This window comes from Asterias rubens, chromosome 16 (assembly GCF_902459465.1).
Source record: "Asterias rubens chromosome 16, eAstRub1.3, whole genome shotgun sequence".
Lineage (NCBI taxonomy): Eukaryota > Metazoa > Echinodermata > Asteroidea > Forcipulatida > Asteriidae > Asterias > Asterias rubens.
The window spans coordinates 13914685-14015686 of record NC_047077.1 but is presented as its reverse complement, the minus strand read 5'-3'; the positions used below and the strand labels follow the sequence as shown (position 1 = coordinate 14015686).

At 38.5% G+C, this 101002-nt stretch overlaps 3 protein-coding genes across 6 annotated transcripts; 1 reads left to right on the top strand and 2 right to left on the bottom strand.

Moving 5' to 3' along the window:
• The first annotated feature begins 5051 nt into the window (after positions 1 to 5051).
• LOC117300959 (FAS-associated factor 2-like) lies at positions 5052 to 13683 on the top strand. The gene is made up of 10 exons (XM_033784829.1): positions 5052 to 5138; positions 5664 to 5732; positions 6328 to 6443; positions 7184 to 7433; positions 9045 to 9130; positions 9865 to 9956; positions 10559 to 10818; positions 11382 to 11471; positions 12246 to 12389; positions 12989 to 13683. Exons 1-10 carry the CDS (start codon positions 5052 to 5054, stop codon positions 13166 to 13168), a joined length of 1374 nt encoding a protein of 457 aa, XP_033640720.1. The 3' UTR covers positions 13169 to 13683.
• Positions 13684 to 20263: 6580 nt separating this feature from the next.
• LOC117300715 (serine/arginine repetitive matrix protein 2-like) lies at positions 20264 to 52178 on the bottom strand. Of its 3 annotated transcripts, XM_033784470.1 has the most exons (6): positions 52111 to 52178; positions 49089 to 49303; positions 27366 to 29031; positions 26386 to 26739; positions 24116 to 24190; positions 20264 to 21677 (listed from the first exon to the last, which is right to left on the bottom strand). In XM_033784470.1, the coding sequence occupies exons 2-6, from the start codon at positions 49148 to 49150 to the stop codon at positions 21636 to 21638; spliced, it is 2199 nt and encodes a 732-aa protein (XP_033640361.1). In that variant the 5' UTR covers positions 49151 to 49303; positions 52111 to 52178; the 3' UTR covers positions 20264 to 21635. The 3 variants fall into 3 exon arrangements, with proteins under 3 accessions (XP_033640361.1, XP_033640362.1, XP_033640363.1); XM_033784471.1 differs by lacking the exons at positions 49089 to 49303; positions 52111 to 52178 and adding an exon at positions 35384 to 35573; XM_033784472.1 differs by lacking the exons at positions 49089 to 49303; positions 52111 to 52178 and adding an exon at positions 35219 to 35322.
• A 13295-nt stretch (positions 52179 to 65473) lies between these two features.
• On the bottom strand, positions 65474 to 97639 carry LOC117301179 (cell surface glycoprotein 1-like). 2 transcript variants are annotated; one of them, XM_033785078.1, is made up of 9 exons: positions 97102 to 97639; positions 95160 to 95208; positions 81505 to 81587; positions 80687 to 80818; positions 79943 to 80086; positions 75481 to 75553; positions 73692 to 73914; positions 72952 to 73439; positions 65474 to 67467 (listed from the first exon to the last, which is right to left on the bottom strand). In XM_033785078.1, exons 1-9 carry the CDS (start codon positions 97380 to 97382, stop codon positions 66112 to 66114), a joined length of 2829 nt encoding a protein of 942 aa, XP_033640969.1. In that variant the 5' UTR covers positions 97383 to 97639; the 3' UTR covers positions 65474 to 66111. The 2 variants fall into 2 exon arrangements, with proteins under 2 accessions (XP_033640969.1, XP_033640970.1); XM_033785079.1 differs by lacking the exons at positions 95160 to 95208; positions 97102 to 97639 and adding an exon at positions 82471 to 82642.
• Positions 97640 to 101002: the final 3363 nt, after the last annotated feature.

The window sequence follows — 101002 nt, the reverse complement described above, 5'->3', positions numbered from 1 at the left end:
AATAAATTGTGAGCCTGCCAGTGAGCAACACCACCAACACTAACAAGGTGTCAAACGCCTCTTTTTTATTGTCTCCGGACGTCGTTCTAAAACCTAAAAACACCACACAGCAATAACAGGTTAGTGTTAGAAATTAGGGTTAGGGGTTTTAATTTAGGGTTAGGATCAAGAATTTGGACGAGGGTTTAAAAGTAGGGTTAGGGTTAGAAATTAAGGTTAGGGTTATAGGAATTATGCTTACGGTTATGAATTATGGTTAGGGTTAGGTATTTTAGGATTATGGTTAGGAATTAGGGTTAAGGTCAAGAATTTTATGATATGGGTTAGGAATTAGGGTAAGGGTTATGAATTTTATGATATGGGTTAGGAATTAGGGTTAGAGTTTGGGAATTGGGACTAGGGTTTAGAATGTCAGGATATGGGTTAGGAATTACGGTAAGTGTTAGAAATTAGGGTAAGGGGTTTTAAATTGGGGCTGGGGTTTAAAGTTAGGGTTAGGGTAAGGAATTTGGGCTAGGGTTAAAAAATATCCAGAAAGAGCGGGGAATTTTTTAAGCTAATCAATCTTTTCAGCCAATCAAAATTCAAGTCAATACATTTTGCAGTATACAACATGTGTGTATCTAGTCGCCAAGTATATTCAGAGAACTTGTGTTGCTTCAAATCCTACCGTAATACTACTACCGCGGAGTACATTTTCCGGAGTTCGGGAGACTTCTCATTATTTTCTGAAAAAGAACCATCCTACTTTGTTTAACTACTACCTGATGGGGGAGAAAGTAAAAAGTCGGCCAGTCTCCAGAGAAATCTATCCGCTGGGGACCTGTCCCCCGTATGGGAATTCAACGTGGTGGAGGATTCGGTAGTCGTTTACATAAGCCGCCGCTTTCGATTCGGTTTCAGGCTCCATTCGTGTACACAAACACGTGCATATTGTCGAAACAACCGCGGGGGCAATATAGCCCGGAGTCGACTCTAGGGCCGAAGCCGTGGATTCGAAAAGGGCCATAAATGGCCGGGGGGCCGGGGGGGGGGCGGGAGTATAGGGGACACCTTCCATTAAACTTAGCTCCGGCGGAGTAAGTTGTTTTAGTCTCAACGTTTTAACAAGCTTGCTCTACTCGTAGAGAAGAGACTTCGCTCTAGTCATCGTCGAGAGATTGAAGGTAGTGGAGAGAATAAGGGCCTATTTATAGGAACTCAGGGGTTTCAGTGTAGAGAGTCAGTCACTGCACTGATTGGATCCCCTGCTGAAAGGAGACCGGTGGTTGGTGGACTCGGGGTTATTGTGTGGGTTGCCAATTGTGTGAGCATGCCCTGTGTAGTGGGGCGTATCAGTAGATTGTGGGTTGTCAGTAGAGGAGGGTGGTGGTAGGATGGTACTTGCATGTTGTTTCCCGCGTACTTCTCAAGCGAAGGTCCAGTTTGGATCGAAAGCTATAATTATCTTTGTTTATTTATTTATTTTCTTTATTTTATATATATTCATATTATAGGGCCAGTTATATGTTTGGGGTGTGGGGATAGGCCTAATACAAAAACAAACGCCACCTACTGTGCAGCAACGCTTGGGCGCCACTTTTAAAACAACATTTTTTTTCAAGTTAAAATTGTGTTGCTTGGGTTAATTTTGTTTTGTTTTAGAGGTTTGGTTGGATTTGAGATGGGGGGGGGGGTGTGCTTTAGAATTAAGCCTACAGCATCTTGAGGTCTAAGCAACTTTACTTGTTTCGAATGCAAAGTTGTCAAAGTTGTCAAGGTGACCTACATTCCAAGACATTTCATCGCAGGCAAGATACTATACTCTGGTCATATCAGGGAATTTACATGATTTTTTAACCCTATACCAACCGTAATAATATTAATATTTGTAAGAGCTGAACAAGTTTGGATATGTGCATGCCCCCTTTTCTACATATCAAAAGATGACCCACAATTTCAGACAATCTCCATGAAAACTATGGGTGCGTTATTGTGAGCTTCCCTGGGTCATTCGAACGTACTGGGGGAAGACCGGGGTCGATCCAGGGAAGCTAAACGAACGCACTTAATGTATGTGGCATTTCCGAGTCATGTGTATAAACATTGTGCCCCCAGGGTAGTTTAAGTGAGGAACCATTTTTATTAGAATTGTTTACAAGAACTAGATGCTTGCAGGAATAAGATTACCAGCCAACATCATTGTATAATTTATATAATTATAGTCTACAACTTGTTAATCTAGCATATTGTTTGGGACTTATGTGATGTCACAAAATGGGTCTTTGGCCCTTTTCGAAAATCAAGGCTTCGGCTTTGGATTCGGCTTCAGGCTCCGTGCTGTTGTCTGAAGCCCTGAGCACGTGCAATTGCCAAAACAACCGCGGGGACATCAAATCTAGCCCGAGTTGAATCCAGTGCCGAAGCCGTGGTTTCGAAAAGGGCCATAGTTGGCCTTTTTGGGAGAACAGACTCCCTGAGGGGTGGGCGGGGGTTGGGTAGGATCTCCTGGTGGGAGTAGAGGGGACCCCTTCATTATAACCTTCACTCCTCCCTGCGGAGTGAGTTCTTTTAGTCTCAACGTTTTGACAAGCTTGCTCTAGTCATAGTGGAAGGACTATGCTCTTGTCATCGCCACGAGACTGCAGGGCAGAGAAGAGAATGTGGGCCTATTTATAGGGACTCATAGGTTTTAGTGTAGGGTCAGCCACTGCTCTGATTGGTTCTCCTGGTAGGCCGACCTGTGGTTGGTGGGCTTGGTGTTATTTTGGAGTTGCCCATTGTGTGTGTAGGGGCGTGTCAGATAGACTGTGGGTTGTTAGTGGAGGAGGGTGGTGGTAGGATGGTACTTGTTGCTATTATAAGGCGAAGGTCCGATCGAAAGCTCAGGTCATCTCCCCTTTTACTTTCGGAACATTACAAAAAAATGAAAGTTCACAGATTTACAAGTAACTTACAGGGTTTACAGAAGGTAATGGTAAAAGACTTCACTTGAAATATTATTCCATGAAATGCTTTACTTTTTGAGAAAACATCAATTCTCGACACCGAGAATTACGGATTTATAGTAAACACATGTAATGACACGGCGAATCGCGTGGAAACAAGGGTGGATTTTCCCGTTATTTTATCTCAACTCCGATGACCGATTGAGCCTAAATTTTCACAGGTTTGTTATTTTATATAGAAGTTGTGATACACGAAGTGTGGGCCTTGGACAATACTGATCACCGAAAGTGTACAATGGCTTTAATTTAATTACCAAAAAACCCTAACCGGCTCCGGCGACGCAACCATAATATTAGGCCGAGAGCTGCCACATCAAACACGTTCACCATCGATCCTGGTATAACCAGAAACATTTGTTTACTTATTTATTTGTTTATTTTTATTTTTATTTTATCTTACTTATTTATTTAGTTATTTTAGGCCAAATACAAAAATACCAGTTGATCGTCACCGCCCGCATCCTGTTTGGGGGCCGCATCCTTTTTTCTTTTCTTGTTTTACTATTTTTGTTATTATTTGTAATTTTTTTGTAAAAAAAAAGAACTCGGTGTTTTTTATTTTATTTTTTAAATTCATCTTTTCAAAAGGACTGGCCTAGGAGCTTTTCCCTAATCCAACGTGATGCTCTCAAACACGTGTAACCGTCTGTTTCATAAAACAATATTAGTGAATGCCTATACCAGCATGTCTTTTTCAGTGTAATCCGACCCTGTTAGTGTTAATAGTGTTAACACAGGTCATCATGCAACAAAAAGGTATAACATAAGTTTTCGGTGGGTTCAAACTGAAGAATTGGTGGCCTGTTTGATTTGAAATACCAAGCGGCCATCTTGAAAAAAAAAGAAAAGAAAAAAAAGGGCCCTCATCCTCCTCTTTTTTGATAAATCCGGACGATCAACTGTTTTTTTTGTTTTTTTTAGGGCCTATAATAATGAGTAGGGTAGATGGCCTTAGCTTTTGATCCAAACCGGACCTTCTTGAGTACACACAAGTATACAAGTATCCATTTTTGAAAAAAGGAAGAGGGAATAAGGGAAGGATCCAAAATAAAAAGCGGGAAAATAATAGCCAATCAAAGTTTCTAATTCAGAAACACTTGGTGGCTATGGACCAATAGGAGTAAAGTGGTGAGGACAAAGGATGTTCAGTGTGAAAGGATGGATTATCTTACTGGACAATAAAAGTGGTTAAAAGCAGTGGACACTATTGGTAACTACTCAAAATAATGATTAGCCTAAAACCTTTTTTGAGGACTAGTAATGGGGAAAGGTTGATTGTATAAAACATTGTGCGATACGGCTCCCTCTGAAGTGCCATAGTCTTCGAGAAAGAAGTAATTTTCCACGAATTTGATTGCAGGACCTCAGATTTAGAACTCGAGGTCTCGAAATCAACCATCTAAACGCACACAACTTCTTGAGACAAGGGTGTTTTTTCTTTCATTATTATTTCGAAAGTTCGATGACCGATTGAGCTAACATTTCCACAGGTTTGTTATTTTATTCATGTCTTTGGCAATATTACAGATAGTGTCCACTGCTTTAAAGGCCTATTATATTTTGTTAGTGGGAATAATATTATAAAAGAATATGCCGCCCGCTGTGCGGCAACGCCGAGGCACTTCAAAATAAAAAACTTTTGCGTAACATATTTTTTTATATACTTTATTGGATGAACTGTTTTTAGAGGTTGGGTTGAATTGGGGATGGAGATAGGGGCGGGGGGGTCTCTATAATTAACCCTACAGCATCTTAAGGCCTAAAAGTGTGGCTCTTTTGCATTATGCGATATCGATAGTCTATGGCCCTTTTCGAAAATCATTGCTTCGGCTCTGGAATCGGCTTCAGGCTCCGTTATCTTGTCTGAAGCCCTGAGCACGTTCACAAAGCACAACTGCAAGGAGCGGGGCCAAACTAGCCTGAGCCGAATCTGGAGTCGAAGCCGTGGTTGCGAAAAGGGCCTATTACCATTCAAAGTTCGTTGCACTCCTTTGTTTTCATTTTGAGGTAAACACGGTCAAAGGGTGGCGCCCTTCCATCAATTCAGTATAAAAATTAGTCAACATGGCGGAGTACAACGGGAACTACGTTGAGGGAAATAACGATGATGAAATAACAGCTGAACAGACAGAAAAGCTCATACAATTTCAGGTAAATTTGTGTAGGGGTTGTTAGGAAGAATATTCATGTCCATTCGAGTATTTTGTGAGAGTAAATTTGATGCCCAACAAAGACTAAGAAAAGTTGAGCGAGCGAGATCGGATCACGAAAAATTTGCCTGTGCTGTGTCTGCCATTTTTTGGGCAACAATTAATTGCAGCGCGATACAAGCTCAACCCTAGCCCAATTAACTATATTATTAACACTAAATATATCCTAGTCTTCCTGAGGCTGAGTGCGGAAGTTAAACCACGATGACAATTAAGTTTTACCTATATATCAATTATCATGTTTCCTCGTCGTCGATCGTGTGTTGCACTGTTGTTTGCCTTGGCTCACTTTCCTAATTCCCTTTGGAAATAATTATGATAATGTCCAGAGCAAATTTTAACTATTATTTACGGTTTATCTTATTAACAAGTACGTGTCAAGACAACAATATCTTTGCACCAATCTTTTTCATATGAGATACAATGTGACATCTTTGCAAAATTCTTGTATTTCTTGATGTTACAGGATTTAACGGGCAATGAGGATACAGATGAATGTCGCTCCATCCTTCAGAGACACAGTTGGAATATTGAGGTACAGTCTGTCAATTTTTTTTTAATGCAAGGCCTTGAACTTGTTCTTGAAGGGGCACAGCAACTTTCCCATTGTAAAAAAGTAAATTTATATTGGAACATTGTAAAACTTAAAAGGCACCTCAGCCATGTCAGCATGGCAATTGCTGTGAAAGTGACATTTGAAGCTTTGCTCAGTGTGGAAATAAGAAGTAAATTTAAATAAGTAGGATTTGAAACTTTGCATGGTGGAAATACGATATGGAAAGGTTTGCGCTAACACTATCTCTAATGAGTTGGGATGGTTCTGAAAAGATCAGTTCTGAAACTGATCAGTATGCTCTAATCCTCTTCTGGAGAAAGCTGTACTCTGATGCTGCATGCTGCTTAATAAGTACTGTGAATGCTGATTAGCTTGGTAGTAAACTTGTGGATAACACCATGTGTAAATCTCGTATGGGAGGAGCGTTGGCTCTGAAAAGAGCTGGTGTTGTCTCAACGTTTCAACGTCCCAACTAAATGAGAGATAGACAAAAATGGGAAAACCTCAACATGATTTCAGATCTCAGTAAACTACAGAGAGAGAAATCACGAGAAATCTATGTTGTTGTTTACAGACGGCTGTGCAGGATACACTGAACGTGTCCGAGGGGAGACCTACTGTGTTTGACACGCCCAGAACTCCAATTGAAACCCCACCTCCAGAAGTTAATTCAAACTCCCTTGACCAAAGGTAACATCCAGACATCCAAACATACCTTGTATATAAACATTGCTGTGCATAATTTGTAATCCATGCAAGATACATATTTTCATACCTGATATTCTTAATTAATATTTTTATCTGTCTGTTTATTGTTATAATACAATTTTTAGCGTTTTTGTCTGTTTCATTTGAATCAAGGCCAGATTTAATTTCCCCCGTGAGGGATAATAAAGTTCTTATCTTATCTTATCTTATCTTTTCTTACATGTATGATTTGGGCGTACATTTCACCAGTGTTTTCACAAACTAATGAATGTTTAAAAAATCACAAATTGGTTTCTGTACAAATTAGTGACAGGACCTACATGTAAGCGTGTGATTTCGGAATAAAGCTACACTAAGCATTGGTGAATCACAAGAATTGCCATTTACGTTTGCATGAAGTGATGAAACAAGATTCACCACTTGAATGAAACACATAGTGCTGCTTTTTTTTTTTTTTGCATTTTTAAGAACTAGCGAATCTTTTGACCTTTTCAAGTTTAGTGTTTTCACAAAGTGACAAAACTAAATAAACATTACATTCTTCAGACAAACTATAAAATTATGTTTTCAATTGTGCAAACATTTTGATGAATTATAAATTCCTGAACACCTTTTTCACGACGAGGGGAGCCATGCACTCGGGCACTGAGGTAAATGTAAATTTATTTTTGAAAAAATTTTGACGCCTGAATAAAGAAAATTTTTATCTTGTTTTTGTTTAGGGTGTACACAGTGCAACGACCCAGTCAACCCCAGTCCCTATTAGCATGGGGCTACACATTGCTTCTGTTTCCCTTTCGCTTCATCTCCATCTCGTTGTTCGATATCGTCCGATGGTTCATGAGATTCTTCCGTCCCGACCCTCGGCGTATAGTGACAGACCCCGTAGGTGATGTCATCTCGTTTATACAGCATTTCAACGAGCAGTACGGAAGTGAACATCCCACGTTCTACCATGGTACATACAGTCAGGTAAGATGGAAACCGTAGTGGAGAGAAGAATGGTTGGTTTAGCCCTCCAAGATTGCCTCAAAAACACGCAGACCTCATAGAGACAATGGAGGCAATTGCCTTTGTTGCCTCTGTAAACACCAGGGGTGCGTTCCACTCGCGCAAACGTTGCCAACAGTTGCGCATGTTCGCCAACAATTTCAAGTTGAACGAGTTGTGTGCCGCCACCGTTTTTGCGAATATACTTCTGAGGTGTTGGCGAGTGGATTTTAAAATGGCAAAAAGAGGACTATTTACAGCAAAAAACAAAGTAAAAAAAAAAAAAAAAACTACGTACAGTGCCGCCATCTTCATTTCAGGGCACCGCCATCGTTCCAAAGACAAACAACGTTTGCGCGAACAGTTGCGATACGTTTGCGCGAACAGTTGCGATTCGCATGCGCGAGTGGAATGCACCCCTGACATTCTACCTCGGTACATACAGTCAGGTAAGAGGTGAACCGTAGCAATGTGGAAAGCATTGAGAGTAGAATGCGTGGTTTGACCCTTCAGTATACTCCAAGATGCCTCCAAAAATCACAGACCTCATAAAGACAATGGAGGCATTTGCTTCCGTTGCCTCTGTGAACACTCGATGTTCTACCACGGTACATGGAGGTCAGGTAAGATGGAGCCGGGGCAATGTGAAGAGTGGAGAGTAGAATAGTTCAACCAGGGGCACGTTGCCACCAACATGAACTCCAGGGGCCGAAACAGGGGGTACCCCTCTTCACAGTCAATAAGGATGTAGGCATGGGTATCATCCACTAGCTCTGGTGTTGTCAGCAGCAGAGTGTGGGTTCGAAACCCGGTCATGACACTTGTGCCCTTGAGCAAGACACTTAACTACAATTGCTTCATCTAAACTTGGGAAGGTACATGTAGTGTAGTCTGCTAAGGTCCTACTAGTGGATCCTTGAGCAAGGCACTTAACTACAATTGCTTCATCTAAACTTGGGAAGGTACATGTAGTGTAGTCTGCTAAGGTCCTAGTGGATGATACCCACGCCCTTCATTCTTCTGGGCTGTGAAGTTTAGGGTAACCGTGTTTCAGCCCCAGGAGTTCAGTAGGTGGCAACTAGGAGCTCTATATGTGTAGCCCTCGCCTTGAAGTGCCCGTCCGCCCTTGTGATGTTAAAGGAACACGTTGCCTTGGATCGGTCGAGTTGGTCTTTGAAAAGCGTTTGTAAACCGTCTGTTATGAAATGCATATATGGTTAGAAAGATGATTTAAAAGTAGAATACAATGATCCACACACATTTGACTCGAAATTGCATGGTTTTCCTTTTACTTTGCGAACTAACACGGTGGGCCATTTATGGGAGTCCAAAATTTGACTCCCATAAATGGCCGACCGTGTTAGTCGACGAGGTAAAAGGAAAACCACGCAATTTCGAGTGATACTTGTATGGATCATTATATTCTACTTTTAAAATATGTTTCTAATCATATGCATTTACTAACAAACGGTAACTAATGCTTTTCAAAGACCAACAAGGCAACGTGTTCCTTTAAGCGATATCTCATAAAAAATTGTAATATCTGGTATATGTATCAACTCTAACATAATATACCATTATCCCCTATTAAAGGCTTTGACTGATGCAAAACGAGAACTCAAGTTCCTCCTTGTGTATTTACACGGAGCTGATCACGAAGACACGCCCGTCTTCTGTCGGTAAGTTAACATTATCGCTTTGTTTTGTTAGTGTGCGCAACTTACGATGTACTTATTATTATTTTTACTGCACGGACACTAGTGGCAGCTGACTATTGGTAATTACTCAAAGTAATTGTTTGCACAAAATTTTACTTGGTATTAAGCAATGGAGAGCTGTTGATTATATAAAACATTGTGAGAAACAGCTCCCTCTCAAGTAATGTAGTTTTCGAGAAAGAAGTTTTCCACTAAAATATTTAAACTTGATTTTGAGACCTCAGAATTAGGGTTTGGGGTCCTGAAATCAAGTATCTGAAAGCACACAACTTTGTGTGACTAGGGTGTTTTTTCTTCCATTATTATCTGGCAACTTCAACGACCAATTGAGTTCAAATTTTCACAGGTTTGTTATTTAATGCATACATGTACATGTATGTTGAGATACACCAAGTAAGAATACTGGTCCTCGACAATTACCATTGGTGTCCAGTGCCTTTAAAGACACCTTCGTCAACCTCTTGCATATGGCCCCAAAATGTGGGATTAAGGTTCATGTACAAATTAGAAATGCCAGCTTATTTACCTCATTTAATACAGCAGGCTTACTAACCAACCAACTATGCCTCAGCGCCTAAGAGCAAACCTTTGATTTTGGCGTTCTTTTAAAGACTTTTGATTGATTGATTGAATAACTGCAAGTCGTCTTAACCTTAAAAAATAACAGAAGGTTATACTTATGTTTTCTCTGACAGGGAGACGTTATGCAACGCTGACGTATGTGAGTTTATCAATACAAGAATGCTTTTCTGGGCTGCGTCAACTAATACTCCGGAGGGATACAGAGGTAAAGCAATAACCAAATCATGTTGGATTTAAACTGTCCCTCAGTTCTTGTGCTTCCAACATGTCCATGGTTTCGAAAGTTTGTTACAAATAATCCATGGCAATTTTATCAAGAATTTTAACTGCTTATAGGCTGTAATATCAACATGTATTTCCTTATGCATAGAGATCAATAATGTAGTCTTGGATAGCGCACATATTCACCAATACGGTGCAACAGAGGGACACATTCTTTAAAAGACACGTAGCGCCTTATAAGTTTTTTGTGTTGAAGACGAGCAGAGTATACTGTTCGAAACGTCAAGACCAAACCGGAGCCAACACCCACACAAAAGAGATTGACACATGGTTGTACCCGCAAGTTTACTATTCACATGAATTTATAGTTTCTATCTATTTTGTAATGTTGTACATATGTACAAAGTTTGTGCTCTATAAATTTGTTTTGCCCAAATAGGTAATTGATGGCCGTAACTAATGTTTGTTTTATCGTAACGCAGTGACGAGCACTAGTGGGCTCGGGCAGCAATTAATGCAATGTGACCAGTCCGATTGATATGAGTTTCATATCAAATTCATTTTTGTTACCTTCCAACTTGACAGTGTCATTAGCACTAAGAGAGTCGACCTACCCATTCCTTGCCCTGATCGTCCTGAGAGACAACAAAATGACCGTCGTCCAGAGAATAGCTGGACCAGTCCAGCCCCAGGATCTAGTAGACAGACTCACCCGCGTCATGAGTGAAACAGAGGCGTACCTGGTGGCTATGAGACACGAGCGGCAACAACGGGACCAGACTAACACGCTCAGACAGCAGCAGGACGAGGCGTATCACGAGTCGCTCAGACAAGACAGGGAAAAGGTGAGGAGGCTGGGTTTTGGAAATTGGGAGGCTTAAGGTTGAGTCAGCGATAACAAAAACACTGCAGCGATATCGATAACGACGCAAAGTTGAATTGCTCCACGCAGAATACGCACACGCTTATACAACCAATCGAGGGCGTGTATTTATAACATTCTCCTCTTCATTCTCGTTACCGTGACCTGTGTGACCTGGCCTGTATCATCCTTACAGCTGAGAAGCTGAAATGCGGAGGATGAAGCTACAATGTGGTCGAGCAGCAGGAACGTTAAGCCGCATTTTCGCAGCCAGCCACATCAACCCATATATTTTTGTAACTTGGGAGGCTTATAACCTTCGCAGCTTAGAAGCTGAATTGCGAAGGATGGGGCTACAATGTGATCTAGCCACAGTCATGTTAAAACCCTATTTTGGCAGCCAGCCACATCAACCCATATATTTTTGAAGGGAGAAAACTATGAGAAACCAAAAGAATAATCCTTGTTGCATAGGAGCCTTGACATGATTTTCTTCCTACCTATGAAGATTATTTTTCGATTTGTTTTTTGTTGGTCGTTGCTCAGGAGAGGAAGCGTCAGGAAGAGAAAGACAGGAAAGATAAGGAGATTGAGGCCCAATTGGAGAAGGAACTAGAAGAGCAAAGGAAAGTCCAGGTAAGTGAAATGCCCTTCAATGACTAGTATGATGTATTGTATTATTGGGTGCGTTCGATAAGCTTCCCTGGGTCGACCCCGATCTGCCCCCGGTCAATCAAATAGCTTTGACGTCATTCCAGGGGCTCACCTGGATCAGCCCCATGTGCTCTGCTTGTGGAACAGGTCGCTTGGAGCTGGCCCGCGGTGCATGACGCCACCACGAAAGGGCGAGTGATCGTTCGATTAGCTCTTGTCGGGGGAATCTTATCAAACGCACCCATAATTAGATAATTCTGGTAATTAAACCAAGGATGCCTCATGCACTTAATCACCGTAGCTCGCAAGCCTGAGGAAAACTGTTAACAAGGGTGCTTGCTATGTGAACTATCATACAAGGGTTTACCAGGATTCGAATAGCTCTAGCCAGCGGCCAATCTCGGTGGTCTTCTTTGTCCATAAAAGTACAGTCCACCATCTGATGCATTACGTACTGTGGTTGTTGTGTGCATGCGAAGGAGTGGATATATACAGTGCAGGTGGGTGAACAGTGAACGTATAGTGCGGCTAAAAACAGCTGAAATGGTCAAAGTTTGTGGGCTCCAATCCAAAACGAGTTGTACTTATTAGTATACAGTACTTTACACCCAACAGTGCAAGGGTAAAACCAAATAATATTCAGATATTTAAAAGCACTTCTCTCCCAACTCGAAGCTAAAAATTTAAATTGAAGTAACGGATGGCCATTTATTTTTCTCTGAATAAGTGCGACTCTTATCTGGTATAACTTTCTAGGAGAGAGAGGAGTTGAAGCTTGCTAAAGCAGCGAGTCTTCCTGCAGAGCCAGAGCCAGAAGATCCCGAGGCAATCCGAATCGTTGTCAAGCTTCCATGCGGCGCAAGACTGGAGCGCCGCTTCCTCAAGACTGAGCCGCTACAGGTACAGTGTTCAGTATTATATTTTTTTTTTTTTATTAAAAAAAAAAACTTTTTCTGAGAGTTCACATTAACTTACAAGGCTGGGCAGCCACACTTCAAGGTCAGGACAACACTTAAAGGCACTGTACACATTTGGTAATTGTCAAAGACCAGTGTTCTCACTTGGTATATCCCATCGTAAGCATAAAATAACAAGCCTGTGAAAGTTTGGGCTCAATTGGTCATCGAAGTTGCCTTTCCCAGCCTGATGACAGACAGCGATGCCATCATCTGGCTGGTAACCTTTTTTGCTAAGCAAAATCTAGTTGTACTAAGCAATTTTTTGTGCCTACAGGCCTTTATGTATTAGTGGGCCCTAAAGGTATTAAATTGATAGGACAGCCATTGAAGCCAAAGTTTTGGCAGTCAGCTATCATATTTGTTTTTGCAGGAACTTTAATACTTCAAATCTCAGCTCTGTATTAAAACTTTAAAATCAGGTGGTACTAGCACTACCCCCTTTTTTCAAATTATATTTCATTTTCTTTTGGAACATTCCCCCAAACACTCCTTTATTGGAAAAAGAAGAAAAATTCTGATTACTTTTGTGTTTTTCCGCAGATTATATACGACTTTGTGTTTGTCCAGGATGATGCTCCAACAGAGTTCAAACTCATGACGAATTATCCACGAAGAGTTCTACCCTCGCAGCCCATCCCAACACCGGATGACGTTACTACTATACAGAGCTTCGGCCTAGCACAAAAAGAGACCATCTATGTGCAGGATACCAGTGACTAAAACATCAAAATGTGCTTAAAAAAAAATTAATAAATTGAAGAAAAAAAAATTAAGAAGAGGAAAAACTTTTAGAAAATTGAATTTCAACTGAAAGGATGTTTAGACCATTTGAATCGTCTGTAAATGCCAACATAACTTCAATAAAGTGGGTTTATCTTGAAGGTAAGCCAATATGTAATACGCATGCATGCATTGGCTCCTCGCACAGGCCCAATTTCATAAAGCTTGTAAGCACAAAAACTTGCTCAGCACAGGCGAATATCACTAAGCAGAAAGTGGTTATCAGATATAAGTGCATCAAGTTTACATTGTTTTGACTGGTGCCCCACCCATTTTTTTTAGTGCGCTTGACCACTCATCAATGGAATCAATCCTGGAAGAATAACCTTTATCGCATGTCCAGCAGGTTTCTGATAATTGGTGGAACTTAAGTTGTGTATAGCCGAGTAGCGCATATATTGCGCACAGGCTGTATACTCCCCAGGGAGCTGAGATGGTTTAAGGAATGATTTAAGGCCCAGTGACCAGGGATAATACATGTAATGTAAAGCGCTTTGAGACACCCCTCGGGCGTGAAAAGCTCTATATAAAAACGGTCTATTATTATTATTATAAAGTGGATGTGGTTTTACAATTCTTATTACCTCCTTTGAGCTCTGCATGAATAGCCCTTGAAAATGGCATGTGCTGGTTGCGAGTTCAAGATTTGTTTTGGTAAAACTTTTTCGGTAGATACCCTCATAAATTTCAAGTGTCCATAGACTTGGAACGCCCTCTCACATTGTATTATGTGCAAGTCTGGTGTGTATTTGAACATTGGGACCCAATAAATGCGCAAGTATGTTTCATTTACTCGTTGAACATGGAACAATAGTGGTCCCAAAGTCTGTGAATATGCACGAGACTTGCGCTGTCTATGGTTTAACTTTTTAGGTTTTCTCACAAGATTTGTGTGTAGGGGGAAAAAAAGGGGGAAAAATTGCAATAGAGTTCTGAGCCAGCGTCTTGGTCATTTTTCGCCACTAGAGGGCTGGTTAATAAGTGTTAACATTGGGTAATCAGCCCTTGGGTAATCAAACCAATGATATTAATTTTTAAATCAATTAGGTCAATGATAGGGAGCTGAATGTTGAGTTTAGGAAACATTTGTACAGTATTGCTCAAGTAAGCCAATAATTGGTTGGGATTTTCATCCTTTTTTTTCAAATGGGTAAACAATTCTTAGGATATTTGAACTGTCGATATAATAATATTGCTTGATGAGGAGGAGTATTTAAGTGTGATATTAATAACGTTATTTTGAATTTGTTGATTTTTTAATAAATGCTTTCAGAGCGATGGCATTAGTTTTTTCTTAATTTAAGAATTTATCAGGGCAGACTGTCCCAAAGTTATTACATGTTTGAACGGCTAGTTGTTGTGGGGATGTTGAGTTGAAAATATAAAATTTTAATTAACTTATTACAGTGATGGTACATTTGTAGCTTCATTTCCTTCTTTTTTTTCTGGAGAGTTCTTTCTCCGAAATGTTAAGATTTCAAGACCAAAGATGAAAAGGGAAGGCCATAAGTTTTTAAGATGTTAAAAATTTCAAGACCAAAGATGAAAAGGGAAGGCCATAAGTTTTTTCTTCTTCTGGGTTTGAATCACAATACACAAAAATGGCAAAGGTCAAAGGTTCAATAATTGCAGACAGTAGAGATTTTCAAACAGGATGCAGTGTACAATAATTGTTCTACATTGTGTTGAACGCGTACACTATTTCTGTGAACATGTAATAACCTTTACGTGCTTGTCTTCCTGCTTCGCTATCTGTGATCTTGTAAAACTGGTGCTCCTATTTCTGAGGTTCAAATGTTGGCAGGTATGGTGTTTGAACATAGGGGTATCATGGTGTCAGAACATAGGGGCATCAGAACATAGGGGTGTCAGAACATGGGGGCGTCGGAACATGGGGATGTCAGAACATGGGGGCGTCAGATAAAAGGGGTGTGGGAACATACATGTACATGTAGGTCAGGAGCATTCTTGGCCAAAGTGAACCGGTTTAAACATCGAGTTCAAACCCGCTCTTTTAAAGGGAAGGTACACGTTTGGTAATTACTCAAAACAAATATTAACTTAAAAACTGACCTGGTAACGAGCATTGGAGAGCTGTTGATAGTATCAAACATTGTTAGAAACGGCTTCCTCTGAAGTAGCATAGATTTTGAGAAAGAGGTAATTTCTCACTGAAATAATAACAGACTTCTAGCTAGCAATCTTTTATTCCTAACTGAAAGCACACAAATTCGTCCAACAATGGTATTTTTTCTGTCATCATTTTCTTGCAACTCCGATGACCAATTGAGCTCAAATTTTTTTAGGTTTGTTATTTCATGCTTATGTTGGGATACACTAAGTGAGAAGACTGGTCTTTGGCAACTACCAAAGGTGAATCTTCCCTTTAAGAGCTGCCATTAATCAAGAGATTTACAAGGTGTTACCTCGAACTTGCCCCCTTTTTACATCAGACACGATTGAAAACAAGTTGTGTAGGGAATATGGGATGGGATTCTTGTTTACTGTTCATATTGGATTTTAACTTAATCAAAAGATTCTGTTTAGAGATAGTTCCTAGTTCTGCGGTTGTTTTATACAAAATAAAGATATGCACCAGTTGCATTTGCCCCGTTATACTTGTGTAATGAGTCTTGATGTAGTCCATGATTGAACGTTATTGGTGTAAGGGCCGAAATAAAACAATGGAAAAGCACAGCTACATGTACATACAGACATGCAACTTTCTAATGATTTTTTTTTTAAATAAGGGAATCAATGTGTGGTGAATAGCTTTTTTAACTAGTGGTTTAAACCCAACGAGGCATGGTTCTTGATAGTTTTACCGAGACGAAGTCAAGGTAAATTATCAAGAACAAGGCCTCAGCGGGTTTAAACCACTAGTTGAAAACCGATTCAACACACTTTGATTCCCATTCATAAATACCTTTTCAATAAAAAAACATCAACACTTTATGGTTAAAAAGTGTTGACCAAAAATGCAAATTTTTTAATTGTTCAATGATTTCTTTCAACGCAACACCCCTCCAGCTATGAAATAGTAAGGCCCTCGGGTACTCAACTTTTTTAAGGAGATTGCTATGCGCGTTGCGCATATCGCTTGATGTGGCACAACTGTTCCAGCCGTTGCTCTCGACCAATAGGAATGAAGAAACTGTCCCGCTCACAACCGATTATAAACACTGGTTATTATCAAAGGTTTATACACCCCCATGTGACACGCTCTCCACCAATAGGAATAGCGAGACTGTCTGAGGTATTTAATGAATGTCAGATCACACTGAACTTTTGTACAGTTTTTTTTCTTCAGATTTCTATGGCACTGGTAAGGAAATCAGCTGAAAAGTTGCATGCCTGCACATATCTGATAACTGTTCAGATTGAATTGAAATGTATAGGTTTTTCTGAGATAACAGGCAGCAAAATCAGAACATTCCTTATTCTGACAAGAAATATCATTTAACAAGATCAAAAAGTTCTGGCAAAAGAGGGTGCCATTTGCATGCGACTTCCGGGATTCAATGATTTGTGTACATTGTTTTAAATACGTACTCCCAATCACCGACAATTTGCTTCTTATACCAGCTTCAAACCTCAATTGAAAACCTATTTTTGGACTTAAATACACTGGACACTATTAGTAATTGTCAAAGACCAGTCTTCTCACTTGGTGTATCTCAACATGTGCCTAAAATAACAAACCTGTGAAAATTTGAGCTCAATGGGTCATCAAAGTTGCGAGATAATAAAAAAAAAAAAAACACCCTTGTCACACAAAGTTGTGTGCTTTCAGATGCTTGATTTCGAGACCTCAAACTCTATGAGGTCTCGAAATCAAATTCGTGGAAAATTACTTCTTTCTTGAAATCTACTCCACTTCAGAGGGAGCCGTTTCTCATAATGTTTTATAACATCAACCTCTCCCCATTACTCGTTACCAAGTAAGATTTCAGGCTAATAATTATTTTGAGTAATTACCAATAGTGTCCATCACTGCCTTTAAAATGTCATCTTTGTATCTCATTGAAGGCCCACTTGCTGGGCTTCTGCATCTCTCCTGCACCAGGAATGTCTTCTAGACAGCCATAATGCACCATGCGCTATAAATGGCCACCATAATATTACTTATTGATATTGAAGGTATCTTCCCAAGCACAAACAAGCATCTCGGGCAAATACGCACAAATTGATGTCCGATGCAGACAATTTGCGGCAGATACACAACAACCTAAATTTAATTTAGTTCAAGTACCGTTGTCAGATGCAATTGTGTCCGCCATGCAATACTGTCCGCTCCGGACACTTTTGCATATGCAATCGTGTGCGGGCTATGCAAAAACCTGTGCGCGTGTAAGCGAGCGTGCATGCACTGAACCTACGTATATGCAGCATGATTATTCACGTATTTTATGATTGCAGCAAATACCCAACGGCCGAACATTTCCTATATCATTCATGACACGCACTTAGCTTGTAAAAAACTGGTGAACATATTCCGTCGACCAAGGGTGTTCAATTTACTGCAAGGACGGTTTTGCATGGGGGCGAACACAACTGCATATTCAAATGTGTCCGGCTGACACAATTGCATTATGCAGCAGAGTCCGGGCAGACACGATTGCATATGCAAACTGTCCGGCAGACATTTTTGCATATGCAATAATGTCCTCCGGATAGTATTGCATAGAGGACATAGTAGCATGCGACACCGTGACAGTTATTTTTCTCCTGCTTTCACAACAAGACACATTGTATTCAGCTGAAACTTTCATATTAAGTGACTTTAACGTGAGATTTATTAAACTAATAAACATTGTCCTTTAAAGGCAGTGGACACTATTTGTAATTACTCAAAATATTTGTTATCATAAACCCCGACTTGGTATAAACGAGTAATGGGGAGAGGTTGATAGTATAAAACATTGTGAGAAACGGCTCCCTCTGAAGTGACATAGTTTTTGAGAAGTAAGAAGTAATTTTCCACGAATTAGATTGCGAGACCTCAGATTTAGAATTTGAGGTCCCGAAATCAAGCATCTGAAAGCACACAACTTCAAGTGACGAGGGTGTTTTTTCTTTCATAGTTATCTCGCAACTTCGACGACCAATTGAGCTCAAATTCTCACAGGTTTATATTTTATGCGTACATGTATGTTGAGATACAGCAAGTGAGAAGACTGGTCTTTGACAATATTACCAACAGTGTCCAGTGTCTTTAAAAACATTTATGACTCTTACCCAGATAGTTAATTTATTGATAAGAACAAGTTCAACATATTACCAGTCGTAAAAATCACTTGGACAAGAAATGTGAAGCACTAGGCTCAAAACACCACCTACCAGATTGTTTCGCACTTACCGGCACTCGTAAAGCACAATAATCATGTAACAAACATGACTGAAAAAATTGCTACCATGCACAGACCGGCCATGGGTACCATTTTTGTTACAAAGACACCAAATTAACACAAGATAACTTATTTGCAGATCTTATATTTGACAAACTCAAGCACTTTTTATTCAACATAGACACATTTAAGTTGATGTAAAAACAACATTGAGATAACTGCTACATCAGTGATTTTCAGATGGTTCTCCATAAAATGAACAAGAAAAAAAAGGGGACACCATAAAAAAAGTTACTTTTGCGGCCATATTTACATGAACAATCACAAGGTCAAAAACGGTCTATCACCACAACCATGACAACCATGAACAAAATAGGAAAAAATTTTGTTAAAAAGTTTATCAAATTTTACAAAATGTTCATTTCACCATCAGTTAAACTTAACTGTTACTCAACTAAACTTCCTGTTTCAACTAAGTCTCCAAAAAGATTTCTTCATATCAAAAAGGTACTGATGAATTTAGACTTTTATACAAAAAGTATATATTATTTCCGTTCAATATTTGTTTCAAGAGAGACAATTCTTTAAAATGTAATGCCCGAACAGTCTCAAAATTCTATCACCAGTGATGACTGATCAATAGGTGATCTGCTTAGCACACTGTGAAGACATACATCTTCTGTTTAAACAAACGCAGGCAGACAAAACCAGGCACACATGTGTAGCTGTGATGTAGTCGAGACCTGGAAGTCCGAGACCTCCCCGTTGGAGGGGTGGCCCAAGATGGAGACCAGGACCCTCGGTACAGTGTTGCGATTTAGTGTCAACTTGGCATGTAGTGTTAGAAATGAGATTCAATCAATCAAAATGAGTTGTTTCTCGATTAACACTTGAACAGAGCGTAATCTTTGCTTTAATATACTGTTAAAACTTGCTTTAATATACTGTTAAAACCACCTGTTGATATCACTTTAGAAACACCAAAAGATGTGGCAGAAGAAAACTAAAGTCGCATTGTTTTTTGAAAATATATTGGCACATTTTCTTTTGACGCAAATTTTACACCATTTTATTTATTATCCTGGAAGGAAGTAAAAATAAGATTGTTTTTTGGCAGTTAAAACGACCATCAAAAATACTTTTAATTACTCCTTTTTGGCATGCTTGGGCTTGTTTCTTAATACTTTTTTTGTTGAGACAAACGACTAGCTTGATCGAATTCCAAATGGTGACCTAATTAATGATGTAACATACAGTTAAACATAGATGGGTTTTCCCCATGCACAGGGGACTTTCTGCAGAATCAAGGAGAGTTGGCAGCTCTGCAAAAGGCCAGAATTAGGGTTCAAACTTCCCCACAGTTTTGAAAAAAATCCAGGAGAGACCCTCTCAAAGACACTGGACACTATTGGTAATTGTCAAAGACCAGTTTTCTCACTTGGTGTATCTCAAGTCATATGCATAAAATAACGCACCTGTGAAAATTTGAACTCAATTGGACGTCAAAGTTGTGAGATAATAATGAAAGTAAAAACACCCTTGTCACATGAAGTTGTGTGCTTTCAGATGCTTGATTTTGAGACCTCAAAATCTAATTCTGAGGTCTCAAAATCAAATTCATGGAAAATTACTTCTTTCTCGAAAACTACATTACTTCAGAAGGAGCTGTTTCTTACAATGTTTTATACTATCCACAGCTCTCCATTACTCACGACCAAGTAAGGTTTTATGCTAATAATTATTTTGAGTAATTAACAATAGAGTCTAGTGGCTTTTACCAAAATGGATAATTAATGGAGCAACTTGCTTCGGGGACGAGTTTGTAGGAAACAATTACCACAAACGGTTTCCGAACAATGGCTTGAATAATGATTTCCAAAAGGGCCACATCTAGATAAGTTCAGAGACTGGTATCCTGACCCACCCTTTGTCTTTAAAGCACACTATTTATTGCAAACATATAAATACACTACTCAATGAACAAACTTAAGCCAGGTCCGAATTGGTGGCTACAGCTGCGGCTGTTGCTCTGGCTGTTGCTATGAGCCTATTTGCTCCGACACCAATACGGACACTGTCTTATTTTACAGAATATTTCTACTTGATGATCAACAGCTCATTCAGTAAACTACAAAAAAGCATGCAGTAAACTTAAAAAAGAAATGCTTGGCGCCTACTCTATTCCGACACCCGTATGTTCCGACACCCTACATGTTCCGAAAAATATCTGAAAATTTACACGTTGAGGTAGGGGTAGGGTTAGGGTTAGGGTTAGGGAATATATGGTTGTTGAAACATGGAGGTTTCGGAACATAGGGGTGTAACCTTCTGGTTGTGTTGTACCACACTACAAACTTGATGGTAAACAAAATAATTTGCAGGGGGGGGGGGGGGATTTTGGGAGCTCGGCCGCAGTGACTTGGGAATGTAGGCTGGGGTTTGAGAGCGAGGTCACAAGAAAAAATGTCTTGTGACAAGTTCACTTTCATTACCTTCCCCCTTCCCGCCCCACCCCAATCACAACCAATCAAAAATACCTTTGCTACGCCCTTGCACTGAAGCAGTTGGATCATCATATCATAAAACATTCTCATGTCGTCAAAAACACTTATTTAATGGGAGACTTTAACATCCCTTTTTTGTGGCTCTGATTGGCGCGCACATGCTCATTGTGCACGTAGATCTGAGCACACGCACTACTGGCGAGAAATGTAACAAAGGACCATCCAAAAGTCTCCCATAGCAGCAACATCTACTCGTCTCTTTTTAACTTTGATGCTACCAACCATCTTGATCTTTCCAAGGTCAACCAAGGTCAATCAAGGTCAACCAAGGCCAATAGAGGTCAACCAAGGTCAATCGATGGTTTCCAATTATTCTTTCCCACTTCCACCGGTTCCACTGTTAACATAAATACTGGCCAGCAATGGACGCTACAAGGATGAAGGGGAAAATCGTTGGTATCCCGCTCCATGTTTAGATATACTAGATATATGTACAAATGTAGGTCTTAAAGTCCATCATTGAGGGAGAGCGGATTACGCTCGACTGGGTTGTTTTTATGTCATCGCACTCTGCGGCTGGATATCATTCTTCGTTTTCTGTAAAAAAAGAAAAACACACATGCAGGTATACATACATTAATAAATATTGAAAAGATCGGTACAGGAAGGGGGTTGGATTTCACAAAGATAGTCCTAACTTAGGACTAGTCCTAGGCAATGCTAAGAGATAGGACCAGTCCTAAGTTAGAATGAGTTACTGGTCCTAGCTTAGGACCAGTCCTATCTCTTAGCATTGCCTAGGACAAGTCCTAAGTTGGGACTACCTTTGTGAAATCCACCCCTGGCACCTTAAGTTCAACAGTGTGTAAACTTACATGGAAATGGATGTACATGTACATTGTATACTTCCACAAAACACAAGGGGGAGGATGGTTGGAGCCCTCAGAACCATTACCCACTCCCCCGCTAAGAACCTTACGCCCCTCCCCAAAAATTAATGTGATTAAAATGCACAAATGAATGTTTCGATACATGGTTCGATAAACCGTCGCAAAACCTTGTGAGGGCACTCTCAAAAATACTTGTATCACTTCTGGGGGTAAATGCATTTATCGTCTGCACAGTTTAAACATTGGCAAAAAAGACTGCTTCAAATATTCATTCACATCCCAAACAGTTAAAGACTGGGATACATTACCGTCAGACATCATATCCAGCTAAGAAGCGACTAAAAACTATACTGCCCACAGAAGAGACAGAACGCCGATGATAAAACTGTGCAGACAATAATCACATAAAATACCCTTGCAAGTGATAAAATTATTGATGACAGCGCCCTCATGCGGTCAAAACACGGCGGACTCCCTTTAAAAGTACACGACTTGAACTCCATCTTTCCCACTCAAGTTTGGAAAAGACACCATGCCCCCCAAGAACCCCCCCCCCCCTTAAGAACCATTGCACCACCCCATTCCGCTATGAAACCTTGCCCCAGGATGCAAGACTTGAACTCACCTCTTTCCAGAGATGCCAACATTGAATTTAAAAAAAGAGTAGCATCTCCCAAAAGTTAAGGGCGAGCGTGGCTTGGGCTCCCTAAACCGATTATTCTATTACCCGTTACAATGCTAATTAGCTCATTTTCAGGCATTGTCGTGAAATAACAATTACCTCTGTATGCACCACCAGAACAGCTACAAATGTTTATAATGGCCAGTGAAAAAAAAATGGGAAACAAAAAATTCCCTCATCTTCTGACTTTGTTTAAAAAATAAATGTAACATAACAAAGGGTAGCCTTACTTAAATGTTTTTGTTTTAATGGTCAGAAGTGCAACAAGCTATTGGGAGAGAGAAAAAAAAAAAAAAAACGTGTCCGGATTTTGGGCAAAAAATACGTGTCCTTATTTTGGGCATTGCCTGGAAATCGGCGCTACAATTACTAGTAATAAAGCATGGAAACTGTCTAGCTTAGATCTCACAGGCCACTCAGTTGAAGGTATTTTTGTTCAGAAGTTCTCCTTTTTTGCCGCCATTATTTCTTACTTTTTGTGCCAAGCTTCGATGAAGTACATGTACGGACAGCGTGGGCACAATAATAGTGGATACATGAGGAATGAGGTTACTGTGACGTGACACGTTAGCTCACACACAACCTCATTCCCCACGCACGTGTGCACTATTCCCAATGGTGTAATAGAGATCAATGGGTACGATCTTGCAGCACTGCACTAGCGTAAAAATACTCATCCGGCCAGCCAGCGGGGGAGAGGGCACGCATCAATCATTACGTTGAGCCACTTACATTGTTCGAGTGAATTCGCCGCTATTATTCAAAAAAGTGTTTTTTCTCTTCTGTTACAATTATTTGGATTTTGTTTCTTAATTTTTATTTCCACTTAATAGTTCATTCGTTGTTTGCATGTATTGTACGATTTAATAAAATTATATTGGGCGGCTTGTTTAGCGTGTTTTATTGAGTATTATTATCGTAGCGTCGTAGTCACGGCTCGAAATCGTATTTGCTACGCCCAAATCGTGTATGTTGGTATCTCTGTCTTTCCCATCAGTTTAAAAAAGACTAAGAACCCTTGCCCCCTCTTGCGACTCCACTGTGAAACCTTCCCCCCTCCCTGCCCCTTAAAGGGTTTATGTAACTTTTGTCGGACAAAAAACACAATGTCCACAGATTTACACTAAACTTACACAGTTTGAAGATAATGATAGTAGAAAGCTTCCCTGAAAATATTACGTGCTGAGGTGCTGTAGTTTTGGGGAAATGAGTAAAACAATGTCATGAAAATAATTTTCGTCTCATGAGACGAAAATTATTTTAATCATTTACAAATGTATTTTCATGACATTTTTTGACTCATTTCTCAAAAACTACAGCACCTCAGTAAGTAATATTTGAAGGGAAGCTTTCCACTATCATTATCTTCAAACCCTATAAGTTTAATGTAAATCTATGGACATTTTGAAAAAGTAACCAAATCCTTTAAGAGACTTGCCCCAGAATGAATGACTTGAACTCACGTCTTTTCCATCAGTTTGGTTGTGGCTTGGACTCTTCTTCACTTTCTTGCTCTTCTTCACCTTTAGTTTTAAAACCTGAACATAACAGAAGACAAAAGCTAATCAAAGATTTGTTCAACTTCATCCATCTTAAACCAAACTCATAGCCCTCCATCAAAACAGTACACAGCTGATATTTTTGTTAACGAAAATATTTGTAAAACTGATTAAAATATTGAAAATGTTGCAAGAAAAATATAGTAGGCCTACAAAGTCTGCAAAATAAGATCAACAGTACTGTGACTAAACACTGTTCTACAAAATATCATACAATCAATAAAGGTTATGATAAACAAAATAATCAATAAAAAGTTAAACGTTACTATGGACTAATTAATGATTTAGTAGATGTTAAATTTGCATGGGGGATTAAGAATACCCTTACACCAATGTGTATTACATATCGTCAGCAATTTCACGAAGGGCTAAAAAGTCCCCTGCAGCCAAAAATGTCTGTTTCGAAAAACCGCGTTTTAAGTTTAGCTAATTTTGAAACTACAAGTTGGTAGACTTTTCGAAATTTAATCTTGGAATTTTTTACATGTCAGGGAAGAAGAGATCCTAAATCATACAAATCTGTTTCAATTTTGTCCCTAACATGTTTAATTAATGAGTAATTATTTAATTAACAAAATGTTCTTTTCGTGAAAACGTTACAAAACATGGTCTGCGTGCAGCACGTCGTGTATAAACTTTTTGGCTGTTCGTGAAAATGCAAAAGCCGGAGCACCCACTTTTGGCACCTTGCCAAGGGATAATTACACCTGGTAGAGCAATACACTTTTCTGTACTTCGTGAAAACGCAATTCCGGGTGGTGCTTATTTTTTGTCCTTTTAAGTTTTTGGCTCGTCGTGAAAACGCAAAAGCCGGCGCGCTCATGATTGGCACTGTGCCAGCTTTACAATCAACGTGGTAAGGTATAACAAAAAATTCCAAAAAGGTTTTTGGCTCTTCGTGAAAACATAATTCCAGGTTCTTGAGGTTTTTGTCATTCATCAAATTAGCGTAATTAGGAAACTACACAATTTTGAGACCTATAACTTTGTAAATAGTTAGATCCTGATCACAATAGTCAAATCCACCCAAAAAATCAAAATCAGTTTTTTATCGAATTTTAAGGTTTTTGGCCCTTCGTGAAATTGGTGACGATATGTTCACTGTATAGTCAGTACTTTCCCTAGTTCTGTCTAGTTGGTAAGACACTGCTCTAGAATTGCAAATGTCGTGGGCGAGTCCCACCCTAGTAGCAACGCCTGTGATTTCTTTTCAAAGAACTCTGGAAAGTACTGAATATACATTGCTTACACACATTGGCGTTATCAAGTTTCATTTGGTTAGAAAAACTTTTTCATTTGTTTGTTAAACAGAATCCGAAAACCTCAAAAACCTAGGTATTTCGGTTTTAAGCGTAATTAGATAGCAGGCAATGAAAGAGTTAAAAGATCGTTTACCAAATGAGCAATGACCAGTAGTTTAGCCCTATAATATATCAATATGTAGGCATACAAGTAATCTTAGGAATGTACACTTTGATTGAGTGAAACTACAAACATTCAATTTCTAAGGAAAAATAATCATACATGTTGGGTGGGTGTCATGGCCAAGCGGTTGAAGAGCATCAAATTCAAGTTCTGGTGGTTAAGTCAGCAGAGTGCAATTTTTGAATCCCGCCCATGACACTTGTGTCCTTGAGCAAGACACTTTACTAAAATTGCTTTTCTCTTCTTCTCTGCTGCTTCATTAATTGAAGATTACCACACTGCGGCTGGGCGCACGCGTGGAACCATGAGACCGCAAGCCAAATCAGGTGCAAAATATACATGGTGCAAGTAAAAAAAAAAAAACTGGCCAGCAAGATTACTGACTAGATGAGACCCTCAGTGCTTTCTTGAATGCATCTAGAGAGGGTGAGAGGGCAGGGTATAAATGGGTACCTGCTAGGGTAGAGCCTCACAGCAGCCAGGGCTGTATACTCCCACAGGAGAGAAAGATTACAGGAATGTTATTGGCCCACTAGGGCACTCATGTAGAGTACATCAATTGATACATTATTGTAAAATGCAATATATGAGAACGAGTTATTAGTATTACAATTAGTTATCAGTACGGATGTGAAATTGCAATTAATGACGTAATAAATCAGCCACCGTCTTACAGTGAAAACTAACAAAAGACTCTGCTATGGTCAAAACATCATCTATTGTTTTGCAAAATACGAATCTGTACAAACCTTCTTATCTTTTTCCTTGCCGTCTCTCTTCACCTTCTTCCTGTCTTTCTTACTCTCATCCCCTCTATCGTCCAGATCCTTCTCCTTATCAAACAAGTCGTGGGTCCACGTCCTGCTGCTGTTGTCACTCTTCCCGAAGCCTGTCGTCATTGTTCGTCCAACACCGCCTCGCTGGTATCTCCCGACGCCTCCTCGCGTCACTCCTCGCTTGAATCCCGGGATGAAGTTCTTGCCAAGGTAGCCCCGGCCACGCCCACGGACGACTCCCCGCGTCGAGTTTGGGAATTTTGTCGCTTTCTTGCCTTTGTCGCGGTTGTCTCTGTCCCGGGAATTGGAGCGATCTTCCCTGTCATGCTGATTGGGAAACAAACATTCAGAGTTACAAATATTTCACCTGCACCCCCTAAAAAAGGAAAACAAGACGATGAATATTCCTACACATGACAGCTAAAACTTTAACCAGTGATTTATAATAACTACGGGCCTGCAATTACACCACGGCCAAGGAGGCATGGCCTCTGTTGCCCTGGTCTTGGCTTTGGTCCCACTTCAAAAGTTCCACAAAGATGTTACAATTTTCCAATGGAAGGAAGTGCCCCTTGCACAATAAAATGGCCCTGCCCTCACAAATTTTGGTAATGCTAATTAGTATAATTAAAAAATCATGTTGCAACGGGTCCTGAAACTTTGTGAAAATGTTTATAGCATCAAGGAAAACAATACTTCAAAACAATTTGAATACTTATTCACTTTGTAAAAACGCTCAAGGTATAAAATGCAGAAATTCATTGGAGTGAGTAAGGATCCCACCAAATCACTTAAGAGATGTTTTTAAATGCCATACCCTCTTTTTAAAGCTTCAGATTTACAAATTTAAGAGGTGTGCATATTAACAGTAACAATCTCTTATAACAGTAACAATGTCGCATCATGCAAGTCTATTGTAATTTAGGAACAAAAGATTGTTTTAATTCACTTACAAAGAAGTAGTTCTTCTGTTTGCTTCTCCAATCAGTCGTCTTCCCACCGTCATCGGAGAAAGAGTTGTTTCTTGATCCTTTTGGCACGTCACCGAGCCTCTCAAGAACAGGTCTGCGATCCCTCGATCTCATCGAGTCAGAGCGGTCATAGGACTTTGACCTGCTTCGCTGGTACGAGGAATTCTTGTAGTGCGGCAGCGGAGACAGGGAGCGGTTGTTGCTCCTTCGCAGGGATCTGGATCTGGACCTTGATTTGGAGATACTCCTCATCGGAAGATGTTGCTGCTCAATCTGCTTGCGGCGAGTCTCAAGGTCATGCCGGAGGTCGTGGTGACCCTTGAAGTCGTGCAGATCATCCGGAGGATACTGATAGGAGATGGAGTCATCAAAATTATTCAGCTGAGGCGACGGATTAGGCGGTGACGGACCACGGACGAACGTCGCCTGTCTGTAGTCTGCCAGATGCTGTACATCCTTGACCGACTGGAACTGCTCGTTGGGCTGGACCTGGTAGGTCAACGGTTGACTCGGATACTGGCCGCTGCCGACCATGTCCTGGTTTCCTCTCAAGGGAAACTGCTGGTGGTTTGGAGTGATGTACGGCATCCTCTGAGGTTCAAAGTTCAGAGGAGCAGAGTCTCGCCGGTCGATGAACTCCCTGGCCTGCGCTTGTGGCGTAAGGGTGCCGCTAGGTAGAGTGCCGGTAAAGTGCACGTCCTGCCTGTACACGACTGGCTCTTTCTTCTCTTGAACTGCTACGAATCTCTTTTCAGGGGCAACCTCGGTCTCCTCGGGGACACAACGCCCCTTCAACTCGGGCCGGTCAAATATTTCTTTCAATCCTTCATCTTTGCGGCGGGGAATCTTTACAGAGTAGGGATCAAATATCGGTCGAATGATGGGTGGTGGGTTCATCTTTACTTTTTGAGGCTCAGCAGGGCCGTAGGATTCTTGGTTTGGGTATAACGGTTTTGACATCGGTTCTTCCTTGATCTTCATCGTTTTACGACTGTACGGCGAGCTACTCCGCTGTGGAGATTTGGTAAAGTGCAGATCTTCCGGGGACACGGCTTCGTATTTTGTCTTTTCCTTTTCCCTGAAACTTTCTTTGCCGTAGCCTTTCTCCCTGGGAGGGGATTGAGGTCCATAAAACTGTCCTGGCATCTGGGCTCTTTTATCAAAGTCATTTCTGTACATGTTATTATCTGCTGGAGGAAGCCTGGATTCATTTGGCTGTCTCAGCCTGTTGTCTTGATGTGTCTGCTGCCCGGCAGCTGCTAATTGATAACCTCCTCGGACGTCCACCTGGTTTTTAGGAGGTAGGAACGGTTGCGCATCCTGTTTGTAGTTGACTTTTTCATTCTTAACCCTAACGTCGCCAAGTGGGGATTTGTAGCTGTCATTCCTCCTGGACATCGACGGGGACCTCGACCTCGCCTTGCTCGTCCCGCCATACCTACGACTTCTTGGCGAGAAGGATCTGGAACGTCGCTTCTGCTGCTTGTTGTAGCCCCGTCCTTTGCGGTCCTTCCTCACAGGCGATCGGGATCGCGAACGAGAGCGCCCTCTGGCGCCCTTTTTGTTCTGCGGTTGGTATTTGGAACGTCCTCTCTGTGGAGATCTAGACCTGGATCTGGATCTTGAACTGGAGCTACTGGTGTAAGATCTGTGCATCAAGGAAATTATAAACTGGTTTAAAGCATCTGTACATAACTTAAAGCATCTGTACATAACTAAAGAGAGGCTCTAAGGTCAACCTTGCACTCAGTTCCTTACAGTTAATACAAAATTATGAGATATCACCCGAACTGCCACTTTGAGGTGAGGACTACACTGAACTGATTTAGGCTATTGACCATATCAACTGCCACCAGGAGCACATAACCACCTACCCCTGTGGCTGAAACAGGGTTCCCCCTTCAAAGCCCGGGTATCATCGCTAAGAGCCTGGCTGGTACAGTATAAAGCACTACCTTCCATACTTTTTTCATGCCAAGAGCACAAGTGTCCTGACCGGGGCTCAAACCCAAACCCTGCTGCTGACAGCATTGCCCGCTCGGCCACGACATGCAACAGATGGAGTCCTTACGTATAAATTGGGTACAAAAATACAAGCCTCTAACCTCATGTTACAATGTTGCAAAATGCCACATACCTATGGTTTGCGAAAACAAAATCCAACACGCGGCTGCCCTGAACGGATACGGTATTCATATCCGTATCTGTACACTTGCGTAACCTCTCTATTATAACTTGTCCACTTGGTCGATTGTTAAATGGAATCTTTCTTATAGTCTGCCAGACAGTGTCACAGATCACTTGTAAATGTACATTGTGTACCATCATACATTGTGAACAGTCACTGCCTAAAGCTGGCTTTGAACTTCACTCGCCAGGGGGCACAGCCATGTTCCTCTGTTTTGTAGGGGGCACTTTTTTGGGGGGGAAAATGTAATTTTGTATTGGAACCTAACAAAGGTATCAAAGGTAAAATTTCTGTGGGTGCCGTGTTTTTTTTTTTTAGGCCTGCTAAAGGTATTACTGAATATTGCATACTTGTTCAAGCAAGTTTAGCTGTATGAAATCAAAATAGACATTATCATCATGCAACCATGACGTTTGTCCTGGGATTAAGCTGGGATATGATTATAAGAAATTGAGTTCAGAAGCGTTTTTCCCCAGGTTTGTATGTTCTAATATTTGTATCTGTACCCTGACACCATTCCAATCCGAGACTTTGGGACGCTAGGTGGCAGCAGAGTTACCAGGTAAATTTCCATTGTTTACGTAGTTCTGAGTATGCGCACATTACGTGGAACAATGGATTTTACCTGGTTAGTCTGCTGCCACCAAACGTCCCAAAAGTCTCCCATATTCAAAAGTACACATATTGAAAGGACAGGATTGGGAGTCAACACAACATTTTAATATGTTTCCTTAATATTCTCTTTAATTGATTTAATTTCAAAACCTTTTCACATCACAATACCAACCAAATTACTCTATTTTATTAGATATCACAAGCAGTACTAATAATCAGTGTCTATAAAAAAAACATGCTAATATTGATCACATATAGAAAATACTTGTACACAAGAGGGAGTCATATAGCTTGAATGCTTGAACTATAGATTGCTGATAGAATGTCATAAAATTACTGTAAGTATTTGTATATTCCAAAATAAGTGTTGATAGAAAAAAACATTGTGAGAAACGGCTCACTCTGAAGTCACAGAGTTTTGGGAAGAAAAAAAATACTAAAGTATATGGATTGAAATCGAGACCTCAGCTTAGGTCTCGAATTTGTGGCATCTGAAAGCACACAACTTGTGCAACAAGGGTGTTTTTTCTTCCATTATTCTCTCGCAACTTCAACGACCAACTGAGTTCAAATTTTCACAGGTTTGTTATTTTATGCATTTACATTGAGATACACCAAGTGAGAAGACTGGTCTTTGACAATTACCAAAGGTGTCCATCAGTGCCTTTAATCACATGACACAGACCAAAAATACACTTCATGTCGATTCTCACGTGTTAAGCTTTTGTAATGCCCACAGTTTGACCTCAACTTTAGCGATGACTGGCAACCAGCACCAGTTAGCTTTTCATGGTCAGTCAGCTTTTGCATTTGTCCATAATTTGTATTAAATTTGAATGGTTTTCAAAACTGAACAAGACAGCCAGACCACATGGAGTGAATTTTGACTTGGTCCCTCAGGTGTCATAACTGGCATGGCAGAACGCTGATGTCTATATATACTCAAAAAAATAGTTAAAGGAACATTACAGAATTGGTTTTGCTAACAAAACAGTTGTTGGCAGTGTAAGCACTTTATGTAATCCACCATATACATAAACTGACAAACCTGTAGAAGTTTGAGATCGATCGGCCATCCGGGTCACGAGAAAATAGTGAAAAACCGATTACACATTTTGCATGACATTGACGCAAACAAAAAGATTAATAAAACGCTCACTGAGCGATTAATTCCAAACGCAAAGTTAAGTTATTTATTTCTCATCAAGTATGGCATTTCAGAAATATTTCAAGGGATGTTTTCTTCTATCATCATCATTAGACCGTATAAGTTTGATGTAAATCTGTGATCTTCACGATTTTCTTTTCTTACCAATTCTGTAACGTTCCTTTAATGGCCTTACGGTTCCACGCTAGCAGAAGAGTCTTTCTCAAAGACACTTTTACCCCTTCAAGAAAGACTCTGCTATTATGATGGCAACGCCGTATAGCTATTTTTTCCACTTTTACTTTAGGTCCTTTTGGTTGGTAAAGCTATTTGGAACAGCTAATTCTATTTTCCAAACAACATCAATCTAGGTTGCTCTCTTTTTTTTTTTAAGAATATGAAATTAATGCCGTCATCTGTTAGCTCTTTTATTGATTGATAGACAATATTTCTTTTTTTTTTTTTAAGTAACCAAATTTGGTTCGATGGGGTTCTTTTCAGCGCTTATGAACTGCTATGTGTCAGTATTAAGCCCTTCGAGGAATTTTATTCATATTGCACTATATAAATACTTTTTTTATTATTATTATAATGACTCAGATTAAACTAGGATTAAATGATAAAGTTAGTGTCAATTAGCCACTGTGTTGCCAGACAGTCTAGCTCCTTTACAGACTGCTGCCAGTGGAATTGTGAAATCTACAGTCACTGGTGATGCAGACCTGCCAACATTTGCATCTTGCAATCAGGGAGATTTTTGAACAACAACTAGGGAAATATTAAGAACTACATTCCAAAACTTGCCAACAAGTTGTAATAGTTTTTATTTTATTTTACTTTTTTTTTTTTTACAAAGTGCCCCTTTTTATTTGTCTTGTGATGGTTTGTATTTTGAGTAGGGACCTATAACTTAGCCCTGCTTTGCTGCATTCTACTCATACATAACTTCTTGAAATGATACAAAGAAGTTTCTAAAGGAGTTGATGACAACTTGAAGACTTTCTTCTTGATCTTGGAGGTAATCCATTGCAAGTTAGGCTGTACTAAAAATACCCATAATGTCCGCAATCGGCTGTGAGCTTTGACTTAATTCAGCTCAAACAAGACGGTCAGAGAAAAGATATCAAACTGAATAGACACTACCCAATGTTTCCAGGTAAAATGTAGTATCTCAACCAAAACCGTGTATTTTTATTTCTTCTAAACATTTTCCTGATATTTTTTTCCTGAAAATGACTGGGCAAAAAAAATATTCAACACCACTAGCACCATTTGGGCGTACAACGTTTAATACATTCGTTTGATTCATGAATGGTGGTCTCTGAAAAGGTTAAATTCCATGACGAATACTTCATGTGGCGATCTCGTGTATTTTTATTTCTTTTAAACATTTTCCTGATATTTTTTTCCTGAAAATGACTGGGCCAAAAAAATATTCAACACCACTAGCAACATTTGGGCGTACAACGTTCAATACATTCGTTTGATTCATGAATGGTGGTCTCTGAAAAGGTTAAATTCCATGACGAATACTTCATGTGGCGATCTCGTGTATTTTTATTTCTTTTAAACATTTTCCTGATATTTTTTTCCTGAAAATGACTGGGCAAAAAAAAATATTCAACACCACTAGCAACATTTGGGCGTACAATGTTCAATACATTCGTTTGATTCATGAATGGTGGTCTCTGAAAAGGTTCAATTCCAATGACGAATACTTCTTGTGGCGATCTCAACTCGACCTGAAAAGAAACCAAACACATTGATTACAATGACTCATTTTTGTGACGCCCTTACCCTTTTGTTTCTTTGTTCCTTTCTCAAGAAATCTTTAAACGGACATCCGTGTATGTTTGGGTAAACAATAATATTACAATGGGAGTTCTCGTGCTGGTACTGAACTCCTCAAAGGATTTGGGGACTTTTTGTTAACACAAAACACAATGTCCACAGATTTACATTAAACTTAACACCGTTTCCAGGCAATGATAGTAGAAAGCATACCTTAAAATATTAGTTGCTGAGGGGTCGGTAGTTTTTGAGAAATGAGTAAAACAATGTCATGAAAATATGTTTCTACATTCTAAAATAATTTTCGCTTTCATGATCACCGGGACGATTTTTTTTTTTTTTTTTAAGCAACATTGTTTTAACTCATTTCTCAAAAACTACAGCACCTAAGCAAGTAATATTTTCAGGCAAGCTTTCTATCATCATTATCTTCAAACTGTGTAAGTTTAATGTAAAACTGTGGACATTGTGGGATTTCTTTTCCTACAAAAAGTACCCATACCCTTTAAAGCATGTTAAGAGCTACTCTCAAAATAGGGTAGGCCTACATGTTCGTCATCTGTTACACAAAAACCTTTTCTTTCTCTCTTTTTCTAACTCAGGGCGAGTTTTTTCTTAACAAAAGCGACAAATTGAAAATAAAAAAACTTTCAAAGATTCAAGGATAGATAGTCTCAACATGGTCTCGTGGAGTTATTATAACTCCATGGGTGGTGGATTATGGAGATGAACAAACTGTTCTACCTTTCAGACTTTCCATGGGTGAATGGGTGCGTGTCATTTCAATGCCACTATTTGCTTCCCAAGTGAAAAATCATGGTATTTCTAAAAAAGATATTAGTGTGAGAGAAAAACATAACAATAGTGTGATAAATAAAATTCACCCAAAATTTTTTTTTTTTTATCAGTTTGTTCATTATGTGGTTTAGGCAAGATTATACATGTATAAACATTTATTCATAAATACAGTTTCGCTATTCCTATTGGTGGAGAGCTCACCACATGTGGGGGTGTTTAAACAGTTGATAATAACTGGTTGTTTTCGGATACATTTACATGCATACTACATTGTACGCGCACGTATGCATATCTGAAAACCGTCTCAGTCACAAAAATGCAACGCACGTACTTATCTCAAGGACGTCAGGAACACGGACAAGTTTGACAGAGTTTCTCACATTATTACGCCTTCAAACCGAAAAGGAATTTATGAATAGGAATAAAAGAGTAGTGACTCATTCTTAAACTGCCGTTTAAAACCTTGCAGGGTCGTGGCTGTGCGATAAAGGCCTGGCCACGACCCAGCCGGTTTTAAACTGCAGTTTAAGAACTGGTTGCAACCTTTTTATTCCTTTATTTAACAGAAATAAACAGCAGTAATTTACAAAAACAAAAGTACGAAAAAAAAAAATTCTTTCTACTTTCTAATTTACGCATTATATTAGGATAACATAAAAGCCTAAAATATCATATCAATATTATGTACCTTTAATTTGTATAAATTGATAATTGTACTCACGTGTTCATTCTTCCTCAATCAGCGGATCTTTCTTACGTCAGCGTTTCTTTCATAGTTGAAGAAATCTCACCGAACACCACATTCAAGTTCAACAAGAAATGTGGGACCTCCCACATCCCAAGCCTTGATTGGTGACGCTTATTTTGTTATCGTAGTCGCCGATATCGCAACATGAATTACTGGAGAAGTGATATCTGTATCTGTATCACACAAACATCTTGATTCGAGCAAGATTCATAGACTTGCCCCAGTCTCTCCACGTCAGCATCAAAAACAGTCGCTGTTGCCCCGTCTACCGACGACTAAAACAAAAAACCTTTGCCAATCAAGACTAGCGCAAGATTCCTTCGACCACTTGGTTTGATCATACATGTAGTTTGATCAGTGTGCTAATTGCTTTTACATACAGTCAAGTGAGAGTAAAAAGTCTTCCTCCACGGTAAGACTACATGTACTAGCACACACTTCTGCAACCTAACGGAGGCAACCTAAAACTTGACAAACTTTTTGAACAAAAAGCCAATGAATAAGTAGAATCATCTGTGATAGTCAATAGAGCCCTGGAACTACTGTACCTGTGTAGCCTCATCACACCTCCTCTTCCATACCTACACTGTAGGCAAGTTTCCTCGAGAAAGTGTGCAGGTAAGGCATGTTCCTGTTTGAACTCCCAACATCATTCAGAAAAAAAGAAGAAGAAAAGAAAAAAAACAAGTGCCCAAAATTGTTGGTCAACTTACATCCAAAACCCCATGGCTTCACCAAGTTGTGTAATTTTGCCCAGACAGGAAAATTCAATATTTAACACTGCCAGTCACCAGGTTGCTTATATGCATATAGGCAGGACAGAGTCTGAAGCCAGTAGACCACAGAGGCTGACAAAGCTGTTGTATTTGTCACTTGGCGTGCAAGCATGGTTGCCCGTCAACACATTTGTTTTTCATTGTCAGAGTGCACTGTACTTTACCTTTAGATTCACTCATCAAGACGCACTCATATTTTATGATATGTGTTACATAACACTGCCTTTGATATTGTCAGTTTGCAAAGTTTACAGAAGGTTGTGGGGCAGGTTTATTCTATTATATTAAGTGATAGATGGCCATTTCGTGAGAATACATCACCTGTGCGGTTGAGAGACTTCAGACGTGTTTTATGTTTTTTGTCTAGGTTTCCCTTGAAGGGCTTTAAATATTATTTCTAACAAAGAAGAGTATTTTTTATGCCAGACGTATTCAGTTGGGACTGCCATTGTTAAAACTTAAATAGGATAACATTTTCTTGCCATTTCTTTGTGGTTAAAGGCAGTGGACACTATTGGTAATTATTCAAAATAATTATTAGCACAAAACCTTACTTGGTAACAATTACTAAGGGGAGATCAATCATAAGGAGACCATTTTTTTTCTTAAGCCTACTAACTCTTGGTCTGAACCTGCATCAACAACCTTCTCTAAACAAACAGCTGATGCAATAATTATTTTGTATCGAAAAAAATATCACCTTTCAATACAAAAAAAATATCAATGGTGTTGACTTTATAAAGAGGTGATCAACCGTGGTCAAGTACAGCAGCACTCGGGCAAAGCGAGACCTTGTTGATGGGCAACCATGCTTTGCCAAGCAACAAACAAATACATCGGCTGTTTGAGTATGCACAACTCATTATTCACTCTCCATACAAACACATGGGCTTCACAAATTATTCAAACGGCCGTTGACTTAACAACGATGGAAGAGGCTACGAAGTTTCAGATTTTACGGTGAAAATCTGTCGAAAACTGGTTGTAATCTTTTTTTTTTTTAAAGGCTATCAAAGTTTATGGTGAGTTGTGGATTATTTGCGACAAGAAAAGTGATATTAGAATTAGTCCCTCAGTTTGGTACCAGCAAGTGTTGCTAGCTCATACCCCACATGTAGACTAACTTGTTTATTGTTAATATTTCCACACCTAGGGGGTATTCTAGTCTGAAATTTCTGCTTGAATTACCTGACAAAGGCATACCTCATCAGGCATGCTGTACCCCCACTTGCCTTTTGACTTAGATTTTATAATAGAGTGTTCACGGCACTGAGAAGCCCTGTTCACACTGAATCTCTCATCCCTGGTGAATACAGCCGAGGGGAGGCCTCTGGAGTTTTGTTTACACCATGGTTACCCCGGAACACTTTCACACGGTCCCAGTCTACAACTTGTAGGAACTTAATCCACAGGGTTCCTGGGGTGGATTTCACAAAGAGTTAGGACTAGTCTTATCTCGAGTTAGGACGAGTTACTCGTCCTAAATTAGGACTAGCTGTACATTTTTGATATCTCTTAGGACTAGTCCTAAGTTAGGACTAGCCCTAACTCTTTGTGAAATCGACCCCAGGTTCCAGTTGCATGCTTTGGGTTGTACCGCTCACCCCTACAGAGCAGGGCTGGCTTTTGCCCCCATGGTATGCTTATTTGCCGGGGTAGATCAGGGGTAAAGTGATTCAAGTGTGAAAGGACAGGCCATTATTCCCCGGGTTTCCCCCGGGAATAGAGAAGTGTGAAAAGGGCTATAAAGGCTAACGAGTACCAAACAAAATGACATTTTACACCATTTTAACATGAGGCTACATACTAGAAAAAGAGTAAATAGAATGTTGTGAAAAGAGCACAAAATGCTTTTAAAAAGCCAAACAAAAAGACATTTTACACCATTTTATCGCGGGCATAGATATTATTTTCCCCTCAACTTTAGAGAGGACTCTATCTAATGGAAAATAAGGAATTAGAGTACTGTGAAAAGAGAAAAAATGCTTAAAACAAAGCCGAACATAATCACATTTTACACCATATTACCGCGAGGCTACATATTGCTTTTTCCCCCACTTTCAAGAGGACTCTATCAATTGGAAAAAGAGCGGGAAAAAAAAAGAGAAAAAAAAGGTTGGAGCCTCTCTTTAAACATGCCAGGACATGTTCTAGAGACCTTCGTTTTGTTACACTCCTTAGTTTTGACTGAAAAAATGTAAAGTTAATCCTTTTTATTTTTTGTTTCTCAGTATTTAATTGACGGGCAAAAATTAATAACTGATCCACAATACATTTGTGAGTATGTAGTGTGGGGTACAAATGTATTTTTGACTTGTACACTATCAATCAGCTTTTCTTTGACTTATCTAATTTTTGATGCAATGTACACTGTATTCATTTATAAGCAACTTGTACTATAAAATGGAAATCAAGCCATTTTCTTTTTTTGCCTTTTGGGGGAAACACTGTACAGTATGAAAGATGAGCAGCAATGTTTTAGAGATGTGTTCATTTATAGGAAAATCAGCTCAAAGCCATTGGTGTTTTTTTTAAATATTTATTTTTAGAAGTCACATTTTAAAATCAAAACAGTGCAATATGATCATCGATGGTTTAGAGAAATCTTCATTCCAACCATCTACGTACATGTTCAAATCAAAATTTTGTGTTAACTGTACATATAAAAGGGTTTCAATAATAGCGGGACACTTAAAACACAGTGGCCCCTTTTAATTCAGTGACATCAATAACATTGTGTCAGCTGCGAAGCAATTTAATTACGATAGGAAGCTAACAACCAAAATGAAGAGAAGACATCAGGAGGGAAGTTTCAGTTTTTAGATGTGGAAGGAAAACCCACATTTTTTCCCGAAGGAAAACCCACACAGTCAGGTAGGGATTTTAACCAGAGGGTCCCATGGTTTGAAGGCAAGGGAAACCCCTAGGAAACAACAAGGCCAACCCAACCAAAAACAGGAAGAAAATACAAACTCATAATATCTTTCCATTATCAATTTTCAGAAGAAAGATATGACAAGATACATGAAGACCTAGTCCATCGGATAGTTAAAAAAATAATAATAACATGGGCATCTGTCAGGCCAGATGCTTGATAAGGACATTGCCTCTGTTGCCTCTGTTCCCTCTACAGGTACCAAGGAGAAAAATGCCTTGGTGCCCAGCCGTCAATTTCACAAAGCTAACTAAAGACTAATCTTAGGACTTAGGACGAGTCCCAAACCTGCACTGTAGCATGCAGACCTTAAGATTAATCCTAGACTCGTCCTAACTCGAGATAAGACGAGTCCTAACTCTTTGTGAAATCGACGTCTGGCCCCTTTCAAGAATGAAACAACAGACTGACCTTTTTTTTGTGTCGACTTACTCCACTGCAAATTTTTAACATTATAATAAAAAACAAGAAAAAAAACCACAGCAAGTTTTGATCTACAAAAAAGCAAAAAAAAAACAAAAAAACACTACTTGAGTTTTTGGATAAAATCTCTTGGGAACAAATACCGTACCTTTGTGTTAATAGCAGCTGCAATCTCAAATTTGCTCTCAGACGATCCACTTACTGTATTTATCTCTCAAACAAGAGATTTTTTTTCCTTTCCCGCTTTTTTTTCCTCTTTTTTCCATCCTCTTTTCACCACTCATTTCCAGACCATTCTTCTTTGGGAGTCCAAATCATCGGTGCATTTTGTTTTCCTGTGGTGGCATTTTTAATCAGTATACCGCACCCAAATATGGCTCACGTTTGGTTTCCAAAATTATTTGTATTCTCATTCCTGCAGACTCGGCATGGCTGGTCATTTTCTTGCCTCTCAATGATGTTTTTCGTTGTATCGTTCTGATTTAGCTCTCAGCACCCAAATATGGCTTCCGTTTGGTTTCCAAAATGATTTGTGTTCTCATTCCTGCAGACTCGGCATGGCTGGTCATTTTCTTGCCTCTCTATAATGTTTTATTGTGGTGTCGTCCTTATTCAACTCACAACACCCAAAGGTGGCTCCTGTTCGTTTTCCACAACTATTTGGGTTCTTGTTCTTGAAGGCTCAGCATGGCTGGTCATTGTCTTGCCTCTCAATTACTTTTTCCTTTCTTGTTGTGTTGTCCTTATTACAGCACCCACAGATGATTCCTGTTCGGTTTCCACAACCATTTTGGGTTCTCGTTCCTGCAGGCTCGAGGTGACTGGTCATTGTCTTCCTAATCAATGGCTATCTGTTGTTTTCTTAAATGAACTCATCTCACAGATCTCATTTATTTGTTCAATACTCAATCCCTCATTTTTCTTGTGCTCTTTCCCTTACATGGAGATCATGGCCTCCGTTGCCCTGGTCTTGGCCTTGGTGCCCGTAAACTTTGAGATTTTCCAATAGAAGTGCCTTTTGCAAAAATTGGGATTGCCTTGCACTCGGTTTTCATTGCTGAGCGATACTGTTGGAACATAGTTTGCACCCCATGCATTTTGTTCTTTTTATGGTTTCCAACCACACGTATGTAGATGTGGCGTTTCAGTCAGAGCTGAACACAGTCTTGGTCTTTTGCACTTCTGTGAACTCAGACAGGTCTCCAGCATCACTCAAGTTTCATTTGAGAGCGACACTGTTGAAACATAATTTGCACACGATGCAGGTTTTCTTCTTAAGGTGTCCCACCACACAGGCTACAAATGTTGTGTTGTAAGTCCGAGCTGAACAGTCTTTGGCACTGTCGTTGAACTCAGCAAGGTCTGGAGCATCACACTCCTGGAGCATCACACTCTACACATCCAACACAGTGCACAGAGAACAACTGTGCAATGCTTGGTTCAATGTACTGTACTTCTGTCGCGTCTGTTTCCTCTCAATCTTTAATAGGTAACTGTAGTTGTTGTTGCCTAAGAAGTCCTCCTTATATTTTCATCTTCATTTTCCTTTTCTTTGGAACATTGCAAAATATCATGATGTTTAACAGCCCTCATCCACGTTATAAAATCCTGGCTCTCTCTCTCTCTCACATTTCTGCAGACTGAGGGCACATTTCAAAGCTGTCGAAGAGATGAAGCCTTTAGCGGACAACTGTCAGGAATTCATCCCATCTTCTCATCTTCAATGTTGTTTTCATTGCGCCTGTGTCACATTTCTGCAGACTGAGGGCATATTTCAAAGCTGTCAAAGAGATGAAGCCTTTAGTGGACAACTATTACTTAGGAATTCATCCTATTTTTTCATCTTCATGTTATGTTTCTTTGCAATCTGGTAGGCATGATGTTTTCCCTCTTGTACCTTTATCACTCTGGTTTCTCTCTCAAATTTGTGGGCAGCTGGGGGCAGATTTCAAAGGGCAAATCCAGCCTTTTGTGGACAACTGTCAGATTAGGAGTTCCTCTTTCCGTCTTCATTTGAGGTTTCTTTGGAAATCTGGCAGCCATGTGCTTTCCCTCATATCAGCCAGAGACAGATTCCAAAACATGTTAAGCTGACAAGCAGGTGAAGCCTTTAGCATGTTCTCTTTTAAAGCAAATGTTAGCCAAAACAAATGTTACTATCTTTTTATGAAAATATTAGTTTTGAGAAGAATTCCTGCAATGCTGGCTACCTGTCTTTCACCGGGCTCGGTTTCACAAAGAGCTAAGATTGCTCCTTAACCCCACCCTCACCCTAAACTTAACCCCTTAACCCAAACTTGTGACTTAAAGCCATTGGACCCTTTCGGTAAACAGTGTTGTCCAAGGCCCACACTTTGTGTACCACAACTTCTATATCAAATAACAAACCTGTGAAATTTTAGGCTCAATCGGTCATCGGAGTCGGGAGAAAACAACGGAAAAACCCACCCTTGTTTCCGCGCGTTTCGCTGTGTCATGACATGTGTTTCAGGTTTGTTATTTTATGCATATGTTGAGATACACCAACTGTGAAGGCTAGTCTTTGACAATTACCAAAAGTGTCCACTGCCTTTAAAAGTTTCCTAGCCCAACCCTAAAATTTCTGGCCTTGCAGTCCAGTGCAAAATTAGAGCCATGCCGGGTGTTTCCCGTTTGTTGCATTGTTCCTATTGTATGGTGAACTGGTTAAGCAAGCCTTGGCACACATGTACTACATGTACTAGGCATTCAACCCTGCTAATTGCAACACCAAACCTATTCTTTGAAGATTTCTGGGGCATGGATTGCACAGACAACGCACAGACAGGTCAAGGCTATGCAGAACCCTGTTAATTGAAGCAAAGTGTAACCATGGAGGTAGATGGTGTAACAGAGTGTGGGAGTTAAAGCCTTTGGACCCTTTCGGTAAAAAGTATTGTCCAAGGCCCACACTTCGTGTATCACAACTTCTATATCAAATAACAAACCTGTGAAAATTTGGGCTCAATTGGTCATCGGAGTCGGGAGAAAATAACGGGAAAACCTACCGTTATATCCGCACGTTTCTCTGTGTCATGACATGTAAATCCGTAATTCCAGATATCGAGAATTTATACTGTTATACTGTTTTCTCAAAAAGTAAAGCATTTCATGAAATGATATTTAAAGAGAAGCCTTTCACCACTACCTTCTGTAAACCCTGTAAGTTATTTGTAAATCTGTGAACGTTTATTTTTTTTTTTTTTCTGTACCGAAAGGGTCCAATGGCTTTAAGTTGACTGTGAGTTGCAACAAAATACTATTATACTTGGTTTGCAATGAAACCATGGTGTAATGTAGGGCCTGTCTACGTGGGTACTATATTCTCTTAATAACTATTTATCACATTTTTATTTTTTTGGGGGGCAGGGATGGGGGCTTATGTTTGTATCTATCTTCAGGCTTGTATGCTTCGTTTTTTAAAGATGCAAGGGCACCATATTTTGCGATTGTAAAATCTAGAGAGCTCGAGGTACACTACAATTTCCGATGTTTTAGGTTTTTAACTTTTTAACGTTGGCTGAATAATTCCAATTCTAATTCTAATTCTACATGTACTATCACAAAGTAGATTTTTTGGATTTCGGGAGACTTCTCTACCATTACCACAGAGCAGATTATCGGAATTAGGGAGACCAAATCAAATCCCAAAATACAATCACTTAATAACTATTTGTCACATTTTTATTTTTTGGGGGGCAGAGGTTGATGGTATAAAACATTTTGAGAATAGACTCCCTCTTAAGTGCCATAGTTTTCGAGAAAGAAGTAATTTTCCTCGAATTTGATTTCGAGACCTCAGATTTAGAACTTGAGGTCTCGAAATCAACCATCTAACCGCACACAACAATTCATGTGACAAGGGTGTTTTTTCTTTCATTATTATCTCGCAACTTCGATGACCGATTGAGCTCAAATTTTCACAGGTTTGTTATTGTATGCATATGTTGAGATAAACCAACTGTGATTGGTAGTCTTTGACATTTACCAATAGTGTCCACTGCCTTTAAAACCAATGGGAGACTTTCTAACGCTAGGTGGCAGCAGACTTACCGAGTAAATTTCCATAGTTCCGAGAACAATGAATTTACCCAGTAAGTCTGCTGCCACCTATCGTCCCAGAAAGTCTCCTATTGAACTGTTCCCAAAACCAAAGTGTATACTTTGCCTTTAACGCAAGGCAACAAACTTGTACGCTATAACAGATGGAGTTCGAATAGGCGCAAGATGTGCCCAGTCATTGCAAATATCAATTTGGTGCGAATTCCAACTCATCTAAGGTGAATCTTAGCCCTTTATGAAATCAAGCCCAGGTCAAGCTGAAATTGTAATGTGTTCTACACCAGTGGGTCGAAAGTTTGTTTGATCCAGATTTTTGTGTGATAAAAAAATATCTAACGGCGACTACGCTAACAAAACGAGCATTGCCAATCAATAACTGCTACTGTAGAGCTTGTACTGGAATGGATTTTAGGATGAGAAAGTTTAGGCTGCAGTTTGATGCTTCTTGCAAGGAGTGCCTTTTCTACTTCTTCTGACGACTGTCAAATGATGTTCAACGCCAGAGAAGCAATGTGCCATATAAACACTTTCTTGGAAGCCATGTCCTTTTTTCTTCTTTTGACGACTGTCAAATGATGTTGATGTCCGTATATCATTGTAGTTTTGTGCAATGTGCTATTCACACATCTTGCAAATCGTGCCTTTTCTATTTCTTCTGAAAACTGTCAAAATGATCGTTCATATCCAGAGGAAAAAATGTGCCATGGATGCACATTCTTGGAAAGATATGTTTTTGTCTTCTTTTTGATGACAGTCAAATGTTGATGATGTCTACACATTGTTAATACAACAGTCATACAAACATTCTTGAAAGGCGTGCGTCAATTTCTATTTCTTCTGACGACTGTCAAATGACATTCATGTTCTTGCAAGCCGTTCCTTTTCGATTTCTTCTGATGACTGTAAAATGGCATTTATGCTATTGAAAGGTGTCAATTTCTTCTTACGATTGTCAAATGACACTCATGTTCTTGCCAAGCGTTCTTTTCGGCTTTCTTTTGATGACTGTCAAATGACATTCACTTTCTTGAATGGCGTCCTTTCCTATTTCTTCTTACGAACTGTCAAATGACATTATGTTATTGAATGGCGTCCTTTTCTTTTTTCTTTCTTAGAATGTCAAATGGCATTCATGTTCTTGAATGGCGTCCTTTTCTACCTGTACATGTAGATGGTCAAATGGCATTCGTGTTCATGCAAGGCATGTTTTTCTTCTTCTTGTGACGACTGTCAAATGAAATTCATGTACTTGAATGGCGTCCATTTCTACTTCTTCTGATGACTGTCAAATCACATTCATGTTCTTGAATGGCGTCCTTTTCTTTTTTCTTTCTTAGAATGTCAAATGGCATTCCTATTCTTGAATGGAGTCCTTTTCTACCTGTACATGTAGATGGTCAAATGGCATTCGTGTTCATGCAAGGCATGTTTTTCTTCTTCTTGTGACGACTGTCAAATGAAATTCATGTACTTGAAAGGCGCCTTTTTTGTTGTTCTTCATCTTTGATGACAAACGCACTCTCTTACAAGGTGTGTCTTGTTTTGAACTACTTTATTTGCCCAGTGCATACTTTGCCCCTTGGCTTTACACCTCCTAAGACCGCCCACTGAAATCTTAAAGATTCCTCTTTCAGACTGGTCTGTTGCCGTGACCTCAGATGCAGTAGAACGAATCTGTCTTGTGTTTCACTTCCTTCCATGAGACCATTTTGCTTCCAAGATCTAGACCCCCCGTCTGTAAGATCCATTGCGACAGTCTTCTGCCAGCGTGGGATGAGGGATATTTCTTTTGATGAGGGGTGGTTGGAGTTGGAGGGGTAGGGGATGGTACACTGTTAAATGGTAATAGGGTGTGAGTTTCATCAATAAAAGCGACAATTAATCCTGTGATGTTGTGCAAAGACGCATACATGTAGGATCAGGGTAACATTGAGTGATGTACATGTACCCCCCAAGGGGCACATCATCTGAAAGGCCCACCGTCGGTCGTTTCCAATGCCAATATTAGAAAACTATACATATAGGTAAATATTGATTTGTTTTCATTCCTGTGTGATGTGCCTTAGGACAAAGGAGTGATCAATATCTCTGCCTGGACCACCATTGTTGCTTACAATCGATCGCCACTGTTTAAAATTATTTTTTGAGTTGTATCAATTTCATCCTAATAATATTGGAAGATAAAAACAGATCACCTCCAAAGAACAGGAATCTCTTGACTACGGTTAAAAAAAAAAAACAATTTTGCTACACTCTGTGATTTATATGTTGATGATCATCAGACGGCAGTCAATGTCCACAGCTTTAATGTGTCATCCACACTTGCTCAGAATGCAAAGCGTGCAGCTTCATAAATTACTTTAATTGCCCAGTGCATATTTTGCGTATCAGCATTACAGGACTTTTTGTGGGAAAAAAACTAAGTTTAAAGGGAAGGTACACTCTCAAATGCTCGTTACCAAGTCAGTTTTTAAGTTAATATTTGTTTTGAGTAAATACCAAACGTGTACCTTCCCTTTAAGTAAGGTGTGCGGTAACACCATGTAAGAATTTGTTTCTTTGTAGCGGTGGCTCTGAGAAGAGCCGTTTGCTTTATGATTCTCTGACCACAGCTGAGCTCTTACGATACTGTCTCATCAGGGGGCAAAAATGGCGTGCTATGCCTCGAGTGCCATTTGCTCCCTCTCCGGCTTACAGTCGTGATGATTCTTGGGGAAAAAAGTAGGAATATATTTTACAGTATACAAGTGTAGACCTACACCTTATTAATAAAAAAATTCCCAAGGGCAACTAAAAAAAACAGACTACACGTAGGTACATGTATGCTTGGGTGTACAAACATCATAGTCCCAACTAAAGCGTGCAACAACTGTACAAAGTTTACCATGATTGCAACTCTTTGGATTAATTATTCTGAAGCTACATGCACCCTATTTCATCCCCACCCCCCCCCCCCCCCCGCCCCCCAATTCCCAAAACCTGATCACATATTACATTTTCCAAGTCTGCCTCCTTTCACTTTCACGATCATTCAAACCCGTCTCCATTCTACTTTCTCTCAGGCCTTGTTTCTCAACTTGAATGTCAAGGTTACTACATGTAATTCCTGCAAAACCACAACCTATTGTTATGAACCAAAAACCCAATTTGTATACACTTTTGGCTTTCATGGTTACAGATGATGCGTGTAACCGAATTGATTACGTCTGCCGGTGTGCAAACAAAAGTTTACGACAGTGTAGGCCCTACTCATTCCGTTTTCTAAAGAGTTTCATTGTGTGAAGACCCACAAAAACATTGGGGGATCTTTATAAATCTTTGTTTGAGAGTGTCAAATAAGTTCCCACAGTTTTAAGAGTTCTGACCCATAACTGTGACCCCTCTGCAAAAGAACACCTCAATCACGCTATGCCATTTCAAAAAATGGGCTCCTTAATGTTGGAAGGGTTGGGAATCTTTTTCTCCAAAAATCCAATTGTTTCGTAAGTTCTTTTTTCCCCATCCTGGATGTTTCAAAATGTTAAATGAGGAAGGTTGATTTTGATTAACAAAATTATAAAAAACCATTGTGTTTTTCTGGGTTTGGTCTGATCGCTTCCGTTTGATGGTTTAACAAAAATGCTAATTGCATTGGTCTTCCAGTCAACCCCCCACGATAAGTTTAGTATTATCTTAAAGCTTAAAGGGTCTGGGTACTTTTTGTAATGACACAAAACACAATGTCAACAGATTAACCCCAACATGTCTAAACTCACACAATTGGAAAATAATGATGGTAGAAAGCTTCCCTGAAAATTGTACTTGCTGAGGTGTCGTAGTTTCCGAGAAATGAGTAAAACAAGTCATGAAAATTATTTTAGTATGCAAAACGTATTTTCGTGACATTGTTTTTACTCATTTCTCAAAAGCTATACAGCACCTCAGCTAGTAATAACTAAAGGCAGTGGACACTATTGGTAATTGTCAAAGACTAGCCTCCACAGTTGGTGTATCTCAACATAAGCATACAATAACAAACCTGTGAAAATTTGAGCTCAATTGGTCGTCCAAGTTGCGAGATGATAATGAAAGAAAAAACATCCTTGTCACACGAAGTTGTGTGCGTTTAGATGGTTGATTTCGAGACCTAAAGTTCTAAATTTGAGGTCTCGAAATCAAAATCGTGAAAAATTACTTCTTTCTCAAAAAACTATTGCACTGCAGAGGGAGCCGTTTCTCACAATGTTTTAAACCATCAACCTCTCCCCATTACTCGTCACCAAGAAAGGTTTTATGCTAATAATTATTTTGAGTAATTACCAATAGTGTCCACTGCCTTTAAAGGTAAGCTTTCTACTGTCACTATCTTCAAACAGTGTTCATTGTAAGTTTAATGTAAATCTGTGGACATTACAAAAAGTACCCAAAGCACAATGTCCACAGATTTACATTTAACTCACACAGTTTGAAGACAGTTAGGGTAAATGTAGGTGCTGTAGTTTTTGAGCAATTAGTAAAACAAGTCACAAAAATAATTTTTTGTCTCAAGAGACAAAACTATTTTAGCATGAATTAAACGTATTTTCGTAACATTGTTTTACTAATTTCTCAAAAACTACTCAGCAATATATTATCAGCAATAATATTTTGAGGTATGTACATGTTTATGTAAGCTTGCTACTATCATTATCATCCTTAAAGACTAACCCTATCTATATTTAGACATAATGTTAAAAAAGGTTAAGGGTCAAATGCAATTTAGCAGTTAATTGTTGGACCATAAACAAACAGCCCTTGTTACTAAGGACGTAAACATATCCTGTCACATGCTCCAAACAGAGCTCACGGATTGGTAAATACGCCTAAGGTCTAATTTCATTGGGACACGCACGTAAAGCATTTTGAGTGCAGGCCATGGCATGCCAAAGTTTTGTTAAATCTTCTGTATTACCTCTGAGATTGGTCACAGATTTGATACTTTCCGACAGAAAACTCTAACAATGTGCAAAAACAGCCGGCTCTTTTTAGAGTCTGTCAAACGAAAAAAACCCAGAACATACCGCAGTGAATCAAAATGATGATTTGAAAGGACAGGCTGTAAAGAAAACATGACACAAAACCTGTAAATATCTGAATGTCTGGATCGAGTCACTTTGAAAAGGAAATTAGGGACTTAAATATTCAAAGGACCGTTTTTAATCTCGAGATTGCAAAAGGCTACAGAGCCCAAACACACCCGAAACTAAAGCTTAGAATGTTTTGCAACATATGGGCCGCTTTTGCAGAGCAGGTCACAATAAGCTGCTGTGCATAATTTGCATTATAAACAGCACATTCACATAACTATCAACTTTTTCCAAATTTGCTTTTTTCTTTGACAAGAATTTTTTTTTTTTTTAAAGCACACCTGTCCATCCACATTGCATTCTTTCTTTATACACATTTTCTATATTTTCATTATATAATGTACCACTGTGCACTCCCCGTACTCCAAAAAGACCAAGATAAATCCAGCCTATCAGTGTCATTTTAGCCATTTCGCAAGGCCTTAGTGGCTCAGACAGCTGCATACATGTACATGTGCTCTACGAGTAAATGGAACTGAAGACTACATAACAAAAATGTGCGAGTGGGGAAGCCACGCGGGACGCGGACCAATTCCAACGTGCCAGGGAATTCAAATCTTTTTCTTTATATCTTCATTTATATAAGGTAGCAAAATGCCAAACCAAATATCTGGATGGGCTCAGAATACATCCTTTCAGCACTACACAAATGATGAATGTTTGTATCCATTTTGTTTTTTACCAACCCTATACACTGCCGATTTGTGTTAGCACTGTATACTCAGTACCTACCCGAGTTCTGTGAAAAAAATCCCCTTGGCATATTACTCGAATGGGAATCAAACCCACAACCTTTGCAATTCTAGAGCAGTGTCATACCAAATAGACCACTGAGATTGCCCGGTGGCTAGAGGCAGTTTGAATCTGATATGTTTGTATCTTTATGAACAGTTCAACAGCAAACTGTGACATTTATGTTGGAAATGGCCTCATGGCTTTTTGCCACTCACGCATTCTGATTCTTCAGTGCTACACAGCTTTGTTTAATCACCAAAGGTCTCGACGAGAGACTAGTGTACTTCCACAACGTGTGTAAACCACACTTGTTGACCCCAGGTCACAGTTGACCACTGACTTAAAACCTTTGACCTTATCTTACCTCTGACGACGTCGTTTTGGAGGTGTCCTTGATCTAGAGTATCGTGCCATTATGGCAGGCATGCATCCGCTTCAGGAGCAGCTTCTTAAGAACCGTATCAATTTGCAGAACAAGCGCTGGCAAGACGATTGAGATCTTGGAGGAAAACCTGTGCCATCAAACAGGAGAAGGTTGTTGGCGAGCTAGCTGATCAACATCGGGACTTGATTCATAATCTAGTTTGGGAATGCCATAAAGATAAAACTGTAATAAGTCAACGGGAAACACAATTATGTTAATAAGCTGGGGGATCTAGTAAGTTTTTGTCCTTTTTCTTCAAATTGTTTCCTCAATGGTGTTTTGAGTGATATGGTAGGATTCATTAGACATTGAGGATGAAGTTCGTGTTCCTGTAATTGGTGTCATGATTTTCAAAAGTGGTAAAAATTGAGCAAGTCTGCTGACTAGCTGTCGAAATTGTACATTTTTAACCATTTCACCCTGCCCCTGCACACATTGCGAAAGCTTCGTAACCCTCCGGCTACGCCATCGGCAGGAGGGTTATGTTATCGCAACTAGCATTTTATAAGCACTGTTAGTGGTGAACTGTCTCTTGCAACGTACAACCAAAACTTTAAAAATTTCAATACACCATGAAGTGTAGGCCTAAGTGTTATTGTTAAAAAATTGGATTGATGATTTGAAAAAAAAACATTCAGTTTTTGATGTGAACAATTTTCCTGTTATATATCCTACTGAAAACACATGACATCAGGATACTAGACTAGATTAGAGTGAACGTAGCAAGCTTCAGACTGAGTTGACTTCGGACCGAGTTGACTTTGGACCGAGTTGACCTCGGACCGAGTTGACTTCGGACCGAGTTGGCTTCGGACCGTGTTGGCTTCGGACCGAGTTGGCTTCGGACCGTGTTGGCTTCCGACCGAGTTGACCGGACTCCAGTCCAGTCAGTCGCGTTTACAAAATTACATTTTTGTGCGTTTAGTTAGCAGAATCATGTCATGGATAATCATATAAAAATAACTTTTACGAGTATTTACAAACAATGCTATTTTAAAACTCCCTATAGTCAATATTATCATGACATTTCTTTAAAGATGTTGTATCGTAGGAGGTCCTGTTTTCGAGGTGTCCCTAAAATCGTGGCAAATCTTTTACCTCTCTGTGCGCGATGTAAACAGTCCCTAGATAAAAATTGTGTGGTTTTATTTGCCAAGCAAAGAGTCTCCTCTCCCTTGACCAAAACTTAGAAACACGTAAGGCTCCACTGGATATTTGCACTTGTAAATGCAAAAAGTTTGGTATTTTAGGCATTTCTACAAGGTACAAAAATATGTCATAATGTTGAGGCCATATATAAAAATATTTGCCCACCGAAAAAGTTTCATCAAACACTATTTCAATTCACAAATCATGATGATCAAACCATGTGACTGAATATTTTGCTGAGCATTCTGGAAAGAAAATACAGAGGCTTAAAGAAGCCATGTGCCTTATATCATTTTCTAATATTTTTGGAGATTCTTTTTTTTAACCCTCCGATCAACATTAGTATTAATATTAAAATTTAAACGATCAGCTTGTTGATTCAATTATCACTGTTTATTTATACGCTTTATTCTAAATTTGTAGAGAAAAAAAAGGGGGGGAAAATAAATAAAAATCAGATTTGAAAGCCAATGATTATTCACACTTTTTTTTAATTATTTATTTTTGTAATTTTTTGCAAATTACCATGGTAATTTTAAAATTTCATTAAAAAATATTTTAAGAATAAAATAAAACGAAGACAACTGCTGGGTATAGAGTAATACACAGAGTCTCAAAGAACACTTGTAGTCACTGTAGATGTTTCTTCCATGTATGGCTTTACCGGGAAACTATGCTTTCTTGTTTGCCGTGAAAACAGGAAAAACTCAAAACAAATGGGGCCAGTTGAAGTCATCGAAGATCGATGTGTAGTGTGAACATTTCAATGTCCATCAAGTTTTATATAACACCCAAGCAGATCCTTGCCATTTGATTGGAGGATTGTCCGTCACGTGATAGCAAATAAAAGTACCATTGCACTCTGAGTCACTCACCGTGCTTTTTCGTTCCATCCGAAAAGTACCATTGCACATTGCACGCTGGCAGCGTGCAATGGTACTTTTCGGATGGAACGAAAAAGCTGAGTAAAAACATCACTGCGTGCGCGTGTCTTTGGTAACGCAGCAGGTGTTACTGCAAGAAGGCATAGTAAAATTACTAGCATTCGGCTTCTACAGTTGAAATTGTTTGTTTTGAAAGTTGTATCTTTCAATCAAAATGACAAAGATCTACTTGGATGTTATATAAAACAAATAATGAATGTTTTTCATTCGTGCAATGGTGCGAATATGTTCATTCGTTGAAAGCTGGAATGTTCCATTCAACTCGGCTCCGCCTCGTTGAATAGTATACACATAATGAATGTTTATGAGTGCAATGGTGCAAATATGTTCATGAGTTGAAAGATGGAATGTTCTATTCAACGAGGCGGAGCCGAGTTGAATGGAACATTCCAGCTTTCAACGAATATTGTTTTATTGTTTTATCTAAGTCGACTTGGCGAGATAAGTTATGTCGGTAAGTTGGCTTAGTACTCTCAGTAAGTTGACTTGGCAAGACAAATTATGTCAGCAAGTCGACCTTTTGTTTTATCTAAGTCGACTTGGTGAGATAAACTATGTTGCTAATAGTCGACTGATTGTTTTGAATAAGTCGACTTAGCTAGATAAAATATGTCGGTAAGTTAACTTATACCACGAAATAAGTCGTCTTGATGAGATAAATTTTGTCAGTATCTCAATAAGTGGGATGGCACTCATGGAGCTCCGTATGTTTGCATACTTCATCCATGTTCATATTATATTAACAAACGAAGGTAATTAGGGCATCGGTTGATGTAAGGCATCATTATTTTTTTCCCAATTCTAAGAAAAAGGCATAATAGCGTGAAAACTGGTAAGGGGAGGATATCAACAAAATACAAGGACTTTACCTCGGATTCTCCGCTGTAAAAAACTGCAAGGTCCACAGAAAATGTCGCACGCCATGTTTAGTGCTGAGCATGGCATAAACAACGCCCTCTATCGGGAGATCCAGACATGAAAGGGGAGGGGCGGGGCTTCGTGGTGACGAGGTGGCATCGTGGGGGTAGCGATGTTTTTATAAATAAAACAAACCGCGCTGGTTGGCAAGGACGGCCGAATGACATAAAAACATTCAAACCATTGCAATATCATTAAGAAAACGAACTATATGGAAGTTTTTCTGTTGGTAGCCATAGGGCCTACCTCAGAAACGAAGTAAAGGCAACTACACAGTGACGACAGTTTTGCACGGGGGCGGACACAACTGCATATTATGCAAATGTGTCCGGGCGGATACAATTGCATTATGCAGCAGCGTCCGGGCATATATGCAAAACCATCCAGCTGACATTATTGCTACACAACACACAGGACCAACGGCTTTACGTCCCATGAAGGACGAAGCATCAAGGCTCGGCCATGACATGCCACGCTACTGACTTTTCAATATCAGCAGTTCAAGTACAACATTTATTTCAGATAAATAGAGTGGCACGGCCGAGTGGTTAAGAGCATCGAATTCAAGTTCTGGTGCTAATTCACCGGAGTGTGGGTTCGAATACCGGTCGTGACACTTGTGTCCTTGAGCAAGATACTTAACTATAATTGCTTCTCTTCACCCAGGGGTATAAATGGATACCTGCGAGGGTAGAGGTTGATATTGTGAATGAAAAGCTTTCGGAGCGCCACGGCAGCTCGGGGCTGTATACTCCCTAACTTTGCTTCATAACTTTGCTTTTGAAATCGGGTTAATGGTTCACTGAATGTACGGGGTGGTGCTGGTGACAACGACTGTTTTTAATCCTCAGCGAAAGTGAACAAAAATATTATCGCGTGTCACCTACCGTCCCTCCCACAAGTAAATGTTCTAAACGTGAGAGAACTCAGGGTCAATAGCTTTATTGGTTGGGAAGCTGGTTAAAAAAAAGATGTAGCCTATTATTATTATCCTAAATATACATTATTAACTTTGGTTTCACCCATATACACCGATATGTGTTAGCACTGTAGCCCCCGCCCCCACATTCAGTATTTTCCCGAAAAAGTCACAGGCTTATTGGATTCGAACCAATGACTTTGCAAATCTAGAGCAGTGTCTTACCAACCCGGGAGGGTACCGCAACGATTTAAAAGATGGAAATTTGCATTGGCCATCTAAAAGGAAAAGTAATGCACCAGGGTGTTTTTTTCTTTTTTAACTATTCTCTTGCAAATTCGATGACCAATATTGAGCCCAAGTTTTCACAGGTTTTTATAATACATGTTGAGATACACCAAGTGAGAAGACTGGTCTTTGACAATTTAGTGTCCACTGTCAAAGACCAGTCTTCTCATTTGGTGTATCTCAACATATGTATAAAATAACCAACCTGTATGTGAAAATTTGAGCTCAATTGGTCGTCGAAGTTGCGAGACTTTTATTTTATGAAAGGAAAAAATCCCCTTGTCACACGAAGTTGTGTGCTTTCATCAGCTTGATTTCGAGACCTCAAATTCTAATTCTGAGGTCTCGAAACCAAATTCGTGGAAAAATACTTCTTTCTTGAAAACTACGTTAATTCAGAGGGCGCTGTTTCTCACATTGTTTTTTACTATCAACAGCTCCCCATCATTACTCGTTACTAAGGTTTTATGCTAATACATATTTTGAGTAATTACCAATAGTGTCCACTGCCTTAATAATGATATTGGTTTGACTTCGATAGATACAAACATAGCCAGTCAGTAGTAATGCGGGCTCTGACAGTTGAAACAGATAGGTTTGTTTATTGTGTCCATCTATAATATTCAAAGCATGATAAGTATAGGGATCGCTTTTCCCGTGTTATGAATGGTTTCACTGTTGTTACACAAAACCTATACAATCAATCCTTTCATTTTCAAAGGTGCGATTCACTTCCGTGCCCTCTGGGCCTTTATGTATACTTTTTTTAACAAGTATAATATTTTGTCAGGAACTATTATAACTCATAACAATAATATTTTGTATTGCGCAAAAGACACCAAGGTGCCCAAGGCGCACCAGAGAGAATCCACGCACAACAAACTGAAAACGCACAGGAAAGCCACACTGAACAAGTTTTCAAACTAAAAGTTTCATCATTAGAAATAAATTTACGAATTTCTTTGCACAGAGTGGGTACTGCCTGCATGCGAAAATGACATATCAATCATCCCATGATGTCCTCTTCCATATTCAACAAGCAAGTATTAGACGACCGAAGAGATCGAAGAGACGTATTTTCATTTTGTCGTCAGTCACTTGTAACCTTTGCCACTTTGTACCTTTGCCACTTTGTACCTTTGCCACTTTGTACCTTTGCTACTTCGTACATTTGCCACTTCGTACATTTGCCACTTCGTACATTTGCCACTTCGTACCTTCAGGTCACTTTGTGTACCTTCGGGTCACTTCATACCTCGGGTCACTTCGTATACCTTCGGGTCACTTTGCACCTGTGTCACTTCGTACCTTCGGGTCACTTCGTACCTTCGGGTCACTTCGTACCTTGACAACGTTGGCCACCTCGTACCGTCAACCGAGTCACTTGGTAACTTTTGCAAGGTACAAAGTTACTTTGGACACTTCTAAACTTCTTACAAGTTCAAAAAGTTGGCAATCTGAATCATTTTGTATGTCATACCCAGTCACTCACTAACCTTCCGCAGCGGACGTACTGACGGACGTCGCTGAGTCTGTTTATTCAATGCCAAAACATTTTTTTTACTTTCAAAGTAAAAAAGTTGTTTTCTATATTTAATGACCTGTTTGTGACTATCGACGTGGAATTGAGTGCCATTTAACGAGTTGTTGTACGTGATTTAATTCGAGTTTAGCTCGAGCTATAAAAAAAAATCAAAGCCAATTGAAGTTTTAAGAATTCACAGCCTCTCTTGAAAACCAATCAATGTACACTCTTTGTGCATGTATCCTACCTTCGTACCTCGTAATGAGTTTATAGATTTCTGCTCGCTCGTTTCGAGAGAGTCACGCCTCCAAAGTCTAAAATTAGCTAGAGTAATAATTAATGCATTTTTTAAATTTTTTTTTAGCACAAACAAACGTGTTTGTGCTAAAAAAAAATTTAACAAATGCATTAATTATTACTCTAGCTAATTTTAGACTTTGGAGGCGTGACTCTCTCGAAACGAGCGAGCAGAAATCTATAAACTCATTACGAGGTACGAAGGTAGGATACATGCACAAAGAGTGTACATGCAGGAGTACGAACGTAACTGTACAGAACTTGGGGAAAGTGCCTAAACATTATTATTGTCTATTGTCAGCCGAAAAACCAGAGATTATGACAAAAACAGCAGACCAGAGACAAAGTAGTTGGACATTAGGGTTTTAATGATTGAGTTAGTTTAAAGGGAATGTACACGTTTGGTAATTACTTAAAACAAATATTAACTGAAAAACTGACTTGGTAACGAGCATTGGAGAGCTGTTGATAGTATAAAACATTGTGGGAAACGACTCCCTCTGAAGTAACGTAGTTTTTGAGAAAGAGGTATTTCTCACTAAAATAATAAAAGACTTCTAGCTAGAAGTCTTTTAGTCCTATCTGATGAAAGAACACAAATTCGTCCAACAAGGGTGTTTTTTCTTTCATTTTCTCGCAACTTCGATGACCGATTGAGCCCAAATTTTCACAGGCTTGTTATTTTATGCTTATGATGGGATACACCAAGTGATAAGACTGGTCTTTGACAATTCCCAAACGTGTACCTTCCCTTTAAGGGTACAAATCTAAATATATTCTTTACCCCCGAAGCAAACAAAAGCACCCAAACATTAGAACAACAACCATCTATCATGAGTATATGGATGATGACGAAGTTGAAGGAGGAATTTTTACCTGATATAGAAACATCAATGTTTTGTGAATCATTACACTCTTGTGTTCATATTCAAGTTATTTAGTTTGTGTTTATTGCTATTGATTAGTCAAAATCTGACACGCGACAAGGCAACCAAAGTGTGCTGACAATAAAGTGAAATTATTTACCAAAACATTTTAAAGTAGGATGTTAAACTTTGCATGGCAAACCAGTTGGTTTGCGGTTACATCCACAGTTGCGTCGCATCGTGTCATCGCTCTATACTTAGACGAAGGGTCTTTAAAAAGACGTTGCTTGTTTTATATTATCACATTTTTTACTTTAAAACGCTCAGTCTAAAATTTACAATAAACTATGGCTTTGTAAGATTTGTAAACAAATGAGTCGAGATCTCACCCTTTTTTCGATTTGTTGGTCGTTCGGCACTCGAACAGGCAATGAATGGGTGCTGAGGAAATTCAAAATCCTCGCTCTTCGTTTCATCAAAACAAAAATCAGTGTCCCATCATATTCCTCCGTATCCTCGTGGAAACACATACGTGAAACTCTTCCTATAGGTTCTTTATCTGTGGTTTACATTATGTAAACATCTACTACTAACTGAAAAGTGGCTTTCAGATATTCGTCTATTCTGAGTTTGTTTGTTGGGACACCATACGTAAATCACCCACCCGTCCGTTCCTTTCTTAGGAGCCAATTACCGTGACGACTTTGGGTCTGTATGTCACCGGTTGTCAACAACAATAAACAGGGTCTCTCCCGATCGCAATTTTGTTTCTGTAATACATTTCCACCCGCAGCAAAAAATTTCCTTGTGTTTTTTAAGGCAATGGACACGTTTGGTAATAATTTTCAAAGACCAGTATTCTCACTTGGTGTATCCGAAAACTAGGTCTAGTGCATAAAATAACAAATCTGTGAAAATTTGGGCTCAATCGGTCATCGAAGTTGCGAGAGAATAATGAAAGAAACAACAATACCCTTGTTGCACATCAGAGTGTGCTTTTAGACGCATAATAAAAGGCTTCAGCTGAATGATTTTATTTGAGTAAGAAATTACCTCTTTCTTAAAAACGATGTTACTTCAGGGGGGAGCCAATTGTCACAACAAGTCAGTTTTTACGCTAAAAATTATATTTAAAGGGTCTATGTAACTTTTGTAGGACAAAAAAAAACACAATGTCAACAGATTTACACTAAACTTACACAGTTTGAAGATAATGATAGTAGAAAGCTTCCCTGAAAATATTACGTGCTGAGGTGCTGTAGGTTTTGGGAAATGAGTAAAACAATGTCATGAAAATAATTTTCGTGTTATGAGACGAAAATTATTTTAATCATTTACAAACGGATTTTCATGACATTGTTTTACTCATTTCTCAAACACTACAGCACCTCAGTAAGTAAGATTTGAAGGGAAGCTTTCCACTATCATTATCTTCAAACCCTGTAAGTTTAATGTAAATCTATGGACATTTTGAAAAAGTACCCAAATCCTTTAAAGTAATTACCAATAGTGTCCAGTGCCTTTAAGGATTCCTTTTTCTTAATCGACTTAAAAATAAACAAAAATTCCCCATTGAAAAGCACTACGACAGTGGCAATTTTAGTGTACAAAAAAATTGCCTCCCTTATACGTGAGTTCATAAAAATGAGGCGCGAACTGCGAGAGTGTATTATATTCTGTGGCAGTAAAAACACTGGAAAACACAGTGTAGTCGATTTTCTGAGGTTTTATTGACATTTGCTGTTAAAGCGAGGCTCTGTATTGTTCTCATGGAAAGTTTGTTTTGGGAGTTTCTACATCAGGGCCGCATGATTTGGAAAAGGACATGCATACAATTTTAAAGGCACTTGGACACTATTGGTAATTACTCAAAATAATTGCTAGCATACAAACTTACTTGGTAACGAGCAATGGAGAGCTGTTCATAGTATAAAATATTGTGAGAAACGGCTCCCTCTGGAGTAATGTAGTTTTTGAGAAAGAAGTAATTTTCTCACGAAAATAAAAAATATTTAAATTGAATTCGAGACCTCGGATGAGGTTCTCGAAATCAAGCATCTGGAAGCACACAACTTGTGCGACAGGGGCGTTTTTCTTCAATATTATTCTCTCGTAACTTCGGCGACCAAATTGAGCTCATATGTTCACAGATTTGTTATTTTATGCATATGTTGAGATACACCAAGTGAAAAGACTGCTTTGACAATATTACCAAAGGTGTCCATGGGTCGATTTCACATAGAGTTAGGACTAGTCCTAACTTAGACTAGTCCTAGGAGATATTACAAATGTATATGGCTAGTCCTAGTAAACTCGAAATAAGACTAGTCTTAGCTCTTTGTGAAATTCATTTCAGGGCTAAATTTACAATTATTGAGCATTTCAGTAATCCTTGGGTCTATTTATAGCCCTCTGCAACATAGACCGAAAACATATTTCCTTAATTACTTTTTCAATTTTTTTTTATATAGCAGTTCTATCTTCAGACACAGGACCGATTGGCATGCTACGTAACTTGTTATGCATAATGGTTCATGGACTCAGAATCTCACGTTACGAAACACTTCTAATTATGGGGTATTGTAAAACAATTATTTTGCGGTTTTTTTTCCAGTTATAAAACCCTTTTTATTTTAAGATACTGACAACAATTTTGCAGTTTCTCCAGCTATAAAACACTTTTCATTTTTAGGGTAGTGTACGACAAAGTTGTCACGGTTTTGCAGTGTAAAAACACAACCACTAAGACAAAAATAACACTGATTGACTATAAATAATATGCAGTATGGTTCGTGGACTCAGAATCTCCAGTTAAAAAAAAAACACATTTTAATGATAGGAATTCTGTGGTTGCGCAGTGTAAAAACAACAACTATAAAACAAAACATAATAATACACAAACTAAATTAACCATTTGCAATGTTCATTGTTTGTTTTCATTCATTATAGGCCTAATGCTTAGTTTATTATTTTGTATACATATCCTTTGTACCTAAAGGCACTGGACCCTATTGGTAATTACTCAAAAATTTAGCATGAAAACTTACTTGATAACGAGCAAGAGACATTTTAGTGGAATGACATTGTGACTCACAATGTTGTGAGAAACGGCTCCCTCTGAAGTAAAGTAGTTTTTGAGAAAGATGTAATTTCTCACTCAAATAATAATAAAATACTTCAGCTGAAGCCTTGTTATTACGTATCTGACTGAACGCACACAAAGTAATGCAACAATTGTGTTTTTTCTTTTGTTATTCTCTTGCAACTGCAGTGACCAATTGAGTCCAAACTTTCAAAGGTTTGTTATTTTATGCATATGTTGGGATACACCAAGTGAGAAGACAGGGCCCAATGTCATGGCTCTGCTTACCGTAAGCACAGAATCGGCGCTTACGGAAGCAGGGAATTATGTGCTTACGGCAAGAGTATTTCACGGGTAAAAGCGGCGAATTTGGGCTTCTGTGCGTGCGTACTCAACGTTACTAAGGCATTCTACGCTTAAAAGGCTAGCTCAGAAATTCGGCGCTTGCACGTAAGCAGGGGAATCGTGATCGTAAGCACGCGGAATTTAGCGTTAAGCAGAGCCATGAAATTGGGTTCTGGTCTTTGACAATGACCAAATGTGTCCAGTGCCTTAAATGTATGTTATCGATGAGTAAATTGAAGAGTGAAGTCAATAAAACAAACATTAATACAATTTATATCAACACTCACAACACAACAATCCAAACAAAACAAAACAAAACTGACGATGACTAGAGCAAGCTAGTCGAAACGTTGAGACCAATTTCAGAACTGACTCTGCGGCAGTACAGTTAATTACGATCCTATAAGCTAAAGTAGTAGTCCAGTCTAATTTCTATACCATCCGCCCTGGTAATAGTTAAAAAGCAGGACAGTTCTTTTTAGAACTGAGAAGTCTCCCGAACCTCCGATTATCTACTCCACGGCAGTAGAATAAAGCAAGACAGTTCCCTAAGAACAACTCTACCTGGCAAGTAGATACACACATGGTGTTACCGCAAACCATATATTATACAAAACAAAACAACAATTTCGTATTTTTAAAATTTTAATATAATATTATCTTACAATTCACATTGTTTATGAATAATGTCCAACATAACATTTTTGCAGACGTGTATTTTAATAAAACTCAGACAAAAACAGTTCATGGTTTCAAATAGTTTTTTTTAAGAGTGCACATGTGTACAATAGTACAATATACAAAGACAACAAAACGTAACAATAATATACAGTGTCTTTACTCAGACGTATCGTAATTACTTGTAGTGTAGTGTGCTGTGGTCTTAACACAATAATGACAACTACAACGTGTCGGATGAAAAATAATTAGGAAAAACAATTAATAAAAAATAAACAATAAAATCATAATTTTTTGGAAAATAATTATAATTTTTGTTTGCCTCTTGAGTCGAATTCGTCATTCAATTTCACATCGATGAACACGAATTTAACCAATATATATTCAAGGCTTCCATTTTAGACATTGACAAATTAGCATGCATAGCAGACCTGGGATGGATTTACACAAATGTATAAGGCCTTAACAGTCCAAAATTCAAACTTAAAATGGGAAAGCAAGGATTAGCTGTTGCAAACTGCTTACCAACCAAATAGAACTACATGTATATGGTATACATGCAAACAATTTGTTTAATGGCCTGACGTTTTGTGTTGTCCTTATGCCTTCGAATAATTCGCAAATTGAAATGGTTTCGAGTAACAAAACTAGAACGATCTGGGCCCAATTTCATGGCTCTGCTTACCGTAAGCACAGAATCGGCGCTTACGGAAAGGAATTATGTGCTTACGGCAAGCGTATTTCACGGGTTAGCGGCGAATTTGGGCTTCTGCGCGTGCGTACTTCACGTTACTAGGCATTCTACGCTTACAAGGCTAGCGCAGAAATTCGGCGGTAAGCAGAGCCATGAAATTGGGCCCTGATAGCATTTTAATAGTCTCTCTACTCCACAGACACAATTTTCTTCTACAGTGTATACAAAATGGCAAGTTCTTGATAGTCTCACGGAAGACCTGTTTTAGAAACGAGAGCGGTGAACTCATAGCGAGCGGGAAAAAACGCAGGAAATTACGAAAGCCTAAGATATATAAATGGAATAAATCCCGCCGGAAAGAAATACAAGTTTATCATTATTACAACGTGATCCACGGAGAACTGTGGTATTGATTTAAAAACACTCACTTTAAAAGGAAAAGAGTATACTAGGAATATTTTAAGGTTTTTCAGCAAAACAATGCATACTAAGTGAAACTGGATGCTTCATAATTTTGATAAACATCTTGACGTCACCATTCCACAATAATGAGGCCGATGTAGGACAATACCCAAAATAAAAATAACACGAGCAATAAACATTAACTGTATAAAAAATACGTTGCAAAAGGCCATAAAAAGGAGCATGGTTAGACCCCTTTTTAATAAGCAAACTAGAAACCAAATTTAAACTTACAATAACAAATTGATTGTGTAAAAATCCAGAAACGTTAACCGTTTTTCAAAAACAATAAGCGAAAAGAAAACGAAATTAACAACAAATAAATAAGCAAATTATTTCAGACATGCAGTTGGACAAACTAATGGAAGTGTCGATTCTGGTCTTACGCAAAGGAATATCTTTAATTTCCAAAAGAGGGAAGGTAACTTTGTTAAATGATTTGAAAGAGTAAACATCTCAGGTTTGTGGAAAGCGAGAATGTACTCAGCCTCAGCAGAATCGTATTTTGGGAAAAAGTAACTTCGCATGTAATAAGTTCGACCGTTAAAAAAAATTGCAACATACAGTACAAACAATAATATTATAAATACAATACACACGATGTGCAGTGTGTAACACGCTCTCAGTTTTCCCAAATGAAATTTGTAGCTCTGAAAATAGAAACGCCTCTTAAAAACGTTTTATTGGTTAGTAAAGTATGCTTGGCCAGTAATGAATATTTAACTTTATGCCCTACCACAGAAAAAATATAATAATAGGACAACAATGCGCAAATGCTGATGTATAGAATTGTATAGAATTATAGCTGGAGCCGTTTACTTAGTTCGAGTACCTGGGAACAAAATGTAGCCGTGCATGACGAGCTACAAGGCAATTAAACCAACTTAAGTCATATAAACACGACAACATCATTTGTAATGCATTTCGATGGTTTAACGAAGCACAAATTCACCACTGGTTCATATTTATTTCCATATAAATTGGGGAAAAAATTAATCTGGCATTTAAAGACACTTGAAACTATTGGTAATTGTCAAAGACCAGTCTTCTCACTTTGTGTATCTGAACAATGCATAAAATAACAAACCTGTGAAAATTTTAGCACAATATTGGTCATCGAAGTTGCAAGATAATAATGAAAGAAAAAAAAAAATACCCTTGTCGCACCACGTTGAGCGCTTTCAGATGCTTGATTTCGAGACCTCAAATTCTAAGATGAGGTCTCGAATTCAAATTCGTGGAAAATTACTTCTTTCTTGAAAACTACGTCACTTCAGAGGGAGCCGTTTCTCACAATGTTTTATACTATCAACCTCTCCCACTTACTCATTACCAAGTAAGGTTTTATGCTAACAATTATGTTGAGTAATTACCAATAGTGTCCACTGCCTTTACACGAGTTTTAACTATTTTCATCCATGGTTTTAAGTGGAATACTGAAATGCATTCAAGGTCCACTCAGTCGTTATGTTCACTGCTATAACAAATCTTCTCGCACTGGAGGTAAATTTTACGACCGAAGTAAAACTGATTAATGACTAACGGTTGAGAGAAAACAAATCCACTTTTGGCGTTCTTTTCTACTCCAGCTAAATACTTAATGGATCAATCGCGTTAATGTTGCATTGTGAACACTACTACAGTAAGTCGCTATGGTATATAAGTGCACTTTAATTTCTCATTTATGCATATACCCCCTGTAGGATTATATAAAAAATACATCTTCTAAACAAAATGGGTGATTGATGGACCCTCGATTTAACTGAACTCCTCTTTCGAGTTAGAAGAACTGTTAAAAAGACATGGATGGCATACAGATAGTAGTATCTGATAGTCCGGCACTAATGCAAATTTACCAGGAAAACATTGATAAATTTAAAGTAACAACAGCATCATGGATAAATATTTGTTGTTCTCTCTCTTCTTCACAAGCAAGAGAAGGAAAACTAATAGAGGGTGGTCCAACCAAGTGGGATTCGAACCAACCACCCCTGCCAAAAAGACAACTCTTATAATGAAAAAAAAAACAATAAAAAAAACAAGTAATGAAATTTTGGTTTCGCTATTCACAAAATATTAAAAATAATTGTCTGAAAATACTTCAGAAAGGGTTCTTTATCCACATGAATTTTTTTTTTTTTTTTTTTCATCATAAAATATCTCTGCATTTTTTTTTTCTCTGCAAGTTTTTGCACACTCTGGTTGAGTTTGCATTGTGGTACACTCTTAAACAAATTGTTTTCAACAACCCACGGTAATGAAAATTTTACATTTTTTGTCTGAAAATACTTCAGAAGGGGTTCTTTATCCCAAGGAAGTATTTTTATTTTTCTCTTCATCATAAAATATCTCTGCATTTTGTGAATAAGTTTGTGCATACTCTGGTTGAGTTTGCATTGTGGTACACTTTTAAACAAATTGTTTTCAACTTTCAACAACCCACATGGGTGCACAGTGTTTTTTCGCATAACAGAATACAGACGTGTTCATTATGAATTCACACAATAAGCTCAGGTGCAAACAACACATTGACACCTGGAGCGAATGCTGAATACATACACTGTACAATAATTGGGAAAAGAATACACCATGATGATGGCTGGAAGTAAACCATTGTGCATAAACAAATATACATGTAAAACAATAACATGTGCACTGTAATAACGACCCCCCCCCCTAACCATTCACAATAAAATTCAATCTCGTCATCTCCATGGACTGTATCCATGGTAACATACAACCAGAAATAGACAAGAAAATCAACATGAAGACGTCGTTTCTTTCCTATTTTTCTTCTCTGGCTGATATAATAGTATATACATTTACAATGATTTTCTGGACGGTGAATGCAAGGGCTTTGAAGTAATTCAATAATTAGAAATCGTCTGCTCAGAACTTAAAAGCATTTGTTTGGAAAAAGAACTTTAAAGGGAAGGTACACGTTTGGTAATTGTCAAAGACCAGTCTTCTCACTTGGTGAATCCCATCATATGCATAAAATAACAAGCCGATGAAAATTTGGGCTCAATCGGTCATCGAAGTTGCGAGAAAATTATGAAAGAAAAAACACCCTTGTTGGACGAATTTGTGTGCTTTCAGATAGGAATAAAATACTTCTAGCTAGAAGTCTTTTATTATTTTAGTGAGAAATTACCTCTCTCTCAAAAACTACATTACTTCAGAGGGAGTGTTTCTCACAATGTTTTATACTACCAACAGCCAATGCTCGTTACCAAGTCAGTTTTTAAGTTAATACTTGTTTTGAGTAATTACCAAACGTGTACCTTCCCTTACAAAAAAAAACCCCATACATTTGTTGAATTTGAGATTTTTTGTTTCAAATTTGTATGATTTTTTCATCTAATGACTTTTTTACATTAGAAATCTGAAATTGCCATTGATGACCTTATAGTTCTGAGCAGACCAATTATGGCAGGCGTCTATTACCATATGGTGCATAACGTTATGGACGGTCAGTGATACAAACCCAAATCAACACATTAAGGATAACTCCAATTTATAATTTCACCAGGAAGAACAAAATAATAAATACAATATGAAGCACAATAAATGTAAATGGTTATACTGTAAGTATGTACAAAATTAAGGATGACATCGTTAACTTTAAAATTCATAATAATTACAATAATTTTGAATGGAACACAGCTGTTTTTGTTTTAAAATACATTTTCATAAAACTTAATCATTACTTATCTTATTAGGCAGAATCTGAATTGGTGGCTACAGCTACGGCTACGGCTGTTGCTAAGGGTGTTGCCAAGGACTTCCTATACTTCAATGCAAGATGACACGGTGATCCAGCCATAGCCGGTAGCTGTAGCCACCAATTATAAACACTGCATCTATTTATAGCTTAAATCCCTGAATAGAGTCTGGAGAAATAAAATGATAAGTATATCAGATTAACTGTTCAAATTAATCAATGTCCAACCAATATAAATATACAATTTAAGGAATATCTTTTGTCAAATACAATCACCATAATATTCCCTCTTCACATCTGGGCCCAATTTCATAAAGCCTGTAGTAAGAAAACAAAAAATGCTAAGCACAGAATAGTATTGCTTAGCAGGAAAAGGTAACCAGCCCCCCCAAAAAACCAAAGTTTGCATTGTTGTGGTTGGTGTCCCACTAAACTGTTGCTTAAAAAAAAATGTGCCAAGCAGTATTTTCTGCTTAACAGCTTTTTGAAATTTGGCCCTGGAGAGTAGCGGACAATTTCCAAGTGAAACCATAGCAATAAGACCCAAGAATGCTGTGCCTGCAGCTGTGCATACATACATGTATCAGCTGGAGGCAATTCATGTGGGCTGCCATTTTAGCTGTATGGCAAAAGTTAAAGTTTATCATCTTCCCGGTTCTCTCTACTATTTAAAAAATATATGAGTAAAGTCTATACAATTAACCATTCAAATATCTTTATGGTTTCTTTTCAAGATGAACTATTCACAACTGGAAAAGTTAATTTCCGGGAACATTTGAAGGATGTTCGTTTTCACTATTTTGACATTTTGTTTACAATCAGTCTGCTGTTTACCTGTTTACATGTGCAATGAACACCGTGACAACGAGTAAATAGAGAAATATCACAACATAAACAAAGACAAAAAAACACCTTGGCAATACCGTCACAAGACAGACATAACAAGTTAAAGGTCTTTCTTTGCTTTTTTTTTTTTTTTTTAAACAAGTCCAAAAAGGACGACCAAATTTCCTACAAGAACAATGATTCACATCTTTAAAATTTCTTTAGCTCAGTGTCACAATTTTGTGCCTCATGCAGTGGCCGGTTCAACGCTAGTATCATTTTCTTGAGAACCGTTGACGAAATTGCTCTGACGCGAAGTGGGACGCGATCGTGTGTGACTCTTGCGAGGGGTCTTCGGAGGGGTGGGGGTAAATTTTGGCGGCGGAGACCTCTCTAAATCCCCGTTCTGAATCGGCGGCTCTTCCGATTTGATTCCCGAGTCGGTGTCTTTCCCAGAGTCCTCCCTCAGCGTCGGAGACTGCACTGGCTCGACGTCCCCCTCCTGATCTTTCTCTAGATTATCGTTCTTGTCCGGAGATGTGAGGTTGTCGTCCACTTTCATCAACTCAGGCGGAGGCGGTTCGTCATCAATGAAGAGAATGTCCGCTTCATTAGGTTTCTCAAGCGCACCCGGGGACGTGTTACCCTGAGGACTTTTATCTTCGCCGGTTTCGACATCTTTCTTCGCTTCTTCCACTATTGCATCCACAGCATCTTCAATTTCTTTGTCGTCTTGGGAGTCAAGGTCATTGAGCTGCTCTTCTAAGATGTTCTCCTTATCTCTGCTCTGTTCCGCTTCACCGGCTTCATCTTGTTCAGTTGCCTCTGGGACGATATCTTCTTGATTTTCTTCTTCCTGTGCAGTGGCACTCTCTTCCTGATGCTCCTTGACTCCGCCTGTTTCTTCATCTTTATCTTTTGCTTGTACATCTTCATTAGGATTCGGATTGATAACATCTTCGGGTTTGTCTTGGCCGTCATCTTGTTCACTGTCCTCTAAGGTGTCCTTTTCAGCGACTTCATTGTGACCATTTTCTATTTTCTTGTCGTCGACTGTAATCTCGTTGTCCTCTTCGTTGTCTTGTGGTGTTTCTTCAAGAGCTGCAGCCACTGGAGGAGAACTTGGCGGAGTGCTTGATGCACTGTTGGTTTTTGCTGGACTGAGAGGGGTCGGAGTGGGTGACCTTTGACCCTGGGTAGCAGACGGGACATGAGAGGGTGTGGCAGACTGGACGGGAGAGGGTGTGGCAGACTGGTCGGGGAAGGGGGGGGCTGCCGGAGATGCGGGCGGCGACTTGCTTGGTGAAGGGGATCCCGGAGGGGATGCTACAGGTGTGGTACTTTGTGGTGGGTTGTCGAGGGACGAGGTGACTTGAGCTGGGAGAGATGGGGGCGGGGACGCCTCAGACGGTGGAGTTTGCATTTGAGAGGATTGTTGGGGAGTTGTGGATCTGGGAGAAGGAGATGATGATGATGACTGGGATTGAGAAGTTGGTGAGGGACTTGGGGTTATCTCCTGGGGTACCTCAGGGGTGTTGAGTGGAGTTGAGACTTGCAGTGGGGAGGACTGGCCGTCGTCATCTTCAACTTCTTTATTCTTTGGCTGTAGAAATTTGACAAGAAAAAACAAATTGAATATTGCAAGAAAACAATGTGTAAACAAGAAAACTTAGCATTGTGTTTAACAAAAGAAGAAAATATGGAAAACTTGCAAGCATTGTGTTTGGCATGAGAAGCAAATAGGTTCTAACCAGCAACAATGAAACAATGGCAAAGCAACAAACGTTTATTTTAATAGAAAATATAAATTAATAAAAGAAAAGGAATATTATGTTTGTGACTGAAAGAAATAGGAGTAGACCCGACAGAAAACCAATCGCAAATTTGTTAGTAAAATACACAATGTACAACTGTGAAAGACTCGGAATTAGTACATGATGGTTGAAAGAAAGAAAAGAGTACAGTTAAATCAAGTATTTTAACTGCCTTTATCGGTCGTAAATCATTATGTTTTAATACAAAAATCTTGCATCCAAAATTTTAAACTAACTTAAAAATCTTTGTACATTGAAGCATATTGATCTTTGGGTCATTAAATTTATTTTAAAAATAGCTGCAATTCATGTTAGAGGACGATTTTACAAAGAATTGAGATTTCTTTTAAAGATGTGTAGTAATCTTTGTTGCTAAGCAAAGTCTGATGTCACAATACAAATCACTATGGTAACACTGACAACTAATCTCCAGATGGATCTTAGTGCTTGGATAAAACGAGCCCCAAAATAAACACTCTTACTTATATTGATCCGTTTTATTTCATGCCTTTTCAAATATCACTTCTTTTTCTTCTTCATCTTCAAACTCCACAACCAGAATAAGGGTTTTGTTAAGAATGCAATCATTGTTGTACTGTACTGGTTTTTTTTCTTTGCCTTTCCATTTTAGCTCAACCTATACATAAAAGTGTTTATTTTTTGTTACAGTTCCGAGTCGGTTCAAAGGAAGGTTCATCTTTTCAGCTCCTTATTGGTTTAGATGAACAAAAGATTCTTCATACGTTTACATGAACGTCACCCGATCGTCAAAGGTGCAATTCGATTTAAAAATTACCGGTCCGTTTAAAGGATGAGAGCTTTACAAAAGGAAGCAATTTTGTCCTTATTTTTTACTAGGATATGTACTTGGCAGTAAAGCGGTAACTAAAAACCTCATGTAGTCATTCTTATTTATAAATATTTAGAATGATTTTGAGTAATAAACCACAAGAGAAACTGACTGGGTAGATTTTTTTGTAATAATTTTGGGGGTGAAATCAAAAATTCTACTTGAACGGGAACTGAGCCTGGGACATCATTTAACATTTGTCAACAATTTCTTTTTTCAATTTTATGCAGAGAAAACTAGTTTAGTTTTAAAAAAAATATCCACCAAAAGGTCAGTGTTTTTAACCGTGGAAATTACCCCCCCCCCCCAAAAAAAAAAGAAAAAGAAGAAAAAGGTTATTAATGTGCTGGCTATAGAAACATGCAAAACAAAAAGATAAAACATAATCTGCTCTTAGCAATACAAGGCAGCTCACGTGAAGGTGCAGTTAACAAGAGATGAAAAGTGAGTGGTGGAATGAATTAAACAGCAAAAAAACGTTTTTGACATTTTTAGCAAACTGAGGGAAAATGATAAGTATGATCTAATGTTTTCCTATTTATTAATTTGCTCAAGTTTACTAATCATAAAACAAATGGTGGGGAAAAAAATCACAGAAAACTAAATCACAGAAAACATGTTTGCAATTTCTCTTGATGTGATATGTACAGAATTAATGCGCCCAAAATTATAAAAATGGTTTGTCTGTGGATTTTTTTTTTTCTGTGGATTATTTTGTTCACAAAACTCGAAAAGTGCTGAGTATTCAGTGCTAAATACACATCGATGATTGGGTAAAAACAAAATTATATAAAGAGAACCACTTAAAATTTCATATATTTCTCTTAGAAATTCTAAAAAGCAATGCAGTGTTACTGAGCTGTTGATACTCTCTGAGTGTACAAGCGTAAAAATGCCTTAATTCATGAATTTATTCTGCGAATAAAATCATGCGGCAATAAAAGCCAAGGTTGCATCCCAACAGAGATATTTGTTCGGGTATCGTTTCCTTCCTAAGGATCTATTCTCCAATATTCGAAGGTTGCATATGTTATGATTAGTATTGCGAAAAAATAAGTTATGCGAAAAACGTACAGCTTATATAATATAAGAAGTAAATGTTAATTCAAAAGTGTTGCGTTCATGCGTCAAATGCTTGAAGATTGCTTGAAGATCAAATTCATTGTCACACGCATGCTCGTGGAAATACAGAAAAATGCTTCTGCGTTTCAAATCCAACTCGGCCTTCGGCCTCAATGGAAATGGGACACAGAAGTGCTATATTTGTCCGTATTCCACTCACGCTTGTGTGATAACTATGAACCATTAATTGGACTTTCCAACGCGAGGTGGCAGCAGTCTTACTAGGTAACTTTCCATTGTTTTAAAGTTCTGCACATGCGCATAATTCTGAGAACAATGGCTTTACCCGGTAAGTCTGCTGCCACCTATCGTCCCAGAAAGTCTCCTATTGATGAATTAATTAGAGTTTTCATTTTTGTCACGACAAAAGATAGAGAGAGAGAGTTGGTGTGAAGGAAAGTTGGTGACTCTAAATTGCAAGGGGTTTGCGTAAAGTAAAGAGTTGGTTAAAGGAAAGTTAGTGACTTTAAGTTTCAAGGGGGGTTGCTTAAAGTAAAGAGTTGGTTACAGGAAGTTAGTGACTTAGAATTTCGGGGTTTTTCTTTAGGTTCAACTCACCATCTTCATCTGTTATAAAGGCTACTGGCTGAAAGTGGACAGGAGAGTGGGGGGGAAAGGAGAAGGACTTCAATGAATACAAAATGCATGCAATCAAATCACATCAACAAAGTGGAAATATTCTTAATCTTTCATACTTCCTGCGAATGCGGATCAATTTTTTTACGAGAGTTTGTTGTCACAGCCTTTTTTTTTATGCAGTGATAATACACAACAGAGTTGAGCACAACTCAACTTCTGCGAAGTATTCGTTGCAATATATGTGACATCAACTTTCGTAGTGCATTCCCATTCGCAGGAATTTGTATAAACCGGGCTTTATATTGTTTGGCTCCAATCATGGGGCACACTTTTGTCAAATGAAAAAAGGTTGGGACGATTCACCAGATGGTCATTGTATCATGTGTCTCTCTCAAAAAAAAACTATACACTTTTGAATGGATAGCTTATGATTTCAAATTTAATATGACACCGAAAAGTCCGAAAATAATTCATGCTTGGGAGAGCACTGCTCACTGGAGTGAATTTGTAAGCTCCAGAGTACTACACTCTCACAGATTGGAAGGCTAATTACTGCGCAACCTAATTTTCATACTTTTTAAAAAAGTGTGGTGTCGTATAATCGTGGAGTTGATAAGCTATCCATACAAACCTCTTGCCCCAGAATTATATATTTTCAGCCATTTCATAAGTGTATAGTTTTATTTCGAGACACCCCTTTGTGCAGAGCTGCCAACATTTGCATCTTTGCAGCATGTGCAATCTTAAGACTTTGCACAACAATACGGGCAACATTTTGAAATACATTCAACATAATAAGGTTTCCATAGATAGGCAGATTTTCAAATTTATTCATCAGAATATAATCAAAAGATCAGTTTATTTTAAGAGAACTTTCCTCAGAAGGAGGGTTGGTAACTTTGGGTACCTGTCTGATCCTAAATATCATTTTGGAGGATTTCGGGGGCGTTTAGGAAAGGCGCTACCGTGACTGAAGCCATACAAAAATATACAAATTCATGAAAGGCTGAAAAATCCATCTGTTTGTATTGTGTCATCCTTCAAAATCTTCAAAATGAAAATGCAACACGAGTCAAATTTGGCAAAAGATTTGTGAATATTTAAAATCGTGAGAGTTGCTGAGTGTGTACTTTCATATTTTACACATTCCATACTACCCATAACATGCATGACAAACACATGGATTTCAACCTAAGAAGAAACTGTTCATTTTCTAAAGCTATTAAGTCAGCCGGAAATTGAAATCCCAACTGAACTTGTCGTTTTGCTTTGGAATGCAAAGATATGCAAATTATATATAAATAGTGGAGCCTGAGATCGCAAACATATTCAAATCTCTCTCCTGATTCAAAGCTGGTTGACTTTTTTTCCCGTCAAAGACAAACAGCGGAAAACAACTCTGAAGTCCGTCAATACAAAACAAAATTTCAAAGTGCAAATTCTGCACATGCATTTAAAATGTGACAAAGATACAATTGCATTGAAAGTGCATCATATATTAAGTGCAATGGGTGCATATAAGTGGCTGCATCATTCTCTTTGGGCATGCTAACATGCCGCTTAAACCTTACAGAGTTGTTGAAATTTTAGGGTCAAGCTTTTGAAATAATAATAGTCAAAAAGCTTCTCTGTTTTTTTGCAGGATATAGTTTTTAAACATAATTTTTTTTTAAATAATGATTTAAAACTGACAGTGATTGCTTATAGTATTATAATTGAGCTCCCCCAAAAAAATTATGAATTTTGAAGACAGGTATTTTTTTGTACAGATAAGTTAAGTCGAAGATTCTCTGATCATTTAAAGCAAAATGTCTGTTGAAGTTTTACTCAAATATTCCCAAAACTATTTACTTTTGCAAAGATTCAACAAAAAATAAATTGGTGATTAATATCTAAAAAGTTACTGAGAGGTTATACAGAATAAATATTTTGAATTAGTAAGAAAAAAGATATTTTGGGAAAATTTCACTAACTCATTAGCATCTATAGGCTGAAGAGGCAAATTTACACTAAATCTAAAAAGAATGTTAATTGAATTAAATGTTCATTGAATTAAAAAAGGTGAGTTTCTTGTTAGACACATGTACATGTTTGTTTCCTCACTGATCCTAACACTTCAAAACTGTGAGTAAAAAGTTCAGTTGATGTAAGGTAATAAAACAAAACACCTACACAACGACCCTAGTCAAACTCGACTGTGATTGACAAGTACAGAGTGCAAATTGTCCTACAGCCATCAAAACACTGCACTTACACTGTAAGTATTCTTGAGTGCAAAAAGTTCACAATAAGAAATATACGTGAAAAAAAAAGCGAGCAATCACCTAGACTGAGCCATAACAAATGTCTGTGACATTAAAAAGCTTTCAACGACTATCACTGCGCGACAGACTATAAACCCAAAGTGTTTTTACAAAAAATTATTCATAACTTTTTCACAAATCTACATGTATACTCAACTGATCAGTAAAAGTTAATACATGTTAAAATAAAAAAATAAAAATGTTGAAAAGAAAAAATCTGTTGTGTACTTTGAAATAATACTAAAATTTGAAGCTTGCACCAATTCTATGTTGTCTACCTAAAGATAACTAAACTAAAGAAAAACACTTACAATCTAAATAAATCTTTGAACCTAAACCTGACCTGATCTACATACCTAGTCCTCTCCACTGCTAGCCTATAGATTTCCCCAGCCCTCATCCTGCACCCCTTAACTCACTTGCTCATCCTGGATAGGATCTTGGCTCGCCTCTCCTGGGGCGCTTTCCTGCTCTTGATTCGGAGGTTGCGATTCTACAGCTGGCGGGGTCGCTGAGAGAGGCGGCGTAGCCTCACGTTGTGGCGTCGGCTCACGCTCTTCGGGTACGGGAGTAGGGTCAAGCTCCCGAGTTGGTTCACGTTCAGGTTCCGGAGTCGGCTCCAACTCTGGGGTCGGGTCAAGGACGGGTGTTTGTTCCCGAGGAGGTGTGGGTTCTCTCTGGGGTGTGGGCTCCCTCAGAGGTGTGGGCTCTCGAGGGGGTGGTGTAGCCTCCCTGGGTGGTGGTGGTGTCGCCTCGCGAGGTTGCTCCTGGAAATCTTCCTCGTCGACCTCCTCGGCTGCGATCTGGTCGATAGGAAGGTCCACTGCGGTTTCTTTGTTTTCCTCAACCTCGTCGGCTGGCTCTGTGTCCTTCTGCTGATCCGACGCTTTGAATACACTGTTGGGATCTGATGAAAGAAAGAAAAGATTATTCAATCCTCAAATTTTATCTTTGGGAGGGCAAAGCCATTTCATGTTACACAGGGTAACATCTTATAGTCTGCATGAAACTTTTGAAGGAGCACCAAGGCTAAGCCCAAGAACATTGGACCAGGGGGCCAATGCCTCCATGGCCTTATTGTAGTTCCAGACCAGATTTTTCATTCCCTGAATTGTAAAACAAATTTTTAAGAAGCCCATCTCTAAAAAATACTACTCACCGTTATAATCCAAAGATCCCTTGTCTTCCTTTTCCCGACTTCTTTTGACCATTGCCGGCTTGTGATGGAATACCGTCTCTGCCTCCTTCTGTTCGGCAGTCTTCTCAGGCTTGGGTCGCCTCTTGGGCTTCTCTTGGACGGGTGCCTGTCTGGGCGGCGGTGGCTTGCGGGCAGTTTCCTGCTTTGGTGGAGGGGGTTTGGGCTCACGGGGCTGGGCCGGCTTCTGAAAATGTTACAGAGAAAAAAAGAAAGATTTAAACTATGTCTATTATATTTTATTGCATCGCTGAAAATTAACCCACAGCACTTACAGCAATTCCTAAAGGTGCTCTCTGCTTTTGCCGTGATGCCCTTTATAAAGTGCCAACACAACTCCATAGAAAAGCCCCTTACCAGAGGAAAATAGTGTGCCCCTTCAAGACCAAAGTTCAAAGCCTGTTATTGCATACGTTGATACGGAAAAACTGGTACATAAACATGGTTAAGACTGATAGTCATTGCTGACAAAAAAGTCCGAAACTAGAATTAAATGTTTAGGATGTAGGCCTTTATTGTACGCTGAATTGAGGAGATTTCTAACAGTGTCCTAATGCACTAGAGATGAGGTAACTCGAAGAGCGGGAGCTTTTTATATCATGTGGAAAATATAACAGGTTTTTATCCACTCGACATTTTGATCAGAGTATGTTTTGATCAGAGTATGCTCTGATCGTCTTCTGGAGAAAGTGTCTAAAAAGTCTGAGTTCAGATGAAAGTCCGACTTTTCTCACCCTGCATAAAGTACATGTAGGGAGCCTAGGAGGCTTTAACATTTGCAACTATACTTGGGTTTGATGGAGGGTAGCAGTACTCTCTACATCTAATCTTTACATTCTACATTGTATCTTTCATGGTTCACTTGAAGGGTTGGGGCATAATCTTTGAGGGAATCATTTAACATCTTTACGGAGTTACAGTGCATTGGTAAAAAAAAAAAAAAATCACAATACAAAATTTCACAGCGGCACAAGTCTAGATTTGAACAAGTTACAATGTTAACTGAACTGCGAAGTGTGTGGGTGGGTAGACAACACGCTCCAGCCCCCATGGACATAACATACATTATTGTGTTTACAAGAAGACAAATAGCATCCCTGCGTTGGCTGGTGAACTTCCCCAGTTGGGAAAGTGTGTACAAAACCACTGTTGCCGAAAAAAAAGTTAGCGTGCAATAAAGAGAGGATGACAATTAAAGATCCGCCTGACTGCAGGTGTTTTCACACTTGACTGTTTGCCTTGGGGTAGTTATTAAAGGGGGGGGGGGACTATGAATTGCATTTTATAACAAATACTGAAGCGTAAAAGCCCCCCCCCCCAAAAAAAAAAAAAAAAAAAAACAGTTGATCGTCCCTTCCTTCATCCTTTTTTTGCGGCCGCATCCTTTTTATTTTTTTCCCTTCAAATTATATATGTATGTATTTCTCATTAAAACTTACGAATCTTTGCAATAAGTGGACAGTTTAAATTGAAATGATTGGCAGCCACCTTCGAAAGAAATACCAAAAAAAAAAAAAAAAAATGCCCTAATCCATATAATCCTGTTTTTAGAAAAAAAAATGGGCGATCAACTGGTATTTTTGCTTACTTGGCCTAACTACATAGTACCAAGGGGCGGGGGTGTGGGTAGAAGAGGGCTTATAAAAAGAAGTGTATGTACCCCCTGTAACGATGTATGACAAATGTACCACAATACATGTAGATTTATGTCTCCTCCCCTTGGGGTTAAACCAGAAAAGTGAAGAATGCTCACCTTTGTGTTTGTGTCTCTGGGCGGAGATGGTTTTGCTTTTGGTGGAGGTCTCCTAGTCACAGGTGGAAGCACTCTGCAAAGTATGAATAAAAAGAAAAAGTAGAAATATGAATAAACAAAATAGAGAAAAAAAATCGTTGACTTAACATGAGCTTTTTTTATTTATTTTTTTATTTTTTCAACGAAAACATGACCAATGAATCTGATGAAAGTGGTACCAAGGTTAACTGGATGGCATGTTGATTAAAGACAAAGAATTACTGTAATCAATAGGGGACTTTTGGGACGCTTGGTGGCAGCAGACTTACCAGGTGAAATAGTTTGTTCTTTGTAATATGTGCGTGATCAGAACTACATTATCAACACTGGACAGTTACCTGGTAAGTCTGCTGCCACCTAGCGTTACAAAGTCTCCAATTGAGCACATTCCAACTTGAGCAATCTTTTGTCTGTTGCCAATTTCTCTACAACAAAGTGCACTTCGGTTTTGGAACTGATCATTTTTACTGGAAAATTTGACTTCTCCATGAGGTTTTGAGAAAATCGTGAAATTAAGAAAGGTCCTGAGAAATCCCAAACAATTACCAAATCTATAACACACTTAAATGGGTTATTGTTGCACAAGAAAAATCGGTTCGCTTTCGCAAGTCGGCAGTGAACTGAACCAAGCTTAGTCCCTATATAAGGGCCTGCTCAGATTGAAAAAGCACATAACGTATGACATACTATTTGGTTTGCGGTAACACCATGTGTCTCTACTTGCCAGGTAGAGCTTGTTCTTTAGAGAACTGTCTTTCTTCATTCTACTGATGTGAAGTAGATTTATCGGATGTTCGAGACTAACAGTTCTGAAAAGAACTGTCCTGCTTTTTAACTCACTACCTGGGCGGATGTAGAAAATTGGCTAGGACTACTACTTCAGCTTATAGGATCAGTATATTATTGTAAGACAATTACCGGAGTACATTGCCTCCTTGAAGTATCCAGGTCTCATTACGATTTTACCAATAGATAAATTTTACAACAAGCAATCTGATCAGATTACATTATCTTTAGTCTAATAATATATTCTACAGTATCTGTTCGGTACAAAATAAAATATCCTGGCTTTTAACTGCTCAGGATGTCACCTGAACTATGACTACTTTCCTTCAATAATTGTTCAGTGTTTCAGACATCTCCTCTCAGGGTGAATTGCTCGTAAGCAAAGGTCAGTTTCATAACACTAGTGTGTGACTCCCACGGCTCCTTAAAATGCACAAGCTATAGTGCATTGGGCCAATGCTACATAAAAACACAAAATTTGCTTGTTAAACTGTTTATAAGGCACTAGAAATTATCGGTAATTATTCAAAATAACTGTTAGCATAAAAACTTACTTGGTAACAAGCAATGGAGAGCTGCTAATTTAGTATAAAACATTGTGAGAAATGGCTTCGAGAAAAAAAGTGATTTTCCAATTTGTTTTCGAGACCTCAGAATAAGATTCAGAGGTCCCAAAATCAAGCATCTGAAATCACACAGCATCGTTTCTAATGAGATACTGTACAAACTAAATCAGCCCACGCTTGTCTTGTTGTTTGTTACGTCAGTGCTCTGTGATTGCCAAAACTGCATTAATTAGCCAAGAGGGAAAGCGACTACCTTGCACTGATGAATTAATTGGATAGAAACAACTTCTTAAATTAAACTCTTGATCACAACACTGAAAATATTTTCATACGTGTACCTGAAATTTTCAACCGAAACTTCAGTCTTCATCAGCAGGATGACGCAGATGTTGTGATCAAGAGTTTATCTACATAGTCTACCAACACAGATGAACTTTATCAACATAAACCACAAGGGAAACTGACTGGGTAAATTTGTAAATGATTTTTGGGGTTGAACAAAGAATTGACTAGAGTGGGATTCGAACCAACGACCTCCGGATTAACGGATACAATGATATTGCCGCTTCCCAGGTTGTATCGTAATTTGGGTGTGATCCCTGGCTACACGGCAGTTAACGGTTGTATGGCTTCTGACTGGCACCCCCAAACAAAGATATTGACAAAATAGGGACACCGCCAATATAGATAGCTCAGTTGGTAGAGCGCCGGCACGTTAATCCGGAGGTCGTTGGTTCGAATCCCACTCTAGTCAATTCTTTGTTCAACCCCCAAAATCACAGATGAACTTTCACGCTAACCTTGGTAAATTGATGTGATAAATGTTGAGAATCTAAATTAAAGGCACTGGTGGACATCTTTGGTAATTGTAAAGGACCACCAGTAATCTCACTTACAATGTTTAACTGTCTTGCACCATACAAGAGTGTGTGGCACAACTGACGACATGCTAAACAATGCAAAAAGTTTCAAATTTAACTGAAAGTACGGTGACCACAGAAATTTATCTGTAATCGGTAAGGCTGTACATGTTCACGCGCACAAAATTCTTCTTCTACTAATTGGGCCCATATTTGCTTGTGCCTGTAATACACCGCTGCTCTGTAAAAATTGTTCATCGTATTTTATGTAGTTAAAAAGTATTATATAACACCCGAGCAGATCCTTGCCATTTGATTGGAGGATTGACCGTCACGTGATAGCAAATAAAAGTGCCATTGCACGCTGAGTCACTCACCGTGCTTTTTCGTTCCATCCGAAAAGTACCATTGCATGCTGCCAGTGTGCAATAGTACTTTCGGATGGAACGAAAAAGCTGAGTAAACACATATCACTGCGTGCGCGTGTCTTTGGTAACGCAGCAGTGTTACTGCAAGGTAGTAAAATTACTTAACATTCGGCTTCTACAATTAAAAATTGTAGGCCTACGTTTTGTTTGTTTTGAAAGTTGTACCTTTTAATCAAAATGACAAAGATCTACTTGGATGTTATATAAAACAAATAATGAATGTTTTTCATTCGTGCAATGGTGCGAAATGTTCATTCGTTGAAAGCTGGAATGTTCCATTCAACTCGGCTCCGCCTCGTTGAATAGAACATTCCATCTTTCAACTCATGAACATATTCGCACCATTGCACTCATAAACATTCATTATGTGTATACTATATTCACGGTTTAACTCTGTACACCCAGCTGTAACCACAGTTACATGCAAGAGCGGAGGTACGTACAATCCAATTTAAAGATACACTGTCCAGTGCAATTTTTCATCCCAGGGAACAATTTCAATAATTTAAGGAGACTCAATGAAGCCCAAAAAAAACATTGAGTTTCGAGCTCAAAGACGAATACACATACAATTTGGACACAAGATTTTGCCGCAGTACTTGAAGATGAAAATCGCCTCAGGGCTTCGAACTCTACTCTTGTGGAAATGATGGAAGAAATTGCATTCAATCCAATTACTGCCAGTCGATCTTTACAGAACTTTTAATAATGTAGTGCAGGTGTTAGAAAATCCCTTCTTTTTTTTGTTCTTCTTTTTTTCCCCTTCTTCGAGAGAGGGGGGGGGGGGGCAGATGGCTTCAATGCCAAACTACCATTGACTCTACCGTCTGGGAGAAAAATCCCATCAGCAGAAAGAATTACTGCCAATCAAACGGCTAATGAGAAAATGAGAAATTTTAGAATGAGTATTTTTCTGTCTTGGAGGAATTGAAATTCTACCTGAAGGATGAGGTTCGTTTCACATTATTCTTAAAAATTATGTTATTTATCTTTCAAAGACAGTGGACACTATTGGTAAATGTCAAAGACCAGTCTTCTCACTTGGTGTATCTCAACATATGCAAAAAATAACAAACCTGTGAAAATTTGAGCTCAATCAGTCGTAGAAGTTGCGAGATAATAATGAAAGAAAAAACACCCTTGTCACACAAAGTTGTGTGCTTTCTGATCCTTGATTTTGAGACCTCAAGTTCTAAACTTGAGGTCTCGAAATCAAATTCGTGGAAAATTACTTCTTTCTCGAAAACTACGTCACTTCACAGGGAGCTGTTTCTCACAATGTTTTATACTATCAACCTCTCCCCATTACTCGCAATCAAGAAAGGTTTTATTATGATAATTATTTTGAGTAATTACCAATAGTGTCCACTGCCTTTAAATAAATGTCTACATTAATGTCGAATAAGTACATGCAGTACATGAAGTTATAAAACCAAGCATGCCTCATTCAAATTAACCTACATGTAATCACTGTAAAGCTCACACCCCTTCCGAGAAAGACTCTGCTAGGGTTGAAATGTCAGACCACTTACTATTTTTGCATACTATAAGTCCTTTTGGTTGGTTCCAGTTTGCAATCAGCTAATTCTATTTTCTCAGAAATTAAAAAAGCCTGCAGTAAAAAAAAAATCTCATTTGCAGTATTTGTCTCTTTTACGAAGTCAATGTAGACACAACATTTTGACAATTTTAAACTCGTGCATAACGCCACTGCAATTTAAGGAGACAGCGTATTTGCACTGACCAAGTTTTGTTTAGTAGGATTAAAGATTTGTATTAATACCTTTTATTTCTTGGTGAATTCTGCAGCTGGTTTTGTTTGTCGTAGCCTCGTTTCTTGAACTTCTCTATGCCGGCAGCTACGTAGGAATGCTCATTCTCAAGTTCAGTTCCATCAGCTACTAGCTTACCGGACATGTGGTACAATCTGTTTCAAAAACAATTATAAGTTTAAAGGCTATAATAAGTCTGAATTTTGCATTTTTTTTATTGAGCCCAAGCAGAACAAGTTGCTTTACAAAAATGAGCAGGATATTAGGCTCAAATATGGTACACACGTCATGTTGTTATGTTGTTTTGTACAATATACATTGTAACCTAAATCTGGTCTTAAGCATTTTGTGCTCAGCGAATTTGTGTGCTTAAGCGGCTCTGTAAAGGGCCCGGGGCTTTTAAGCAGGAAATATTTGCTCTGAAACAATCTACATACTAAAAATAGGCAGAAATTAAAAAGGTTACAGGGTTGTGTACCATTCATAAATAGTACGTAAGACATGGTAGTTTGGCTGGTATAACCTCACTCTGATCTTTTTAAAACCAGTGTAAAATTCAAGCCACGCTATTGTAGGCAAACCCTTGTGCACTAAGGCAGGCAGACGCTCACACGCAATGCATCTTGCAACATATGCCTCTTAAAAAAAAGGTACAATGTTCCATCAACTTCCCAACTGGGCGCTCGCTCAATTTCAAACCCTGGGTATGAAGAAAAACATAAAACTCTACTGAGAAGCTACATGTATGTACTTACTTTCTGACTGCGCCATTAGTAAGTGCGACTTTGTTGGTGATATGATCTAGTATATTCAGCATGCTGGCCTGTTGGCTCTTGTGCAGTAAAACTCTCACTGCGGGGTTGAGGTCTTCCCCATTGCGGAAAACGCTGCAAGAAAGAAAGAAATCATACAACGCTTCTTTATTTTAGGTAAAGTACCGTTTGGTATTTGGAAAGTTCTGTTTGGTTTAAGAAAGGTAAAACATGTTAAGAAAGAAAGAAATCATGCAACATTTCTTTATATTAGGTAAAGTACCGTTTGGTTTTTGGAAAGATCTGTTTGGTTTAAGAAAGGTAAAACATGTTGACAGCTTTGTACGCTCCATTTTTGAAGAAAAAAACCCCAAAGAAACCTTGTACTACAACTTTACAAAAAAATTAAGTTTTGTAGCAAAATCATTTTGACAAAATACACTTTAAAATCTCAACCTTTTTATACACTTGAATTCAGTATATAAAGGGGTGAACTAAAGCTAAAAACCCTTCAAACAAACACGTAAATGATATGCTGGGTGAAGCCATCAAACAGCTGAACAGTCTGAACAAAGAAAACATTTGTCCCCCCCTTTTTTTTTGCATTATGAGAATAGACAATAAATGAAAAGATTTCATTTAACAAGTTAACCAGCAATTATAAAACCAACTAGTGATTTTGTTCGAGCAGCTACATGTACAGTCAGTATGTCTTATAATGCGCAGGATTGTAAGAAAGATGATGGTTAAAAAATGATGATCTGAAAAGCGCAGGTTAATTAATTTGTACTGTTGAGAAAGTACAGACTCAATTTACTTACTACACAACTTTTGGTCCTTCTTGCCTCTTGATGTATTTTGCTGACACTCGGATATTGCTGTGACCAACTGGATGGATGGGCCGCTAAAAATTGAAAAAGAAAGATGAATTTCTAAAAATAAATTGCCAGGACAACGGTATGTGCTGTAAATTCTTTTTGACACGGTATTGTTATAGACAATTCAATCGCATTTGGCATTCATTGTAACACAAAGTTTTAAATTTTTTGATGAAGGAAGCGGGCTAAGAAATTATTACAATTATAATTATTATTATTTTAATTTTTTTGGAGGGGGGGGGGTGCAGGGGCGGCCTTTACTTTATCAATTTATTACAATGTAAATTAGTTGATGAACCATAAATGATGCATTATGGCACTTATGATCTTGGACCATGAAATCAGATCAGAGCCATGATTTCATGGCTTTGCTTACCGCCAACTGCACTTAAGATCACCATTCTTCACTTACAGGGCACAGGCAAAATTTCTGTAGCCGTTTTTAAGCGAAGAATGCCTCGTAAAGTGGACTATGCACGCGCACAAGCAGAAATTCCCTGACGTAATTTATGAAATCTACATTGAACAAGCTCCGACTTCTTGTCAGAAAATATAAATATCCACATTTATTATATGCTTTTTGATCCCATTTAACAACAAAAATCAAGAGAAAACCATAATACATACAATGCTCCAGATTGCACAATAGGGAGCCTCGTTTAAAACCAAGATAAACACCAAATAAAAAACTTCTAAAATTAAGGTCAAAAATAACCCCTACATGTAGTTTTGAAAAAATATGGGAAGAATTCTGTCACTGGTAGCCAAGGATTATGAACGAGAAGCAAGTTCACAATAAGGGAAAAACCAAAATAACCATTTTCTCTAACCAAATTTTCCATGAGTAATATCCAAATACCCGACAGAAATGTCCAGTAAAACAATTGGACACAAGTTATTTCAGATTACCTTGATTGCTTTGCGACCGTTGTGATTTTCAATACTTGGAAACATTTCACCATCTTCCTCCATTCTGAGTTTTGATGTACTTTGTTCGCTCGGTGTAAAATTAAATTCCAGATAGTATCATGATAATATAAAATCCTATGAAGAAACTCGTGGTCACTTTGTCAATATTCACCAAGAGTTATGTAGTCATCCAGAGAATTTGACTTAGGGTGGTAGATCGATGCAATATCACACAGGAAAACGAAGGTTGAAGTTTTCACAACAAAATGTCACAGTTGAAATCAACGAACACTCGGTAAGGAAGAAAGCTCCACAGTCCACACACAATCAGAAAAAGGATTTTAAGAAACACGCATTAAACGTTGGTGAGCTGTTCTGCAGGCTACTCTTCACAGCTAAGGAAAAGACAAGCAATGCTATCCACTTGAGGGAGTGTTCCAAAACGTCTACGATTCTCTCTCAACTACTCAAGATATCAGCTTCAATAATTTCCCCCACATCAAGACGTTTTGCCGACAGAAAACAGACGAGTTCGAAAAAGATGGAATATAGGAATCGAGTGGTACTTAAATATCTTCTCATATATACCCAGCCCCCGCAAGCACACACACACATCACCGTTCTATTACATCATCAACTCATCCCATACACGACCACGAGATGCTATTGGACAGATCTTCAAATCACATTCATAGGCTCTTTAGAGAAAATGGAACCATCCAACATATCACTATAGTCTCTCTTTCTCTCTAACTCTGAGGAGGGGCCCTAATGATGTTGGCTGACTTCATTTTTCGCCTTCCCGGGGCGGACTGTTCCAATTTGCAGAAAGGTTAGATCTCTTTCGGGACCTGAACACTGTCATAACAAGGCATCGTCGCTATGGCAACCAAGGTCTTTCTAAGATTTAATTGCGCTTTAAGAAAATCTTGGAGAAAACAAATTTGTGATGGGATGAGAAGGTTTAATTTTATTCATAGACTTGTTAGGGAGAAGAAATTACCTTGAAAAACAACCATGTTTTTTGTTAATTGAACACATTTCTTGTTTTGTGTCTTAAGTATCTTGTGTCCTTACAGGAACATGTTTCATGGGAAAAGGCCCCAATGTCATATAGAACTATTTAGCGGCTGATTTTCTGCTTATTGCAGCAGAATCCATTTAATTGATAGCACTGCTAACCGTACATGTATTGTAAGCTCCAAAAGATGGAATGCTCACCATCAGGTGTTTTTTTTTTATACATGAAAATGAACATGACGTACATTGTAACAATGGAAATCGATGGTGATTGTGCAAGCTGACCGCCTAATTTGTTTTTTTTAACTTAAAGGGAAGGTACACTATTGGTAATGGTCAAAGACCAGTGTTCTCACTTGGTGTACAAATTGTATCTCACCATAATGCATAAAATAACAAACCTGTGAAAATTTGAGCTCAATTGGTCATCGGAGTTGGGAGAAAATGATGAAAGAAAAAACACCCTTGTTGGACGAATGTGTGTGCTTTCAGATAGGAATAAAAGACTTCTAGCTAGAAGTCTTTTATTATTTTAGTGAGAAATTACCTCTATTTCAAAATCTATGCTTCTTCAGAGGGAGCCGTTTCTGACAACGTTTTATACTATCAACAGCTCTCCAATGCTCGTTACCAAGTCAAATTTTAAGTTAATATTTGTTCTTAGTAATTACCAAACGTGTACCTTCCCTTTACAAACAAAATGAAAGTAAAAACGACACTATTTTGGTCATTAAGATCTCCCAAGATCTTTAAATTCAAGTGCCCTTTGCAAAATGAAATAAAATAGCCTTGCACTATTAAAAGTGAAATTCCAGTCGGGCAATGTGGTTTTCCTTTTAAAGTAAAGGGCACCTCCTTAGTGTGAGAGAATTTTCACTCTTATATTAGAATATTTCAAAGGGCACCAAGGCAATGATGTGCGATGGAGGTAATAGCACAGAGGCAAGTGCCTCCATGAAGTTCATACAGTATACATGTTTCGGGCCTAAATATACATTGTACGTACACAGTATGTACAGAACTTTGAAATTTAGACAAGAACAAGTCTCCCCCACCCCCTCCCTTTGTTTGTGTTATTAACCCATACGTTTCCATGGATTACAGATCAAGTAGTGTTTTTTTCAGGCATTGTCAGGGGATATTCAATCTAGAAGCCTCATTTACTCTCCGGCCTCATCAAGCAGCAGAAATGCCTTGGTTGTCATGGTGACACTTCTCTCCTGCAGACGAGTCGGAACACATACACACGTCGTCGGTACACGGCTTCACCTTTTAGAGGCCTGCTTTGATTTTCAAAATCTGCGGTCGGCCGAGCCTGATCGAGGCCGACAGAAATCAGAAATCCAATTCCAGGGGGAAGATCCACAGGACTGTAGGACTTGTAGTTCTCCAAATTGTTACTGTCAGACCAAGACATACTTTACCAAGACCAGATTTTCATGAGAAACCATCTTCTACCACAGTTTAAAGGCAGTGGATACTATCGGTAATTGTCAAAGACTAGCCTTCACAGTTGGTGTATCTCAACAAATAAGCATAAAATAACTAACCTGTGAAAGTTTGAGCTCAATCGGTCATCGAAGCTTCGAGATAATAATGAAAGAAAAATAACCCTTGTCACACGAAGTTGTGTGCGTTTAGATGGTTGATTTCGAGACCTCAAGTTCTAAATCTGAGGTCTCGAAATCAAATTCGTGGAAAATTACTTCTTTCTCGAAAACTATGGCACTTCAGAGGGAGCCGTTTCTCACAATGTTTTATACTATCAAACTCTCCCCATTTCTCGCCACCAAGAAAGGTTTTATGCTAATAATTATTTTGAGTAATTACCAAAAGTGTCCACTGCCTTTAAGATGTAAGCATAATCCCTTGCAAAACATGGATATTGTGTCTCCGGGCGTGACACTTGTTTCCTTACGCACAACACTTATTGCTGAGTCCTTCGGATGGGATAGTACGTAGATGTAGAGACATTGGTCCAGTGTGTCGTGTAAAAAATGCAAGTAAAATAACCCAGTATCGAAAAGAGAAGTACAGTTCCCCCCGTTGGATTGGCTGCATATTGCGCCACAATACCTTGTAGCAGAAAACCAATCCAGGAAAAATACTGTATGTTGAAGTGTCATTGAGTGACGCATCTGAGCGCTATTATAAGAAGTCATAATTATTATTATTACTATTATTATTATACAGTGCACGTACCCAGGCCAGTAACCATAATTATTGGTCAAATCACTGAAACGTGACTACATGGATGTTCCAACTTCAATGAGAAATTTTAATCAATTGTGCTTCTGAAATTCAGAAACGGGATGTTGGTACAGTGTCGTGTAAATTACATTACGGTGGCAATCACCGTTTAAAATTAATTTAGAAAACAAAACCGAATAATTTTTTTTTTCAATTCCAGATATTGTAATGCCTTTGCAACCCATTTGTATCAGATGAGTTGCAATGTAGCTCATTCACCTTTCATTTCAAGTCCATAAATTTATTCTGGATGTGAAGCCGATCGGACTCTCAGAAAAGTGAACTTAATCACTGTGTTTTAACCAAACAACCCGTGGATAGAAGACAAGGAAGGAAGTTTCAGTTTTAAATGTGGAAGGAAAACTCCAGAGAATAATTCAAGGGAGCAATTGAAGCAATTATTCTTCAGGGATTTTTTGAAAAAATGTTTATAAATGCAAGTAGGCCCTAACCAAGGCTAACACTAACCCATGCAGACAGGTAGGGACTGAAAAACCCAATTCTCAAAGTTCCCCTAATCGTGATTTGAACCGAGGTTCCTAAGAGGAAGGCATGGAAATACTAAATGCCAACCAACTACCCTTTTTAAATTTGAATGATATTACAGGGCGAGGTATTCTATTTCTAATAATTGACATGATTGAAAAACACAAGACATACTCTGGACTTATCCAGCCCTGAGATTACTGGCCCAAAGCTGAAATCATTGTCCTGTGGCCTGTGTTAAATTCAAGCCCTGCGGCCCTCAACAAGAGAGTGGCTGATAGCCTTGATTAGGGCCTACTCGCATTTATAAACATTTTTTCTAAAAAGAATCCCTGACAAATAGTTGCCTCAACATCCTCATTCACACAAATTCCCCACTCAGCCTCGAGAGTCCTATTCGGAAGTCAGATATAGATACATGATTGGGGAGGAGGGGAGGATGAAAGCTATACACTGTCTGGTTACCATGGAAACACAGACTTAGACACAGATGTTTTCAACCATGCATGCAATAATACCATAAGAGAACTCCCGGACAATGGCTAGCGGATGCTGAATTGAGAAATTAGCATAATTTTGATGTGCATCGTGTGTGCTATCAATGAAATTCTGTTTTTTTTTTTAAAGAAGGATTTGATTAGCTTTGCATGCTGGTGGTTTATCAATTTTTTAGGACAAGATTCTAAAAGCACCGTCCAATACTGTCATCCATTATTTAGCCTTCAGGATCACCTGACTTTGACCAATCTGTGCCATTTTCACAGCTCTGCTTACCGCTGAACTCTGAGCTTAAGATCAACATTCTCTGCTTACGGCCAGGCCCTGGTGCCCCTTTGAATATTCTCCATAGACTTTAGAAATATTCCAACGGAAGTGCCAAGCCGTTTGCAAAATGAAGATGGTAATGTTCTTTCAAAGATGAAAATGCCATTGCCCTTTTTTAAAGATGAATTCCATGGGTGGATTGCACAAAGCGTTAAGACTATATAGTCTTCTCAAGTTAGGACGAGTAACTTGTCCTAAATTATAGGACTATGTGTAGCCATACGTTTCTTATATCTCCTAGGACTGGTTACGAGTAGTTCTGAAATCGACCCCAGGCCCGTTTTGTTGGAGTTGAATTTTTGTCAGTAACATTTTGCTGTCCATGTCAACCAAGGTGTTTTTATCAACAATATGTTGTAAGGTCTTTATGGCATACTTTGATACCAATCAGAATTGACAAATCAGGCCTTTTGTAACACTAAAATCAAGAATTGAAAATATAGGCCAAACAATTTTGTTTTGAAAGATATTAGGGCCTACACCGTGACTGTGGTAGAAATTTTATTTAATGGAAAACACAAAACCATTGAACCCTTCCTCCATTGATTGGACTTGTCCCGAGTCGACCGGCCTGATACTAAAATCAGCGCCTCTGGCATGCTGGCCTGTCATGCCAGTGGTCCAGCATAAAATCTGAGGCCCCTGACAACAGTAAACACTCAAGCTGTGATTGTGAAATGAACAGGTCATGCTGTCTAACTGTGACTGTGTGATAAACCACATACTATAATGGCTTCCTGGTAACCAACAACAAAGGTAGCTTGGAGTATTAAAGGTACATGTATCATACAGGATTGGTTGAGCTGACAAAATAGTCACAGACAGTGATCACGCTTTGTTGTATATAAGAGAAATGTAATGTTCAGTATGAAGATACTTACAATTTAGGTTTTAAAGACAGTGGACACTAATGGTAATTGTCAAAGATTAGTTCTCACAGTTGGTGTATCTCAACATATGCATAAAATAACAAACCTGTGAAAATTTGAGCTCAATCGGTCGTCGAAGTTGCGAGATAATAATGAAAGAAAAAAACACCCCTGTCACACGAAGTTGTGTGCTTTCTGATGCTTGATTTAGAGACCACACATTCTAAACTTGACGTCTTGAAATCAAAATTCGTGAAAAGAAAAGACCCTACATGCAGTATGAACTTCATAATCAAGGAAGGTTGTGGTAGAACCTATAAAGATTAACTATTACAACCAAAAAAATGCATGCTTTCATAGCAACAACTTCTTCATCTGGGCCCAATTTCTGCACTTACAATCATCATTCGCCGCTTACGTGCAAGCGTAAAAATTTATGCGCTAGCTATGTAAGCGTAGCATGTCTACAATAGCGTGGAGTACACAAGCGCAGAAGCCAAAGTTCCCCGCTAACCCAGGAAATATGCTCGAGGTTAGCATAGAATTCCCTGCTTCCATAAGCGCCGATTCTTTGCTTACGGTAAAGCAGAGCCAAGAAATTGGGCCCAGATGCATTATTGTCTTCACAATCAGAAAATGTTTTTTATCTTTAGTAAGTACCCAGATGTAGGCATTATAATACGTACCTTTAACCACTTATTCCTCCATGCTTTAACTTAAGACTCCGAAAAACTAACAGGTGGTTTTTTGATCAAAGCGTTTCTTTCACTGTTTGTTTACCTATTCGCTTTATTCCAATCAATCTCAATTTCCTTACAATTTCCGGATTCAGACAATGGAGAACTTTCAAGAATATAAAAGAACAAGCCGACTAGTATCTCTCACAGTTAAACCAAGCACTGCAGGTTTATCTGCTGCATTCAAATACGGTACAGCCAGGGTTGGTAAAATACTTTAGTTGATACTTTGTAAGTCAATCAGAAATCTCTTTGATTATAACAGTTTAGCAAGACAGCTCCAAAAAGGTTTGGATGTCAATCATTCTGCCTTAATAATAATAGCATCTGTTTTTTATTTTTGTTTCAATTAAATTTCCTTTTTTCTACAGTCCAGCTAATGAGCTAAATACATTCTCACATCTTAATTTTGCTAAGAAGAAATTGTGTAAGTACAGTATTTTGTCCTTTTTAAAGCAGCTCTATAAATTGGACCCTGGACTGGAACTCTCCAACCTGATATGAGCTTTACGAAGAATTACACTTCAACATCCAATTTCACAAAACTGTACGCAACTGCGTAAGTCCACTATTGCGCAACATTTATGGCACAATTAAACATTGCACTAGTGGACTTACGCAGTTGCAAACGTTGCACAAGTGGACTTACGCAGTTGCGTAAAGTTTTGTGAAATCGGCTGCTGAACAATCAAGACTTGCCCCTGCACAGTAACAGTAAGAGTGCAAACATAGTTACGTGTATAGTAGGAAGTCGGTTAGAACTAAGCCATGTTTTGTTGTTATAGAAATATTGATTTTTGTTGACTGTGCCTATTGATAGAAATGATCACCATTAGGGACTCTTGAAGGCCTCACCATTCTAAGAATGGTATGGCAAGACAAGTGGGTAGTTAAGGCATTATTACGAGTGATCGTCAATAAACCCATTGCTGCAAGTGGTTAAAAAAACAAGTACAAGGATTTAGTCAGGTAAAAGGGCGTACAATTGTTGGAAAGTTTAAATCTGGGTAAACGAATTGTTTTACTTACAATTTACAGTGTAAATAACAGACAACAGGGTGTCCAAATTATGAAATACACCAAGTAAAATATGTTTGTACTTGACTAACACTACGAAGAACATAATGTTAAAATGTTGTTAGTGCAGACTTTGATCTTTTGCGTTTAATAATAACACACAGTTCTTATTGTCTTTCTGTAAGGACACAAGTTAGTATCACGTGTAGGACTAGAACCGTCTCTAAAAAGTTTCATCTGTTTACATGATTTTGATTTTTCAAAACGATCTCGTATTTAATATAACACTAGAGGTTTAGCAATTTTATTTGCAAGCCTATACACATTAGGTACGTATTTCAGAAGACCAAAAACATTGAACTTAAATGTGTGCCAGTGCCTGTGGAAGAGTAGTTTTAATGGGAGACTTTCTGGGACGATAGAGGGCAGCAGACTTACCGGGTAAATCCATTGTTCTCAGAATTATGCGCATGTTCAGAACTACGTAAACAATGGAAATTTACCCGGTATGTCTGCTGCCACCTAGCGTTGGAAAGTCTCCTATTGGAATTTCGTTTTAAAAAGAATGTATAATTTATGCATTAAATCTCCTCCAATGGGTATGAGGGTTGTGCATCAATGATTATTTTCTAATATCGCAACACACATATCTGGTGACTTTGATTTAAATGTAGAGTCGTAAATTGGTATACATTAAAAAAAAATGTATGACCATTATAACTTGGTGAAACGCACTGCTGATGTAGTATCAACTAATTTGAGAATAAAGGATTCACTTTGATTTAATGTGTTTTGAAAAATTTGTCACCCAAAAAAAAACATAAAGGATGAGATTCAGTTGGTACCAAGTTTGTCATGTTTGCTCAGCAAGTAAACACTGTATTCAGCTTAATCTTTAAAACACTTTAAAACTTGTATCATAACTTTCTCTACAGTTTTGCCCTAACTCAGCATCCACAAAAAACAATCCCCCTGACTCTCTTTCTGAGGCTACCCTTTCTAACAGGCTTGCATAAAAAACTAAAACGACCTTGCCTTCTCAAAAATATAAAAGCCAGGGCTGAAAAAAATATATATCAAAGATCAGAGAAACCTCCAAAAGAAGCCTTGTAAAAAAACCCATAAATGTTGACTGCTCAGACGTCAAAAGTTTGTCATGACAACAGATCCGATCAAATGGGAATAGACATCAATTTATAATTTTTTATTTTATTTTATTCAATTTGTTTGTTGGGGGGGGGGGAATTATTGATAACCATTGGAGCTAGGGATACAAGCAATCTTTTAGGGGTGAAAAAAGAAAAAAGAAAAGAAAAGAGAAACATGGCAGTTTGTTTTGAAGTGACTTGGAGCCCCTTCGTATGATCTACATGTAGCTTAGCTTCAATTCCAGCTTTATCTAGTGATTTGTGTGGTCATGAAAGCATGCAATTTCAAACTTTGTTCGTATTTCAGAGAGGGAAATAATTGCTCTGGAGAATTGGTTGATGAGCTGGTATGGACTTGATTTATCAGTGATGAGCTGATTAGATTAATAAAAGAATTGTCAACCAATGATTGCCAATTTCCTGTCAGTTGTTTTTACGAGGGCCATTCCATGTTATTAAGTTGTCAGACTTGGCACTACATATATATCAGGCCTGATACTTCACAGAGGAAACGCATCGATTGCCTCCATGCCCCTGGTCATTGTCTTGGTGCCCTTGAAATGTTCTGTAGAAATTTACAATTTCCTCATAGGGTGCCCTTTACCAAGGAGAAAATGCCTTGATGCCCTTGCCCTTTCAAAAACAAAGCACAGGCACTATGTTTTGTGATAACTGGGCCCAATTTCATGGCTCTGCTTACCGCCGAATTCTGCACTTACAATCACGATTCCCCGCTTACGTGCAAGCACCGAATTTCTGCGCTAGCCTTGTAAGCCTAAAATGCCTAGTAATGGGGAGTACGCACGCGCAGAAGCCAAAAATTCGCCGCTAACCCGTGAAATACGCTTGCCGTAAGCACAGAATACCCTGCTTCCGTAAGCGCCGATTCTGTGCTTATGGTAAGCAGAGCCATGAAATTGGCCCTGGTTATAACCACTATTCCTCTGGTAATCACTATTTTTACTTCTGTCTTTCTTTATATAGAACCAGCTGCAGAAGATTGAAAAATTTGAATGTGCAAGGAGAACAATGAAAAAATTGTGAGAACTAAGCTTGGGCGATATCAGGATATTATCGAATATCGCGATACTATTTGGGAAACGATTTCGATATTGGATCAATTTGGTTTTTATCGAAATATCGATATATCGTGATATATCGAGATATTTTGCGATATCGATTAAAGATCGCAATATCGGGATGTATTTGCTAGCTGAGACATCTTGCACCCCATAAATTTGGAGTAAAACCAGAAGAATAGGTCATTAGAACACCTCTCTTATGCTAGGACTGTCTCTTCTACAACTTTCACTGGGAGTTTGAAGACTGATGATGTCAAATTTAATTAATCGCGATTATATCGAATATCGCGATACATTGTCGGCGATATATCGTGAATAAAATAAATTTATATCGCCCAAGCTTAGTGAGAACAGGAACAATCCTGATGAATCCCATACATGTACCTGAAGTACAAAGAAGTTTCTATAATTTACATTTTATGTAGAGAAAAAAAGAAATTAAAGGGTATGCCAAAAAGTTAGGGTAACTGAAAGCAGAACTCTTGTTTTGTTTTTGCCATACAGAAATAATATTGTAAAATTGTATAGAACTATACGTACAGCATGTTTGTATCATGGATGAAGGTGGTGCACTACATACACTAGCACACTTGCATCCCCACTTGAACTCTGTACTACATGAAGATCTATAGAGTGTGCGCCATGCGATGTTTGTGTTGATTTAACCATGGATCCCGACTGATATTATCTACACAGCACTGCCTGCCTGTCTCAGCACAATTGTGAAGTGCACTGTCAATGTGTTTTGAGTGCAAATTTAATCACTGTGTACTGTAAATCTAATTTCAGCAATCCAAAGAATAATGAGAACAATTGTTTGTTGTGCCGAAGGTTCGCAGTTATTATGGTTTCGCGAAAGAGGTTAATATTTGTACACATTGGGCAATATCAGTGTACAAATAATTTTACAATCGAGGCCCAATATCATGGCTCTGTTTACTGTAAAGCAAAGAATCGGTGGTTATGGAGCAGGGAATTTTGTGCTTTTAAAGTATTAATGGGAGTTTTGCTTGCGCGCATGCATGTTCCTCGTCATGTAGGCATTCCACGCTTACAAGGCTAGCACAGAAATTCGGCAAAGCAGAGAATGGCGATTGTAAACGCAGAATTTGGCGGTAAGCAGAGCCATGAAAGTGGGCCCTGAATTTGGCAGCGTGTAAGGCTCACCCTTAACACTAGCCTAAAGTACTTTGCACGACATACTTTCACATACACATTCTGTCTATTATTGATGCTATGGTCTAGTCAACACCAACTTCTCAACTTGCCCTGTTGGGATGTGTAAACGACTACAATATGCTAGGGAAACAAATCTTTCTTTTCAGATGTGAATAATAAACTTTTTATGTGTAGTTTTATGACAATGTTTTACAACTAGGATACTTAAACTTTCCAGTTGACAAGTTAAATGCATAGTTTATTTGTAGCCTAGTAGGGGGCTACAACTTTACAAAAAGGTTTAAAGTACAAGACCTGCACGTAAACTTTTTTGTTTTAAACTGCCGTAACTACTTGTACCGATATCTGTATAAGGAACTAAGAATGTATGTTACATACAAGTGTCCCCTGTCTTGGCACAATTTTATGCAACACTCACCACATAGCAATTTTGTGTTTAGTATTAAAATACAGAGAATATGGCCTAATGTTTTGGCAATATCCATTTTAACTGCGAAGCTGGGGAACCTAATCATGTACAAAAATATACAGTCAACTGAAAACATTGTTAAACTTTGTTATTCCTGATGCAACAACAAACATTGATGAGCCACCAACTAACACAATCATGCCCTTGAATTAAATTCTCCACTTCCTAAAGGTGCATCTCACAATTCATTTCCCATAACCAAGGGCAACGATAGTCACAAGAAAGCAGGTTGAACAAAAGCTGTATGTTATAACGTCTGTGTAGACCCCCTGCTGGGATAGAAGCGTCCTTCATTGTATTTTATTGTTTGAGTTTATCAATAATAGAGTTTCTCTCGAGAGCAATTTATTTCTTGAAGATGCACTAATGATGAGAATTAATACGCTAGCAGAACGCACCATCCGAAGATCATTATTATGATTAAATGAACCTACCCTTGAAACAGGGTTTCTCGTTAGGTTTTTTTTCAAAACTCTTGGGGCATTCTGGACCCAAATTAGTAGATGGTTTGGCCAAAGGATGGTGAATTGAAACCAGGTCTTTGGATAGTTTCAACTTGGTGATTATCTTGGTTTTAAAAGATCTACTGTGCAATCTGTATCATTCTGCAATTTTTTTTTTAACGCTGTTCTACCCTTGAAACAGAGTTTCTCAACAGATTTTTCAAATCTCCTGGGGCATTCTGGACCCAAATTAGTGGATGTTTAGCCGAAGGACGCTGAATTGAAAGCAAGGTCTTCGGAATGTTTTCAACTCGGTTATCTCGGTTTTACAAGACCTATCATTCTGCAATTTTTCAACAACGCTACAACCTTTTGAAATAAAATGTTTGCAGGTTAGTTTTATTGTATACCAATGAAGGCCTAGGGCCCTACTACATTTGAAACAGGCTTCTCATCTCATAAGGATTTTTTAAATCTCTTGGGCATGAATTCTGGACTCAAATATGCTTGGCCGAAGCATGCTGAGTTGAAACAAGGTCTTTTAAATGATTTCTACTAATTGCTTTTTATCTTGGTTTATTACAGGACATGTGCGAACTTGATGATCACTTGGCAATATCTCAAAAACTATCCTACCTTTTGAAACATAATTTTCACTGGTTAGTTTTATTGATTATAAATCTATATCAGGATTAAAACAATTGAACTAAAAATAAACAAAACACAAGTCACACAATAGTGTTTTATGTAGATCAGGGTTCTGCCAGAGGCCCTAAGCTAGCCAATCATGCCGATACATGCAAACTGTAAGTCGATGCGTGCAAATTTTTGCCAATCGATAGGGCCAACGCAAAAAAAACAAACAACAAAACGTTACTTCTTTTTTTTACACAATTTATAGTATGCAGGCCTGATACTTCACGGAGGCAACAGAGGCGATTGCCTCCATGCCTCTGGTCATTGCCTTGGTGCCCTTGTAATTCTCAAGTACAACTTAAAAATTTCCTCATAGGGTGCCCTTTACCAAGGAGAAAATGCCTTGGTGCCCTTGCCCTTGCAAAAACGAAGCAAACAGGCCTGGTATGTGTACATTATGTTGTATACCATGTTGGATGGCAGGTTACTCTATAGTTCACTCATGGATTATTTCTATTTATAACATACCTGCTGTGTTAGTCTTTTTCTTCTGTCGTTTCCTCCGAGTGAACCGTATCTGTGTGGGTGGAAAAAGATGTTCAAAAATAAATATGAATTTCAAAATATTTATCAAAAAAAAAAGAAAAAAAAAAAAAAAAAAAAAAAACATGGTATTTCGACGAATGTTTAAATAGGGTTTAAAATAAATATGAATTTCAAAACATTTATAAAAAAAACAAAAAAAAAACAAACAAACATGGTATTTTGAGGAATGTTTAAATAATGAATTTATTTGGGTTTGTAAGTAAAATATTCTGGGGGATTTCTTTGGCAACTCAAAAGGCGCATAAATTGCTGACCGTGGTAATCGTTAACTCTTTGTGCACATGGCCTACACCTTTGGAGCTGTCTCCCTTATCAAATTCCTTCACGACGGCTCATTGTCTTTGATAAAACCACAAGACCAAGTCTATTGTGTGTTGATTGTGTGGTGGGGGTAGGGGGGGGGGATCTTCTTGTGCAATTTGAAGGTCAATTTAAAAGGGTTCAACAAAAGATGGCATTAACAAACTCTTTCCTCTAGTTGTGAATTATACAACTGTAATATAAGACGAGCAACACTTCCGCCCTCCTTATAAAGACATGAATCATACACAAAATTCACCCTTTAAACGAATCAATGCAGAACATAGTAGCATTGCTTTTCACTTCAAATTTCTCGCCCTATTTCATTTTGTATGCAGAGCACTGAGAAAGTCGGCCAGGTGAGAAAGTCGGCCAGGTGAGAAATAAATAAATGGCAATCTTGAAAGAGCAAGGTCTTTTTTTTATATCCCCAGCTGAAGTTAAAACCGAGGAAACATTAAGGACAAGTGAGGCTGGAATTTCAAGGAAACTATAGACTACCAAATGAAAGGGAAATGTGGAGTTGGATTTGGCATGTTTTCCAATTGGAGAATAACTTAAGAGGGAAAATTAATTGAAGAAAATAAACAACTAAATAAAGAGAAAAATTAATTGAAGAAAATAATAAATGTTGCTAATCCAAGAAACAATGACAACTTAGAAACAAACCTTACTTTTAAAAACAATTAAAAGAAGCACTTTAAATCACTGTCTTTAAATTAATAAAACTTTTACACTTAAAGTTTTTAACTCGCAATAATTTTTCTTCACAATGTTGACCTTTTGCTCTTGGAAATTTCACTGAATTTATGTCAGTTTATAAATAACAACAATGCTACTTTGGCCAATATGTTTAAACTCGGAGCTTTTCTCAATAGCTTTTGAGCAAAACTCTGCACAAATTTGGGTTGGCAAGCACTCTACTCTCTCTAGCCCTGGTAAGGACATTATTCAGTGCTGAGGAGTCAATCCCTCAAGTTCTCCTACGAACTAAGATATGACTGAGGTTTGTTCTGCTAGTAGATAGCGGAACAAATCATAGTTCTAAAAATGACAGTTGTTCCGCTAGGCCTATCGCTTGTGGAGACGATAGTAGGAGAAAGTTGGGAGTAGTTGGCAAAGAACCTAAAATAGTATATTAGTAGCCCTCCTTCTTGTGCTTGTTATAATGTATGCTTGTTTGGGCTGTTTCGGTTAAAAAAAGTGTTGGGCTATTGTACTTTATTTTATTTTAACATCTGTCTGATGATAACCGCCATAAAACCGATGTTAAAACTACAAAGAAGAGCGCCCAAACAACCAGAACACTAGTGTGGTACTGGTAGTAGTAGTACCCCCGGATAATATTATTATTAACACTGCCACCCAAATAACTTGAGCAAGATCATGCTGTAGTTATTTGGCAAGGAATTTGCTTATTTATAATTCCTGTTTTTGTTTTCAACAAATTGACACAACATTCAATCAATTTACGTTATATAGAACTTTTCATATAACATTTAAGAATCCAAGACAGGACCTTAGTAGTAGAAATAAAACACTACAGGAACTCGGTCACACTCACTTTAAATCCACAAATCTTCCTGGACCGCTGAAAACATAAACTTTGTTGTCCTCCAACGAGTCCAACGACTTGACCGAGTGGCCTTGGACCGGGGTGTACAGTTTGCGAATTGCACCAAAAGCAGGTTTTTCCCTCGTCGTGAGATTATCCAGAAAAGCATCCATAGTCCTGGTGTGTTTGAAGTTGACAATAACTCTCTTCGGAGGGTAGAACTTGTCGCCATTTTTGTACAGTTGAACGTGACGGGCCGGAGGGGCCAGGCTGGTTGCGACGGTCGCCATTTTGCGGTTGTGGGGCGGCCGCTGCACTCTCCCACCTCCAAATTCTTTGCCCTCGACGGTGGCACTTTCTTTCTCGGCAATTTTGAAGACAGCAGTTCAAGTAGAAACCACCTGTTAATGTTGTCCGATTAAACTTGGTCAAAATAATATGCTATCTCAGATCGGGTAGTGTGTTGTCTATCAACAGTCACATCATTTGTTAATTATTTGTGTAAACTATGGACATAGCACCTTCAAATTTCCACAATCACTTTATATCGCGGCTAATCCGTATTGTAAATCCAATAACGTTTTGTGCGTGTTCTAAATTGTATGGACGTTGTGTACATTCGTATTCCAAAGTGTTTGGATGTACGTGTGCATGGCCGTTCATTCATGTACCATGGAATTGTTTACACGAGGGCGCTGTTGTTATTGTGTGTTGTTGCCCTAGTTACACTCATGAATTATTCATTACTCGCGTTCTACTTTCGCAAACTTGTTATGAAAGACAAGTGTCTTTTGGGCTGGGCCACTACAAAAACCGGGTGAAACTTGATCCCAAAAGAATGTCCATGTAAAATATTTATGTTTTTTAATTGAAAAGCCAAATATCGAAGTTCGATTGAGCCTGCAGCATCGAGCCAGATGATGATGGATAGCCCATAACTGGCCGGGTGATTTGGATACTTGCGGTATTTCTTCCATGTATACGTATGTAGGCTAGGCCTGGGCACTTTAAACAACAAATTCTCCCAATTTAGCCACCAATGTTCTTACATCGTTAAAAATAATATGACTCATTTTCGAATAAGTGACTGACAACAATTTTTATGAATTTAGACTTTTTGCTGTAGATTTTGTTTACAGTTTTAGACTATACTCTTGAGGCTGATAGGACCTACTATAGAACACAATACATTAAAATAAAGTATACAAATCGTGTTGGCGCTCATCGGCAGCAAACCTTGACCTTCAATATAGTCCTGAGATTTAATTGTCCTCAATGCCGAACTGTGCGAGTTTGAATATCTCCTGCAACACAGAGAATTATCCGCTTAAACTCTGGCGCAAAATAAAAAAATGAACCAACCGATAAAAATGAACGCGCGTAACATTGAGTGCGTTTTAGCGACCTCAACCAAAAACTGTTTCGGTTGTTGGTCGTTGGTTCTGCTGTTCAGACTGAACGATAATCGAGTTGTGGGCTCGGTTACCGTTTTTGGTTATGACGTCAGAAACAGTTTGTGGTTAGTATGGCCAAAACGCACTCATTGTACGGTTCAATAATATTATAAGCAAGCATTTATAAAGATGCTAAGGATAAGGATGCAAAGTGCTTTGAGGTCTCCATCAACAGGCATGCATGACCAAAATATCCAAAGATCAAATTAATCAAAGATGTCCAAAATAAAAATCACTGCTGGCTTACGAATTCGAAGCATGATAAATAAAATACAGACAAAAATATTAGTGTTGTCTTCGCTGATGAAATTCACTGTTGTGGAAAACTTTCCCACAATGTGTAAAAACAAACTTGCCAAAAAAGTGCTTTCGTTTTGTTCTTTATATTCTATTCCTCCTCTATTCGTGAAAACGATGATGGATTTTTACACCTGCATTCTTTATCCACGGCTGATGTACATGCATGAGAGGCATTGAATTGAAACCAATTATATTATTCTCCGTCTCTAAAGGCACTGTACACGTTTGGTAACTGTCAAAGACCAGTGTTTTCACTTGGTGTATCCCATCATAACCATAAAAAAAATAATAAGCCTGTGAAAATTTGGGCTCAATTGGTCCTCAAAGTTGCGAGAAAATGATGAAAGAAAAAACACCCTTGTTGGACGAATTTCTGTGCTTTCAGATAGGAATAAAAGACTTCTAGCTAGAAGTCTTTTATTATTTTAGTGAGAAATTACCTCTTTCTCAAAAACTATGTTACTTCAGAGGGAGTCGTTTACTAACAATGTTTTATACTATCAACAGCTATTCAATGCTCATTACCACGTAAGTTTTTAGGTTAATAATTTGTTTTGAGTTATTACCAAACGTGTACCTTCCCTTTAATTGGGCCTGTTGTTTAGTATGTTTATTATTTTCATAGACTTCTTGCTGTTTGGTGTTTTGCTTGCTATCGAAGCCAGATAAGTATCACCAAGGCCACCCACTGGTCAACATGTAGTTATGTTAAATGTACTTCGAGAAAATAATATTAGCTGTTGTAAATTATAGCTTACCAACCATTAGGGGCTATTGCATTTAATTAATGCAAAAAGCAGTTAATGGTCTGACGTTTCGGCCCCGTATAATATGCAGACTTGCTCGTAAACGTCAGGCCGTCAGTACTTTGCAGATTTTTTTTTGCACAAAAACAGTTGCTGATAGTGTAAGCACTTTATACAATCCACCTTATTATACATAAAATGATAAACCTTTAGAAGTTTGAGATCAATCAGCCTAAAAAAACTCCAAACGGGAAATTAGTTCTTTTAATTTCTCATAAAATATTTCCGCCATTTCAAACATAAATAATGTTGTGGGCGGTGTAAGCATTATAATACATAAGAAGTTTGAGATCAATCAGCCATCTGGGTCATGAGAAAATAGTGAAAACCCAATTAAACACATTATTTTTTGCCTGATATCGATTTAGAAAAAAAGGTGGAAAAACGCTCACTGAGCGATAAGCTCCAAACGGGAACTTAGTTTTTTTTCTCGCATAAAATATTGTTGACACTACAAACAAAAATAATTGTTTCAAGGGATGTTTTCTACTATCATCATCATTAGACCGTGTAAAGTTTTATGTAAATCTGTGATCTTCGACGAGGTTTTTTCTTATCAATAACATAGGCCTATTGTATTTATAGGCATATCTATTTTCTTACCAATGTATAACAAAGGCCAATATGGGCATATATTATCTACTTCTTGGCAAGTCTTCCCCGTGATCTGTCACATTGGATATTTGAAAATACGATTTGTAGGGTTCACCCTGTTGACCAGTTGTTTTGTTTGTCATTAACAATATTAATAGGTGTTAAGTTTGCATCGGGGGATAAAGAAAATTAATTACCCATATACACCGATGTGTGTTAGCACTGTATATTATACGCATTACTTTCTCAAGTTCTGTGGGGGAAAAATTAACAGGCATACTAATGGAGTGCTCGAATCCCACCCAGTGATAATATGCCTGTGATTATTGTTCACAGACATCAGTGCATATTATGGGTAAATTTGTTGAAATAGTAATTCTTCCATTTGAGTTTGGCACTGTGCTGGATGCCGTTCATGAAGAAAGTATACACTTTTTCTTCTCGAACCGTTCGATTGTAATCCTTATAAATGAATATCAATAAAAAATAACCTGCGAAAATTTCATTTAAAAAAAATTCCACATACACAATCTGAGAAATATGGCACAGTTACATTTCTCAAATTCTTTTTTTTCCCTTTTTTTAATTTTTATTTTATTTTATTACCATTCATTCTAGGAGTGATTACCAAAACGAATACCTTCCATTTTATGCTATAATTTTTCAAAACGTTCGTAGAAATACCTACCCTATAATCGTGCATACGGTATTTGGCCTTTGGAAAAAAATGTAGTAAATATTTTATCAAGTTAAGGG

What these genes read in the sequence shown, in the direction of transcription:
- LOC117300715 (XM_033784470.1), bottom strand. Translation starts at nt 49,150, where the DNA reads ATGCCTGCCATAATGGCACGATACTCTAGATCAAGGACACCTCCAAAA. An exon ending in GCAAGGAAAAAGATAAGAAG is followed by an intron (nt 24,191 to 26,385) that starts GTTTGTACAGAT and finishes TGTTATGTTCAG; the next exon opens with GTTTTAAAACTAAAGGTGAA. An exon ending in ACCAAACTGATGGAAAAGAC is followed by an intron (nt 21,678 to 24,115) that starts GTGAGTTCAAGT and finishes CTTTTTTTACAG; the next exon opens with AAAACGAAGAATGATATCCA.
- LOC117301179 (XM_033785078.1), bottom strand. Translation starts at nt 97,382, where the DNA reads ATGGCGACCGTCGCAACCAGCCTGGCCCCTCCGGCCCGTCACGTTCAA. An exon ending in GGAAGATTTGTGGATTTAAA is followed by an intron (nt 95,209 to 97,101) that starts GTGAGTGTGACC and finishes CCACCCACACAG; the next exon opens with ATACGGTTCACTCGGAGGAA. An exon ending in GGGATCTTTGGATTATAACG is followed by an intron (nt 73,440 to 73,691) that starts GTGAGTAGTATT and finishes TTCTTTCATCAG; the next exon opens with ATCCCAACAGTGTATTCAAA.
- LOC117300959 (XM_033784829.1), top strand. Translation starts at nt 5,052, where the DNA reads ATGGCGGAGTACAACGGGAACTACGTTGAGGGAAATAACGATGATGAA. An exon ending in ACCATGGTACATACAGTCAG is followed by an intron (nt 7,434 to 9,044) that starts GTAAGATGGAAA and finishes CCCCTATTAAAG; the next exon opens with GCTTTGACTGATGCAAAACG. An exon ending in TCAAGACTGAGCCGCTACAG is followed by an intron (nt 12,390 to 12,988) that starts GTACAGTGTTCA and finishes GTTTTTCCGCAG; the next exon opens with ATTATATACGACTTTGTGTT.